This window comes from Euleptes europaea, chromosome 8 (assembly GCF_029931775.1).
Source record: "Euleptes europaea isolate rEulEur1 chromosome 8, rEulEur1.hap1, whole genome shotgun sequence".
Classification (NCBI taxonomy): domain Eukaryota; kingdom Metazoa; phylum Chordata; class Lepidosauria; order Squamata; family Sphaerodactylidae; genus Euleptes; species Euleptes europaea.
The window spans coordinates 68,834,695-68,978,873 of record NC_079319.1 but is presented as its reverse complement, the minus strand read 5'-3'; the positions used below and the strand labels follow the sequence as shown (position 1 = coordinate 68,978,873).

The 144,179-nt window shown below is 42.6% G+C and overlaps 1 protein-coding gene across 1 annotated transcript; it reads right to left on the bottom strand.

The window, feature by feature from the left end:
- Positions 1-33,394: 33,394 nt before the first annotated feature.
- Positions 33,395-110,186, bottom strand: CTDP1 (CTD phosphatase subunit 1). The gene is made up of 13 exons (XM_056854489.1): positions 110,072-110,186; positions 103,925-104,008; positions 102,932-103,029; positions 101,888-102,012; positions 99,367-99,517; positions 83,448-83,538; positions 78,776-78,942; positions 73,531-74,595; positions 72,834-72,975; positions 69,290-69,520; positions 64,016-64,178; positions 44,393-44,562; positions 33,395-33,568 (listed from the first exon to the last, which is right to left on the bottom strand). The coding sequence occupies exons 2-13, from the start codon at positions 103,996-103,998 to the stop codon at positions 33,427-33,429; spliced, it is 2,619 nt and encodes an 872-aa protein (XP_056710467.1). The 5' UTR covers positions 103,999-104,008; positions 110,072-110,186; the 3' UTR covers positions 33,395-33,426.
- Positions 110,187-144,179: the final 33,993 nt, after the last annotated feature.

Below are 144,179 nucleotides of genomic sequence, written 5' to 3'. Positions count from 1 at the left end.
GTTCCCCGCCATGAGCCTGGTCTTGGCCGGGGAGGGCGGGTTATAAATTGAACAAATAAATAAAATAAATAAAATAAATGTGCATAGTAATCAGCTTGATTAGAGCAGAGGAAAAATTATTGGGGGTAGAGAATTAGCATATGTTGTGAGGTAAGAATTTTATGTCCCTATGTAGCCCTGGGGTAGTCCATTGTTCTGAAGCTTCTCTGTTTGAGGACCGCCACTCTTAGGTCAGCAAGGAATGACCTGGAAGATTAAATTAGACATTAAAAACCACAACACTCAAAAACCAGTGGGAGAACTTTTTAATCTTCCAGGTCATTCCACTGCTGGCCTAAGAGTGGCAGTCCTTAAATGGAGAAGCTTCAAGGGGAAATTACAACGTGAGATTGCTGAACTTGAGTTCATTCACAGGTTCAGAACAATGGACCCCCCAGGGCTGAATAAGGACATAGGATTCTTATCTCACTACAGATACTAATTTTCTACCCGATCAGAATAAAGCACCACTATGTTGAAGTACAAACTTTAAACAAACAAAACCAGAGTACGCAAAATTAGAATGCCATATATGTATATATTTGCGGCCAAGCATTATACATATATGGCATTCTAATTTTGGCTACCTATGTTTTTGTTTTGATTGAAATTTCTACCCAATAGCATTTACTATGCACATTGTACTGCTGCATTCCTCGTTTCTTTTTAGCAACACCCCTTCCCCTTCTGTCAGGGATATAAGGACTCAGAGATCTCCATTCCAACTCATATCTAACCAAGGGAGCTTTGTCTCTCAAAAGCTTATATCTTGAAAATCTTGATGGGTAGCTGTTATGTATGCAGCGGAAAGCAGCATCTATACTGAGCTTGGAGTTTCTCCAGGCTCCTGAGCTGCATGTTCGTCTTGGCTGTAAGACTGTAACTGTCCAATCACAGACTCGAGTGCTTGTGTGTTCTCATTGGCTGCAACGGCTGTAGCCGCCCAATAGAGTACTGGAGGGTATGTGGCCTGCGGGGCTGAGCGAGCATATAAGCACGATGCGCGCTGAGTTAGCTAGCTGTAATCACAATAAAGCAATGTTGTACTATCTCTGCCTCCTGCATCGTGTATCGCCCACGCGACATAACAGAAGCCATGTTCGACTGTCTGTAGCAGTAGAAAAGAGCAAGAGTCCAGTAGCACCTTAAAGACTACCAAAATTTCTGGCAGGGTATGAGCTTTCGAGAGTCACAGCGGACTTCTTCAGATACCAGGCACCAGATACCAGAAGGGTGATATCAGGTATCTGAAGAAGTGAGCTGTGACTCTCGAAAGCTCATACCCTGCCAGAAATTTTGGTAGTCTTTAAGGTGCTACTGGAGAAACGGAATGGTTTCCAATTGGCAAAGGTGTCAGACAAGGATGTATTTTATCTCCCTATCTCTTCAATCTATATGCAGAACATATAGTTAGGAAAGCTGGATTAGATTTAGATGAAGGTGGAGTGAAAATTGGAGGGAGGAACATTAATAATTTGAGATATGCTGATGACACTACATCATTGGCAGAAAATAGTGAAGTTTTGAAACAACTACTGCTGAAAGTTAAAAGAGAAAGTGCCAAAGCAGGACTATAGGTGAACAGCAAGAAAACAAAAGTAATGACTACAGGAGAATTACACAACTTTAAGGTTGACAATGAGGAAATTGAAATTGTTCAAGACTTTCTATTCCTTGGCTCCACCATCAACCAAAAGGGAGACTGCAGCCAAGAAATTAGAAGGAGATTGAGACTGGGAAGGGCAGCCATGAAGGAGCTAGAAAAGATTTTGAAGTGTAAGGATGTGACTCTGGCCACCAAGACTAGATTAATTCATGCCATCATATTCCCTATTACTATGTATGGGTGTGAAAGCTGGACAGTGAAGAAAGCTGATAGGAAGAAAATAGATTCCTTTGAAATGTGGTGTTGGAGGAGAGTGTTACGGATTCTGTGGACTGCCAAAAAAACAAATCAGTGGGTTATAGATCAAATCAGGCCTGAACTGACCCTAGAAGCTAAAATGACTAAACTGAGGCTATCGTATTTTGGTCACGTCATGAGACGACAAGAGTCACTGGAAAAGACCGTCATGCTAGGAAAAATTGAGAGCAGCAGGAAAAGAGGAAGACCCAACAAGAGATGGATTGACTCAATAAAGGAAGCCACAGCCTTCAGTTTGCAAGATCTGAGCAAGGCTGTCAAAGATAGGAGATTTTGGAGGACTTTCATTCATAGGGTCGCCATGAGTCGGAAGCGACTCGACGGCACTTAACACACACACACAAGGTGCTACTGGACTCTTGCTCTTTTCTACTTGAAAATCTTGTTGGCCTCTAAGGTGCTACTGGACTTGAATCAGAGCAGTGGTTGGGGATGTGAGAATCAGGAATATGCAGAAGAATATGATCACTCCATCAGAAATGATATGTTACACAATTTTCTTTTACAAAACGAAAATCATAAAGACAAAGGCCAAAGCCTGCTTAACTTTGATGCTTCCGCTGCACACAGTCTTTCTGTAATCTTGTTCCCCTACAAGAAAGGATTTACAGAGGACTTAGCATCAGCTTACAGTGGCCTGAAGGAACCTTACAAAGCGTCATCTTCTAAAGTCACATGCAAAATGTTTAACAACCGGAAAATATATCATCACAAGAATGCATCCTGCCAGCCAGAGGCTTTTGACTTCATTGACAGAAGGTACTGCCATGTAGGAGGAAGAAGAAGACTCCACACCTGTCTGGAAACCATTTCCTAACAATTATCTCCTGTTAATAAAACATCAGCTCACCATTATGAGCCAGTAGACCAGCAAAAACGTTAGTCAGACAGCAGATGTTTCAGGAATGTCACCTGATGAAATAACCGTTTTTTTAAAAAACCACACAGTTCTGTATGTTGCCAGAAGCTTTCGGTGGGAACACCTATATTACAATCCTGTTTAAGAAGCCAAAGGAGTGGAATTTTTGCATCCTAATCTTTTGTCTCCAAGAGGCAGCTTCTTTCTGTCACTAAGGAAGAGGAAACACTGTCTGGGATGAAGGAGACATGGGACCACAGTCAGATTATGAGGCACAGAATTATTGTCACAAGGAGGCAGGACAGGACACTGCTGATTTTGACTGAAGTGTTATAGCAGATAATAGCAGGTGAGTTGCGAGGGGTTCTGAGGAAGAAGAAACTGTTGAAGAGAGGTATTAGGACAGAGGATACATGATAGGAAAAGGTTTGGGGAGCAGTGATCTTAGCCCCTCTCTGCCCTCAACAAATCCTGGGCAGTGTGAATAAAAATATGACCGAGTCTGATGCGGAAAATACTTGGTTCTCTCACTACACAAGTAAAAACGGGGTATGTAGTTTGGTTTAGCGATGTAGTGATTAAGAGCGGCAGACTGTAATCTGGAGAGCCGGGTTTGATTCCCCACTCCTCCACATGAGCGGCGGACTCTAATCTGGTGAACCAGGTTGGTTTCCCCACTCCTACACATGAAGCCTGCTGGGTGACCTTGGGCTATTCTCTTAGAGCTCTCTCAGCCCCACCGGCCTCACAAGGTGTCTGTTGTGGGGAAGGGAAAGTGATAGTAAGCCAGTTTGAGACTCCTCAAAGGTAGAGAAAATCAGGGTATAAAAGCCAACTCCTCTTCCTCCTCCTCTTTAAGACAGCATGTAACAAAATACTTTCCTGCCAGTGGAGGGGCTAAGGACTGCTTGTTCTGTTAAAACAAGTAAAACCCAGTAAGGGTTAGATAGTGGCTGTCTATATCTGCACCCAATTGATTTCAAAATCTGAATTTTACAAAAGTGAATTTTACAAAAGTGAAATGCCTACAATACAGGAAAGAAAAACAGCCTGAAGGGTGTACGTTTGCACCCTTCATCTTCAAAGTATTTAAATACTTTTGGGTGCTTCTGTGAATGCTATACTCCTTCTGTTTAGGCTGGAGCTTTTGATACCATGAAGTAGTTGCTAGCCATAAAGTACCAACAGCACAATGTATTTGCATTTGTAGTTCTGCTATAAAGGATTTATCCCATTATATCTTAGCTAGTCCTCTTTATGCAATACCTAGGGAAAAATTCCTTTGTACGATATTAACCGGGTTAAACTTGTTTCCTTATTCCAATAAATTAGTATTTTTATCATCAGATACCGACTCATTTATCACTTTTAGGATGTCACTTTTCACTCTAGCATCTGAAAAGGTAAGAGCTAAACTGGGGCCAAAGAATGTAACTAGCTTGAACTGATGGCCAGTTAGGGTATATTTTAATTATATTGTATTTTATCATAATTTATTGGGCATTTTGTATTTTATCTTTTATCTTTAGTGTATAATTTTCTTGTTTTATAGTCTTATTTACTTTGTAATGGCCATTGGCTATCTACAAATAAAATATTTACTTACTAGTTGCTTGTCATCTCCTTTTGTGGGCAGGGATTCTATGAGTCAGCATTCCCTCTCTCTTAGGGTTGCCAGGTCCCTCTTCACCATCGGCGGGAGGTCTTTGGGGTGGAGCCTGAGTAGGGCAGGGTTTGGGGAGGGGAAGCACTTCAATGCCATAGAGTCCAATCGCCAAAGTGGCCATTTTCTCCAGGTGAACTGATCTCTATTGGCTGGAGATCAGTTGCTATAGCAGGAGATCTCCAGCTAGTACTTGGAGGTTGGCAACCCTACTCCCACTTATCATTGCCCCATACATCCTAATGTGCTGTATGTACCTCTCCCCTGAGCAGCAAGCAGGTCATGCGCTACAAAATATTTGCCTCTATACCCTTCTTCTGGCTAGAAAATAGCTGAATGGATTTAAAACTGATGCTGGTTGCTGAAATGCCTACAATACAGGAAAGAAAAACAGCCTGAAAAAACTTTTTTTTCCAGAAAAGGAGTATGAGTCGAGTATTTTGATATGTGGTATTGTGGTACTTTAAGAAAAGGGAGGGGGAGTTATTAGCAAATGCAGCTATTGTTCAGAGGGTGTGGAGAGACTGGCTTTAAAAGCTTCAATTTTGCCCAGTAGTATTGCTATTTGTCAAAACAGTAAGAGATGCAATAATGTAACCCATAGAAGTGTGTGTACGGTTTGCAGCACTCAAGAATTACAGCACCCAAAATAGAAACAGCAATTGCAATCTTGTTCCTTCTTCACAACCTGGAAGAGAAATGTCTCGATTCATTTACAGTTGCCTACATGTGTGCAGGACTTACTGAAAGAAAGAAAGGAATGGATGTAGTCTAAGACTGAATTTTGTTCCGCACACGTCAAGGGAGATGATACCTTTCTCTTTCTATAGGCCCAACTACTCCATAGGCTAGGCTAGCCCAGCTCTTTCTGTATAAAGCAATTTCACAACTACTTGACGACACCATTTGGCCACTGTTATGAATGGAGTTAGGAGCCCTGTGGCGCAGAGTGGTCAGCTGCAGTACTGCAGTCAAAAGCTCTGCTCAAGACCTGTGTTCGATCCCGACGGAAGTCTGTTTCAGGTAGCCGGCTCAAGGTTGACTCAGCCTTCCATCCTTCCGAGGTTGGTCAAATGAGTACCCAGCTTGCTGGGGGTAAAGGGAAGATGTCTGGGGAAGGCACTGGCAAACCACCCCATAAACAAAGTCTGCCTAGGAAACATTGGGATGTGACGTCACCCCATGGGTCAGGAATTACCCGGTGCTTGCACAGGGGACCTTTACCTTTTACCTTTTTTATGAATGGAGGTAGCAATGCAGGTCAGCTATCAGTGCCATCTTGAACAGAAATGTGTCTTCATAATGGCACATACCTAAAAGACCTGCATTAGTTTAAGAAAATATATATAAATGCTGTGTCCTGGCATTTGATCTTTTAAAAGAATGATAACTCAATGCTGCCGTTGGTATCGGTACCTGTAATCCTGGGCAGCTGCTGGGGTCTATGGTTATGTGACCTATCAAGGACCAGGACTAGGGTTGCCAGGTCCACCCGTGCCACCAGTAGGAATTTTGATGGGGGCCCCCCTCAATTTATGTTTCTCCCTTATCTATCCTGGAATTGGGTTTGAGTTCCCATGTGTGCTGCCCTGCACCTCTTAACAAGGTGCACACTCTCAATTTTGATTCCCTTAACTAGGGATATCCAAACAGCTATCTATCTTGCTTCTTCCTGGCAGGGGAGTAAAAGGCAATCTTCATCCTGGCCATTTGTCTCCATAAAAGCAAAACCATCTCCTCTCAGACTGAAATCTGAGGAGTTTATTGCTTTGTTCTTAGGAAAGAGGGTGACTTATCTGGGGGCCAGTGTCTCTTGTGTATTGAACAAGGTGTCCTGCATTCCTTTATCCCAGCAGATGTTAGAGGTAACGCTGGGTTTCGGAAGCACATGATTCTTCAGTAAGTGGACAAATCATTCCTGGAGGTTTGCTGTCTCAGGGGAGTGAATACTGTGGCATTAATAAGTTTAGTCACCTCCCTGCAAAGATCAGTCAGGTACCAGCAGGATTATTCCCAGGAAAGATTGGAGCTTGCCCTAGGAAACTTCCCAGTGATCATTCTGAAATCCCTTCAGCAGTCATTCTTGGGGTGCGCATGCAAAGAATGCACAAACTTTTAAAAGCTGATCACAAAGTAATATAAGTAACTATAATCAGTTTCTTTAATGTATTTGCCAGAAGCCACTATACTAGGTTAGCATTGCTAAATCTGGAGGACAGCTGAGCCCTTGGGCAGATCTCTTTAATCGACAATAAAAATGCGGCAGAAACCACAGCAGAGGTGAAATTGCCCAAAACAAAGTTAAAATTGGGTAATCAATTTTCCACAGGGGAAGAAGCAGTGGCGGACCCACATTTTTTGGGGCCCCTTCGTAACCAGCAACAATAGGGCAACATCCAGCAAGGTCCAAAGGGTCTTGCTGCCCAAATGAGGCCCAAATGGTGGAGAACAGAGTGGTGGGATGGAGTCCTTGAAAATGGGCCATACAGTGTTGAAATAAAACTATAGAACTATTAAGCCATGCACCAACGAAGTATTCGAGGATCCAGCTGCCAAAATGTAGGCTATGAATAGATTCTGGTGAGCTCAGTGAGCCCTTATAGCTGGGGGTTCGAGCACTGCAAGCCCTCGAGAAAAATTTGAAATTTGACCAATTACAAGGACATTTTCAGGCCATATGAAATGGGTATTAGAGCATATTCTAAAGTCAATATTAAGTACTTCAACCCATTGACTTATGATTATATTGCTAAAAAACTCCATCGGTTTTGTTGAGAAATTCACTCATTGAGGACTTCCGGTAGAGACGCTGATTTGAGTGCCACATTCCTCGGGGGCTCCCAGGGGACCCAAGAAATGTTCGAATTGGGGTGCACCCAGCACACCCCCCCAGATTCCTAAATAGTGGACTGGGAAGCAGGAACACCCCTGCAGCCATGAAGAGTGGTTAGACCCCCATTTTTTCTGAGAGAAGGAAGTCTCTCAGGAACATTGGGTGTGGTCCCGTCGGCATAGGGGAAATACATCGCCGCAAACGTTTTCTTGAATTAGGCTCAGATCTCCTCTATCTATTACCATCTAAGTACCTACATGGAAGCAAGAATACCTACTCTTCTAAAATCTGAGTAAGTCACAAGAACTCTTTCATTTTACCTGGATTTGGAAGCTCTGAAGGATTGTTAAATACAAATTTGTTAACGCAAATGTTATAATTTGCGTTAGACAGCAATTTCCCCCCGTTGTCGGGGAAATGGCTAAGCATGAACTAGAAGTTCAGCATGAAGAAGGCATGACAACCATGCGGGTATCTATTTTACTTATTGTATTTAGACTTTTATAACCCACTACCCTCCAGCAATCCAAAGCAGCTTACTACCACCTCTTCCATATCAGCATGGTTATTTGACACATTTTCCAATACATTTTGGAGAAAGAATGGGAAAGAACCCGAAACTAAATTCTGACATGAATTTCTGTAAAACCTTAAACTTCGCTGTTATTTGCTATGCTGTTTCCAAAGCTAAGTGGGTTGATGAATGCCACCATAAATGAAGGCCGTTTTTAATATTTGTATTAAAGAATTCCAAAGAATGCCAAGCAATATTTTGGTTTCACAGCAACCCTGTGAAGAAATTTTATAGGAATCTGTCTACAGATTAATTTTTTTTTAATAATGAAAAACATTTTAAACCTCCGGTGAGGTAGATAAGCTGACGGATTAGCAAATTTACACAGGGCAGTCAATGAGTGCTACAGCTGAGTGGAAATCTGAAATTACCTGCATTTTCCACGGGCAAAACAAAACCTTGAGAATGCCTGACATCACAAATTTTACTTCTCTGTTCTGCCATGAACCAAACTCTCCACAAAAATGTAATGCTTTCTCAACATATCAGTGAATTGATACTTCTCTGGAAAGCAGAATGAAGGATATTAATGGTTTACAACAGTACAATGTCCCATGATGTGCCTTGGACCATTGAAGCCCAAGATCTGTGTCCTGGGTCGGCCCCAAGCCCACCCCAGGACTCAACCCAGAGCCCCTCCAATTGGCCTTCCCCGGCCACACTCACCTCCGGTCCGGTGGAGGGCGTGGCGTGGCGGGGTGCGGGGCCGGACCAGTGGCTCGGGCCCACGAGGGCCGTGCTGAGTGGGGGAGCGAATTCCCCTGCGGTCGGCGCCCGGGCCCTCGGCCCGGCCGGCCGCATCGGCGGCAACATTGGCGTGCGGAGATGGGGCGGGGGAGTATGCCGTAGCTGGAGGTCCCGGCGGCCTGCAGCCCCTGCCTCCTGAAGGGGACGAGCGGGGGCTCGGCGGGCAGGCAGCCCCAGGCCAGCGAGGAAGGGGCAGGTCCCAGCCGGGAGACCAGTTGCTGCCAAGGCCGCCGGGCGGAGGGCGAGTGCGGAGGAGCAACCTCCGGGCGCCCAGGCCCGCTCTTCGAGCAGAGAGCGGGAGGGGCGGGGCCGGAAGTAGGCTAGCTCCTTATAAGGTGGGAGAAGAGAGGGGCGGGGGTAGATAAGGGGTGAGAGAGCGGAGGCCGAGGAGGAGCGAGCCAGAGTTGGGAGGGCTGCAGTGGCTGGAGCAAGCTCTGCAAGCTGACATGCTGGCTGACACAGCAGGCGAGGACAGCTCAGACTCGCCTGCTGAGTGGTCTGAGGCCGAGGAAGCTCCTCTCGAGCAGATAGTGAGGGCCCTGACTAAGGGGGAACCCCGGGACACGGTCCAAAGTCCTCACAATCTGATTCTATTATGGCTTAGTTAAAGATTTACAGGAAGTGTTTGCAAAAGCCACCATTTGTCAGCCTCAGTTCCCCATATCTAGAATAAGGATAATATAGATTTAATTACCACAGAGGGTTACTGAAGGAAAGAAGGTGACTAAACACTGTGATGTAGTCATTACATAAACGATTCATAAAAATTAATGCAGAATTAAACGGCTTCCAATTTGCTCCTAACATATTTGTTGTTGTAAATTAGCAGCATTTACCGCTGCTGTATAAGCACATTTAACTAAAGAGCTTGGTACCCAAAATCATTCAGTCGATTTTTAATAAGGCAAGTCATCTGCACAGCAATCTCTGGAAAAAGACTTGCCAAAACAAATGTCAGGAAATGTTGGCTTTTGATGCAGCGGCAGCTCTGCTCCCTTTGTGTCTTAGAAAATGGAACAGGCTGACTTCTAACTAATGCCAGTCTGTTCAAAGCAATGCAGAATGTGGGTCTTGTAGACCTATTTCTTTAGTCACGTGTAGGGAGATATAAAAATTAGCTGTTTCTTTAGTCACCTTGCTGTCATCCCTCTCCATTGTGTGCAGTGCTGGCTTCCTTATCTGTCCTTCTGGCTTGGCCTGCCAGCTCATTTACATTTTTAGCAGAGCAGGAGAACTACAGTGATGAATAGCCCATGAGGGCCATCATCCCCTTTTATTATTATTATTAAGAAGAAGAAGTAGTAGTAGAAGAAGAACAGTTGGTTTTTATATGCAGACTTTCTCCACCACTTAAGGAAGTATCAAACCGGCTTACAATCACCTTCCCTTCCCCTCCCAACAGACACCCTGTGAGGTAGGTGGGGCTGAGAGTGTGACTAGCCCAAGGTCACCCATCTGGCTTCATGTGTAGGAGTGGGGGCAGGGGTGGGGAACCTTTTTTCCACCAAGGGCCGTTTGAATATTTATAACATCATTCACGGGCCATACAAAATTATCAACTTAAAAATTAGCCGACCAATACGTTTCTCCATGGCCTGGGTGGGAAAGGGTTAACACAGTTTCTTGGGCGGTCCTAGCAGCTCCATAACAACTCTTCTGCAAGGGGGGAAAAAGGTTCCTTTTCTTGGCAAAACAAACTCACATCTGCTTTGATTAGAGGCTATTCCTATCCACAGGAGGGGGCGGATCACCACTCTTAGATCCTTCTGAGCTAGAGATCTGCCAGGACCCATGAAGGGCCAGACCAAATGATTCTGTGGGCCTTAAACGGCCCCCGGGCCTGACGTTCCCCACCCCTGGAGTGGGAGAACAAATCCAGCTCACCAGATTAGCCTCCACTGCTCATGTGGAGGAGTGGGGAAACAAACCTGGTTCTCCATATCAGAGTCCACCACACCAGACCACTGCTCTTAACCACTACACCACACTGGCTAAAGCTCTCCAATACAAGAAGTGAAAGGATACACTCATTTCCATCCCAGCAATTAGTTGGCAAGAGGAAGGAACATGGACTAAAGGGAGCTGGGTGATACCTGATGGCTCTAGCCATAGGACTCTTTGTCATAACAAAGCCAAACAGAACATATAAGCATTTGTGATGGTCAAATAGAAGGAGATAGAAAATGTATTCCTTCAGAGGTAGACGTAGTTATGGGGCAGCCTGGGTAGTTGCCCAGTGCCCCACACTTGGGGGGGGGGAAGGCCAATGGGTGGGGGAGTATAATAGAATCCTATTCTGCCTATGGTTTGAAACAGGACAAAATTTACCGGAATCCTGTAAAGAGAAAATAAGAATCTCAAAGAAGATACTATTTATGGACATGTGCTTGTAATACAGAATTGTGTTCCTTACCTTTCTATCGACTGTGAAATCTAGCTAATTATTATTTGTGCATATGAGACACTAAGCATCATTTTCTTGTCAATTTGTAACATCTGATAATTTTTGTCATATATGACTTTGTTCCACATAGTTGGATTCTTTGATGTGTAATGAATTATTGAGGTTGATATGTCACTGCTGATTTTTGTAATGTTTGCAATATAGTTCTTGATATGATATTGCTTAGCCTAAGTTGCTCAGTTTTTTTCATTACAACTTCCAGGTACTAGCTGGAGAGCTCCTGCTATTACAACTGATCTCCAGCTGATAGAGATTAGTTCACCTGGAGAAAATGGCCGCTTTGGCCATTGGACTCCATGGCGTTGAAGTCCCTCCCCTCCCCAAATCCCACCCTCCTCAGGCTCTGCCCTCAAAATCTTCAGATATTTCCCAACTCAGAGCTGGCAACCCTAAGCCTAAGTCAAATGTCTTAAAAAGCTTTAAAAAATTTACTTCACCACAAAAATTTCTGCTGCAATGTTTAAAAGAGAACTGGAGTGGGGGGGCGGGGGAGCTCATATCCTGCCAGAAATTTTGTTAGTCTTTAAGGTGCTACTGGACTCTTGCTCTTTTCTACTGGAAAAAAGCCTAATTGTAAGGGAGTTACTATGGAGCTTTGCACAAATAGTAGCTTAAAAAGGTAAAGGTCCCCTGTGCAAGCACCGGGTCATTCCTGACCCATGGGGTGACGTCACCTCCCAACGTTTACTAGGCAGACTTTGTTTACGGGGTGGTTTGCCAGTGCCTTCCCCAGTCATCTTCCCTTTAACCCCAGCAATCTGGGTCCTCATTTGACCGACCTCGGAAGGATGGAAGGCTGAGTCAACCTTGAGCCGGCTACCTGAAACCAACTTCCATTGGGATTGAACTCAGGTCGTGAGCAGAGCTTGGACTGCAGTACTGCAGCTTTCCACTCTGCGCCACAGGGCTCCTTAGTAGCTTAGGGGAGCAATATTCAGAGCTAATCAATTAGCTTGGTTTTTAAAAGGGCCCTCAATTAACTGAGCAACTGATTTAATATTTTTTTAAACGGGCACTTCCCAAAACACCTTTCAAAAATGGGATTATTTCTTCCTTCTTGCACAACAGGGAATGCCTCTTCTCCCGACTTGTTCTCCGGACAGTCACCCAAGCAACTGGTTGGGAAGGCACAAGGAGAAAATTTCTGATGCATCACAGCAGCCTGGGTCATTCCACCATCTGTGGCGTGGGAGGTGACTGGTATCCACACCGCCACTGGTCAAGAGGATGATGGGGTGTATACTTTGCTTGGGGCAGCAAAACACGGCGAGCCAGCCCTTCCTCATCTATGATAATGCCGACTAGGAGTTATCTAAAAACTAAGTACCCTTGTCTCTGCAGTATAATTTCAATCATATGCAAAATGTATGCAGAAGTAATAAATACATTTTTAATTAAAGCTCCTAAGATTAATTGACTAAAAATTCTTAAACCACGAGGCTCCTCTGGTAATTACCTATTAAGATGTGAAAGCATTTGGTTAAGCTATAAACAGCTTATTTTCTCATTTTGTGCTATAAGCCCGGAATTGTTTTTAAAGTAGGGATGCTATTGGTGGCTGGCTGTAATATATATAGATGCTTTAAGTGAGCTGTACTACAGTTTTGCAGAATTATATAGAAAGAAGAACACCACCCTTTTAGTATCTCCATTAACTAATCCCCCTTCCAAATAAATACTTATTCAAAAGAGATGCAGCTGTGTTATTTTAGCAAGGCACTTCAGGTAATGAGTGAAGCAGGGTAGAAGAACTTACAGACACCTAGGGATGCCAGCCTCCCAGTGGGACTTGGGAATCCTCCGGATAGGGTTGCCAACCTTCAGGTACTAGCTAGAGATCTCCTGCTATTTCAACTGATCTCCAGCCAATAGAGATCAGTTCACCTGGTGAAAATGGCCGCTTTGGCAATTGGACTCTTTGGCATTGAAGTCCCTCCCCTCCCCAAACCCCGCCCTCTTCAGGCTCCATCCCAACAATCTCCAGGTATTCCCAACCCGGAGCTGGCAACCCTACCTCTGGAATTACAGCTCATCTCCAGACTACAAAGATTGGTTTCCCTGGGAAAAAATAAATGCTTTGGAGGGTGGACTCCATGCCATTGTACCCTACTGAGGTCCCTGTCCTCCCCAGTCTCCATCCCCAAATCTCTAGGAGTTTCCCAACCTGGATCTGGCTACCCTACATCCCCTGCTGATGGCCAGGGGAGACCTGGCAACCCGAGAGAGGCCATTAAAATTTTTACAGGAATGTTAATATGCAGAAGGTTACTTTGAGAAAGTCAGTCCTCCTAAAGCACATCACATTGCTTTGCTAAACCTTGAATTTTAGGTTAAATAGAATGGCCACTAAAAAGAAATACAAATTAATTATTTAGTCCAAAGTCAAAGACAGTTTTCAGAAATCCAAATAAGATGCCACTTTCTTTGTGCAATGCTCATAAGATGTGGGGGAAAACCCACTGGTAAAGCAGAAGCTTGGCTAATAATTCTAAGAAAGGCTAATGAAGATACCATTGTAAGAAACCCCGACCAGGCATGGCAGCCACTAGGTGTGCAGAGCCTGAATCAACTCTCTTGTACAAACAGGAAATGATGTCATAGCCAGCCAATGAAACCAGAAGGAAGATTAAGGCAACTGGAGACTATTTAGGCAGCCACATATTTGGAAATAGGCTCTTCACTGGAGGGGCCTCCAGTGAGAGGAAATACTGGGGGAACTGGAGCCACTTGCTCAAGAGCACAACAATAACATTCAGCCGTGGAGCAATGAAGACAGAGGCCAGAACTTATATAGCAGGGCCGATGATAAAGTCATCCCCCTGTGTGGGTAACCTGGGAATTTTGGGAGCCAGCCAGTAGCAGCTGAGGGCTGGGGCTATGCCCTCAGAGGCCCCGAAGTTCACAACTATGATAACAGTTTTCAAGGAGCAGCCTACTACATCAAACATGAAATGATGTTTGCCAGTGGTTCTTTACCTGTGGTCCAACATCCCACATTGGTATACTCTCAGCTGGACCTCTGGGGTAGCCAACCGCCAGATGGGAGATCTCCTGGAGATCTCTTGGCATTAGAACTGATCTCCAGACTACAGAGATCAGTTCCCTTGAAGAAAATAGCTGCTTTGGGGGGTTGGACACTATGACATCCTATTGCTATTGAGCTCCCTCCTTCCCAAACCCTCCCCTCTCCAGGCTCCACCCCCAAATCTCCAGGAATTTCCCAACCCAGAGCTGGCTACCCTATGACCATACTGAAAACAAGAAAAGAAAATGCTGGGGAAACAGTTGACTTCAGCATTTCTACCATGCTGAAGATGGAACCCACTTATCAGTTTAACTTTTGAAATTTAAACTGAGGATCAAATTGCCTTTTCTTCGATTAAACAGCTGCACCAGAACCAAGGACATCTGTAGAAATTTGTGTGGGGGAGGACTCAAAGATCACTCTAGACCTCTTTGTGACTCGTTGGAAATGTGTGTCAGGATCCATACCCCAAAATCAGTAAATTTGTAGTTTGGGGTGAGTATTCCCTTTGCCCCGCTGTGCGCACTATGACTGGAACCCCAGATATACTTTTACCTACCTGCAGTTTTGCTTGGCCACAAGAGACAAATATAGCAGTTGAGTTTTAGGTCGGACGTTTTCCAAGAGGTGGTGGTTGTAAGATTTTAAAAATGTAATGGACTGCAAAGAGTAAGCAAACTAACACAGGGGTCTTTCGTTCATAAAGTATAAGCACATCACTAAACCAATAGACTACAGATTACACAATCCTGACAATCCCCCAGTATGGAGAAAAAGGCTGACAGATAGTTAACATTCTTTAAAATGACATCTTCTTAGTAAGAGTGTAGCTCTCAAATAAATCATTCCACAATAATTTTCCATAACAGCCTGCCCACATGATTTCTCTCTGTCACATTCTGAAATTCTATTTTTATATGTCAAAATGTAGCTTTCCAATCTACTTTTTATTAACCCCCAGTGTGTAAGACATAGCCAGGTTTACTACAGAGCTCTTATTTTTGGCTGGGAACACAAGTTTCAAAAAGCAAATTATAACTCTAGGCATCTGTCTGTGCTTGTACTTTTTACTCATGATGTGCGCCCAAATTATCTTGCTTGTGCTGCGTATGTGGTCCTTGTTCCCACTCTATCTCTATTTAAGATTAGTGTCATATTTACTATTCTTTATGTGGTATTGCCCTTGTTTTTTTGAGCTATGATTATTTGGCTGTTACTTCTCCTGGCTCTTGGCCTCCTGGATCTCCACACTCAGAGGTTTCAGTGTGTGTTGTTGTTTAGTCCTGTCAAGTTGCTTCTGGCTTATGGCAACCCTATGAATTAATGACCTCCAAAAGATCCTATCATTTACAATCCTACTCAGATCCTACAAACAAGGACACTGGCTTCCTTTACTGAGTCAGTCCGTCTCATGTTGGGTTTTTCCTGATGCCTTCAACTTTTCATAATGTGGCCAAAGTATGATACCTTCAGTTAGGTCATTTTAGCTTCAAGGGACAGTTCAGGCTTGATTTGATCTAGAACCTACTTATTTGTCTTTTTGGTCATCCATGGTATCCGTAAAACTCTCCTCCAACTCCACATTTCAAATGAAATCTACTTATTTCCTATCCAAGTTTATCCTTAGACCTCCCTTTAGTAATGAATAAGATACTCATGGATTTAGAACGAAGGGACCATCTTGAACTATGTGGTGTTGCTAGAAGGAAATGTGCACCCTCCTTCTGGGGACAGAACACCCCATCTTTTCCAGTGCTCCCATATTATCTTGAATTCTTAACCATTCCAACTTTTTGAAGACTTTTCTTCTTGGCCAGACATAAAGCCTTACCCCTCAATGAATTAACTGGCAGATTTTTGAAAACCCCAATTGAACAGAGTGTCTGCCCATGTGGAAAGGCAAAGACGGAAACATCCATTTTTTATTCAGTTGTGATTTATATTCTTCTATAAGATCTTCTTTGATTACTCCATTGATTTCACACTTTCCTGTATGTTCTCATGACTACCACTTAATCTATCCGCTGTCTGGTAATGATAAGGCTGTTACTCTATCCGTAGTTTACTACTTAACAGCCACTTTGAAGATGCGCTGAAAGTTATTATCAAGTTATGCCTAAATGCTTATTTGCACACAGGCACTCTTTTTGCACTGGAACTGGAATCTACTTTCTTTCTGTCAGCTTTCTTCATTGTCCCATTTTCATACCCATACATAGTATAGGGAAATACTGCAGTATGAATTATCTTGATCTTGGTCGCCAGCGACATAACCTTAAATGTAAGGATCTTTTCTAGCTCCTTCATGGCTGCCTTTCCCAGTCTCAATCGCCTTGTGATTTCTTGGTCGCAGTCTCCGTTTTGATTGGCGATTGAGCCAAGGAATAGAAAATCTTTAACAATTTGTTCATCATCAACCTTAAAGTTGTGTAATTCCTCAGTAGTCATTACTTTCATTTCCTTGATGTTCAGCTGTAATTCTGCTTTGACACTTTCTCCTGTAACCTTCATCAGGAGTCGTTTCAAGTCTTCACTATTTTCTGCCAGTAATGTGATGTTATCAGCATATTTTAAATTGTTAATGTTCCTTCCACCAATTTTCACTCCCACCTTCATCTAAATCGAATCCATCTTTCCTTATGATGTGTTCTGCCCTTAGATTGAACAGATAAGAAGGTAAAATATATCCTTGCCTGACACCTTTGCCAATTGGAAACCATTCTGTTTCTCGATGTTCTTTCTTAACAGTAAGTAGCCTTTCTTCCAGAGCATAGGTTGCACATCAAAACAATCAGATGTTGTGGCACATCCATTTCTATTAAAACCAACCATAACTTTTCATGAGCCACACTGTCAAAAGCTTTGTTGTAATCTATGAAATACAAGCTGATTTTCTTTTGAAATTTTCATGTTGATTTAAAATAATGCCAAATATGGACACTTAACAATGGTTTATACATTCACACCAACGGAACGTTCCTCTCCTTCTAGCTGGCTCCCTGCCAACCTCCAGGTGGGGCCTGGAGACCTCCTGGAATTACAGCTGATCTTCAGATGACAGAGATCAGGTCCCCTGGAGAAAATGGCTGCTTTGGAGGACTCAATGGCATTATACCCTGCTGAGGTCCCTCCCCATATCTCCAGGAGCTTCCTAACCCAGAACTGGCGACCCTGGATAACCTTCTTGTACTCCTTCTTAGCTTGTTGATGTATTGTTGGAAGTAGAAGACTGTCCGTAGTCTCTTTGCACCAAACACACCAGAACTCCAGAAGGGGGCAGTAGAGCTAGTAAGGTGGATAGGTCAGATTTCTCTGTACCATTTGTCTTACCTGTTTTGAAGCTCTCCACTTACCCTGCTTGCTACTGCCAGGGACTTCCTTCCTGCTAGCTGCTTCTTTGTCTTCTGCTCTGACCTGATCCACGAGGGCAAGACTAGGGTTGCCAACCTCCAGGTAATAGCTGGAGGTCTGCTATTACAACTAATCTCCAGCCATTAGAAATCAGTTCACCTGGAGAAAATAGCCTCTTTGGCAACTGGACTCTATGGCATTTAAGTCCCTCCCCTCCCTTCCCCAAACCCTGCCCTCCTCAGGCTCCCCCCTAAAAATCTCCCGCCAATGGCAAAGAGGCACCTGGCAACCTTAGCCAAGACATGCACTCAGCTTCTCTGTTGATCCTCTAGTTCAGTGGTTCCCAACCTTTTTTTGACCAGGGACCACTAGGACTTTTTTGTTCGGTGCAGGGACCCCAAGGTTCAAAATAAAAATTCCGAGAATTTGAAAATAAACTTTAATCATAACTGTTAGTTAAACATTAAGCTTAGAATAATATTTGAATATATATTTTTATAATAGAGAACTTTTAATTGAAAATATTAATTTATTATGGGTTTATAACTTTGTTTTGTGGACCTTAATTTAGCTCTCGCGGACCCCTGGTTGGGAACCAGTGCTCTAGTTAGAAAGGTAGCTAGAATGCTCTTTCAGGCTTTCTCATCACAGTATGGATTTTTTTTGACAATAAAGAGCAGCCATTTATTTCCTAAAGGAACGAGCCTTGTGTGAGCCTCATTCCTAAAGCAGCCTCTCCCTTTTACTATGTAAAAGTAGCACAAGCTCAATTGTGTAGTCTAAAAGGAGCAAGAAATAGTCACTACAATGTTGCAGGGACCTCTGAGCTGATCGGGAGAGGTACATTGAGATTTTCTTGTGCTCTGCTTACTCCACTGTCTCCAAGTCCTTCTGTTGTTGCAAAGTGGGAGTTCTGCTGAGCTATGGGTTTCAGTATGTGCCCAGTCCTGCTCACCCATGCCTTGGGAAAGATGTAAGAAGGAAAGGTAAACTCACCTCCTCTGGTTGCAAGTAGTGATAGTGCCACCTATGGACTAAACTTTAGAATATTTCCGTCACAGACAGGATCACATGAAGATGATGCCAGTTGGATAACAGTGGTCGTTTATGCATGGGAGTTTTACCTGAGGTTCGTTGCTCACTGGACCCACACTTTCCTGTTGTGAATCTGCACCAGCAGGCTCCAAGCTCAAATCAAGAAGCATTTGAGTCCCCACCGCTTGAAATGCTGCTTTGTAATTGGCAGTAGTGCTTACTAAGACAGAAAAGTCCGTCCCCCACCCCACCCCGGTGCGGAAACCCAACTGCCGTGTTAAAAAGCATTTTAAAAACAATAAAAACATGGAGGTCTCTTAAAGGAATGGGTACGGGAAGAAACCCAAGCCTCATTTTAAAAATCCTTTCTTCTGCTCAGAAAGAACTCAGAGGAAGCAGAAAGCATTTGAATCCCCGTTGCTTGACATGTTGCTTTCTGTGAGAGAAACATTACTCCCCCAAGCCTCCGTATCCCACACTTTGCCTTATGCATGGGGATTTCACCCGGGCTGATCTCAGAAGAGATCGAAGAATCAGGTTAATAGAGGAACTGGAAATCCCGGGATTTGTGAGGGCTGGCAACAAGGTAATCTCGAATGGATGGAAAACTCATGCATAACTCCAAGGAACAATCAAGACAAACTGGGGGCAAGCATGAGTGAAAGTACCCATGCATACACGACCAGTGTTAGTCTGTAATAATGGGATAAAACAGGAGTTCAGTGGCTTTTGTAAATTTTTAAGGTGCCATGGGATTCCTGTTTTATTTAGGGTCACATGGAGGACCTCACTGTGAAACAAGTTTAACATGGCTACAACTCACTGCCATTTCCATGACCATGGTTGCTGCATGGGCACTGCCCCCACTAGATGGGCCAGGTTGCAGTCCTGCACATGATTCAGTTGCAGACATGCACATGATTCAGCATATAATTTGGAATTGGGATGAAAACATAATGGGGGGAAAGGGGAAAAAAAGATCCTTTAAGTTATTGTTTTTTCATATTGCATTCTTCATAGGACATGAAATACAAAGTAAACCGAAAGGCTATTCAGTCAAATTTTCACTGCAAGGCAGGGCTTTCACTCACCTGTCCTACTTTCTGATCACACACTACATCACAATGTCTCATATACATGCCACAGACAAAGAACAAATACAATTGCAGAAAGCTGCAGGTAGGACAAAGAGCTTCAGAGAAGATAAACAACCTAGCTAGGCTTCCTAATGTTACTAATTCATCCAACTTTGGAGGAAATTTGTGCCAAATCCCAACTACAAAGATCAATGAAGTGCTGAAGAAAAGCCATAGAGTCTAAAGAAGATTGTGGTACACCATGATGTGATAGCTCTCAATCCATGGGAGTTGATTCATTATTGGTTTGATTGTTTGACAGACTAATTGTGTGTTGCAGTGATAGTATGAAGAAGTAGAGTTGGTGTTTATATGCCATCTTTCTCTACCACTTCAAACTGGCTTACAATCATCTTCTCTACCACTCTACCACTCTACTTCTCTACCACTCTACCACTTCAAACTGGCTTACAATCATCTTCTCCTCTTCTCCCCACAACAGACACCCTGTGAGGTAGGTGGGTCTGAGAGAGCTCTAAGAGAGCTGTGACTAGCCCAAGGTCACCCAGCTGGCTTCATGTGTAGGAGTGGGGAAACCAACCCGGTTCAATGCATTAGCATCCGCCACTCATGAGGAGGAGAGGGGAATCAAAACTGGTTCTCCAGATCACAGTCCACCTTAGGCAGTTGTCAGAGATGGAGCCAGAGAGACCTTTCTCCCATAATGCTGCTATTGGCTGGGAGGCCTGATCATGTCTCAACTTTTGTGTGAATCGTTTAGGTGGAGAATTTGGAAACGTCATGCTCCCCATCAAGGCAGAAAAGTCATTATATATGGTCATCAGAATGGGGGATTTTTGCCATACAGTACATACGATTTTTAAGGAGAGTTTTTGGAGCCATTTTTGGGGCTGTATGTTCTTTTTTCCCCAAAGAAAAGAGTAATTCTTCCACTAAAAGAAAAAAAGAAACTGTGCCCTGATTTCTTAAGCCAGAGGAGACAAACAAGGTTGAAGTTCTATCTCAGAAAAAGAGCTCTGTTGGAGACAGCCTCTCTCACTGGCAGCAGGGAGAGAACTGAGGGACAAAAGCCCCTTCCACTTCCTTTTTATGTCAAAATAGGAAGAAATTCAGTTTGGGGGAAGGAGAAGGGGAAGGGAGCACATTCTAGTTCTCAGATCTTAGGGAAACCTCTCTGCAGTTGGCCTGTGCATGTGCAGAACCCATTACGCACTGCGTAGGTATCACAACAATTAACAGCAAGTATATGTTTTAATTGGATTTTAACGGAATTGATGGTTTTAATTAATGCGGTATAAATTGAATGTTTAATAGTTTTATTGTATGGTTTGATGTGACTCGCCCTGAGCCCGGCCATGGCCGAGATAGGGTGGGAATGGATATAAATCTAATAAACAAACAAACAAACAAACAAATAAATGTTTTTCAGGACAGCAGAGCTTAACTTACACTGCTCTTGAGGTAATATTCAGGTATCTGCAGGCCACATATATTTTCCAGGAGGATTCTGCTCCTCATTATTCAAGTGTGGTGATGTCATGATTCCAGTGGCTCCATAATATCAGAGGGAGGAATGAAATATCACCGTAGGCATTGCATTGTCCGAACAGAAACATGCTAAAGAGTGATGTTACGATGAGAACATTAATAATTCAGAAACTGGTGCCATACAAACTAAAAGAATTATCTGAAAGAACTGTCTCTCACTAGTATTTGCTTACCTACAGATCATTTCTATAGAAGAACTATCTGTAGCCTCCGTCTTAAATTGAAGAGGTAAATCTCAGAGAAAGCAAAAGGAAATGCAGACAGGACACTTTTCAGTTTGAAGGAGCATTTCTGCTACCAGTGGGCAAATAAAGATGTGCCTTTGCTGATGTAGCTGGTCTAGTTTAAACATTATTGTTGTGGCAGCTTCAGTTCTAGCTCAAGTATTACGTAGTCAAACCCACCACGGCTTCTAGGACAGCAACTCAAGTCAGAGCCAAAGAAAATATTAGTTGAGTGGCTGCATGCTGTTGAGCTAGCAGAAAGTTCCCACATAAAGAGGTATCAACGGTAGGTGTTTCTTCATCAACAGACACAGCATGCATCCAAGTGCAGGGACAGGAAGAGTGGATAACACAGACAAGCAGAAGCATTTGCTATTTGGGCACAGTTAAACTATTAAATAAATGTCTTAACCCAAGCACATTCTGAACCATTATGAGTTCCAAATGCAGCCATTTAATTAAAACTGTAGGATTGGCAAGGGCATTTATAAAGATCCTTGAGTGACACATTTACTACTTGTGTCCTGGAAAGAAGCTTTATTTCCTTTGTGGTCATTTTGAGCACTTGGCAGGCCCTTTCAGGGCTTTCACGGGGCCGGCCCAGCTCCAATGAGATCGGGGCCGGCTGGTGCGCCGGGGGGGATAAAACGCAGCCCCGCCCCTGGCCTCGGCCATTCTTCCCCACCACGCCGCTTGTCCCGCCCTCCCTCCCCTTGGTTTATGGGGGTTTGGGTGGGTTATCTGTCACAACTGAGGGTTGGCGGTTTGGGCATAGGCCGGATCCAGTTTGGGGGAAAGACGGCCTGCGTGCCCCACTTCCCACTCTGGGGATCCTAATAAGGGGTTTTGGGGGGAGGCCAGGAATGGTGAAGCCTGGCTTGGGGGTTGCGGTTTGGCCTCCTCCCAAGTGGCAGTGGACCACACAGTTGGCTTCAGCCCACGTGGGGACCCGGCATACTGCCATCTCAGGCTGCGCCCAGCAGACGGGTTGGGCGCAGGGTGCTATCAGCTGACAGATGGGTCAGCTGATCCCTGGATCCTGCCCTTCATGCTTGCCAATGCCTAACGTTGTAATCAATAAAGTTGTGGCCTTTTTCACTCCAGCTACGGTGTACTAGTCATTATTGGATAGGACCATGCGGGGTCAGTCACCAGGGTATGGGTTTTCCCCTGGGAGTAACAAGTGCCCCCACCACTCCCCCCCCCCGGTAGGGCTGGGGCCGCAAGTACCTGGTGAAATATAATCATGTACATTTCAAATCTAACCAACAAAAATACTATTCACTAGTTACAGTATAAACTAGTTAACCCCAGTACTGGATGAGGAACCCCAGATTTTGCTAAGACAATGAGCATGTGTGATGAGTGAAGAAATTCCAAATCTTTATTCAAGCTGGGGACTGTGATCTAGCTAGTGATCTACAGGTGAATTTGTTTGCTTTTTTTAGTTTTCTCTAGAACATCGCCAATGCGAGTACTAAAAAGTACTTCAAAAGGGAAGATCCTTGACTCCGGCATTTGTTTCATTCAGCAAAGCGGTGGACCTGAGCCAGGCATGTTTCCTCAGGGAAATAACAATGGCTAGTTCTCTGACTGTACAACCTACAATGTGTTTGGCTGTGTTTATCTGTTGTTTTGACAACTTAATGGACTCAGACCATGGGAACCTTGCCAATTTTCTCTTCTCTGGAACTAAATCAAAGAGCGAGGGTATAGGTTCCCATAGGAATAACTGATACCTACCCATAATGGCTTGATGATTTGCTATTTTTAAATGTGAGCATGGAGGAGGAATAGACATTTCGTCTTTATCAGCTGGGGCAGAATGAGATGTATTCTCTCATTTCTCTTGTATAGCTTCCATCACTACAGAACTGGTGGTTTCAGAGGGTATCGGTGTTGGTCTGCAGTAGAACAGCTAGATACAAGCCCAAGTGGCGCCTTAAAGGTAAAGGTGGTCCCCTGTGCAAGCATCGGGTCATTCTGACCCATAGGGTGACATCACATCCTGACGTTTACTAGGCAGATTATGTTTACGGGGTGGTTTGCCATTGCCTTCCCCAGTCGTCTTCCCTTTACCTCCAGCAAGCTGGGTGCTCATTTTACTGACCTCGGGAGGATGGAAGGCTGAGTCAACCTTGAGCCGGCTACCTGAAACAGACTTCCGTCGGGATTGAACTCAGGTTGTGAGCAGAGCTTTTGACTGCAGTACTGCAGCTCACCACTCTGCACTACGAGGCTCTTAGTAGCACCTTAGAGACCAACAAGATTTTTGGGGTGTAAGCTTTCGAGAGTCAAAGTTCCCTTCATCAGATACTCGTATCTGCCAAAGGGAGCTCACACTCTTGAAAGGTTGTACCCAAAAAATCTTGTTGGTCTCTAAGGGCTACTGGATTTGTATCTAGCTACAGTACTGGTGGCTGGGATGTGTGAATAGAAAATAACATCCTTCACCCCCCTCATTTTGTTCATGGCCTCATTTCTGTCTACTAAAGGTAGAATCAAAGTCAGTTTTAGCCACAGTCTCACGGAGATCTCTTGGACACCATGCACCACAGGGAGGGTTACTGATCTGATTGATCCTCAGTGCAAGACAGAAGAAGGAGGAGGAGGACAAGGAGCAGAAAGAGGAGGGGGAGGAGAAGAAGAAAGAAGAAGAAGAGGAGAAGGAGAAGAAGAGGAGTAGTAGTAGGAGTAGTAGTTGGTTTTTATATGCTGAGTTTCTCTACCACTTAAGAATCAAACAAGCTTACAATCACCTTCCCTCCCCCTCCCCACAACAGACACCCTGTGAGGTGGGTGGGGCTGAGAGAGTGTGACTAGCCCAAGGTCACCCAGCTGGCTTCATGTGTAGACGTGGGGAAACAAATCCAGTTCACCCCATGAGCATCCACTGCTCATGTGGAGGAGTGGGGAATCAAACTCGGTTCTCCAGATCAGAGTCCACAGCTCCAAACCACCGCTCTTAACCACTACACCATGCTGGCTCTCAGAACTGGATTTTGGTACCAGTCAACTCAATTTCCAATGACCTATGTATTCTTAATGGCTGTTCCCTATAACTTTGTTTACTTCTTTTATACCCCGCCTTTCTCCCCAAAGGCAATCCAAAATGGCTTATATCATCTTTGCTTCTCCATTTTATCCTTACAACAATCCTGTAAGAGAGGTTAGGCTGAATGGATGATTCAGCAAGCATCCACGACAGGATGGGGATTTCAACCTGCATCTCCCAGGTCCTAAGGGCTCCACATTCTAACGACTATACCACACCATTCCAGGGTAACTGGACATTTTATTTACTGCAAGAACTTTAAGTGACCAAAGTACAAAGCCTCAATTTAGTCATTTTAGCTTCTAGGGTCAGTTCAGGCTTGATTCGATCTATAACCCACTGATTTGGTTTTTTTTGGCAGACTACGGTATCCGTAACTGGAGTAACTCTGCATAGGACCGTGCTGTTACCACTTAGGTATCAATTGTGCCTTATGACAGCATCGATTGGTATCCTTCAATGGCTGCTGAGCCATTCTGATCCACATCATTTCACATATGCATATTCTTACATGGCCTCTTAAGAATTTTAGTTTCTCTCCTCCCCCATGCCTGCAAAACTTGTTTCTAAAATGTTTACCCTAGTAAAAAGGTGCACCTTGAGATTTGCCACAATCTGCTATTATCACATTCAAAAGTGAAGTGGAAACAGCCAACTTTGCCAGATGTAGACGATTGGAAAGACAAAATGATGGAATACGCTACAATGGCTAAAATGACCCGCATGATGAACACAACTGATGAGGAGACCCTCTATCAGTTTAATGAAAAATGGAAATTGTTTTATAGATAGAAACTGACGGTTGAAACTCTGTAATGATAGTAGTAGATTGAATGTTATAAACATAGGTTAATTAATAGTGAAGTTAACTCCTAGTAGAAAAGTCAAAAAGAAAATGTCAAAAGACAGTCTGCTTGATTAATTGGAAAATTAGATGCTGTAACTATGTTGTAGGAGCCCTGTGGCGCAGAGTGGTAAGCTGCAGTACTGCAGTCCAGGCTTTGCTCACGGAAGTCGGTTTCAGGTAGCCGGCTCAAGGTTGACTCAGCCTTCCATCCTTCCGAGGTTGGTAAAATGAGTACCTAGCTTGCTGGGGGGTAAAGGGAAGATGACCGGGGAAGGCACTGGCAAACCATCCCGTAAACAAAGTCTGCCTAGGAAACGTCAGGATGTGACATCACCCCATGGGTCAGTAATGGCCCGGTGCTTGCACAGGGGACCTTTACCTTTTAAACTATGTTGTAACTTCTTTTTTGATATATATATACCCTATCTGCAGACGGATCCCCTATCCACTTTTTTCCTTCTGTATCCCCTATTCAAAATAAATAAAAATATTTTTAAAAATAAAATAAAAGGAAAGGCAGCAGAATTGTCCTGCTCATGGATACATTCATGCACGAGCATTCACAAACCAGACTAGAGTTGCTATATATTTTTTTCTGGGGAAGTCCCGTAACCTCTTGCATCATGATGAATAGCCGATCTGAGCAGCTGCTTTCATGTACTGTATATTTTCACCCTAAAAAGGAAAATTGAGTCTGGCAGTAATGAACTTAATACATGAATCCTGCAATCAGTTTAGCACATAAGCCAACACCGGAGATGCTACCAACCGCCAAGGTGCAAAGAGCTTTCTCACACCACTTCTTACATGAAAAATCAAATGCTCTCTTGAGGTTTAATTTCAACTTTTAAAAAATCATTTATACCAATATTTAGCGGTGTGTGTGACAATACTCACTTTGAGTAGGTGGCTAGTCATTTGGCACTGCTGGAGGTGGTCTGGGAGGGGCGTACTGCAGACGGTAAGCAAAAACATGTATCTCCTCAAGCAAAACGTGCCACCAGAGGATGTTTGCTATGGCTTTTTACTGCAAGCCCCTATTTGTTTTTTTTAGGTGAAAATGTGGCCACTGTTACATACTCTAATCAAGAATAGGCCTTTGTCATGCGGCAGCACGAGAGTTGAACAGTTGCCTAGGGAATGGTTTTATCCAGGCCTCACTAAATCTGTGTCCAGTCCACTAGAAACCTTATTCTGGTTTTTCTCCCCTGCTTTCTTGATACATACAACATATAAAACAAGACAAGGATATCCTACCATGCCATGTTTGTTACGAAAAACATAAAAGATATTTGTTTCTTCTTATTTGAACCCAGTTTCAAACCAAAGGAAGGCAGTTATAGTTGTTTATAGCTAGCTGTCATCCGACATCAGCGGGATTTCAATAACATCCTCATCTGAGGAAGCAGAGAAGTAGATGTCCCCCATCGATGGCAAAGGAGTCCGACGCCGCTTGGTGGGATGCACTTCCGCATGACGTGGAGAGGTGCATCGGGGTCGAGGAGATGCTGAGGTACAACGCCAAGAAGCGCCCTGGCGCGGAGACCCAGAGGAATCCCGACGTCTAGGCGAGGGAGAATGGTGACGCCTCCGACACACCGGAGATCTAGATAGCTGTCGACCTCTAGGGGGCGGAGGCGATGCGGATGCCGAGCGACTTCGATTCCCTTCCGAGGGGAGGGGGCTTGGGTCCGGGCTTCGGAGCTGCAGGCAATTTTGCCGATTGAGCATCCTTCAAAGTCGAAATGTGTTTTGACTTCTTTTTAGCCTTCTTGGCTGGAGGTTCCGAAGCTGCCCTCACTTGCGAGGGAGCTGGACCTTCAACGGCTTTTGGTGCCGGAGATGGGACCGAGGCAATACAAGGGGAGCGATCCTTCTTCGACTGGTCTCCCGGAGGGTTAAGTGCCTTCAGGTAATTTTCCCACAGCGCTGCCTTTAATCGTGAGGCGCACTCCTGCCTCGCTTTAGGAGTAAATAGTAGGCAGGCCTTACATGACGTGGGGACATGGCCCTCTCCTAGGCAAAGGAGACATTCCCGGTGTTCATCATTCTGGGCCGTTTTCGTTCCACATTTCCCACATTTTTCAAATAAGGCCATAGTATTCTCCGTCATATATGAAGAACTACACAACTTTAAATGAGTTAAAAACACAAACAATTTCTTCCCTCGGGAACTTCGAAGCTAAGACAAAAAAAAAGTCCTCAGTCCGCAGCGGCAGAAAGAGAACTGAGGGAGGAGTGCGCCCCCACCCCGTCATGGGTCCAATTGGGCTGGAAGAGCCGTTGGCTCGGATCATGACAGAGGGGGGCATGGGCGACTTCGCGCTCCTATATCTGACCTTTCAGAAGCTTGTCAGAAAGATCTGCGGCTGGCCTGTGCGCACGCAGTACCCATGTGGGACTGCACGGAGTCCACGATGATGAACTGGCCCTAGATTTACTCAATGAACTTCTGTGGCAGGGTAGGGATTCAAGCCTGTCTCCTCCAGACCCCAGTCTGACACTCTAAATAGAGAGGTGCTATTTACACAGCCCAAATAATGCACTTTCAATCCACTTTCAATGCACTTTGAAGGTGGATTTTACTGTGTGAACTGGCAAAATCCCCTTGCAAACGATTGTTAAGGTGCAGTGAAAGTGGATTGAAAGTGCATTATTTGGGCTGTGTAAATAGCACCTTAATCACATGCATGAGTGGTATTATGCATTTTGTTTTGTATATATTCTAAACAGCTACATTGCCAATCTGTTACAATATCAATAATCTGTGCAATATTATATTTTGTTCACACAAAAAAAGCTGATTTAAAAATTGCATTAAAAATGAAATATGTTACTATATTATGACAAGCATTTTTAAATTTATTGCATATCTGCATTGTAGCATCAAGAAAATTAGGATGGGTTATGAGATTACTATTCAAATTCTCTTATAACAGCAGGGTGATAAAGTGATGCGTTAGTACAGTCTTGTTCTAATCTGTATCAGGGCATTCTATTGTTAGTGTGTATCCAGGAAGAGAGAATTTTTAATTTTGTTGCTTAATTTTTTTTAAGATTGAAGCATATTATACCACTTTCATATTCAGATTTCTGCAGAGCAGACAGAGTTACTCAAGATTCCTTATCCTGCCACATAAACATATATTTTTGCCAGTCATTTAGTTTGTCACAATATAAGCATATAAATATTTTAAAATGTAAATAGTACTTTTGGTAAGAATGCCAACTTTAAACTGGTAGCTTTGCAAAATTAAAAATTCTAAGATGAGACTATGCCTGTAGATCTTTTCAAATCCATTTCTACATGAAGATACCTATAAGATTTTATATATATGTATAAAAAAGGTAAAGGTCCCCTGTGCAAGCACCAGGTCATTCCTGATCCATGGGGTGACATCACATCCTGACGTTTACTAGGCAGACTTTGTTCATGGGGTGGTTTACCAGTTCCTTCCCCAGTCATCTTCCCTTTACCCCCAGCAAGCTGGGTACTCATTTGACCGACCTCGGAAGGATGGAAGGTTGAGTCAACCTTGAGCTGGCTACCTGAAACCGACTTCCATTGGGATCGAACTCAGGTCGTGAGCAGAGCTTGGACTGCAGTACTGCAGCTTACCACTCTGTACCACAGGGCTCTTATAGACCATGATATATCATAAACATTTTAAGTATCTTGTTTCACTTGTGGGTTTAAATCTATCCCCCAAAGTTCAGGTTTTTCTTTTATAAAATTGATAATCAGACACGCTACCATAATTGGCAATGGATCATAAGACACTACATAATATGTGTTTGACACCTGCTAATGGCAAAATATCATCAACATACAAACTGATTTTATATTCATATTACCTGGTTGAAATACTATAATATCTTTCTAGAGTTGTAATACGAGTCTTTTAGCTGTAGTAAGGGCATGGAGGGTCTGTTTTCATTGACCATTGGTTAGCCTCCATGAGGTAGGCAAATAGTTTAAAAGTACATAGACATCTTCAAAAATCAATGAATATCCTAATATAAAATGGATATAATAACTTCTTCCCATAAAACTGAATGACATGCCCAAAACATATGTTTAAGGGACGCATCCATTGAGTTACAACACCAACACGTTACTCATTCCTTTGCTAAAGAGTTGCTGTGGTGTCCAGGATATCTTTAACACAATTTTTTTGCTGAATAATCTTAGCTTCAGATCTGCGGAGAGAGCAGTTATAAGTTTCATTTTTATGGCCATATCCCATTGCTTTGGCAAAATAGCTGCCTCTTCTTTTTGATACGCTCTGTACAAGACCTCACTATGTGTTATCTACCAGCCCTTTTCCAGCAACAAACGCAGTTTGATCATAATATATTTAGACATCACTTTTTAAATTGTGCAAAATACATTCAGTGGAGATTTGGGTCTATGTGCTCGAAGATATATTGGGTTTTTATTAGATTGTGGAATGAGAATAGGATTCTAAGGACAGATCCAGCACTCATCCCAAAAGTCAATACCCCATCCCACAGAGCTATGTTATTCTGCTGTCATTCTGTCCTAACCCATGTAACCCAAGTCTGTAGGAACAGCACAATTTAGATGTAAAAAAGGGCTGTGAGCTTTTAAAACTCTAGAATGCGGGGATATAGGAAACTGGAGTGCTTGTGTCCTTTGAAATTCTCTTTTAGGATCTATGGTGTCTATCTTTAGGTAGTAGATCAGAAATTGCATTTCCAACATGCCTGAAAGGCTGACAATTTCTTCTGGAGGAGCATACTGCTGGGGGTTACTAGTGACTTCCTCAGCTTGCTTCTTTCTTCTATTCTGTATCTAAGCTGCGCACAGTTTTATTGTACTGATACTTTTGCCTCAGTTAAGACTACTTTTGGCAGAGGGGTCTCCAATGGGTCATGATCGGGCAAGTCATGTAAAAATGACCCATCCTCTTTTCCACATCTCATTAATCAATGATTGCCCTACCCCTGAAACTGTGGAGAAAGGAAACTTTCTCCTTACTCTGAACTCCCATTCTTAGTGATTTCAGGGAGGAGCTGCCTTCTCAGCCAATTATTAGTCGATAATGTTTGGTCTTGGGAAACTTGGACCAGTGAAGCTCAATGACGAGTTGGTTCAGTTCACAGGCTGCTCGCAAGTTGCTGTCAGAACTGATATGTCTCGCTCCAAATGTGCTGAAGTTTGGTGAAAAAAGGTATCTGTGCATGTGCAACCACATACTGTTTTGCTGCAGCTGTGTCTCCAGATTACCACCACATACAATTGTCAAAAGGCACATTTACAGTACAATAGTACAAAACCAAAACATTTCACATCTTAAAATAAGACTTATTAAGAAGGTGCCTCTACATCCCTTCCAGCAACATTATTTGGACGAAACCTTTGCCAAGCTGTCTGGATCAGGATAAATACACGTATCGGAATAAATTCACAATGCTTCACGGGAACTAGATTCTCTTTCCTCCACTTCTAGTTCTAAAACATTTTAAGCTAAATAAAAAGATATGTCTGAGTGCCCACTTTGCTGCAGTATTCCTGGCACTCAACATTCACATTGACCACTGAAAGTAAAAGGCAGCCAACCTGTTCGGATATAGATGAATTCACATATGCATAGTCTTACACTACCAAATGTGTCTTTCCCTAGGCCAGCATGCGACTGTTGTCCCAAGTCATCTCTGAGTCATTCAAAGAAGAGTCCAAAACTCCATGGGGCTAGTCCAAGTACCTTGTGTGAGAGTAAGTAGCTTTCTGGGCACCAACCATATTGTGTGTGTAAAGGGTCATCAAGTTGCAGCCAATTTATGGCAACCCAGTAGGGCTTTTCATGGCAAGAGACTAATAGAGGTGGTTTGCCATTGCCTTCCTCTGCATAGTGACCCTGATATTCCTTGCCGGTGTTAGCCAAATTGCTCGGTTATGAATATTTATATGGGGAAATTAGCATTCAATAACCGGCTATGGGCATAACCTGCAGGATCTAACCTATGTCTACGGGGGTCCAAACCATGATTCAAAGAATAAAGCGGAGTCAATGGATTTAGTTTCAAAGGTTTACTTACTGTATTACTAGTATGTGGACAAACATTCCAATATCATGTACACAACACCACACAGATCCTAGGAAATAAAGAGAGTAGTTTTAGAGAAGTTTGCCCATGTGGCAAGCACTTTGATGATGGGAAATACTGCACCTGTCCTGAAGCGGAGTTGTCCTGGGTTCCGTGGGCTGATACTAGGAAAGCGGGGGGGGGGGGAGAAGGGGGGTTCCCAAGGTTTGACCAGTGAAAGGGGAGGGGAGCGTGGTCAGGCTGCACAAAGCCCAAACCCACAGAGTGACGGCATGCATGTCAGAGGAAGACCTAAGGTAAAGTATGGATTACTGGAGACTCCAGTTATACCTTTCTCCGGGGGAGGGGTGATTGGATTACCCCTTCGTGGTTCCCATGTAAAACAAAAGGTGACAAAAAGACTAATTGTTGGCTGCCAGGGTGAGGCAAGAGGGCAATTGAGAAAACTATCCTATTTCCATTGATTTGCACAATTCCAGGAGGACCGGGAGTCGCTTGCAGATGGGATTAACGATGTCAAACAAAGACGCGCATATCTGTGCCCGGGGTGCGTCTTTTTGCATAGCCGGAGGAGCGATCCTTTGTTGGTATCTTGATGTCTTCCAATGGGCTGATGAGGCTGGGGAGGGGGGGTGTTGGCAAAGACTATGTGGTTCACTGGAGGGGTTGTTCCTTGACTGCCGGTGTCGCGGGATGACGAGAAGCCCTTTCCGTGGCGGCTCAGGCTTGCCGCTTGGTCTGGAAAGGCGGAGGCATGCATCTGCTGGGGTTGCCATGACCAGTCCTGGAGATTGGTAACCCGTTTGGTTACACTGGTTTCCCATCCAAGTACTAACCAGGGCCAACCACCAACCATATTATACAAGACTTATTACAGACTTGTCACTATAATTAATAGAAAGCCCTCCTTCCACCAAAGTGCCCCTTGAAACATTAAAACACCATCTGTCCAACAAAATTAAATAAGAATCCTGTGATCAACCTACTTTACGTGTATTCCATGACAACTCCATTAGCAAGCCTAACAGGAGATTAGATCATCATATGCCTGGAATGTACCTACTGAAAATTTTTTGGTTTCACAGCAAAATATGCTAATTATTTTCATTCAAAAAAAGTGCAGCTTATCTAATTGAAACAAAATAGAAAGATCAGCATTGCAACTCAAACCGAGAACAGAGTTTACAAAATGAATTTTTATTAAATGAAAGAATCTGTTTCATGGATCAAATATGAAATAGAATATACAAAAACTTTACATCTGTTCATTCAAAGAAATAAAACGCTATCCAGTATGAACTAACAGCCATACCTTCCAAAACAACACAAAATGGATAAATATTTTTATGGCAGTACATGGATGCACAGAGAAACCTGTGCTAGAACTGCAGCTTAATAGAGAAGCAAAGTTAAAAATCTAAATGTCTCCTAAAGGATACAACTAATCCACAAAGTAACTTAAAAACATGGAAGTCAATCATCTTATATTCTCTTACAAGCATGTGGCAGACAGATCAAGTGCAGAGTTCACAAAGCTTGCATATCACATTCTCAGTTCCTATACAAATATAAATTGTTCTTTGTTTTTGTATTTAAAAAAAATCTCTATTTGATAACATCTCACTATGAAGAAAACATACCCAATCAGGATCGCTTTACCTCTTCCATGCAGTATATTTGTTAGAAGGCCTTTCTTTCTAAAGCTTGGTATCCAAAGCTATCGTGGCAACATTCTTCAAATTTTCAATTGCAAATCTTTGTGCAGCTCTGTTTTATGAAGTTCTCCAGAGTTCTAAACATGTCTTTGGCATAGCATACCAAATTCCCTCTTTAATACTTCTTTTTGTTAAAAAAAGTATATATTCCTTTAGTAAAACACCTTTAAAACATCTATTTCAGTTCTGTAAAATAATGTATCACCTCCTCCTATGTCCCTCTGTAAAATATACACTGTATTTTTTGAGGGGGGGGGGAATGCCCTCCATGAGCACTGACGCAAGGGACCTATTGGAATTCTGAGTGGTCGCAAAAAAGAAACACGTAATTACGAATTCTCTTGCACATGTAAGTCACATAAAGTCATTCAGTTCGGCTTCCAGCGCTGCTGCCATTTCATCTGCCTCAGAACTGCTGCCCTCCTCATCTTCATTGCTGGACCCTTTGCTTGATTCACTAGCAGCATCGTCTTCATCCAGCTTTCGCTTGTGGCCCCTGCAAAAATGGACAATAACAGTTAAAATATTTAAAATGTCATTAAAATATATTTTAAAATAATCTTGAAAAGGAAACAATGCTGTAAAGCTTTTACAAGCTGTGCATGAAGGTTTAAGACAGTTGTTGAATGTCAAAGTGGAAATTAATGTCCCCCAGGACAAACGTTGTGGGGCCTTTCCATTTGCCATCTCTCTCACTCCCAGACGCTGTTTAATTGAAAGCGCAAGTATGGAAAGAGTAATGCTGGATTTGCCAGAACTACTTGTGGTGGGGGTCTTTGTTGCTCTGACACCTGCTCCCCAACATTGCAGGTAGTAAGTTTAGTTGCCAGTGATGGATATAAAGGGATTGAATAGTCATAAAATGTGCAACTCTTACACTATTGTAATACACTGGAAGGCCTCCAACATGAAAAGAAAAAACTCCCCCCCTTTTTGTAGACTATAGTTTATTCTGCCTTCAAAGGGTTCTCTTTCTTCATATTTGGCAGCAAAACATTCTATTGTCAGACGTTGCCCTGTGCTGGAAGCTGTATTCGACAATCACCTTTAGTCAGAAGCTGTATTGGACAACCAGCTTTTTAGACAACAGACCTTGGGCTGTATCCTACAGCTCCCTTTCTCCAACAGAGCAAGGCTCCTTACTTAGTGGAAGGGAATCATAGGATAAATCACTGTTCTATTAGTGCTGCTACTTTGCATAAGCATTTAATTATTCCCAAATGGTAGGAAAACTAGTGATTTATAGGTGCAACTGTGGCTAGGCCAACTGCTGCTGCAGAGAATACTTCTAAGCTATTGTTAAAGGTTATGTGGACAGGCACTAAAATGCCCTTCTGGCCAAAATAAATTTCCATGCCATTATAGTGCTCACCATTCTCTCCAACATTTCCAACTGACACCACAATAACATTACACTAATGTTCAATGGTCAAAGAGATATTGAAAATTAATTTACATAACTCACATCTGTAAAAACATCTGTCAAATGTGTAAAATCTGACACCCCAATAACACTACATCAATGTTCAATGGTCAAAGAGATAACAATGTATTATCCCTAGTGCAGTAACTAGAGATGTTATTGAAAATTAATTTACATAACTCACATCTGTAAAAAATATGTCAAATGTGTAAAATCTGAAAAAATCTGAAGCCAAATATTCTCTAATATTTGAATCTGAGATGGCTGCTACAGTAAGAATGTTGACATTACTTTCCAAGGCAAGAGTTTGATTCTAGTTATGCTGGTTACAGAAGGCTCTCTCTACCAGTTTTGCAATTTGAGTATGAATTGTTCTGGATCCAGTCACTGCTAATTAATGAGCCACACAGATGCCAAGGTACAAGCAGCACTACATAATGTTCTGAAGTGCAATTCAGGAAGACTGTAGCCTGTTGCCTTGCCAACATAAAACGAAATACAGAGAGATTGCAGATAAACTATATTATTGGTAAACTGATACAAGAGAGGGAAAATCATATAGTGATAAATAAACAGTTTCAATATTAAGTTTTTCAGATGATGCAAAACCAGCTAGCTTTTAACTTAAATATCCCAGTCTGACATAGCTGGGCTGAGTTTGCAGTGTGACTGCGTTAAATGTTGCATTTAATATGTGTTATTCTAATGTATGATGTTGTATCTATTTTAACAGACCAGCTTGATTTTACGGTTGAACTGATTTTATTGACTGTTTCATAAATGTTTGGAAACCACTGTGAACACTGAAAGAATGCTCTAGAATTTTTCAAAAATAAATACATTAAGTGATAAAGCCATGCATCAGATATACCAAAGAAAAGGGCAAGAGAGGGTTATTTTGCAATAACATACAAAATGTTAATGTAAAGTGAAATTGAAGTAAAACACCATCAATTTTTATGTTCAGTTGTCAGTAACTGAATGATTGTTCTTCCATAAGCATTTCTATTACTACTCTGCAGCCAAAAGAAATTTACCTATTCTATATGCTTCAGTTGAGCACATCTAAGGGCCAAACTAGATATTATACCTTTTGTGTGAGTTGTGCTGACTTCCTATTGAGTGGGAACAAGGACTGTTTGAAGTGCAACCATGGGCTGGTGGCAGAAGTAGACCAACCCTTGCCCACATCATCCCTTTTCTCTCAGTGAGGACTGTTTCCAGCCTTGGAGTCTTACCAGCAGGCAAACAAAGGGTATAGGGAAAGTGCAACTGACACCCCAAAATGTTGCTAATGGGTGATGTCCCCATGAAGCCCAGGCTGGCCCTAAATTTCCATAGAATTGAGCTATTAAGCCTAACAAACTTTACAATAAAAACTCCTGAAACCACTTTTAAAACACCTGCCTACCTTAGTGAATGATGTTGAGAGAACCAGAAAACGGTTCTTCAATTAGCAAAGTGAATCATGATAAGAATTTATTGTACTTCCATTAAGATTTTATATGGGATCCAGAATCCTTCCACTGCTACTTGACCCACAGAGCTTCTGTCTAGTGTTTGTAGTACATTTGATGAATTTCTGCTCCAACAGTTATGCTGGCACAAAGTCCCTGGTCTAATTTTTTTCTCTATAAAGCAAACAAACCATTTATCGGAGGCCTGGCTACTTACACCAAACTTCCAAGCCATTTAGATGTGGCAATTTAAACGCTTGGTCCGTCCACAGAAATAAAATCTTACTTTCCAGAAAAGTTATATGAAGGTAACTTTTTAAGCCATTGTACAGTATTGCTAAGACAAGCCATAGTTTAATTATTAGATCAACAGTTGTCAAAGATGACCCTGTATTTCGGCAGAAAGGAAACAGAAATTGGCAAGAAGATACTGAGATTAAGCTTTCAGATGTCTACTACCCTTATGCAGGTACATGACACTTGTAACAACTGCGTGAGTAAACTGAGTACAGACTCTTCCTATGAAACTGATGTGACTTCTCTCTCCTTTCCACAGGGTATGAATGAAGAGCAGGCTGTGTTCTTTATGTACATCTTTGATATGTGCTGCATTTCTTTATAAAGCAAACAAACCATTTATCGCCACTACCCGTATGCAGGTACATGACACTTGCGACAATTGCATGAGTAACAACTGAGTATAGACTCCTCCTATGAAACTGATGTGATTTCTCTCTCCTTACCACAGGGTATGAATGAAGAGCAGGCTGCGTTCTTTATGTACATCTTTGATATGTACCCCACACTGTATATGGTATTACTGTTTTTATAGTGCATTTCTATGCATGTTTACTTAGAAGTCCCATGGTGTCCAAGCAGTACTGACTCTTGGGTAAATATGCACAAGACTGCCCTGTTAGTATTGCAAATATAACCTTTTAAATGGCTGTTGGAAGTTTGGGGATGGCCAAAGATGTATATGCCAATCCAGAGAAGATGCATGTTAAGCAAGTCTGCATTCTAGCCAATGTGCATTAAACACACTCATATTAATCTCTCATTTAAACTGTTTACAGATCTTACTAATACACTGTACATTAGAGCCTTTTTTTTAATGCTGTCAAGTCACATCTGACTAATGGTGAATCTATAGGGTTTCCAAGGCAAGAGACGTTCAGGGGTGGTTTGCCATTGCCTTCCTCTGCAAAGTCTTCCTTGGTGGTCTCCCACCCAGATCAGGCTAGCATAGGCTATCCAGGTCAGGGCACATCCAATTAGCAACAGATAATGAGACCCATGTGTCTGGCACTGCACTCTTGGTTGCAAAGTCTTAAAATGTTACATTAGCACCCTAGGATAAACACACGGAAAAATACTCCCAGTGTTTCTGTAATATTTCAGAAATACCTGCAATAATCTCGAGAAGAGAAGACAGCCTATAAGGCTAGTATTATCTTTGGATAATTATTGTTGTGAGAAACATATTTAAAATGTTTTTGTTCTCATGCTGATGCCTCCTCCTTTGCTGTACATACTTGAGAGTCACATTAAAAGAATGCTGCTGGTACAACAGATGCTATATAGACCAGAAAATATTTTTGTTAGTCTTTAAGGTGCTACTGGACTCTTGCTCTTTTCTACTACTGCAGACAGACTAACACGGCTACCCACTGTGAATTATATAGACTATAGAAGTGCAGTGTAGTATATAGAACAACAGTATCTTTCTTCTTCAAGCAGGAGCTATAAAATAGTCTGTCCAAACAGAAGTTTTTCAGCTTGTTCAGTAAATCATAACAGTATTATTCATGAGCTTGTGTTCTATCAAGTACTCGTACATCTATGAAAACTGTCAAGTGACAGAAAAATGGACACAAAACAAACTTGGTGAAGTTAATAAATTGTTCTGCTGGAAGATATTACTCTTCTAAGAAATGGCCTTTACATGATATATGCATAAGTAGCCTTTTGGGATAAACACACTGGCTTAGAAATATGTAATATAACACATTAAGTTAATCTAGTTTGTCCCTTTCACTCATTTATTGGAACTTTCTAACAACAATTTCTGGAAATGTGGAAACTATGTAAAATAAACTGTCCCTCACATTTTTTCAGCCCCTTCACTCAAAACAGAATTTGGGGGAAAATAACATGTGTCCAATACTTACTTTCATCAGTCCAAACTTTATTTTACTGCTTTAACATACATTGTATCATTTATAGCTTAGTTAGCATCCAAAATGCTATCATTTGGAATATTTCTGAAATGTTAACATATTAATGCCTTACCTTTTTATAAGCAAAATTGTGACAAAATCATATACTAGAGTACTGCAAATTGCTGCAACTTACGGTACCTTAAGCTTAGAATCCGAACCTTAGCTTTTTGCCATCAAAGAAAGATGGAAGCTGAAGTACAAATGTTGTACCAAACAAAAGGTAGTGAATTATTGTACAGAAATATTCCCATTCAGTCACAAAAGGACTTGTGGCACATTAGGATGCTATGTTAAACTTTATACAACGTTGAACTAGTCAAGAGTGTACCACACAGCATATTTGTGGACCGAATTAGTCATATCTACACAATCAATAAAGTCATATCTAGGAAGGGTCATCAAGCTCTGCCTAGTCGTTTGTTGATTCAGCCCAAGCCGGTACTGTGGACAGGTAACCGAATCACCTCAGGTTGAGATCCCATACATTTGAACATGGTTACTGATGCCCATATTTGGAGTTCTTTGCACCTTTCACTCCCTGAAAGTTTAAACCTTCCAATTAAACCTGCCCTGATCAGGATGGCCTAGGCTAGCCCGATCTCATAAAATCTTGGAAGCTAAGCAGGGTCATCCCTGGTTAGTCCTTGGATGGGAGACCACCAAGGAAGTCCATGGTCCCTACGCAAAGGCAGGCAATGGAAACCATCTCTGAACGTCTCGTCTTGAAAACCCTACAGGGTTGCCGTTAAGTCAGATGTCTTGATGGCAGTTTACACATACACGCAGCCTGAACCCAATCCTGCCACATCAGAGACACTGCCCCCTTCTTAAATACAACTACAGGTGTGTAAAAGTCACTTCTCAGCCCCCCAACCCTTTGTAGCTGGTTTCTGGATCCTACCTTTTACCCCAGCCTCGCAGTTGGTCTACTTCCTTCGTCTTGCTGAAATCACTGACCCTTCCCCTCCTTTGAACCCTGGATCTTCTGTGACCCTATCCTCTCGTATGTGGCCTTTCCTGGACATACATGGACTAGCATGCAGAGCTAAGGGATTATGCAGAGCGCCCACACCACAGGTGACCAAGGATGGAAGTGACCTAAGACACTATCCCGGACCAAGCTGTATGGAGCCAGCAGGTGATTACACATGGCAAGCAGCAATATGGATCCTGACAAGGAAGTGAACTGGAATCCATCTTGGATGTGGTTGCACAGTGGAGGGAAAGCACTGACCTTTGGACTCGCCTGCCTACCCACTCTGAGCTCACCCTCAGAAGAGCTGCTTTCATTCCAAGGACATTGGGATGTTTGCATAACCATCAATGTGGCTGTCCTATCAAGATCGGCCTGACCCGAGCAAGAGGACAATGGTGCTCCCCTGTAACTCCTTGAATTCCTTCCCTGGGACAGCCTGGGACCAGGTTAATCCCATCACCCAAATCCTCCTCCTCCCCCCCTCACACCCTCCAGTTCCTGACAGCTGCCTGGTAGCACAATCACCCGATACTTGCCAGCTATCAATAATCCTATCACATTCTAATTAACTCAGCACCCTTCCTTTCTTCCTACACCTCATCTCCACTTGAGGAGCAATTTTACTGTGTGCCCCAAGACCACTTATCCGGTGAGTCATCCTACCTCAAGGCAGATTTTTACTATAAGTATCGCTGCCCTCCCAATGGCACCTTTACTAAGCATTTTACTGGATCCAAGCGTTTTGCCCCGTGCTGTAAGTGTGGTCTATCTTTTCCTTTCCTGACTCCTGGCTGCAGTTATTCTCCTTGGAACCTCTCTCTGGACCCCGGATGGTAGCTATGGAATCCAATTACCCTATCCCTAATAGGATTCTTTGTGTGTGATTGCATTGCTTTATTGCTTTGTGTGTGTTTGTACCCCCTTTTCATTCCCCTAAATAAAACCAACCTGTTTTTGTTTCCTGTAATTTGCTTTCTGCATCGTTTATTCCTTTGGTTTGCTCATCCCTCGTAAAACATAGGTCAAAGAACCCACTTTAAATCAAGCCTCTCATTAGCGCTCTAAAGTCCGTCTCCAATCAGCTAATTCCCCCATTAAAGATTGGAGACCCCAGCATTCCCCGTAACACTTCATCTCCAGACATGCTTTTTATCACCTGCTCCTGGACTGGACTCTCACCCATCTTTTGTCTTCAGGATATTTTGTTTCTCCCCTTTTATCCCCCAAAGCGCTACTGGCTTGCTTTACTGCTTGCCAGTACTACTTTTCCAGATTTCCCCCTCATTTATATTTCTAGCTTAGTATTTGCTTAGCGTAAGTTTTGCCCTCCCTAAGATTGTACCAAAATCCCAAATAAAGTCTGTATTTCTTTTTAAATCTTTAATCAAGTCTCTGTCATCCTTTTCTTGCTGAAACTCGCTACTCACAGCCACCTCTTTAGGTAAAAGATTCCAGCTTCCCACTCCTGCACAAACACGAAAGCTAATTCCCCATGTCAATCTGAATGCATTTTCTTGTGTTTGTGGGGGTGCAGTATCAACAAAGAACTTCCGTCATTAATAAACATGCAAAGGATGGTACAGCGCTGAATTTCTTCTGTCTTTAAAAGCTGAATATCTTCCATCTTTAAAGGCTATCTTGTACTTCATGACACTAACCCTTACTAATGCTGGCTGAAACCAATTCCAGGAACAAGCATCACACATCACATGATTTATTAATTTTCATTAGGCTGAATGATCTGCTGAGCATCTATAGATCTCAGCTAGATCCACTATTAGAAGGGGCTGGAGCTTATGAACTGCACATGATTTACTGCATTTTCCTTCCCCTAGAAGCTCTGTGACTCCAAAAAGTCAATGTGGGCTTCTAGAGTACGCTCAAGGACAAACACTACTCAGCACCCATGAACCCTTATACTTAATCAGACCCTTGGTCCATCAGTCAGTATTGTCTACTCAGGTCGGCAGCGGCTGTCCAGGGTCTCAGGCAGGGTCTTTCACATAGCCTACTTGCCTAGTCCCTTTAACTGGAGTTGCCGGGGATTAAACCTGGGACCGATGCTCTACCACTGAGCCACAGCCCCAGTGGGCTGCAGTGAGTTGGCCAAAAGGGTGAATTCACTCTCCCTCTTGTGTGAGTAGAGAGCTTACTTGGCCAAGTTTCCTTCCCTACTGGGATAGGGAGGGGTAATTTCATCCAATTCTCTCTCCTTAATGAAGCTCTCTAGGCCACATCAGGTATTACTGAGATGGAAGATAAATCCATACACTTTATACCATAGCAGTTGGTAGAACTGAAAATAACTTCATATGCATGCACAATACAGTGCCGTATCTTTTCCAACTAATAAATGTTGAAGCAAAAAACTGCTTTATTATTCTGAAAAGTGACAGAGAATACTTCTTCAAACACCAATAGGTTTTCAAAGGCATTCTCTAGACTTTATTTGGCGTGTGGGGCATTTTTTCCCTGGGAGAGTAACCAAACACCGTTCATTTTTAAAGTTAAGAATCCTTCTTGTGAATTATGTAATAGGAGAATTTTTAAATCTCTGTCACCTTCCCTTATAGACTTATTAGATTTCTGGAGATAGAAAACCAACATCAAATGACAGATCTCAAGTGCTGATTTCAGCAGAGAGCACTGAGCTGTTAATAAGAGCACCTGCACTTGTTCAAAATAATTGGTGGTCTGGGTCAGTGCTGATAGTCAGAACTGTTGCCTAATGCAAGCATATCACATTCTGAGATTTTTTTTCAGAGAGCAATTTGATGTTTTTTATTTTAGAAGCTGCATTGGGTATCAAAATAATGCCCTGACAGCCACTACTATATTTAAGGATCTGGAAAAAAAAAAAAAAACACAGGAAAGTAGTTCCGTTCAATCTGGATGCTATTTTTTCACTAGGGGTATCCTAACACAGCAATTTGCATTTTATTTGAAAGCCAAGAACACATTTAATTTTTACAGCAGCAGACCTATTCCAGGTCTTCTTGGAAAACACATCCACTCTAGAGTCTTCAGGGCTGCCACTAAAAAATTATTTCTTTTTTATTTCTTTTCTTTTCTTTTATCATGTATATTTTTTCTTTTTTTTGGATTTATTATAAAAAACTAATAAAAAATTATATATATAAAAAAATAAAAAAATAATTATTTTCCATTTCCCGGACTTTCCTTGACTGACTTTTGTCAATTTCCCTGACCACCATTCAAAAATGGTGGTGGAAAGTGCCGTCAAGTCACAGCTGACTTATGGTGACCTTGGAGGGTTTTCAAGGCAAGAGACACGTTGCCGCCTCCGGTGGTTTGCCATTGCCTGCCTCCATGTGGGCTGAGAGAGTTCTGAGAGAACTATGACTGGTCCAAGGTCATCCTGCAGGCTTCATGTGGAGGAGTGGGGAATTGAACCCGGTTCTCCAGATTAAAGTCCACTCCTCTTAAGCACAACACCATGCTGGCTCTTTACTAAAAAATAGCCCCATGTTTAAAAAATCATAGGTTACATTATATTAAATGAAGTTTTCATTAAACAGCATAAAACTATACAAGTACTAAAATGCAAAATCCTTTGTCAAGATAAGAGCTTCAATATGAACTTCTTTAAATGTTGATTGTTAACTGAAGACATCTGTTTTGAAACTAAACTAAAATTACACAAAAATGTAACTTCAATACACAGAATCTCTAAACATTAACAAATGACAGAACATCTTTGTTCTTGTTTTAAAGCTAAACTAAATTTTATTTTTAAAATGTCAATGAATATTCTTTAAAAATGGCTTAATTGAGTGGAAGTGGGGAGAACTAAGTTGCGGCAGCTGTTTTCACTGCATTTGGAGCTGGTGACATCAGAATCTTCTCTGCACCTGTGCTTGGTGACTCTTTCCCAAAACACTCAGAAGGAATTAAGGGAGAGACTCTACCCAACTGGAGCACAAAAGCTTTCTGCATGAGATGCTAAAGGGACGGGGTTCTGGGCCCTTAGGTATTTCTGTGAGTGAGTGGCCTGCGACTGTGCTGCGGGTGGAGCCCTTTGGCGGGGCCCTCAGATGCGGACCTCAGGCCTTGGCTCTGTTGGTTTTTGCTTCCTTTCTGAGCAAATTTTAGCTGAAGTTGTTTTAGTAATTTTTTTGGTGTTAGTATTATAGTAATTAGTAGTAGAATTGTATAGAGTTGCTAGCTGAGGTAAAAAGGACCAAAGAAGAAATTTAATTAACCAACTGAAGTGGAAACCTCTTCTCCTGAACCCTCCACTTTGTCTTTGAGGGATATCAATTTTTTTTAAGCAAGCTAAAAATCTTTGAGGCTGCCATTACTCAAACCTTTGAGGAAAAGCTACAATGTTAAGATAAAAGAATAGAGATTAATGGGGGAGGGGAATCCAGAGGAGATACTTAAAAACGTATGTGAAGTAAAGAATAACAAATCAAAATAATCAAATCAAAAATTGGGATGACTGATTCTCGGTGTACTGTAAATGAGGCAATATCCCATAGAAATGAGAAGATAACAGAATCAGAAGATAAGGTGGAGGCCTCAGACAATAAATTAAGGAGAACCTTACTGAAACATGAAGAAGGAGATGATATTTAGGAAACTTATTTTCAGGTATATTGGGGTCTATTTTGAAGGAGTTAAAATTGCAAGAGCTTACAGAGTAAATTAAAAGACTGCACGAAATAGGCAGGTATGCTGAGATATAATAGTAACTTTTGAATCATTCCCAACTAAGAAACTGATTGTAAACTAATCTTCCCCCAGGAAGATTTTTATGTATTAAAGGGACCTTGGGGCCCCCATAGAAAAAATTAGTTGATGTTTTAGATATTGCAGAGTTCAGGGCAGAGTATACAACAGAGAGAGAGATCTCAAGTAGAAATCCATGTAGATAGGATAACTAGATAAAATGGAATATGTGGTACAACCTGAAGACTTTCCAATTCAAATCTGCAAAATAGATACGGAAATCTAGACTGATAGAACAACTTATCACTTAGAAAATCAGGTAAGTGACAAGCTGAATTCATAAAAAGACAACTTATCACTTAGAAAATCAGGTAAGTGACAAGTTGAATTCATAAAAAAGACAATTTCAGATTTCTACCCATACAGTGCATATCAAAACAGGTTTTCAAAGTGGTTCAATGAAGCATTTACAATAGAAAGGTGGCTGCTGGAAATAACAGATATATGAAATATCATCAATATTAATTCCAACAAGCTAAAAAACACATACCTGGGCACACTACCTGTCAAACTTCTTTCACTTGATGTTGTTGATACAGGCCTCTCTTCTATTGTCATATTTAGAGTCTCTTCTGAATCACTCTGAGTTTTCTTTCCTTCTCCTGCCTTCTTTTTTTCACTGTCACTATCATCACTGCCTTCTCCTAATATGTCATCAACCTGCCAAGCAAGCAAGAATTATAAGCGACACAACGGTTCAACGTAGTAGTCATTTATAACGTTAATTTATATATTAATGTCCTTTAAAACTGAATTGTTTTTAAGCTGAAGTATTTGAGACATTATTATTGGCAACGTGTTTAATATTTTATTGCTTTTTATCCTACTTTCCTCCACGCATCTCTGGAGAGCATAAAGGAAAATTTTTATGGAGAACATTTATATTCTGAAACTCTGTAGACTTGGCCAAAATGGCTTGAAAGGCAAAATAAAAGCAACCAAAGAAATATCATAATATTTTTTAAAAGGAGAAAATCTCAGTGGAAGGAGTTTCACAAATGTCAGGCCAGAGGGAAAATATTGCTCCCCCCCGCATGATTCTATAAGCTATCAGGGGCTTCAGCAGGTTAACCCTCTGCCTTTCCTTTAATTGACTCAACTATTCTGTGTCCCGTGTGCCCCTAGAGCCACCCTGAGCCCGGCATTGCCAGACAGGGACGGGATATAAATCAAACAAACAAATAAATAGAGCCTCTTCAAACTGTTTTGGGATTTTTCATCCCTCTCTCTTTTGATTAGTTTACAAAGTCATATTTTTCTACGTACGAGAAAGTTTTCTGAGAATGTTGAAACCCCCTACTTTGTGGCCAGGTTTTTGCCATTCTCATAACAGTGGCCAGCCATTTTTACTACTGGAAAGAATGGTACAAAAAGCCAGCAGAAATGCAGGAAAAAAATCCCCAAGCATAAATCGCCACATATTAACATATGTTATCCTGACAAATTAAAATGCTAGAATATGTAACACAGTATTGTGAGCATACTCAAAATGAAAAGTAGCGCTTTTACAAATGTAGTTGAATTAAGGTATTAGAATGCTATTTTGCACACTAGGAAGCCTTAATATAAATCTATAGGGAGGGGGGAAGTATTTGAATCCCAATTAATTAGTATTTTTATACAACCTGTTAAAATAAAGCTTTTCTGATAAGATATCTGAGCTTGGATCCAGAGCACTGTGAATGAAGCAAGTCCACAACAGGGGTTTTTGATGCCTTCCCTTTCTTGATGTAGCTTTCTTCACTCACCCCCTTTTCAAGCCAGCCAGGAACAGAGTGCCATGTGGCACAGGGAACTTTGGCAAGAAAGGGCAATTGGTTTACTGGACAAGTGAAAGCCTGCACAACAATGTGTGGGAGGGAGGAACTGTATCCATTTCCCTTTCCTGCTGTACTACCTGGTCAAGCATTCCATGTCCTTCCCAATGGTGTCTCAACCCTTAAGAGTGGTTTTTGAAGGGAGACTAGGGCTGCCACAGAAAGGAAATAGATTGGTTCTTGTAGGTTATCCGGGCTGTGTAACCGTGGTCTTGGAATTTTCTTTCCTGACGTTTCGCCAGCAACTGTGGCAGGCATCTTCAGAGTAGTAACACTGAAGGACAATGTCTCTCAGTGTTACTACTCTGAAGATGCCTGCCACAGTTGCTGGCGAAACGTCAGGAAAGAAAATTCCAAGACCACGGTTACACAGCCCGGATAACCTACAAGAACCAATGAACTCTGACCGTGAAAGCCTTCGACAGGAAATAGATTGTTTGCAAGCTTGCTGTTGCTGTACTTAGGATCTAACCCATGGAAAGTAAAACAGACGTGAAACGTCAATAATTAAACTACCCTGTCCATATTATTGTGGCTTTTCAGTAAATAATTGCAGAAAACAAATATTGTCCTCGACTGGAACTCTTAATTACCGCTAAAACCTCAAGGTTATAGAAAATGTCTCAAGAAGAGGGGAGGGGAGGGGAAGGAGAGAAGCTAAGCATCTGTGGAACACAGAAGCTAGCAAACACTTATACTCTGTTTCATCTCGAGGTTGAAGGTTGAGATAAGGCTGGTAAGGCTCTTTAAAGTTTATCCTTTACCACTTCTAAAGCATCCTTTTCTTTCAAGTTGGAATGCTTGATATCAGATAGTAAGAAAGGTTTAAAGAATCTTCATTTTGTATTAGCAGAACAAATTATCACAGCTATATAATACTGAATTGGTCTAAACTACCACCCTATTTAGGCTGCAAACATATTAGATCGAGCCACTGAAGAGCCACTGAAACAATTTCTTCCTCTGCTTAATTATGTCTGAAGAAACAATTAAACATAATATACTATCTACACAAGCAAAGGCAATGTAGAACAATGTATTTGATTAAATCCAACAACTGGTTGTACTGAAGAAAAATGAAAACAGGTTTTGATTTTGTAATGATGTTTCAGAAGCTGCCAATTACTCCTAAATGAAAAACAACTACAATTACTCTTAAAAAAACTGTCACTTGTTAAAAAGATCACATTACATTAGTGTGGTACTGCAAAGTGACTAAGCAATGGTTAGAAAGAAAATCTATTTCACAGATCACTTAACACATAAAATGCACTGCAGTTAAAAGCAACAGGAGACATGCTTGCAATTATAAGAATCACTATGCTTTAGATTTTCTGACAGTTTCTTATATAGTTTGCATGGTGGAATGTAATTCTGCTGGGAGACAGGGAATGTTTAGATATTGACATACACACTCCAGTCAAACCTTTTACTGGCACATGTTGACGTTGCACAAGTCAATACATGGAGAGTTTTGCAAGAGTAACTGAACTCACTTTCCTGCTGACAAGGCTGTAAAAGGTAAAGGTCCCCTGTGCAAGCACCAGTCATTCCTGACCCATGGGGTGACGTCACATCCTGACGTTTACTAGGCAGACTTTGTTCATGGGGTGGTTTGCCAGTGCCTTCCCCAGTCATCTTCCCTTTACCCCCAGCAAGCTGGGTACTCATCTGACCGACCTCGGAAGGATGGAAGGCTGAGTCAACCTTGAGCCGGCTACCTGAAACCAACTTCCATTGGGATCGAACTCAGGTCGTGAGCAGAGCTTGGACTGCAGTACTGCAGCTTACCACTCTGCGCCACGGGGCTCTTCACTGACAAGGCTGACGCCCCCTTAAAAGCCCAGTTGACTTCTGGATCTGGAGATGTTCCGGGCTATTGACAATCACAGTTAAGTGCCACCTTCATTTCCACAAACCTTATTCCGCTATTTGGTTTACTGTGAAGTTTTGGGCCACAAAGAGGGTTGATAACTTGAGCACAAGTGGGGGGGGGGGGAACTCAAGACAAATACAACTAAACAAAAGTTGGAACTTATTTAGCTTACTTTGGGGCAGTTGTTATGGTAAAGCAGGCTCACGCCGCCAGAGGTGTGCCTGCACAAAGCTGCCCAGCTGAGCTGTTCCAATTAGAGAAGGGACTGCTTAATTCTTTCCCTGATAATACGAACTCTGAACAAATGGTAGCTCACTGTGACGTTTTTGCAGATCAAAATTGCTTGCATCCATCACAACTCTTACCTGTTGAACCAGTGGAGTCTCTCTCAAAGTGTTAGCAACCACTGTCTCTACCAAAATTGCTCACATGAATTTCAGTAACTGTGGCGAGTTGCTTGGTGGAGTCCGGCTAACAGAGTTAACCCTTGCACATTCTTGATTATTAAATCTAGCCAAAGAGATCCCCATGCCTACACAAGAAGCCAGCTGGGTGACCTTGGGCTAGTCGCTGCTCTCTCAGCCTCACCTACCTCCCAGGGTGTCTGTTGTGGGGAAGGGAAGGGAAGGTGATTGTAAGCCAGTTTGATTCTTCCTTAAGTGGTAGAGAAAGTCAGCATATAAAAACCAACACTCCTTCTTCTATTATATAACAATACCCAATGATGGATTTTGGAGTCAAGTTGTCCTACAAGATTTTCACTTGCCCCCAAAAGGAGTAGGTTCACACCTTGAGGTGTTGTTAAATCTGGGCCTGCAGGTCTTGTGTTGTTTACAGCACTTTTACCATGTTCAGGTAGTACACCAGCTGTATGCATTCCTTTGCAAGTAAAGCTGGATGGTGTTTGGTTTGTGTGTGTGTGTGTTTGTTTTGGCACGACATCCAAACGTTTCTTGAGAACAGGCAACACTGCTCTAACCTTTTCTGAATTTCCACTGTTCTAGGCTCACCACACTTTTGCTTCACAATATATCCATATATAATCCAATCAGCGAGTTATTCCACGCAACCATCTTTAACACTATTTCCCACTGGAACGTGACTAAGAAACAAGCTTGAATCCAGAGGGCATCAATTCCATGGGAACAAGGACCCCTCCAGAGAGCATGCTTTGTCACTTTTCCCCTCGTGCTGCAACCCTAAATGCCCCCACAAATGCTGCTCTTGGGCACCGTGGGACCTCAAGGATGGACATCTGGAGCCTTAACACAATGGCCTAAAACGCACGGCCACTTACCGCGGTTTCTGCCCAGGCTCCTCCCTGTTGATTCCCAATTTCACCCAGGATCAAATCCTTGCAAACGAACGGCACTTGATTTGCTGCTGGCCGAGCGATGTGTCGACCCAAAACGAACCCGGATTTGCTCTCGAGGAGCCAAAACGTTACCCCTGGCTCGTTCAACTTACCCAGAAGCGGGGCGGGACACCAGAGGCTGTGGTTGGTCAGTGAGAGTGAATCGACCAATCACCAGTGGGAGGGGGCGTTGCTGGACGACCAGGAAGTTCGTTGCTCCTGTGTTTTCTGTTTGCACGGACAGAGCAGCGCACAGTTTCGCCATGGGTCATGCTTACAGATACTCCCCCGGCCCGGGTTCATTTAATCCTGGCTGGAACGGGGAGGAGCCTGGGCAGAAACCGCAGTAAGTGGCTGTGCGTTTTAGGCCAACGAGAAAAAACAGAGTTGCACTTACCTGTAACTGTTGTTCATCGAGTGGTCTTCTGTGCAGGCACGCATGGGGACTGCGCTTGCGCAGGCCAGCCGCGGAGAACTGACTAGAAAGCTTTTAGGAGCTTCAGAACGCCTGGAGCGCTCCCCCTCCCCTCCGTCCCAGGCCGAGAGCAACGGTCCGCCCAACGGTCAGTTGACGGAGGGAGGAGGGGCGCTCCCCCCTCCTTCGCCGCCGTGGAAGACCACCATAGCCACCAAGCAGTAGCCCACAGCGGGGAAAGGAGGGAGGGATGCGTGCCTGCACAGAAGACCACTCGATGAACAACAGTTACAGGTAAGTGCAACTCTGTTTTTCATCTTCGTGGCTTCTGTGCAGTCCCGCATGGGAGAATAGCAAGCTCACCTACCATGGAGGCGGGTGTGGGCTTGTCACCTAATTAAAAGACAACTCTCACAAACAGCTGTTTCCTCCCTGGAGACCACATCTACAGGGCAATGCCAGAGGTATGTGGATCGAAGGACCAGGTTGTCACTTTAGAGAAGCCTCAGAAATCTGTCATGGCAAGGAAAACAGCGAAAGAGACATGAGCCCTGTTGCAAAAGGCCTCCATATGGAGTGGACAGCATAGTTCAGCATTGCTATAAACACCATCGGGAAACCGTTTCCAAAGAAGCTGCTGGTTCAGCCTTCCATGCACTAGACCAATAGGTTGTTTAGGTGCTGCATGGAACCTGAAGGACATGGTCTTCAGGCACTTGATTGCATGAAGAGATTGCTCAGTTAGCGACTGAGGATTTAGAAGAAAACAGGTTCGGCAACGGGACCTTACCCAAGGTCGAACTTCAATCTAGGTAATACTACCTTAACCTGATGAAAAGTGATCACAGACCAATAATTTAAACAGGTTAAATGACAGCAACCAAAAACAGCACCTTAGTGGATAAAAGAAAAACAGGTTAGATGGTGCCATTATACAAAAGGTTTAAAGCATAATGCAAAGAATAATAAGGGCATTAGCGTAGGGAAACAAATTAGACTAGCCAAGGCCCTCAAACCATTAGCAAACTGGTGTTGCAAATACTTAATAAGAATTAATCAGGAAACAGAGGGCTGAGATGACCACCAGATGTGCTTGACGGGAATAACAGCCAGGCTAGTATCATTTAATGAGTAATGACACACCCCATATAAAGGTGAAGTAAGAGGTTGCAAACCGTCTGACCCTGATCATTCAAAAAAATGAGCCCACTTGGCAGCATAAGATGACTATCTGTGTGGTATGCATAATACTGTTAACAACCTTGTGACTCTAGGTAGGTCCCGTTAGATGGTTGAGATGACCACGCCACCCACTGTAGTGAAGCGACATTGTGGCAGAGAAGGAAGGGGCTATACCCTGATCAGCTAGTCTTCTTGAGAAAGTACCCGAAATCCCCATCAAAAGTAATCTACAGATTGGGAACACAAAACATTGTGGTCAATAGGGACCTATGAGCATCACTGGTGTCCTGGGTCTGTGAAGCCAGGGAACAAAAATGCAGCATTAAAATAAATGTGACCAGTGAAACTGGAGAATCTCTCCGACGGCCTCATGGCATCCAGTGTTCTGTAGGAAGCAGGGACATATTGCATCTGCACTTGAGATAATAGGACTCTACCTGGGGAAAAACCATTCCCTTAAAAAGGGAAAGCAGGGAACATAGAGTGAGGGATTACTTGTGGGTTGATGAAACCTGTCAGCTTGGGAAGTCTGAGAGAGTAGGCTTCTCTCACCACCTGGACGTCCAGGAAGGAAACGTTGTGCTGTTAGGTCCTTTGCCACAACCGGAAAAACCTGGGACAGCAGGACAGGGAACTCTCCCTCATGCTATAGATATTTACATTGCCATGCTATATACACTCATAGCAGTGGCTGAAAAAAGGTACAAAATGGTACTGGATTGTCCTGACTTCCAGAAGAATAATGTGATTTCATGAAGGAAAACATTCAGGTAAACACCCTTGCACAAGTGCTTGTGAGAACCTTAGTACTGGAGAGAACACAGCACAGTTCTGGATATAGGAAGACTATGTCTTCAGGTGGTATTAGCATAGTTGCCCTGTCAGACAGGATCTGCACCACTAGTCTGGGAAGGAGCAGGAACCAAAGCGATATGCAATAGAACCAACCGTAGTAGGGGACGATGACTGGAAACACATATATTTATTTGTTTGTTTGTTTGTTTGCCTTTGGTAAGGTATGTTTTTTAATGTCCTCTTGAAAACCCTTGTTTTGTAAATTCAGGTACCAGAGGTCTAATGTTCTTAGACTGATGATCCACAATACACACAGAGGAGTATTCCCCAGTCTCAGAACCAAGTTGAACCCCATTAGTTGTTGGTCTTGTTTTTGTTTTTTAATTTTTATTTTATTTTATTTTGAAGCCTATAGGTAGATACCCTAGGATATAGACCAGTAACAATGGTGATCAAAATTATTCATTTTAAGAACTGATCTACATTTGCACATAAATCGTGCAGCTAAAGGGACAGAAAAACCATGGGCCCTTGAGTTGTTAAGGGCTCGAAGAAAAAAACATTCAAAGTAGCAAAAAGAATGCTATCCTTTGAGTAGGGAGCAATTGGGATTACACAAATTCAACTAGCAAATCCAACGACACATAGGGCTGACAAGGTTAGAGACAGGCAAACCTGCAGGACTGGTAAAATGAACTGTCCAATAGCCAATAATAATTTAATTACGTATCAACAGCACCACCTGCTGACAGGAGGAAAGCAAGTGCAACAAGCCTGTAACATACTGTAACATACAATTAAGATAATTGTCCTTAGATTCAGGACTACAACCAAAAAGGCTCCCAGGCAACTGAGGAAGGACATCTGAAAAGGGAAGTATCCTGAAATGTGGGCACCTGTGGATCCATATTAAGGAGTCTGAGGTCCAGTCGGGGTCCCTTATCAGCATTTTCCTTTATCCAAGATAAAAATACATAGATTAAAATTTGCGTGTTCCTAAATAAAGGGGTTTATTTGCATTGCAATATAGAGATCTCAGCTGCAATGAACTCAATATGGAGGGAACCCAGTGCCTTGGATGGTTAAGAGCACCATTCAGCATTTAGCATAAATCTACCCAGGAGTTATGCATTTATTATCCTGTAGTCATGCCTGTTTGTCCCTGTATGAAAAGTCCTTGGGAAGTCAAACACCCTGTGAGTTGGGGACGTCTCCCCTTATGCTGGATAAACGCAATATGTACAAGACTTATCAGTGTACATAATTTGCTTAGGCTAATTACAGCCCTAACACTGAAAAGTGATCTTAATGGGAGATTCAGTGCTCCTGCCCAGAGTCAAAGTGGGCAGCCCCAGCAACCCCCGGATAAAAATGGGAACCTGACCCATATTAAGATAGAAGTGTCCCAGCAACTAGCAACTGGGTGAGGGATACTGTAAGAGGAATCAAGCATCCTCTTTTAGCTTTATATAGATTTCCCACCTTCTAGGGAAAAGAAGCCAAATGTATACCATATTGGTTTCGCATAACACAACTCCTTGTCAGATCCGACTTCGAATCTGAGGGAGATTATAAAATCTTCCAAGCCTATGCCATCCAGATTAAGTATTCTAAATAGAGCTGAATGACCCCATGGGTGAGACAGGCAGGAACCCAGATGGGTTACACATGAGAGGAAGCGTATTATGAGCCCTCGCTCCTTGACGCCAAGGTGACCATGTAAATTGACTTCGAGGTCGGTGGGAAGACACTTGTCACAGAGGGGATGAGTGTCTATACACCCATGGGGATATATGTATTCCCGCAGGAGCATCCCACGGAGAGGCTCAGGGAACATAAGGGGGGGGACGGAACATGGCTGAGAAGCCTTCCCCACATGCTGGACAATGCTTCAGCCCAAGCTTGCTTACCCCACTAGCGACGGCGATGCCTGACGTCGAGGGAAGCGGGGGGCGGGGGAGCTGCAACGCTGATATTTCTCCCCTTCTCCGAACAGATGCCGCAGCAACAGACAGCTGGCATGGAGGCAAACTCGAACCCGCTCATCTCGGCATCGAGGAGGAATCGGTGTATGACATCGACAAGAGCCAGGTGGCTGTTGTGTTGGTGCGTCAGAGGTGAGCCAACGTCGAGGCTTTTACACCCTGAGGAGTAGGTGTTCCCACCTCCTTGGAATTGCTCGACCTCGAGACCTCTCTCTGCACGTCATGCACCTTACCTTACCTTACCTTACCTTAGGGGACTGATCCCCTAGTGCTGTAGACTAGCAGGCTTTCCACGGAACCTGTTGACGTCGAGACATCATCCATGCATGTCATGGGGTCCAGAGCCCCTAGCACCACAGTAAAACGGCTTTCCACGCAGCCTGTCGACTTCAAGGTCTCATCCATGCACATCGTAAGGGACGGAACACCGAGCCCCTAGTGCAACCATACAGTGGCTTTTCTCAGCCTGTCGACTTCAAGGTCTCATCCATGCACATCGTAAGGGACGGAACACCGAGCCCCTAGTGCAACCATACAGTGGCTTTTCTCAGCCTGTCGACTTCAAGGTCTCATCCATGCACATCGTAAGGGACGGAACACCGAGCCCCTAGTGCAACCATAGAGTGGCTTTTCTCAGCCTGTCGACTTCAAGGTCTCATCCATGCACATCGTAAGGGACGGAACACCGAGCCCCTAGTGCAACCATAGAGTGGCTTTTCTCAGCCTGTCGACTTCAAGGTCTCATCCATGCACATCGTAAGGGATGGAACACCGAGCCCCTAGTGCAACCATACAGTGGCTTTTCTCAGAGCCTGTCGACTTCGAGGTCTCATCTATGCACTTCATAGGGGACAGAACCCCTAGTGCTGCAGCATATCCAGTCCTTATCACAGCCTTTGGGTTGAGACCTCTTTCCACACACGTCGAGGAGATAACCTAAGCATTAGTAAAGCCGGATTTCCTCACAGACATTCGAACTGGAGAAACACAGCCTGAATGACTTGTAAAAATGAAAAAGAGACAAGATTAAAACAAGTATCTGAAACAAAACCGACCATTAATTAGTGGCATACTTATTCTGCATTTGGCAGAATTGTCAAAGAAAGTGATATTGGCAAAACAGACATCAAATGCTGAAAGAAAAGAATTTCTGAGGTAGAAGAAAAGACACAAGTCTCTCAAATAGAACAAGCATTATTAATTTGTACCATACTATTGTACATTTGGCAAATTTGTTAAATAAAGCCACATTGACAAAAGAAAAGAAATCAAATCCTGAAGAGAAGACCTTTCTAAGTGAAAGAAAAGACATGTCTCTTATACAGAACATAATCATCATTATTTTGTGCTATAATCCTTTCATATTTGGCACATTTGGTACATCAAACCATATTGGCAAAAAGGAAATCAAATCCTGAAGAGAATTTTTTTTTTTAAAGTAAAAGAAAAAGCACAAATCTCTCAAACGTAACAACAGTCATTATTTTGTGCCATACTATTTCTACATTTGGCACAGTTGTTAAATAAGATTATATTGGCAAAAAAGAAATAAAATCCTGAAGAGAAATTTTCTCTGAGGTAACAGAAAAGACGCTCTGAAACAAAGCTAGTGCTCTCTCCACGGTGGCGAAGAGAGAACTGAGGGGGGAGCGCCCCTCCTCCCTCCGTCAACTGACCGTTGGGCGGACCGTTGCTCTCGGCCTGGGACGGAGGGGAGGGGGAGCGCTCCAGGCGTTCTGAAGCTCCTAAAAGCTTTCTAGTCAGTTCTCCGCGGCTGGCCTGCGCAAGCGCAGTCCCCATGCGGGACTGCACAGAAGCCACGAAGATGAACATGAGAAAGCTGCTCTGTGGGCACAAGTCCTCATACCCACTGGATCCTAGCCACAGTGCATGAAGAATGCTTTACAGGTTTTACCAGAATTCATACTAACAGCCGTTTCTAAGTTACAGAACGCAAAGTTCCATATTTTCTGTCCTTCACTTCTAGAATATAACTTATTCAGTATTTATTATAAAATAAACTTAAATGTTAGCAGGCATAACTTAGCCAGGCCTTTATAAACTAGTTACAAGACATACTGGCGCCCAACGTATTCCCGTAGTACTTTAGCCACTTGAAATGCAAGTGCAGAAATGAATAGAGACGTCTAACCTCCCAGAAGTGAATTTATGTATAAATAAAAGATAACAGTGTCTTCTTGTTTATGCAGAAGTGCTTCGTACTGTTCGTACACATTCTCAGGGCATGAAGCGACTGAACGGTTCTGCCATCTTGAAGGTGGAATCTCTAACAAATATTCCAAGGTCCTCCCCTATCCATGCAGTTTTCTTTGAGCGGTTGTCTGTTCATTAACCCTGATGGGCTTTTTACCTATGCAGAATTTGGAAACTTCTGGAGCTAGTCTTAGGCACAAAATCCCCCTCCCTTAAACCTTACAGATTAAGAGAGCCAGCGTGGTGTAGTGGTTAAGAGCTGTGGACTCTAATCTGGAGAACCGGGTTTGATTCCCCACTTCTCCACATGAGCGGCGGACTCTAATCTGGTGAACCGGGTGGGTTTCCCCACTCCTAAACATGAAGCCTGCTGTGTGACCTTGGGCTAGTCACAATTCTCTCCAAACTCTCTCAGCCCCACCTACTTCACAAGGTGTCTGTTGAGAGGAGAGGAAGGTGATTGTAAGCCGGTTTGAGACTCCTTAAAGGTAGTAAAAGTCGGGTATAAAAACCAACTCTTCTTCTTCATTACTCTGGTACAAAGGATTGTGCAGGTATCTTGCAACATTTGAACACCAGAGTGAGTATTCATTCGTTTTCTATACTCAATTGTCAAAGATGCAGTAATAAAACTCTTCTTGAAGAATAGGTCTGTGCACATCAACTATAAAGATCCTTCTTCACAGCAATTTTGCCTCAATAGCTGTCATGCTTATATGAATTTACCCGGCACAAAATTTGATATACAAACCCAGTTTATAAACAAGCTATGCTATATAGTTCTATATATCCATAGTTGTAGAAAAAACTGGTCTATTACAGTGTACAGGTTCACAGTTGAAGCGATGGCTGAGTGCTTACAGAAACAGCCTATTTACTTAAGACCTAAACCTTGGAATTACACCAGGTTCTAAAGAGATGACAAGCTATCCAGGGATACCTCCTTCACAGTAAATTCTACCGTTCTCTCTTCATGAAGATAAGCCTAACTGTATATCCAGAGAGCGAAACTCTAGAAGAACATCTATAAACTTCGTATGAAAAACTTTCTTATGTGACAATGACAATGAAACCTTTAATGGCATAATTATTATTACAGTTGTTACAAAATAATCATAAACCTAATATCAATAAAATGAGCTCAAAAATCAAAGGTTGCAAGCTTTTGAATTTTCATAACTTTCTTATGTAAATGTAACAGATGAAGTGCAAACGCAGCGAAGACCTCCTACCTATTCAAGAAATCACTTCTATTCATACCAAGGACAGTAACTGAAAATATGGAACATTTTCATAGAAGTTTTTCTGAACTCTCAATTGTATACCGGTGTTATTAAAACATCAAATGAAACAGGAAGAAAGCTTCTGTGACCTTGTCCTACTTGGGAGTTTAGAAGCAGGGACTGCTTGTCACTGCCTTATTTATTTCTAAATGGACTGCACTGCTTTCTGTTTTTCAGAACAATGGTGATTAGCACAGTACATTCTCAAACCAGGAAAGAGATCCTTATCGTTGGATGTATAACCCTCCTATATTACTGCCCCGGCTTCCTACTGCTATTATAATTTTGGTCAAGCATGACAGAACTTGCCTGAAAAAGTAACCACTTTATTTAAACAACGAGGCAACTGTGATTGCCAGAGGGAGATAGTGAACAAACAGAATATTTGACTCTGGAGAAAGTGAGTTGTCTTCTAAAGTGACCTAACAAGCACTCAATAGAATACAAAATATTCCTTCTTTTTGTTTGCATTTTACTTCAACTATTTTTTACAGATCCCAGCTTAGAGAATGTCTACATCAGAGGTTCCCAAAACTGTGCTCTGTGGAACACTTGATGGTCCATGAAACATCTCCTAGTGCTCCTTGAAGAGATTGGAAAGAAAAATACTACGGTCATTCGGTTTAGTATATAGGTGCTAGGTGAAAATTAGTGCTCTGTGATGAATTTCTCTCCTGAAAAATGCTCCATGACTCAAAAAGTTTGGGAACCTCTGGTCTATATCATGGCAACCTTCTTCCTTCCCAATTCTGATCTTCAGGAAATGAGGCATGTTCTAAGAAAAGGCAGGAAACCATTTTCCTCAGGACAATCCTGCACTCATTGTATTGCAGCCATCTGGACTGCAGCAGGATACCAACATCAGCTGAAGCACCCAGCACACGTGGGCTGCGAACAAAGTGCTGAAGCAGAACATTTGATTACTGTTATTAAAACCAATGTATTGCTGCAAAAACCCATAAAGATTTGTACAGATAACCCTCTATGGAGAATTCTTATTTCACTGCTAATTTTAACAGTATAGTACAGAAAGCTATTCATTCTCAGATTACACTAGCAGTTTCTCAGTAGCACTGGGGGATACAGCCTCAACCTATTTATTTGACAAAGATGCCTGTGCAGACAAGTATTCTTTAGCAATTGCTTTTACAAGATTTAGAGGAGCTGCAATTCATACAAAGTAAGAAAAGCTGAATAAATGGAGTTCAATAAAGTATTAGCCTCCACAACAATTTTGATACATAAATTCAAAACAAGGTGAGTGCTAACTAAACAAACCACAATAAATAAATAAAATTCAACCTTGTGTGTCATCCAAATACTGAGAAGTTGCACGCCTTATTTTCCAACAGCAGCTCTTCCCTTATCTTATGACTTGCTATTCCTAATTCAGGAGAAATCCCAGTCTTGTCAGAGGGTTAGAGATGTAAAATTTCTGGAAACTCTGAAGCCATGGGAACAGGTCCCCATCCCCCAGAAAAGTAGAAATTTGGGGGGAAATTGAAATATATGCAATACTTAGTTACACATCAAATCCAAACATATTTTTGCTGCTTTAACAACATAAAATGTGCTATTTATAATTTAGTTAGCATTTAACATTGTATTACTTGGCATAGTTATGGAATTACAAATACCCAAAGTACAGCCATGGGGGGAAATGCCCAGTCAGAGACCAGGAGATGTTCTCAGTTCAATGGCACAGCGCCAGCTATATCTGGCATTACAATCTGAAGATTTCCTGCCTGCCCAAGAGAAAAACCGCTGACCAGCCTGCTGAACAACAGCATGGCCAAGTGAGCCAGCCCTTTCCCATTGGAGCCCAGCCTGCTCTTACATAAGAACATAAGAAAGGACATGCTGGATGAGACCAAGGTCCATCAAGTCCAGCAGTCTGTTCACACAATGGCCAACCAGGTGCCTCTAGGAAGCCCACAAACAAGACAACTTCAGCAGCATTATCCCGCCTGTGTTCCAAAGCACCTAATATAATAGGCATGCTCCTCTGATCCTGGAGAGAATAGGTATGCATCATGACTAGTACCCATTTTATTAGTAGCTATGGATAGCCCTATCCTCTATGAACATGTCCACTCCCTCTTAAAGCCTTCCAAGTTGGCAGCCATCACCACATCCTGGGGCACTGAGTTCTACAATTTAACTATGTGTTGTGTGAAGAAATACTTCCTTTTATCTGTTTTGAATCTCTCATCCTCCAGCTTCAGCAGATGACCCCGCGTTCTAGTATTATGAGAGAGGGAGAAAAGCTTCTCCCTGTCTACTCTCTCCATACCATGCATCATTTATAGGCCTCTATCATGTCTCCCCTTAACAGCCCTCTTTCTAAGCTAAACAGCCCTAAGCATTTAAACCGCTCCTCATAGGGCAGTTGATCTAGTCCCCTGATCATTTTGTTTGTTCTTTTCTGCACCGTCTCAAGCTCTGCAATATCCTTTTTTAGGTGTAGTGACCAGCACTATACACAGTATTCCAAGTGTGGTCTCACCATAGATTTGTATAAGGACAGTATGATAGCAGCAGTTTTATGCTCTATTTGTGTGGGTGTTAAGTGCTGTCAAGTCGCTTCTGACTCATGGCGACCCTATGAATGAAAGTCCTCCAAAATGTCCTATCTTTGACGCCTTGCTCAGATCTTGCAAACTGAAGGCTCTGGCTTCCTTTATTGAGACAATCCATCTCTTGTTGGGCCTTCCTCTTTTCCTGCTGCCCTCAATTTTTCCCAGCATGACTGTCTTTTCCAGTGACTCTTGTCGTCTCATGACGTGACCAAAATACGATAGCCTCAGTTTAGTCATTTTAGCTTCTAGGGTCAGTTCAGGCCTGATTTGATCTATAACCCACTGATTTGTTTTTTTGGCAATCCACGGAATCCGTAACACTCTCCTCCAACACCACATTTCAAAGGAATCTATTTTCTTCCTATCAGCTTTCTTCACTGTCCAACATTCACACCCATACATAGTAATAGGGAATATGATGGCATGAATTAATCTAGTCTTGGTGGCCAGTGACACATCCTTACACTTCAAAATCTTTTCTAGCTCCTTCATGGCTGCCCTTCCCAGTCTCAATCTCCTTCTGATTTCTTGGCTGCAGTCTCCCTTTTGGTTGATGGTGGAGCCAAGGAATAGAAAGTCTTGAACAATTTCAATTTCCTCATTGTCAGTCTTAAAGTTGTGTAATTCTCCTGTAGTCATTACTTTTGTTTTCTTGATGTTCAGCTGTAGTCCTGCTTTGGCACTTTCTCTTTTAACTTTCAGCAGTAGTCGTTTCAAATCTTCACTATTTTCTGCCAATAATGCAGTGTCATCGGCATATCTCAAATTATTAATGTTCCTCCCTCCAATTTTCACTCTACCTTTATCTAAATCTAATCCAGTTTTCCTAATTATATGTTCTGCATATAGATTGAAGAGATAGGGAGATAAAATACATCCTTGTCTGACACCTTTGCCAACTGGAAACCATTCCGTTTCTCCATATTCTGTTCTAACTGTGGCCTCTTGTAGAGAGTACAGGTTGTGCATCAAAACAATCAGATGTAGTGGCACACCCATTTCCTTTAAAACCAGCCATAGCTTTTCATGATTTCTCGTATGTCCCAGTAACCAGCGTATATTTGCAATATGATCTCTAGTGCCTCTTCCTTTTCTGAAATCAGCTTGAGCATCAGGCATTTCTCGTTCCATATATGGTAACAGCCTTTGCTGTAAGATTTTGAGCATCACTTTACTTGCGTGAGAAATTAACGCGATGGTCCGATAGTTGCTGCAATCTTTGATGTCTCCTTTCTTGGGAACTGGAATGTAAATGGATCGTTTCAAGTCTGTGGGCCATTGTTTTGTTTTCCATATCTGTTGGCATATTCTTGTCCCCCTTCTGGATGCACACTTAACATGGTGAGGGGTTTGTGTGTGTCAGGGAAGCTGAGAGCAATACTGTAAGGGGTCTAGACTCTATCAAGAGACTAAACTCCTAGCAGAGTCACTCAAGACGGAATGGTCACAGCTGAGACACCAGACGAAGATGCATCCACTCCCTTAAGGGATCAATGGCCACATCCGCAGAAGAGAACAGTCAGTTCCAATGGGGATGGGGGCAGAGGAATCCCTGAAGGTTAGCTACTGGGCAGCAGCAGTAGTGGAAGGTTCACTGGCGGAGGATCTTTCGTAGACAACGGCAGTGCCACTACAGCTAACCCTGGTTAGAACTGCGCAGAAGAAGGCACTGGTAAACCACTTCTGACCAACCTTTACCTTGAAAACCCTATGATGAGACAATCCAATATGAAAAAAGATAGTGCTGGAAGAGGGGACCCCCAGGTCGGATGGCACTCAATCTGCTACTGGGGTAGAGCAGAGGACAAGTACGAGTAGTGCTGTTCTTAACGATGCGATTGGATTAAAGCCGAAAGGACGTTCAGTGGTTGACATGAATAGATGCAAAAGGAAAGTCCGAAGCTGTTCGACGCATATAATAGGAACATAGAATGTGAGAAGCATGAATCAGGGTAAGCTTGAAATTGTTAAACAAGAAATGGAACATTTAAACATTTCAGTCCTGGGAGTAAGTGAATTAAAGTGGACTGGATTAGGACATTTTCAATCAGAAAATTACAAAGTGTTTTATTCAGGGAATGACAAAAAGAGAAGAAACGGAGTTGCTTTAATAGTGAGGCAATATGTAGCAAAGGCAGTCAGGAGCTACAATGCAAAGTCCGAATAATATCAATCAGACTTCAGGGAAAGCCTATCAACATCAGCATTATTCAAGTTTATGCCCCAACTACAGATGCGGATGAGGAAGAAACTGAAAGTGTTCAGGAAGAAATTGATCACACACCTAAACAAGATATGCTGATAATCATAGGTGATTGGAATGCAAAAGTAGGAAACAATGCAGAATCAAATGTTGTTGGCAGATTTGGGCTAGGAGCATGGAATGAAGCAGGAGAACGCCTCGTAGAATTCTGTGAAGACAACAATCTGTTCATTGCAAACACATGTTTCAGGCAATCAAATAGACGATTGTATACATGGACATCACCAGACGGCCAGTATAGAAATCAAATAGATTATATAATTGGAAGCAGAAGATGGAGAAGCTCTATTCTCTTGGCCAAAACAAGACCAGGAGCTGACTGCGGTACAGATCAAGAATTGTTAATATCGAATATCAAGATAAAGCTTAAGAAAAACACCAAAACATTCATAGCACCAAAACACAATCTAAGCAATATTCCGGAAGAGTTTAAAGACCATGTAAGGAACAGATTTGCATTACTGAGTTCAAGTGAATGTAAACCTGAAGAACTATGGGTGGAAACTAGAGATATTATCAAGAAAGAATGTGCAAAGACTATTCCTGAGCCAAAAGAAAAGAAAAACCTCGATGGATGTCTGAGAAAACTCTTAAAATAGCCAGAGATAGACGAGAAGCAAATGTAGATGGTGACAGAAATAGAATCAAAAGTCTAAGTGCAACGTTCCGGCGACTCGCACGTAGAGACCAAGAGACCTATTATAATAACCTGTGTAAAGAAATAGAAGAGATCAAAAAAAAGGAAGAACAAGAGATCTGTTCCACAAGATACAAGAAATCAAAGGGAAATTTAAAGCACGGTTAGAAATGCTGAAAGATCAGCATGGAAATACATTAACTGAACAGGACAAAATAAAGAAAAGGTGGGAACAATACACTAAAGAACTATACAGAAGAGGTGAAAGGATAAAATATTCTTTCCAAGAAGAATCTTTTGAAGAAGAACCTACAGTTTTAGAAAGTGAAGTGAAAGCTGCATTGAGAGCAATCAGGAGAAACAAATCACCAGGAGCAGATGGGATATCAATAGAGCTATTACAAGCCACAGAAACGGAGTCCATCAAAATTCTCTCTTTATTCTCTTCATTCATGGTGGAAAAAGAGCAAGCTCTGGGAAAGGAAGAAGGCGGTAGCCAATATTAATCTTACCACTGGCATTGGCCCACAAAGGTCATTCAAATTAAATTAATCACTACAATAATTCCAGATGGGTAGCTGTGTTAGTCTGTAGCAGCAAAATAAAACTGGGGTGCATCGGCGCCTTTCATACTAAAAAAACCTACTCCAGAAGAAGCTTCAACGAGTCAAAGCTCACTTTCATTGTGAAAGCTTATGCAGGAATAAATTTTGTTAAATCTTTAAAGGTGCCACCAGACTCCCATTTTATTTACTACAGCATTCATTTACTCTTCCTTGATCTCTCTACCAGTTAAAAACAACAAATTAAAAAAAAACTTTAAAAATGCATAATAAAAAAGGATGGCACAGTATTACAAGCAAGTATATTATGCACTTGATGGTACAAATCAAAACAGCATTAAAGTATTAATCCCAGCTACAGGACAAAATGAATGATAATACATGGGCTGTTCAAGTCAGAAACAATGTTATATAAAAAGATTATGTGATTATTACATTAAAAGGCTTGGATAAAACAGTATGAGACACTAAAACCATTAGAACTGATACCACAAAGTGTGAAGTATACAACTATTTCAACAGACTGGAGAATCCTAGCAAATAAAATATGAAACTATTAAAAGTTTTCCCTTCTGAAATTCCTAGTTAAGCTTAAAATCCAACTGTAAAGGTTAGAAAGTGTTGAAAAGAAATCCAATAGTGTTCCTGGAAGATAAGACAGAGCCATTAATCACCCAAATACCAGAACTATCCAACTATAAAAGCTTAGTTTGCTGTTCACTGACTCTACAACATGCCTGTAAACACATAAAATGTCCCAGGCCCTACAGGTAGTTATGATACTACATATGGGTTGTGAATATTTTACAAAGATGTATAGAATTTATTTCTGACTTTATCATATACACAAAATTAAGTATTATTCACTCTTTAAATACAATTAGTAATAATTCATAACGATTTGCGGGCGGAGCTTTTTTTTTTTTAATCTACAACATCAGACAATCTATCATCACTAGAAGCTAAAAAGCCATGACGCATCCCGAGAACAAGGGAGTTGTCCAGTATGCAGCCTGGCACTTAACCATCAGGTGATGTCTTCCCATAAACAAGAGGTACGTGGCTAGTGCTTTCTCACAGAAAAAATGTAGCATATGAACATATTATTCTATAACAGTTTGAACCCTAGCATATTAGTCATTTAGCTCACCTCTTTATCCATACTTTCTAAATCCTCTTTACATAGAGTGTACAGTGGCATTGTCTCAGACATACTTGGCTGGCGTTTCCGTTTAGATGGACCAGCTTCTTCATTCTCTCTCGCTGGCATCTCCTCTTCATCAAAAAGCTGTTGCTGATGTGGCTGAACAATTCTGAAACATTTCAAAAACCGTGTATTACAAAACTTTGATTCAATCAAATAGAAATTATCAGATTCAACATGGAATACAGAACCATTTCAATACTTAAGTGATGGAGAAAAGGGATAATTTCTATTGACTATGCCGCTCAACTGGGATTTTCTTCTCTCACACAGAAACTCTTCAAAAAGAACTCTCAATGGAATGTCACTGCATTGTCAATTAGATATGCAAACTGAATAACTCACCCATGACTCTTCCTCTAATGTGATCTGTTCCACCAAGGACAGAACAAGCAAAGTCTGTAAATCTGCTCACTTTTGAAGTGGACAAACGTTTAAAAACTGGGAGGCTCAAAACACAACATTTCATAGAATATTCTGAAGTGTTTGTTTTATGTGTATTCTTCCCTTATATCTGCGATTAATTGGGTTCCCACATTCCCGGTACTGGCAGGCAAATCAAAAATTGGCTGGCAGGAGGGAAAAAATGGTGACGTCATAATTTCTCCTCCATAGTCTCTATGGTAAGACCACAGAGACTATGGAGACCAATACAGTGTGTCAACTGTCTTAAAAACATTGAGTGTGTGTGCGCGCACAAACATGTGGGTGGCTTCAGAATTATGGAGTATTTCCAAACAAATTTATTTATATACTTTATTTATATCCCGCCTTTCTCCCCAAAGCAGCTTGTTCTCTTCTCTTCCGTTTTATCCTCACAACAACCTTGTCAGGTGGGTTAGGCTATGAATGTTTTGACTGCTGAATTATTAGGTGTCTGAAGATAAGATTTCAGTAAGACTTGTGGAAGCTATTTTCAAATACACAGAGAAGAAAATCGTGACTCGGTCACACCCTTTTCAGTAGTAAGAAGATACTCTTGGCAGCATGAAATTTTAAGGGTTGGTAATGCTACTTCATAAACCACACCTTCTTAGCAAACATCAGAATGCAGAGAATGAAAAATTAATTATTTGCTCCTACTCATCCATTCATGCATTCATCAGGGATCCTCCTACACTAAGAAGATGCAAGCAGCAAGTCCCTGCATGTAATTATAGAATTACCTTACAAAGCAAAACAAAACCTATATCTTTCGCAGTACTGAATAGATGCTTCAATTATAAGCTGTACCACATTTAGTAAAGCAAGTTCTTAACTAAAAATATTCTAAAAGCAAGTTCTACTACAGAGAACAAAACATTTGCTGATTTGAGTTGTCTCCAATGAACTGCAAATGGAACTCTGCTTATGGAGCAGACATTTTTCACCTGCCTCCTATTGTATCCCACTGTGCCTTCCAAAATCACTGCCCTCAGTATCCAGGGGAATCATAGAATCATAGAGTTGGAAGGGACCACCAGGGTCATCTAGTCCAACCCCCTGCACAATGCAGGAAATTAACAACTACCTCCCCCCCACATCCCCAGTGACCCCAACCCTCACTCCGCAATGCAGGATCCCACAAAATCCCACAGGGACTTCCTGAATAGTGTTGATATGGAGCTCTGCAGTAGGAGGTGGGAATCAGTTTAAATCCCATCCATCTGCCAGAGAATTCAAGCATTCAATACAATCTAGTACCTTTGTTTTCTGCACAACTATTATTTCAAGAACTCCACTTCTGCAATTTTATCTGATGAGGCAAATATGCTGATAGGACTACACCAAAATTATTTGTTGGACAGGTGCAGTCAGGAGAAGCCTTTTTGTCCAGGTGAAAACTGCCAGCATGCCTCCCATCCCACCTTTCAGATACTTTATTCTGAAAGAGTCATCTATTACAACTGGATTTCAGGGATCTTGTGGAATGGGCTTGTGCAGGTAATTGATGGGGAGGCTTAATGTCTCATAACACAAGCTAACTGGCACTCTAATAACTTTTGGGTATTTCTCATAAGGCACAGAGCTTTTAGTTATAGGAAACAGGCAATGTGTGTGGGGTATCATAACAAACAGCCAATGTTCTGTGTACCAGGAACAGATTCCACTAACACACCAAAGATAGTGTTGAGTAGAGGTCAATTATTCCCTCTAGGAACTTTGATAACAGATGAGCAAACAAGGACAAATCCCTATTTTTAGGTTTTATGAATCGCCTTGCCATCAAGAATATCTCAAGATTGTTGCAGTCTCTGAGGTTGAACAGAGACAGACTAACCTTGGGGAGTGCTTTCACAGTGAGGCACTAAAGAACTGTAATAAATAAAAAGTAACATATTACAAACTCTTAGCAGGCTTTTCTTTTCTTTTTAAAGAATAAGGTTCAGTCTCAAGTTGGGCAGGCAACCTCAGGATGGGCCTTGCACATGCCTGGAAGTAACTGCTATCCAGACCGGCCTCTTTAAATAAGATATTCAGAGCTTCAATAATGCTAACAGAATTGGTGACATAGGGGTAGGGTCTCTGAAAGACAGTACTTGGCTCCATAAAAGGAGCCTCGCAGACTATAGTGAGGTAACCACCTAGAGAGCCAGAGTGGTGTAGTGGTTAAGAGTGGTGGAAGCTGATCTGGAGAACTGGGTTGGTTTCCACATGAAGCCAGCTTCTCCACATGAAGCCAGATGGGTAACCTTGGGCTAGTCACAGCTCTCTTATAGCCCTCTCAGCTCCACTTACCTCACCAGGGGGTCTGCTGTGGGGAGGGGAAGGGAAGGTGATTGTAAGCCGGTTTGATTCTTCCTTAAGTGGTACACACAGTCGGCATATAAAAACCAACTCTTCTTCTACAGTAACTTTTTGCTGGGAGCATGAGAATTAGCTAGGCTGGATGTTTGGGATGGATATGGCTGGTGCCTCAGAATAGAGCAAGAGGATGCAGTTCCTCTTCACCCAATTTCCCCATTCTGCTCTGCCATTTACCCATTCCTAGCTGCCTTGGAATGGGTCTGGCTCTTTCTCCCCGGCTTCTCCTGGGCACGCTCTTTAAATGCTCAGCCAATCCTGGGCTCAGCCAATCCTCCCTCCCCAGTCCTGCCCCATGAGAATTAGCTAGGCTGGATGTTTGGGATGGATATGGATGGTGCCTCAGAATAGAGCAAGAGGATGCAGTTCCTCTTCACCCAATTTCCCCATTCTGCTCTGCCATTTACCCATTCCTAGCTGCCTTGGAATGGGTCTGGCTCTTTCTCCCCGGCTTCTCCTGGGCACGCTCTTTAAATGCTCAGCCAATCCTGGGCTCAGCCAATCCTCCCTCCCCAGTCCTGCCCCGGGGAGTGACAAGCCCCTGGGCAAATGGATACTGGCCTTGAAGTGGTGAGCTCAATGGCCCTTCCCCTTGGACTTCTTTACATAGCTGGCTGCCCTGTCTGACCTCTTCTAAGAAGGCCAGTGCTGGTGAGCATGCTGCTGAGAGCTGGCCAGGCTCCTTCAAGCTGGCTGACTCCTGAGTAGACTCTGCCAAGGCCACACACCTGACAGGCAACTTCCCCAGCTGCGGGGCTTGCTGGCACAGGGCAACTTTGGTGGGGTTTGCAGGCACTTGGGATAAGTGCGGGGGCATTGCCCCCATACACCCTTTTTACACCCTAGCATTCCAGTGCAATGAGAAACTCATGTAAGTCTTACAGAAACAAAGTGAATCATTGTAGAACACCATGATTAACCCAGTCACAATACCATTACAATATGCTTAAAAAGACACCAAGTATTTCAAAAGCAAAATATAATACCAAGCATGCAGGTTATTAGGTATGGACCTGAATCCTAGTGTAAGCTTCCATTTCTGAAAATCCTGACCTTGCAGATCTGTCTTAAGGAGCAGCTGCAACAGCACAGAAAAGGAATAGAGCCAAGGAAAGCTCTAATATTCCACAGTCATTATCTAAAGGGTTCCTTGGGGCCTGTCAACAAAAAGTCTATACATCTGAACCAGGCAAGGGCCAGGAGCATAGCAAGGATTAAGTCCCAAGTCTTGGTAAAAGGTGAATGGCTGCCCTCTTGTGCTAGAATCTACAAACCACTCACACACCTTAGGCTTCAAGTGTTCTCCCCAATATATAAGCCATTCAATAACCCTAATGATCATTCATGTAAGAAAAAAAGGCCTTTATAATGACCATTTGGATTTACCATGTATATAAAGCGAGCTTTGGAGTTCAGAAAATTCAGTGAAAGTTAGGATGTTAAAAACACAAAGAAAACTGGATGGAATTTAATGTTGAAAGGAGATGTTAAAAGAACGCACTCCTAAAACCGTCTGCAGTTTTAATATGAAAGAAGCCCACAGCAGACTAATTAGGTTCTGAGCCTTGTGCAAACACACATGGATTAACCACAGACATGCTGGGACAGACTCTCCTTTTGAAAATATATAGAGCAGCAATTATCAAAATCAGTCTCTAGTATTGTCGAATTCAAATTGCAAGAAAATACAGACAGCATTCAGACATCTAACAAGCAAGATTTGTTCATGATGGGCACAAAGCTTGTGCTCACAGCACAATATTAAACCATGGACTAGATTGTTTTATTATTTTAATGAATTTATATGTTTTTATATGTTGTTAGCTGCCCTGAACTCTGATTTGGCTGCGAATTGAGTACGGGATATAAACTGAATGAACAAACAAACAAACAAACAAACACACACATACATACATACATACAGGCTTATGGGGAAGAAACAAATTCCAATTTGCCCAGGGACCTGCATTTGGACATCATGGCAAATTGGCATTTAACTGCAGACTTGAGCCTATCATAAACAAATATCTGAATGCAGCCATAGCGGCGTAGTTGGTATTGGAGATTAAAGTAACAAATCACATTCTAGTACTGAGTGAACAGAAGCCAAAGAAACCAATGGTTGAGGAAAATGAAATAACAATTTCAAGTAGGAACTTCAAATTCAATTAGATCATCATTTCAGAATCCTATCTTGAAATAAAGAACAAACTGAGTACAATTACAATTAACAAAAAGAAGGAATACGGCTCTGAATGCTTTAATAAATTTTAGCAACAAAACTGTGAAATTCCATGGCATTTCAGTTTTCCTGAAAAGGTAATTCATACAAGATCTACATCTGCACAGATTTTGTCTTTCAAGCTTAAAAAAAACCCTTGCCACCACACAAAATGTGAAAACCACTTATGCAAGCCAAGCTACATTTTCATATACCTGAAAGAGGAATGTTCCCCATGGACAGGTAGAGTGAGGGGGGGAGCTGGTGGCTGAATATAAAGAGACTGACTGGAACTCTGATTTCCTTTTCTAATTAGTTTTCCAGTGTTGGGATCGTAAAGTCGGACTTCAGGACCAAGCTGACACTTCGGATGGATGGGAGTTGGATGAAAAAGAGCCGTCTGGAAAGCACTGTGAATGTCTGGAAACATGGCAGGACTGTCGTCTCTGGTAAATTAAATATTTAGACATTTTCAGTTAGCAATTAACTGCACCCATTCGTCATCCTCAATTAAAAAAAAACATATACACACACAGGATGCAAATTGTTCTAAATTATGGCTTATCTTGATCCCAACTAAATTGTTTTTAATAACGATTTCTAGTGGTGTTCTATGCAGTTGTTTACACTAATTTATTGATCATAGGTTTACTGATTTTAACCTATTATACTTTTTGTTTTGTTGTAAGCTGTTTGGGCATTTTTTGGAGAAGCAGCTAACAAATATTTTAAGAGAAATGTTTTTATAAAATAAGCCAATATGGTACACACTATAAAAACATGTAGAAAACCTAATTCATAAGCAGTGTATAATTATTTCCCAAATAAGTTATTCTTGAGCTTTGTGCCACAATTAAAATGAATTTTATTACTAGATCTATAATTAATTAATACAGTCAGTTTCCTCACCCAAAATTTGCAGATGCAGGCAGAATGGGGCCCCCAACATTAAAGAATGGATAATTTCGGGAAAAATAAATACCAGCTTAGATCCAGCCCAATGTATCTGCCTATAGAAGGATTTCTGTCTGCGGAATGTGATTCTCTCACCTCTTCTCTCCTGTTGCACCCCAAATGCCCCTGATCATTTTATGTACTAACATCAACTGTTATGCATTGGTAGTATTTGTAACTATGTTAGTGCTTTTTAGGAAGCCTGTATTTTAGGCCCTGTGTTTTTAAATTCAATTGTGCACTATATATATAATAAAAATAAATTTATTGATTGTTATATTAGATAGTGCTTTGCTCAACCCCTTCGGTTTCCCCTGACTTTTAGTTTGAGTTTCTTTGTTCCCCCTTTTCTGGAATGTCTCATGTGGAGTCTCTTGATGACTGGCATGACCTAACCCTCCTTAATTTCTGAGATGAAGAAACAAGGGAAAGGGAAAATCACCCCTAGTTGCTTAGCGTTAGACAGGACCTCCATATCCCTTGTCATTTTAGTAGTCTTTTGGGTCAGGGAGTTGCTGTGCTTTACAGACAGAGAGTTTGAGCATTTTGAGGGGTTTACAAAGAGAAGGGAGTTCTTCCAGTTAGAATATTGCACCTGTGTGTGTGTGTGGGGGGGGTCGCTCTCATCTGACAATTCCTCCTTCTCCCTATTTGAGTCCTATCTGAGGTGGAGGAATTCTCCCCTCATTGCTGGGAAGAACAGGATGACTCCATGTGGGGGTGGCCTATGAGTGCTTTCTAGCAGAGGGGACAGATAAGCTAGAGACAAACTGTTTTGCATCTCTTTGCAGAGCCTTTCTTTTGGGAAGAACCCTAGGGGAACCAGGTGGGATGGGAAGGGAGAGCAGGTTGTCCGCTGAAGTCTTTTTCTTGAGGATCGAAGAGCCTGCTGCTCTGATCTCCCACTGCTGATTAACAAACTGCTCTATTAAAGCCTATAATCCTGGGGTCACAGAGAAGGCATCCTCTCCCAAATTTGGGGAATTGCAGGGATTCCCTGCCTGCCTACTGCTCCATGCTGCTGAAAACATCTGCTCCTCATTGTCTAGAGCCCCTGGCAGCCTCCCCCTTGCTGTTTGTGGGCTTCTGTAGAACATGTCTGGCTTTATGCAACAAAAACCCGGCAGCATCTTCCGAGCCAGAACAAGTCGCTCTTCCTTAAGAGGCAGGTGCAGAGGAGCAGTGTGATGCTCATGTCAGAGTTGCCCTCTGGCCCTTCATCAGGGAATGGCTTACTCTATCTCTGGACAAGGACACTGCTGCATCTGAGGCTTCTGCCAATGAAGGAGCGGAGGCCACTGACACAGCTGAAGGGGTGGCTGGAAGGTAAAGCAAAGAAAAAGTGGAGAGGAGAGAAGCTTTGTGGGGAGGAGACAGAGAGAGATACACAGAAAATAAAGCAACTCGAGAGCTCGAGGAGAAAGAAAAATTGAGAAGCTCTCCAGGAACCCTGCACTTGCAAGGAGACAGAACAAATAACTGAAGGTGGTGGGCACACCCTTGCCACTAGAGACAGAAAAGAATGACCTACTTCCTGCCTCCAGGGATGATGGGAAGGAAAGGACCCAAATGTCTCGATGTCCTCCTCTCTTCAAGTTAAAAGGATTAGATCATGCTTACTGATGCACTTTTACTAGCATTGTCTTATTAACTGCTCAAGCAGATGCAGTTACTCTATACTTTCTTACCATTGAGATTTGCTAGCATATAATTAAATATTGGGCAGACTGAACTACATATTCCGCATCCACATAAACATATAAATCTGCAAGCTAAATGTTCTCATTACCTCCAGATAATTCTATATTTGGAGAAGAATGCTAAAATGGCAATTATTCCAGATGAAATCAGTCTTGTTCATTAGATTTTAGATTGTAAACAAAATATGTTGCTTACATTAAGTGAAGCCAAAACACCATTTACATCCACAGAAAATGTGCAGATCTTATTGAAATTATGGATTTTATTTGAAGCATCCATACCTTGATCTATTACTACACAATGCATTATAACATACAGATTGACATTTTGCTAAGAGAAGCTCCATCATTTCATAATATAGAACTTTGCCACTCAACGGACTGGATCCAAGCAACTTTTCCACTGGTGAAAAGGGAGGAGAGGGTCCTTTTTAACCACTGTAAAAGCTATGCTAGGGTTCACAGGACCTGCATGGACAAAGCCATGTGCTAAGGATACTGAAATAAGGAGGGGAAATAGGTGAGAAGGAATGAAAAAACTGGCAGAATCCAACTGAATGTCAGGCTGAATCTAACATGGTATGGCATCTTTAACACACAGGGCCCGATTCTATCGCTATTTATTTAAATGCAAGAGTGCTGAAGGCTCTTACAGCCTTCCTCCTGGCCCCATTACCCTTAGGGCCTTAATACCAACATCCATTTGCCACCTGAATCTCCGTAATCAAATCTGGGTTTAGTAGCACCATTCCCACCTTCACGAGATTGTTCCAAGTAAGCATTTTTATGATTTTCTGGAGATTCTAACTGGTCTCCTATGCCCTCATAAATAGTGAGAATTTCATGGGAAGGTACTACATTCTACTGAATAAAAGTTATTTTGATGTTCAAATTCATGGGGATTCTGAGAAGAAGCCTACCTTCCTACAGTTCATTTCTCTTTCTTTATTGTGCTTTATATATTTTTCTCTATTCCTTCTTTTCCAAGAAAACTCCAAATCCACATTAACTGCATATGAATCTGATTCATTTTTACCATGCCTAATCAATAAATTAACCTTATGCAAAGGTAGAATTTGTATGGTTTTAATTAGCTACTTTTTACCTTTGTGTTTTCAGGTAATCATCCTTCAAAGGAAAGAGCTGTTCTTCTACTTTGTCCCAACGCTCCAAGCAGCTCCATAACCAGTCTGGATTTACAATATAGAGATTTTGACATTTCTGAGCTTGCCTGACCTTTTCTGTGCCTATTTAAACAACCAAACATTATTATTCTCAGTAGAAAAAGTTAGCAATATAGTAGTCCATGGATGCAGTTTATAAAAGATGAGGCAAACCTAAGCCCCACTGAAATCAACAGGATTTAAGATCAAGTCAAATTGATTTCAGCTAACCATACTTCTAAAATATATCTTTATCATGTGAATGACTATTGCTTTAAGGCCTTAGCTGCATTAGTTCTTTCACAATAAAAATCCAACAGTCTTACGTTTTAAACATAGTTCTTTACTGTCACAAAGCATTTTGCAGAACCAACTGGCTGGATAAATTATCTACACATCTCTGGAAATCAAGCAAGATGCAAAAAGAAAATAACTAAAGGACAGGACTTCAAGCATCCTATAAAATCTATCAGTTCACTCAACACAGAAATTCTCTTAAATACCCATGCACTGAAATCTTCCAGTCATACATTTGTAGGCTTATTGCATTACCATAACTAGAGATGACCATATGTCAATAAAATCCATTACTTGTAAATGATTATCTCATGGTTTATAACCACTCAACATTACACTTACCAGCTCTAGCCGCAATAAGGTGAGTCGGCTTATTGGGATCATCATCATTCAAGACTAGGCTTTTAGTAATGTTTGCTCCAAGGGAAGTAGCATGATAATGCTCAAGTGTTTCTTCTATGGGAAAGTTTGTAGGATACAACCCACTAAACAACACAGTAACACCTGATAATACTTTTTGTTTCAGTTCTGGCACTATTTTTCTTATATCTGGTAGTTCGTCAATTTCCTTTGCTACATATTTGTCATACTTTGAATAATAATCTGTATGCACTCGAACAAGAATCTCTTCAAGATATATTAGATGATCATCGTCGTCTGTATCATCTTCTTCCTCTTCCTCCATGCTCTGATCTAAAGATTCTCCCACAGTTATCCCTGATTGTTCACTATTCTGTGACTCTGTCTCTGGCTCCTTCTTGTCAACACATCCATTTCCTAGACTACAAAGGCTATCCTGTTCACTCTCTTCATGTACCTCGAGATCAAATGCCTTGGGATGGGGATTGTTGTTAGCAGAGGATGTTGAGTCTCCAGAATGGTTCGACTGTCCATCCTTTTCTACGTTTGTATCCGTTCCCAGCAGAAGTGTACTTTCTTCCTGTACAGATTTCTTTGATTTTCTCCAGCTTCTTTTCCCTTCATTTTCACTATCTGAGGCAGAAGAGGATGATGACTTCCTAGCATCCAACCCACTGTCACTTTCACTGTCACTAGACAATTCAAAGTCCAAGCAATGTTTTGAGTTGTCTTGAATCTGTTGATGGCCTACAACTGTCCTATCATTTTCTGAAGACGCACGAGATTCCTTGGCACTTATAAGTTCCTTTGAGTCAGTAACAGTGTGACCAGGATCCCCTAAGGAGTCTCTTTCTTTAACTTTATCATTAATGTTTAAATCCCAGGATGATGGCTCATCATTGACAGAGTTGTTGCCATTTACTTCCTTTGTTGATTTTCTAATACCATTACTTTGTTCTTCTGTGTTTTCAGCATTCCTTACTTCGTCAGAATCTCTGGTTACTACTGTTGCATCAGATGCTTCACTTATCTTTGAGGAATGATTTGCTAAATTAAAGAGAGATAAATACAAAAAACTGTCTTTAAAAATCTATCGAAAATGCTTAGGAACAAAAAGACTAGCAGCATATCCTTCATCCCCTAAAATTGAACACACTTAATTCAATTATGCTCATTTAAACCAAAAAAGGTGAAATTCTTTTACAACATACTAGATGTTAGAAGCAAACAGAAAGCTCCTACAAAAATATCTTCTACCAAAAACACTGCCTGAGACCGGCCCTTCCCCCACTTACCTGGACTGTAGCAGGTGGTCATGACCTCAGCCCTGACCTTAGCCAACCACTCGTATGGCTGCCCCAATGGCAAGAGGGCCAGCATCGCTGGGCCACGCAATGCATAACTCCTATACATCAGCTCCCTTTAAGGAGCTGCCAGCAGCAACTACAGCTAGACTGGCAAGGCTATCAGGCAAACAGGGAACAGGTACCAGAGGTCAAAGAAGACTGTTGTCCACATGCACAATTAAGCCAAGCCCATATAAAGAGCTAAATGGCAGGCCAGAGAGGAGGTTCCAAGGTCATCCCCAAGGCTGGCAGAGAAACTTGGGAAGAGAGGAGGAGGAACAAGGTGCGGTTAACCCCTCCCCTCTCTGTATCTGAGGCCTCTGCCAGTGCTGGGGTCTCAGCTGGAGCCATGGAGGCCAACAGAGAGGACAGAGCAGTTGTTCACCCCCTGGATCCCCACTATCATTTCTTCCTGTTAATTCTCATAACCATTTGGGAAAAAATTAAAACTGTAAGACACATGTTAAGGCAATATGTGTTTCTCAAAACTTTACAGATGCGGTATGGAGATTTATTATTTGATTTTTACCCCACCCTTTCCCAACCAAAGCCAGGCGCAGGGTGGCTAACAACCAATAAAACAGCATACAGTTAAAATAAATACCCCATACAACATATAGGTTTGAAATTTAAAATCCTTACCAATATTAATTGGCTCAAAGGATAAAAAAGAAAAAAATGTAGGTATATGAGACTATTGATTAATTCTTAACCAATTAAAGCCATTAACACTTCATTTGTAGACTTCAGACATTTAAAGGGCAATCTGCCCTCCTGATACAATGGCTGAAAAGGAGACTAATCCCCTTACACTGGTGCAGTATCCTCACAATGGCATGGCAATAATATTCTGTAAGCATAATTAAGTCAATGAAATTACCAAGCTTTCATGATTATGACAGCATAGAAGAGGAAAAATGGGTGGAGATAACAGGGCATGAAAAGAGATAAAGTGACCAAATTATTTCTCAAAGCAAGGTCCCCACTCATCATCCACCTTCACAAAGCCAATATAGTAAAGTACCTGTCGTAACTGCACACACTTCCACAGGAGTCCACAAAGAACCCTCAGATACCCTTCCCCCTCAGCAGAGATGGGACTAAACCAAAGTAGGGGATATACTATTGCCTACGTAAACAGATCTCAGAGATCTTGATATAGAAAAAAGAAATAAGAGATATGGCCAAAGCAGAAAACATTTTAACAATGGGCAACTTCAACCACCTTTACAATAACTAAACAAATGCATGTTCCGGTTGTAGCAAAGGAAAAAAATCTAGATATCATATATGATCATGCCTAGGTTATGGAACTTAGAGGGAAGGCAACCCTTGATGTGAATCTGAGTGGTGTTCAGGACCTGGTACAAAGTGTAAATGCTGATGATGAACCATCTAGGAACAGTGACCACAGTACCTGAGCTGACAGAGCTGGTCTCCGGGGTTGTGTTGAGGATTATCCTGGGGAACTGCAACATTCATGTTGAGGCTGTTTTGTCAGGAGCAGTGGCTCAGGATTTCATGGCCTCCATGACAACCCCCCAAAAAAGGGGTCGCCGTAAGTAGGCTGCGACTTGACGGCACTTTACACACACACACGACAACCATGGGCTTGGCTCAGGTAATAACTGGTCCTACACATTGTGCAGGTTACGCTCTTGATCTGGTATTTTGTTCTGGACAGGAAGAATGTGATTTGAGAATGGAGGAATTGACCATCGTTCCTTTGTCATGGACAGATAACTACCTGCTTGAGTTTAGACTTACAGGGATACCGAGACTCTGCAGATCCTTGGAAGTTTAAGGCCTATCACCAGCTTGGATGAACCTAGCCCTTCTTGGTTACATAAATCTTCTGTGTGTGTGTGTGTGTCTGGCTGACTGGGTCTGAGATGGAGTGGTTGCCCCAACCTTTAAACAGGCTGTGGTGCGTCCATTTCTAAAGAAATCTACTCTTGACCCAGGAGATCTTAATAATTATCAACCAGGAGAGGGCCTTCTCAGTCATAGCACCAAAGCTCTGGAGCTTTCTCCCCAGGGAAACTTGTCTGTCCCCTTTATGTTGCCATCTTCCACCACCATGTAAACATTTCTGTTTTGTTTGGCATTCCCTCAATGATCCCTCCTTCCTAACCAATGTTCTATGTTTTGTATGTACTTTCTCTGTTTTCTAACTCTTAAAAGAGTTAGAAAAGTTGTTTTAATGAGGTATGTTTGGGATCGGGGTTGATCTGAATGGTTGTATAGTGTATCTTATCATGTACGCCTTAGCTGCCTTGGCAGCCCTTGTATGGGTAGAAAGACGGGACATAAATTTTGTAAATTATAATAAAATAATAATAAATAGGAAGTTGTGCCAAAAGACCAGGTGTGGCCATCCAAAGTAGTTCAAATGCAAAACTGTTGATCTCCTAATTGTAACATGCAACAATCACTAAAAACAGTCTCCTTGCTATAGGACCGGAAAGAAGCACACAACACTGATTTTTAAAAATGGATACAGGGGGATGTGGGAAGCCAATTAGTCTGACATCTGCTCTGGGTGAAGTGGTGGAAACCATTAGATAGAATTATGAAGAACAGAGAGGAACAAGCTGTACTGAGTGGAACTGGCATCATTTGTGCAAGGGAAGTCCTGCCTCACTAACGTTTGGGAGTATGAGAATGTTAATTAGTATGTGTATAAGGGTAGACATTACGTACTTGGCTCTCCAAAGAGCATTTAATGAAGTATCTCCTCAAAGGCTAGTTGAATAAACGTAGCAAACGTAAGTGGATGGGTCCAATTGTGGATTAAACTGGCTAAACGACTGGAAGTCGAGAGTGGCATTTCTCTCAAGGGAGGGAAGCAAATAAGAGGGTCTGGTGCTATTCAGTTGTTTATCAAAGATTTGGAATTGGCAGTGAGTAGCAAATTGGCCAAGATTGCAGAGGACACCAAATCACTCAAGATGGTGAAAACCAAAGTGAACTATAAAGAGCTCCAAAAGGATCTCACCAAATTAGGCAAGTGGACAATGAGATTCAACTTGAGTGTAAACTGATGCACAATGAGGCAAACAATCTGAACTTTTCTCATATACTGATGAGGGTCTGAACTGACAGTAAGGACTAGGACAGATCTTGAAGTCATGTGCTCAATGAAAATGTTGATTCAATGTGTAGCATCAGTGAAAAAGGCAAATTCTATGCTAGGGTTTTAAGGAAAAAGATTGAAATAAAATGGCCAGTACTGTTATGCCTTGTGTAAAGGTATATGGTGGAACTGCAATTTGAATACCATGCACAGTTCAAGCTGCCCCATCTCAACAAAGGATATCACAGACCTAGAAGAGGTACAGAACAGGGGGTTGGAGCACCTTCCCTATGAGGAAAGGTTACAGTCTGCGGCTTTTCATCTTAAGAAAAAGGAGGATGTGACAGAGGGTTACCATGGTTCAAATTTCCCCTCTGCAGCTTATTCATCTTAAGAAAAAGGAGGATGTGATAGAGGGTTACCATGGTTCAAATTTCCCCTCTTCTATCTCGTTTTAAGCATCTGAACTTTTTTGTGGGGCGTATGGAGTTGGCCTTGGTTAAACTATTGCTTGAGGATAAGGAGGCTGCTGTATCCCATGCAATGGCAAAATTCTGCTTTCTAGCTATTAGACAAACACACAAGGAGGTGGATTAATGGCCTTATATACACAGTACTAACAACTACTGATTGTAATTTGTATGTATGCTGGTCTTTCACTGTAATAATAGAGATTGATAGATTGACCATGGCTCAAACAATGATAAATCATGTTCGTTGTTAAATTTGAAGTATACTTAAACAAACTATGGTCTAGCAACACAACTTTGCAAATGTAGACCTCACAAGGCTCATAAAAAGATACCTTTCTTTCTCATTTGAACTTCCCTTGATCCAGGTGGTGCATTAATATCTCCTGTGCCCTGAAAGTATACATATTTCTTCACAGTTATCAAATTAGGTGCAAATTTCCAGACATCCTCTCGGTCATCAATAATGCACACCATGGAATCCCCACAAGGGAATAAGTTTCTAGAAACAGAATAATCAACACAAGACTAATTAGATATTTAATATCATTTTTATTAAGAAGCATTAACTAAGCATGGATGATAAAAAAACAGTAATTTGAAATTTACCTATGAACCCCCTTAGTATTATTAGTTTGGCCTCCTGAAGCAACTTATCAACTTAGTCATAATAATATGAAGCAGTTTTCCTTAAAACCTTTTCAATGTTAAGAGAAGACAAGACACCCCAACTGTAATATAAATTATGTAATAAAGAGAAAAAAATTATTAAGCCCTTCAATTTTAAATCCATAAGTAATAAAATCAGAGTTGTGAACCACACCTATCCAATACAATTCTACCCTGTTCAGATGTTATTTACACCTCCATACGGTGCTTTTCAACCTGTTCATCAATGACCTGGAGTTGGGGTTAAACAGTGAAGTAGCCAAGTTTGCCGATGATACCAAATTATTTAGGGTGGTTAAAACAAAATCAGACTGTGAAGAGCTCCAGAAGGATCTCTGCGTACTGGAAGAATGGGCATTAAAATGGCAAATGAGATTCAATGTGAGCAAGTGTAAAGTGATGCATACTGGGGCAAAAAATCCCAACTTCACATATACACTGATGGGATCTGTGCTGGCAGCGACAGACCAAGAAAGGGATCTTGGGGTGGTAGTGGATAGCTCAATGAATATGTCAACCCAGTGTGCGGCTGCTGTAAAAAAAGGCAAATTCCACGTTGGCCATAATTAGACGAGGAATAGAGAATAAAACTGCTGATATCATACTGCCCTTGTACAAATCTATGGTGAGTCCACAATTGGAATACTGTGTACAGTTCTGGTCACCACACCTAAAAAAGGATATTACAGAGTTTGAGAAGGTGCAGAAAAGAGCAACCAAAATGATTAAGGGACTAGAGCAACTGTCCTATGGGGAGCGGTTAGGACGCTTAGGGCTGTTTAGCTTGGAAAGAAGGCGGCTAAGGGGAGACATGATAGAGGTCTATATAATTATGCATGGTTTGCAGAGAGTGGACAGGGAGAAGTTTTTCTCCCTCTCCCATAATACTAGAACACTGGGTCATCTGCTAAAGCTGGAGAGCGAGAGATTCAAAACAGATAAAAGGAAATATTTTTTCACACAATGCATAGTTAAATTGTGGAACTCCCTGCCCCAGGATGTGGTGATGGCTGCCAGCTTGGCTTTAAGAGGGAAGTGGACATATTCATGGAGGAGAGGGGTATTCATGGCTATTAGTTAGAATGGATACTGGTCATACTGCATACCTATTCTCTCTAGTATCAGAGGAGCACGTCTATTATTTTGGGTGCGGTGGAACACAGGCAGGATGGTGCTGCTGCAGTCGTCTTGTTTGTGGCTTCCTAAAGGCACCTGGTTGGCCACTGTGTGAACAGACTGCTGGACTTTATGGGCCTTGGTCTGATCCAGCAGGGCCTTTCTTATGTTCTTATGACACCAAAGCAGCCTTTGAGCTCATGAGCTTCCTCTCGGGTCTTCCCATTACAAAAAAGGTAATATACCCCCCTCCCTACCCCCAACCCTCTCTTGGTCTATGTTTATCATCAATTCACATTGGGGGGCCCTGACTGTTTCTTCAGGCCACTATGGCTGAATGCATCTGAGATGATCGCCACATATTTCAATATTTAACAGATTAGATATTGGGAACTGTTTTAAAAACTTTGAAGTATTATTCATGGTTTTATTATTTGTATATTCTTTTGATGTTAGCTGCCCTGAGCCCAGCCTTGGCCGGGGATTGAGGGCGGGGTATAAATTGAAATATAAATACATAATGTTTAATGAGAAGATCCAGAATTTATCGACATGCAGGACCCCTCCTGAATATTGAACCTATGGAAAACAGTGGGTTATAACCAGGATAAGGAAGCTTCCCCCATGTGCTGGTACATACATGCACCTGTGGCACCTGAACACCCCCAATCTGCAGTGTTCTCAGGCGAAACTAGCTGTAACGGGAGAGTACTAAAACAGCTTGTGTCAAATTCCTAGGAAGTGGAAAGGGGAGAATTTAAAACAGTGTGGGGTAGATGAACAGAACTAAACTATTCCCTGCTTGTGCTTTGCTCCTGGAATCCCTTTTTGTTTTTCAGAAAGAGTTAATCTTCTCCTACTGGAACTCTATGACGAGAAGTAATCTCTGCTGGAAGGGGGGAAAAAGTAAACAGGTGAGTGAGTGGGTCCTGTGTTGTTCAACATCTTTATAAATGATTTGGATGAAGGAATAGAGGGGATGCATATTAAATTTGCAGATGATACTAAATTGGGAGGGGTAGCAAATATGGTAGAAAACAGAGCCAGGATACAGGATGATCTTGACAGGCTGGAGAATTGGGCTAAAACTAATAGAATGCATTTCAACAGAGATAAATGTAAAGTTCTGCATTTGGGTAGGAAAAATCAAACACATAATTATAGGATAGGGGAGACTTGCCTTAGCAGTAGTGTGAGCGAGAAGGATCTTAGGGTCTTAGGAGACCAAACACTGAACATTAGTCAGCAGTATGATGTGGCAGCTAAAAAGGCAAATGTGATCTTGGGCTGTATCAACAGAAGTATAGTGTCCAGGTCATGTGAAGTGCTGGTATTGCTTTACTCTGCTTTGGTTAGACCTCACCTAGAGTACTGTGTTCAGTTTTGGGTACCGCAATTTAAGAAGGATGTAGACAAGCTGGAACGTGTCCAGAGGAGGGCAACAAAGATGGTGAGGGGTCTGGAGACCAAGTCCTATGAGGAAAGGTTGAAGGAGCTGGGTATGTTTAGCCTGAAGAGGAGAAGACTGAGAGGGGATATGATAACCATCTTCGAGTACTTGAAGGGATGTCATATAGAAGAGGGTGCCGAGTTGTTTTCTGTTGCCCCAGAACCAGCGGGTTGAAATTAAATCAAAAGAGTTTCCGTCTAGACATTAGGAAGAATTTTCTAACATTTAGCGCAGTTCCTCAGTGGAACAGGCTTCCTCGGGAGATGGTGGGCTCTCCTTCCCTGGAGGTTTTTAAGCAGAGGCTAGATGGCCATCTGTCAGCAATGCTGATTCTATAACCTTAGGCTGATCATGAGAGGGAGGGCGTTTTGGTCATCTTCTGGGCATGGAGTAGGGGTCACTGGGGGTGGGTGGGGGGAGGTAGTTGTGAATTTCCTGCATTGTGCAGGGGGTTGGACTAGATGACCCTGGTGGTCCCTTCCAATTCTATGATTTTATGACAGGAAAAGAAGTGCTACCTTCACTTCTATACTGAGCTTTAAAGATCTCCTTTACCACCTTGGCACTGACCTGATTCTGACATAAGGATCACAATGTTTAATTTGATCTGTAACAGCTAATAAAGCTAAACTGGTGGTGTGCATACCTGACCCAAAATACATACTTTACAGAAATAGCTTTTAAAAACTGTATTAATAGAAAACAAAACAGTAAAGCGATACGTATTGTATGGGTGACCATTTTACCAACCTATTATGTATCTGCACTCGATACTTGGTAACATCCTCTTTACTATTTGGTAGCATGATTCAGACAAATAAACCATTCCACACAACACTCCATAGGGTAGTTTGACCATTCACTGACTTAAGTTAAAGGACATAATACGGTGTACAAACTGCTCAGAAATTCAGCTGCTTTTCACAAACCTCCTTGTTTATGGGCAGCTGCACATGTCTGTCTCGTGTGAGATATGTATACATATGCCTGTGTCTCTGAACTCTGTACTCAATGAAGCTGTAAGAGGTTATCCCAAACAAAGCACTTTAAGAGAATGACTGAACAAAGAAGAGATGGTTAGCAGTCTTAACATTTGCAAGCAGAAAGTTCAGACTGGCTTAACTTTCACAACTATTGCCTCCATGCAGGGAGTTTGGGTTAGGCTATGCCAAAAATCAGCAGCAGAGCCTCCACTGTATGTCCTTATACCAGTAGGTAAAACCAACTGGTCAGCCATGGTTATTCTAATAGAAAATGTTAATACTAATAAATACTAACATGGTCAATAAAAAATCAGAGGTGCAAAAGTGAAAATGCACAGTGGAATATACCTATTAGAATGCTCAATCGGCAACATATATATGTTATCAATCATTGGCATCTACTGTAAAAATGATTACTTACTACTCTGTACATGACATTTATAACAGCAAAATGTTATTGCTGAAGTTTATGCAATGTCATTCTTTGCTATCCAAAATATCAAATTTTCAGGCTATTTATGGAAGACTGACAAAACAGAAGCTATTGCTGAAATTCAGCTTTAAACTGTATTTTTGAAGAGCTAGGGCAATTGCAATCAATTTCTATCAAAGTAATCTGAATATTACTGTGTCACATTAAAAACAAGAATTTGTGTATACAGGCATGGCTGGAAGTGGGAGATTTGGAGGAGAGAAAAATTAAAAATACCCCAAGAATGTTTATTTGTTGTTTCTAGAAGTAAGCCATTCACGTTACCTACAAGCAATCCTCTCCCTCCCAATACATACCTAAGGTTCCCAGTTTTAGAGTATGGATCAATACATTCGTCCCTTGACAATATTCGATGAGAAAAAAGCTTCTTTTCGGGATCCAAGAACCCTTTTAAAGGGAAAACAGTCTGAAATTAGTGTCTTTCAAATATTTTATATATTATTCTCAAATGTTTTATATATTATCCTCTAAGACTCTTCACTCTATGTGCTGTTCTCTCTGGAATCCCACATGATCATGCCAAAGATATACGTTACACTGAAATATGAATGGGACCTACCAAACACTAAATACTATTTGTATTAAGACAGTCATGCTATTTCCAAATTATATCTATTGATCAACATAATTTGAAACATGATGGCTGAATGCATTTGGTAGTATAAGTGACTGTCAGACACAAACCACAGGTTTAAAAATTATAGCTATATAACCAGATCTTTAACATTTGACAGATTGTTTAATATAATGTTTTGAAAGATTTCACTGGCACATCTACTAGTAATACGCCATCTCAAACACTCACGTGTTTCCATAGCAGGGCTGCTTTCTTTTTCTATTCAACATTATGCCTTGGGATTGCAGATAGTCAAAGCAGTGGAAAATATGCTACAATGCTTAAGCAAAATGGGCAAATCAAGGGGGAAACTAAACTAGAATTCTTGCATTTGCAGGTTTTAAGTTATACTTGTAAGATCTGTGCGTAAATACCACTATGTACTCTTGAAATAAGTGTTTTTAAAAAAATGAAAGCTGGTTTTATGCCGATTGTTGCTCAGCCTTGAGAAAGTGGCTTTTAAAATGTTACAATCAGTTTGTATAGCAGGTATTCACATGCAGGAATTAGGCATGTAATTTCTTTGGTAGCTTTGGTCCTTATGTAAACAAAGAGCACTTTCATGAAAAAAAAAGAGGTTTTCTATTGTGTAATACAAATCTGCACAACTGGTGCCCCAAACGGAATGCAACCTGCCCAGCATAAATGGCAGCTGAATAAATCACTTGGTTTTTCTTTGGCTGGGGTTACAAACATAGGATTGTCAGAAACCTGGCAGTCCAAAATAAAGTAGTATTCTGTAATTCATAAATAATTCGTAAGTAATTCGTAAGTAATTCGTAAGCAATTTGTAAGTAATTCGTAAGTAATTTGTTACTCAGGGCTGCATAGTTTCTCAATATCCTAATCCCAGGCAAAGAGCAAAGCCAGGTACTTTACTGAGCTGCCATAAATTTCTGGTAAGCTGCACTTGGCTTTATCGGCACAAGATGTGTGAACCTGTATTAGTACATATCCTGGAGATGACCAGAGTCAACTTGCTTTTTAAACAAATAACACTGCCAAATATCTCAGAAAGCTATTTCATAACACTGCCCCTGCTGTATTGTGAGATTTTATTTTGAAACATAGTGATTCCAAGAGACTGATTCAACATAGGGTCTTGGCTATTCAGGGGTGACTTCATAACACATTCTAGAAGTCCCTATAAGAGGCTTCAAGGATACAACCCCTTTGATCATTGGTCACTTATTAAAAATTGATGCATGTAGGACAAAACTGTCAAGTGTGTTACAGGAATAACTTAAAACCCATGGAAGCAAGAAAATCTGAGAGTTAAGGATAGAAGTTCAACCTTAACTCACCCGACTATGCTTAAGAATTTCAGCAAATTCATGTACGATCATCCCTGTTGTGAGACCCTTGCAGTACCTAGGCATAATGAATTGAAAGAATTAGCTAGAGAGAACCATCACCATTTAAACTTAGAAAGTTGAACAGGCTTATCAAAATGGAATTATTACCGTCTTTGGAAAAGAAGAGTACAGTCTGAATATTTTAAGTAAACTTACAGTGATTAAAGATTTACATATGTGGTCTGTTGTTCTTCCAGACTTATCTACATGAGCCACCACCAAGTTACATTTCCCAGCTAGACTGGTCAGTGGACTAAGTCTAGCGCAAGGTTTGGAGACACCCTTCTCCCTTCCATTGGTACAAGCTTCAGAACAGCCAGGAAGGCACCTCACTCATCCCCCCTGCAAGTTTCAGTCTAATCACAACCAGAAATCTTCACCAATAGTAGCAAAGGTCAGTGCTTTCATATCAGCTAGCAAACCAGAGGGTAGATTTGACAAGAGACTACCAGTTGCCAGATGTCTGGTTGTCAGTAACAGATCCGTAGGTATTTAAATAAATCAGACATTTAGAATAGGAAACAGTTAACAAATGTGATCATTGTTTTCAGCGGATCTGAGAGCCCTATGCTCGGAACGCCAATCAGTACGAAAAACAAACTGTTCAGATCAAGTACTGATTTAGAACTGACTTTGGAAAATATGTCATTTGTTTATTGTTAAATTATATCATTTACATAATTAATAACACTAGGAAATAAAATTTCCTTACGAACTCCTCTCGCTTGTCAGTATACATTTCTATACATAAAGTTTTAAAACAAATAGCTAGATCAGCAACAGCCTTGAAGTGCTAGTTACTTAATAGGCAACGGAACATCTTCCTTTTAGTTCACTTAAAGAGATCAGCTATATGTTTTGGATGCATTCAGACTCTGGGGGTTACTGCACTTGTATTCCCAGCGATGTATTAAGAGTTTGAAAATGTTATAAAAAATACTGTTCGCACTTCCTATGTATTCCCACCGATGTATTAAGAGTTTGAAAATGTTATAAAAAATACTGTTCGCACTTTGGCCCCTTTAGCTGTGAAGACGTCTTCCAACCATTTATAAACCGTAGTATCCAAAAACCCTTTTAAAGCGATGTTTTTTATAACATTTTCAAACTCTTAATGCATCGCTGGGAATACAAAGTACGGTAACCCCCTCTGTCATGAAATCCTTTTTTTTTTTTTTTTTAGTAGCAATCCTCTTGGCTTTCTGCACAGGCATGGAAGCACAGACCAAGAAAAACCTTAGCCACTACAGTGACGTTAAGCTCCTGATGGTGCTTTCTAACGGCACCACCTCACTCTGCCTTCTCTCCATGCTGCCCATCCATGATGACTTTTTTAAAAAAAAGAAACTTCAGCCTCTCTGGGTAGGACATGTTAAGGGCAATGAAGCAGCAAAAGATTTTGACTTTACTGGTTATAGTGAGGTTGATCCATTAATAAAACCACCCTATCACCACTGGCTTGAACCCTATATACATTTTCCATTGATGGAAAGCATTTTCACCAGTGGGGTGGGGGATTTTTGCCAATTCTTCTCACCCACTGCAGACCCCTTCCTCTTTGCCCCCTAACCAAGAGCAGAATTTAAGGGGGCTCAGCAGATCGCCACAGGAGGGGAGGGGGAATCCTGTTCTGCAAGGTTCACTTCCAAAGTACTTTTGTATGTTCTGTTTTGTTATAACAATAATAATAAAACTTTATTTTAAAAATTATTTTTATCTGCCTTTTCCATTGATCCCAAACATATTGTAGAATTTTGTCTGTTTTCTTTGGCTTGGAATCTAAGAGTCCTTTCCGTCTGCAGTGTAGCCTCCCACTCTGACCCCAGCTGGGGTCATTCATAAACTGACCACTACTGGAGGCCTACAGGGGCATAACATAAGGGCTGGAAGGGAAGGAATCACTGTTTATGCAGAACTTCTGTTGTATAGAATCTAAGCCCTTGCAGGTAATTTTTTGGTATGTTACAAAAATCCACTGGAAATATACTGGGGGTCAGCTATACTCCAAGTGGAAACCTTTGGTCCTCAACTTACACATTTGATTTACCGGTAGCATTATATTACTCACACGGCAATCAATCTTTTCCTAGTGCAAGGCTTTGATGCTTTAAAAAAAACCCTACAGAACTGCACTGAAAAAACCCACAAATCTTATTTGGCTGAAGAGATCACTTCAATCCTCATCATGAGTTACTATGACAACTACATACTTAATATGTGAAATTGTCTGCACACTGAGTTAAGCTTCATTTCTTGCAAGCTGAACTGACCTTACAGAATTGTTACTAACAACCCACAACTTGCTCAAGGATAAACATTCCCAATCCACCACAATGACATCCGTAGATAAAGATAATTCAAAGCTACCTGGTAATTTGTAAACTCCCTGCTGCTTGCAAGTTTCTTGTGGGGTCACTTTAAAATGTTTAGAATGGGTTTATTTCTGACCCAAACAGGTTTCCTGTTGGATACGTATATTTCTGTACAAACAATAACGTTTAATTTTTATGTAAATATAAAGTCATTTAAAGAAAACAACAACCTGTGACTTAACTGAGCTTTACCATACCACAACAGCCAATTACTACCATAGGTTTTTAAGGTGGGTTAACAACAAAAATTACACCCCTAGGTGGTAGGCAGGCAAATATCCTGAAGTCACTCTTTCTAAAGGTACCTTTAGCCTAAAGGGACCTTTCATCCAAAGGCCACAACAGCATAAGTGAAGCACCTACCACATAATACCTGCCAATGAATTCCTGACCCGCTGGGAGGCCTTGAACTCCAGCCCATAGACCTAGAAGTCCTAACAAAACCACTCTTTCTAGCTCCTGAAGGTAGAGACCTTGAGGAAGATGATTTGGCCATCTACTACTTGAAGCCTTGTAGACTTCAAAATGCTGAACCCCTCCCCAAAATACACTCAAAAGCCAGCAAGGATGGTATAACACTACTATGTTCTGATCAGAACAATAGGTCACGGTTAATATCCTAGCTGCCATATTCTGAACAAGCTGAAGGCAATCCCATGTAGAGGATTCTGCGGTTACCAGGACATGGGTTAACTGCAGCAGGCTCTCTATCCAGGAGGTGCTGCACCTGGATAGCACAGACCTACACTCATGCTAGGCATTTTCTACCATAGACAACACTTGGGTCTCCAATGTAAGAGCCAGATCTAACAGCATGCCCAAAATGCAAGCCCAACCCTTCAAGAATTGCAATCCCATCCAAAAACAAACTTAAACCAACTCCTCCATCAGCTGAACCACCCTATCAACAGTATCACTGTCTTGCCCGGATTGAGCTTGAGTTTCTTAGCCCTCATCTATCCCATTATTACTTCAGACTTATTAAGCAAATTCATTGGCTCCTAGATAATATGAAAAGCAGAAAGAGAGTTATGGATAATGCGAGGATTGTTGACATTTAGATGTTGCTATGTTTTATGTTGTTTTTATTGTTGTTAGCCGCCCTGGGACCAGCTTTGGTCAAAAGAAGGGGAGGATATAAGAGTAAAAATAATAAAAATATTCATTTCCAATCTGCAGAAACTTCTCCCAGCGATTTTGTACAGCTGCTAGACAGTATATGGGATTAAATGAAGTCTGCAGAACTCTGTACCATAGATTTACCAGCCCTCCCCCACCATCATCTTCTGGAACTTGACTGACTTGGTAGGAGCTGCAGCTTTGGAACACATAACCTCCTGTTCCCAATTGAAAAAAGTAGTACAGCAGGATACCACAGTAAATCAGAATGAAAGTCATATACAGGAGCTTAGATGTTGCAAAAGTACAAATAGGCATATATGCTTATGATACAAGTGACTCCAGAACCTAAAGGTCCTTGGAGACAAAGCAAAGCTAAACTATAGAGCACGATCCTGTAACTGTCTATCACTACAACTGAAAGTAAAAGGTGACTTGGGGTCTGAAAGTAGGCCTCCTTTTGATGCTAATCGTGAGAGAAACCCCCCAACCTTACTAGGGTAAGAGCGCCACCTAGAGCATCTGGGATCTTGGAGCCCTGGGGTTTTACGTTGGAACGACCCATTCAGTGCCATTCTACATTGGACCATCGTGACAAAGTTAATCTCTTTTGGACAAAGGACAATCTGGTTGGGACCAGACTTGTCATGGAAGTTCGGAGCCATTACCAGATGCTTGATGGAGGTGGGACTATAGGTTATACGGCTCTGATTGATAACAGTAGCCTCTGACATCAGAGACAGAGATGTGCAAGGGATTGGAAAAATCAACTCGTCACTCTAAGAGAGGAGGGTGGCTTAGGTCCAATTCCAGTGGCCATAAATACCTGGACATTTGAGATTTCTCCTTGTCTTCAGCTTTCAGCAGAAACTGAGTCCACAGGAGGTTGGATAGTGGTTAATGACCTTTCCAACTTCTTGTTACTCCATGGAACTCTGTACATGCTCTGAGGAACCTGCTATATACCCCAGGTAACATATGCTTCAGCTAGTTCAACTGTATTGCTTTTCATTTGAACATCTCAGTTCCGTTGCATGCTTTCCCTGTATTTTGTTTTTGCCCTTTCCCCACAATCTTTTTGAACCCAATCATCTTTTCCCCATTATTTCCCCCACCCTGAATTGTTATAGGTCAGTGATGGCCCCTTGTGTCTTTTGGTTTCTTGATGATGATTGGTGGGGGGGGGAGCAAGTAATCTTGAGAAGCAATCTTGCTACAGAACTAACCAAACAGTCTTGGAGAGCCCCTGGCATTCCTCTGACTTGCATGGCAACAGAGCAATTCTCAAGGCAACAATGAACCTGGCTTTACTCCCTGCCTTATTATGCCTAGAATCCATAACACTAGCATCTCCCATCAAATGTTGGTGAATCTATGTAGTAGTTTCTCTCCATCCTCATGGGGAGAGCTGGAATGGAGTAAAGTGCTGTTTTGAAGTAAAACTGATGTCGGCTTTTTACAAGAAGAGTTCTTGTATTTGGGTTTGTTGTGAAATCTTAGATTGGAATCTTGTTAGGTTTAGCAGCTGAAGGAAGAGAGTACGAGACAAAGAGCAAAAGAATCTAATGATCCTCGTTCTTCTCGTTTCTTTTTGGAAGGGGAAAAGGAAAAACTTGTTTTTGTACTTTCTAACAAAATCATTATGTGTAGGGCCTCAATTCTACCATCTGAAGCAGACACTGGTAGACCTAGTCTTTAACCCGACAGCCACATCTTAGTATCACCATCAAATGTTACATCAGGCTACAATGGAAGTGAAAGATCTGGCTTCATTATCATGTAGGGCAAGAGTGATGGAAGACAGCTCTGAAGTCCTGTATTTTCTAACAATTTATGTTGGCGCCTTCCTGCACAGCTTCAAACTTAGTAGTCCATGGGAATGCACCTCTGGCAAAGACAAGAAGATTGGAGGAGGCTCAGAGGAATAGAGGGAGTAATTTGAACCCTCAGCATACAGCTGTCTTTGTTTTATGATGAAGAAGACGAGTTGGTTTTTATACCCCAATTTTCTCTACCTTTAAGGAGTCTCAAACCAGCTTACAATTGCCTTCCCTTCCTCTCCCCACAACAGACACTCTGTGAGGTAGGTGGGGCTGAGTTTGGAGAACTGTGACTAGCCCAAGGTCACCCAGTGGCTTCATGTGTAGGAGTAGGGAATCAAGCCCGGTTCACCAGATTAGTGTCCACCGCTCTTAACCACTACACTACGCTGGTTTGGATGGTGCATCTTTTGAATTGACTGGAATAATGGCTTTAAAGGTTAGGACTACTGCTGAGGCCCCATTAGATTAAATCTTTATTACAGTCAATGACCAGCATGGGTAGACATATAAAAGCACCAATTTACACAAGTATGAGGCCTCTATTTTTAAAATGGGTTGGTCTGACACAAAATCTTCTGGAAAACAAATTTCTTGAACTGCTGGCAGATTCTGAACCCCAAACATTTTTCCAACTCCTTTGATATGCTCAGATGATGGAACAGACCAGATATTATGGTTAGGATTGCCAACTCCAGGTGGTGGCTGGAGATCTCCCGCTATTACAACTGATCTCCCGATGACAGACAGCATGGTGTAGTGGTTAAGAGCAGTAGTTTGGAGCGGGGGACTCTGATCTGGAGAACTGGGTTTGATTCCAAGTGGTGGAGGCTAATCTGGTCAATTGGATTTGTTTCTCCTACACACAAAGCCAGCTGGGTGACCTTGGGCAAGTCCCTCTCTCTCAGCCCCACCTACCTCACAGGGTGTCTATTGTGGGGAGGGGAAGGTGATTGTAAGCCGGTTTGAGTCTCCCATAGGTGGTAGAGAAAATCGGCATATAAAGATCAATTCTTCTTCCACTGGAGAAAATGGCTGCTTTGGAAGGTGGTCTCTATGGCTTTATACCCCACTGAAGTCCCTCCCCCACCAAAGCCCGCCCTCCTTAGGCTCCGTTCTCAAAATCTCCAGGTATTTCCCAACCTGGAGCTGGAAACCCTAATTACAGTCCATAACCAGCAGCTTTATACGGGGTGTGTGTGAAACATACTCTTGTAGTTGCCCCAATAGCTGGAGTCTTGAAGGCCTTAGCCAGCAGTTTTGGGAAGAAATTGCTAGGGCAAAGCTTATTCTGAGGGGTGTTTAAAGGAACACTCTCCTCTTTACCTGGGTTCAAACTGAGGAGGTTGAATGGGATTTGGAACAGAAGGTTATGAATATATGGCAGGAGCCAGCTGTCAAGATCTCCCTTTCCCCCTTTCGGGTTCCTACTATCCCCCTCACATTGATGAACTTCAGGATAAAAGGTACTAAAAGCAGCCTTTGGGGAGAACACAGTTACCTTGGAAGGGAGCACATACTTGGGGGAGAGGCTCAGATGCAGCTCTTCTGGAAGAGCTGGAGTGTCGGGGCCACCCACAGATGCAAACTGATCTCTCACTTAAAAAAAAAAAAGGTTTTCTGTCATCCTCAGGGAATCACCCCTTCCAAGAATTCAGAGCCATCCTGTTTGCAAGGAGATGAAATGAAAACAATTTATTTTCCTGATACATTTAATGGAGATCTGGAGTATAGTTTTTTAAACAGGTTGGGAAGCGTTTTCTTTTTATAAATATAGATTTAATGCACTTTCTGTGTAACTTTACTCTTTGTTTTACTTTAATACATTAAACTTTCTGATTCTGAACTGTTAACACTAAAGAGATAAGTAAGCAGCAAATGATTTTAAAATCTAACAAAACTCTCTACTACTATCAAATTAAGGAGCCACACCGAATCATTTCTATGTGTAATACTGCCATCCAGTGTTCCAAGGGTGGGCATGCTTTGGCAGCCGTAATCAACTGTGTGGGTTCAATCAACTACCTTATAGCAATGATTCTGGACGAGGAGCCACAAGCACCTCCAGGAGGGAACCTACAAGTGTAGGGGGCTTGCAGGATTATAGACTGCCCCTTTCCCCACACTTGCAATGATTTCTGAAAATAAGAGAAGATCCCTGAAAATCCCAGATTTCTTCCATAGACTCTTCCAAAATACAGTCAGGGGACCCACGAGGACTCACAGGGTTGGGGCTCCCTTTCACCTCCCCCAGGTGCCCCACAGCATCTCCACTTTCCCTCTTTCGTTTCTCCTGGAAGCATCCTGCAGCCTCTTTCATTTCCCTGCTTACTTCTCTCCTTCCCACCTTCGCCTGCCCTATTAATTTAGTCTCCCCTTTTTTACCTCTCCCTAGCAGCACCTCCTGTTTCCTCCTCTCCCTACTTTTCCTGCGCTTCACTTCCCACTCCTCTTTCTCTCCCCTTTCACTGCTTTCTTCATTACCTCCCATTTTTTACTTTGATCAGTCTCAGAGTTCCACCTGAAGTTGTCTAAAACTGTTTCAGACATAAAAAGTTTGGCAATATTCCTTGGAATTGCCTTTTTTTGTTGCCATCAAATCACAGCTGACTTATGGCGATGCCTTATGGGGCTTTCTAGGCAAGAGACTGTTCAGAGGTAGTTTGCCATTGCCTGCCTCTGCGTCACGCCCCTGGTATTCCTTGGAGGTCTCCCATCCAAATACTTGCCAGGGTCGAGGCTGAAGAGTGTGTGACTGGCTCAAGGTCACCCAGCAAGTTGTCACGGCAGAGTGGGTATTCGAACCTGGGTTTTCCAGATCTTATTCTGACACCTTAACCACTACACCGCACTGGATCTATGCAGTTGCCTAGCAACCCCCCATAATGGCCACCAAGGTATTAGTCAGCATACTTTTGTTAAAAATGCAGGAATAGCCCCCAATTTTTAAAAAATGTTTCAGAGCTGTGGCTTCCCCCAAGTTTGTACCTTGCCTATTTGTGCTGATTTTTAAATCTGCATTCTGACACCAAGTTCAGAATTAGATAAATAAAATTTAGAGTGCTATTTTAGGCCCTAATTTCTAACTTGTTTATCTGTTATGAACCTGTCCACCACCTCCTATAGTAAGTTCCCCTCGCACACACAAGCCACCAAAACAAGCCCATTTGAAGTTTGTACAGCCCTAAAATGAAGCCTGTTTACAAGCAGACTTGGGAGTGCCTCTTTTAAAGGTTCGACTCAGCTGTCCTGCTCTCTGTTCTGCCCACTTGCCTCCACTACCCACGATGCACAGAGCAGGCCTTGACAAATTTTCTTTGGCTCTAGGAGCCAGCCCAAAATCTTAGCTACTGGGTGACTCATTTTTCAGCCTTCAGGGTTTTGTATTTTAATGACAAAATTTTCTCACTACTGCCACCACAAAACCTACTACTAAGCTCATTGCAATTTCTTGCAATCTTATTCAAGCTGTGATATGACAATAGTGTTGTAGTATATAAATATGGGAGTAACCCCGGCTATCATCCTAATAAAAACCTCATAATAAAGTCACTGCTGAAAATACTAGATGCCATAATCAAATTTCTAGGCAACCTGGCACCTGGGATTTGTCAGACCCTGGCACAGAGTAATCTCTTAGAAGTATTGTTTATTCCTGCGTGTCAAAACTCCTGCCATTAAGTTAAGATAGGTAGTTTGAAAATCCTCTACTTCAACGATATCTGTTGCTTTTAAACCAACACATTTCCACAATTTGCCTCCTCTCACTATTATATGTACTAATTAACATAAGACTGATTCATTCATCTCCCAACCTGCATCTTCACAAAACAAAACATTAAGTTTAACTCTTTTCTACAAAAACTGAAAAACAGTGATTGGGGAGTCAATGATTTCTAGACTAACAAACAATAGCCACAACTGGCTTCTTTTTATAAAAAACGTTATTGACAAATTAAGCTAAAGGATTTTACTATCAAAAACAATACTAAGATTTTTCAAACCTTGATTTTTTGCTGGAGATTACCTGGAGGCTTGGGAACTCAAGCAAGGTTGCATGTACAGTAGAACCTCGCCATCCACAGGGGATCCACTCCCTGAATCACTGTGAATATTGGAATCTGGGATGCAGGGTTCTTGCTGCCTCCCAATAGCAACACAACCAAACTTCACACACAATTTAAAGATGCAATGATGGTGGTGATGGCGTGGTGGAGTTAAAACAAGCAGGAGGCTAAGTGACATGATCAGTCCACAAATTAAGTGAACTCATGAGTCCTGAGTGGTTATGTCTGCTGTACTGTTAACATCCTCCCCAAAATTAAGAAAAAGAATGGCCTCTACCATTCTCTTCTGTTGCTTCTACATACTGTGGTATACTTGGCGGCTAATAATTAAATACAACCACCACTCTTTGCCCTAGTGTCTCCTGCCCATTTGTGAACTATGAGTTTTAAAACAACGCAGGAACCAGGAGGCTAATAAATTCTCTCTAAATGGCATCGACAGAGGGCAAGAATTCTGAATTAGAATACAGGAATGACACACACTAAACCTGAAAGAGACAGGTGCTTTAGCAGCAGCAGGACCATCCTGAATACGGGGCAACAACTTTTGCTTCCGCTCAGCCCTCCAGCAGCATCACAGACAGAAAAGCAGATTGCACTTGCAGCCTCAATTTCCTGGTCTTTATTTCATGTCTTACTATAATATCTTGTTTTTAAAGCTCTGGTTGCCAATACTGGTAGAAAGGCAGAATATAAAAGCTCTAAATAAACAAACCAAGCCTGACATGTCTCATTCTGCTTATTCCCTGATAAAGGCATCGTGGCTCTTCTCCTATGTAGTGCAATGTAACCCTGAGGTGGATTGTTAAAGAAATTCCTGGACTGATAAATACAGCAACCTGCATAAGGAAGTAGTGACTGGGCTCGTTATCTCAATACCCCATGGACTCCAGGTATGATGTCCCCCTGCTTCCAGAGGGCACCACGCACTGGTAGTTTTTCTCCTCCTGCCAGCCTCCTCCCATTTCCCCTTCTTCCCTTTTTATAGCCCCAGCTTCACACCCGGCTCTTGAGTTAAGTTCTGCCCTCTTCTCTGTTCCCTGCCCTGCCTCAAAGCACCTGAGCCCAGACAGCCATTGTTCTTCCACCCAGGCTTGATCACTGCCTCCACACCCTTTGAGCTTCCCTAGGCAAAATGGCTGCCCCGTTGCTGAGGCTATCCTGACTGCACCTTTCTTTCCTTGCTTCTGACCTGCTTCAACCAGGTGAGTTCGGTGCTGGGCCCAAGAACCTGTCCTGCCCAGCAGATTGTTTCTGGGTAGCCTGCCACACAGTGATATTCACTCAGTGGCTTGGGAAACACATGTGGATCTCTGCCACACTACTTGTGGCTTTTCTAACACTGATCCCCTATATGGCACATATTCCATGTTCCTTGAAAGTGAATAAGGCCATTGCCCAATAAGGTCTGTGCTTGGCAGGTAGTTCCCACCTTGAAACAGCTGCAGGGATTGAAGGATGGGTAAGCTGCAAGGCTTCCTGAACTGCAGGCCTTGTGCCAGGGATGGAAGTAAAGCATCTATCCTCTCCAACATCCCTCCCCCTTCTTCCCAGCTTCTGAACACTCATCCTAGCACCCAGGTTGCTGCTGGGAGGAAAGTTGGCCACAAAGGGGAGAACAAAAATCATTACCATGATCACATCCCAGGAAAAGAGCAAACTGGCCACTCTAGAGATGCAAGGGCACAGGGGAGAAATAACCCTTTAAATGTCCCCCCCTCCGAAGCCTTTTCTTCAGTTTTTTCAAACCAAAATCTGTGGGAACACTAAAAAACTTCCTATGAAATGTTTTCTCTTTACGTTTTTCACACTTAAAATGTAAAGCATGAAAAAGTATAAGTGGACAGCACTGAAAAAAACAATTTATACTGTAGAAAAACAATAGTGTCAAGGTTTTTTGTTTAAATGTAAATACTTTGGCAACAATTAATATGCTATAATATATTCATTATAATAGGAGCCCTGTTGCGGAGAGTGGTAAGCTGCAGTACTGCAGTCAAAAGCTCTGCTCATGACCTGAGTTCGATCCTGAAGGCAGTTAGTTTCAGGAAGCCGGCTTGAGGTTGACTCAGCCTTCCATCCTTCTGAGGTTGGTAAAATGAGTATCCAAGTTTGCTAGGGGTAAAGAGTAGACGACTGGGGAAGGCAATGGCAAAGCACCTCATAAACAAAGTCTGCCTAGTAAATGTCATGATGTGAGGTCACTCCATGGGTCAGTAATGATCCGGTGCTTGCACAGGGGACTACCTTTACCTTTATTTATTATAATACATTATTAAAGAGTTATGTTTTCAATGTATAAAGTTTAGCTTAATATCCAAACACGGTGGCATTCCTAGTTATTGTAGACTGAATCAAAGAGTTTCTGTCCAAATAATACTGTTTTGTTTACTACAGAATTTGTTTATTGCCTGCAACTTGTTTTTTCCTACCCCTCAGAGAGCAAAACTTAAAGATACATACACTAAGGTGGCACAGGGCAGAGGTTCCCAAAGTGGTGCTCGTGGGTGCCACAGCACCTGCTAACACCTTTCCTGATGCCCGCCAAGTGCTTTTAGAAAGTGGGTGGGGCCAGGTAGGGCTTTTCCCAGCAAGGCTTCTGATTGGCTTTGCAGATATTTAAAAACAAAACTTTGGCAGCAGCTGCCACCACACCACAACTATCTTCACTGTGTGACTGAAGGTAAACTGTGGAAACTGTTTTGTGGCTGCACCCACCACATTGTGCCAGGATTCCAACAATGACTGCAGGCTCAAAAAGGCCGGGGACCATCGAGATCAGGTGTAGCAGTTGGGAACTCTTTCTCAAGTATCAGGTATAATTGCAGTTTTTCATACAGAAAATGAAGATATTTATATTTCTACATTCCATAAATATGCCAACTAGTACAATTTTATACATAAGTTATAAATGATGCTTTTTGTGTTATTTCTTAAATCACTAAAATAAGTTTAGTTTGATAGGGGAGATATATGTGATGCTCTGCTATTTCCATTTTTCTCCAGAAAAACAACAACCATTTCCCCCATGTCTTCAAAATTTCAAAAAAATTTACATAGCTAGGCCCCACTGGTTTTATTTCCTTTTCTCCATGATGAACTTGTTCTCTTCCTGGTGCCTTGGGAATCTCACTCTTGCCTGAGCTGCTGTGCCTCATATGTGGAGGAAACGGGGGAAGCCCTTCTTCTCACTCCAGATACACAAGGGCTAACTAAGGGTTAACAATGGTGGGGAGAGACATGCTCAGAAGTAATCTGGTAATTAAAAATGTTATGGTTAAGTATTTAATATTAATAGTTACGACTCATATTACTGCATATGTGTGTTTGATGTGGTGACACATAGGGTGACACAGTAGTCATATGGCTCTTTGCTTGATGGTAAAGTGCAAACGTGGCTACCTGAGAGCAGTGGAGTGAAGACCACTGCTATTTACCACAGAATTACAGCATAGCACAATCACACAGGTATTGTAAAGAAAGGTCCAGATACATCAGAGGCTATTGAAAAGTTATCAGTGCATGTATTTTTGGGCACGTTTGCTGAGCAGTCTGTACATGTCCCACCCTTTCCTCCAAAATGATTTTATTATTCCATCGTCACAAATGTCAGCTTTCAGCAGCAGTTTTCAAAAATCCAGGGAGAGCAGGGAGAGGCATAGCAAATGCCTGAAAAGGAAGGTGGTCATGAAATTCTAAAGAAGGACAGGACCCTGGGGCAGACAGAGCATTCTAGCAAAACAGCTAAGGAGAAAGCAGCAACTGTGGCAGTGTTGCTGCCTCCTTTTCCTGCTGGACCTTCTGCTTCACAACCCCCATGTTGCTTTCCTCTGCAGTGGCACCACTCACCCCCTCCAACCACCACTTGCCCACCCTCTTTGTTCCTGACAACCTCTGTTCCACAGCCACCAGCAGCTTCACCCCCATCCACCAGCGCTGATGTTTACTGGAATCGCTATGTAAACCCAAATATGGCAGTCAAGATCTCACAATGCTTCTTTTCCTTATTGCTGCTTGTACAAGTGCAGACAATGCTGCTGGGGGGGGGGGCTTAAAACACAATCCATTTATAAAAAGCATCTGGAGTTTTTCTGCAAACCAGGGAGCAGCAAGTTGAGAGACGTCCCTCCTGTCTGTTTTTGGCCCCACTGTGCAGGTTTTTTGATCCACAGTCCATGGGCCAGGTTTAGAATTAGATATAATATCCTCAAAAACACATGTGGCCAAAAAAAAAAATCACTTTAATCAGATCAGCTAGGATCCCCGCCCCCCCCGCTCAGCTAGGACTATTTGTTGTCGGGGTCAGTAGCGGTTTTATAATAAGTGCAATTCTCACAACAGTAGAATGAAAGGAAAGGAAGACAGCTGACTAACTGAAATGTAGCGTACACTTTCTTAACTTTACCATATGTCCGGATGTTCTCCCAATTTTTTTAAGTTACAAAAAGTCAAAATAAAGTATTATCAACTATTCAAAGAGATTTTAAAAAAACTGGCAGGCATTAGAGTAAGAATGCTTTTGAAATGAAAACACTGAATGTCAACTGTGTATGACAGACAGAAACATACCTAGTTGTGGACACACAGCATCAACTAGGTTACTGTTTTTGCTCCTTCAGAAATTATATTTATGCCACTCATACCTGTTCTTAGGGAAATGCAGATCCCAGTCAACAGATTATCGCTTTCACAAAGGGATAAATACCTAGTTGTGTGTTACCAATTCCACTGCTGTTGAACATTAGCATATACCAATTTTGACCATTATTCTGATTGTAATTATTTCTTGATCCTTGTGTAACAGATCTGAAAAGTAATTTAAAATACTCTGAGTAAAGTATGAGCAGTCTATATTGCGTAACTTACCTGCAATAGTATGTGCATAAAGTCTGCTACCAAAGGTGAACACATGTAATTCATACAGCTTGGCAATCTTTTCTAGGAACTCCTTGCAATGAGGACGCAACCGAGTATGCAGCATAGGTTCTCCTCGTCCTAACTGGAAGTGAAATATTCCCTAAGACAGAGGAAAAGGTTTTTGTAAGACTTACAAAATTTACACCCAATAAGAAATACTCACTCCTTCTTACAACAGTTTACACAGAATGTATTCCAACACAACACATTTTAAATTTCTACCATATATTGATATTGTTAAGTGTACTATTAAGTCGTAACAATTTGCACAGATTTACAAATGCATACCATATACTTCACAGGAGGATTTGTGTGGCCCTGGTATTTGGTATTTATTTTAAACACCGTTATTATTATAACACTGCTCAAAATAGTAACTATTCCTTTAAAATATTTATGTACCTGGCTTTCTCCCAGGCATCCCAGGACCTGAGGATATTCAAGCAATATAAACATGCTGTAACAGGAAAGATCACAAATAAAACAGACTGTGGCTGTAATGCAGAGGTCTGCATGTTAAGGACAGCCAGTTATCCCTTCCCACCATATCCAATGCTGTTATGGAGATGTTCTACCACAGAGCCAGAGCCTTTGTTATCTTGAAAGATTGACAGATTATTGCACAAAATCTGATCAGGCTGAGGGGCAAACTGTAAGTCCATGAATGAATCGCCCTACTGCTTTTTAATGGTTAACGTAAATAGCATTTGAAGAACTGAATTAGAGATGTGGTGCAATAAGGGGCAGGTTAAGCTTGCCTCCATCATTTCCCTGAAGTACACACAGACAAAACTGGTACTCTAACCCTGTCCCCTGCCCCACAGAAAGCATACATATTACCTCTTTGTATTCCACAGTGGAACAAATTGTAGCTGGGGGAAGCAACTGAGGTTGGGGGGAAAGTACAGGGGGAAGTTTTAATGACCACCCCCAATACAAAATGATCTTAAACTGAACCTTCCACATATGCAATTTAAGAATAAAAACCATACAGGAGACATATTCATGGATCTCCCATCACCTTGTCCTGAAAAATCACATGTGCTCCTAACATCTCCAGGGGTAGGAGAGGACTAAAGGCTGATGGATGCAGATGTTTCCCAAACAACCCTTGGTGAGCTTCCTAATCACATGGCTATCATTCTTACTGAAGCCCTGGCTGACATCTGGTATATGGAAATGACATGATCACTCCCATACCCTCCCTATTAAGTAAGGGCAAAAGGTGGCTATGGCAACAGCACAAATGTGACGAGTGCATTGTGGAGCCTACACTGTAGCAGTGATGATGACAAAGCATAATTACTTCTCTACCACTGCAGTAATGGGGGGGGGGGGTCTCAGCAGAGTGAAGAGATTTTTTTTCTCCATCTGGTCCTGCATAACAGTGGTCCAGAAACCTTTGGCACAATCTCCAACTGGTCCACAATGCAACAGCATGGCTGATAAATTGAACAGAAGATTACAAACAAACCAATACTTAAAACATCCTCCAAAAAGGTCAGGGTGGCATATGTGAGTCTCCCTTCTACATTTTATCCTCACCACAATCCTGTGAGGTACGTTAGACTAACTGGTCCAAAGTCATCCAAAAGATCCATGCTAGAGGCTTGGATCCTGCAGTAAGTATCCACTGATGGAAGAAATTTTCATCAGGCGAGGGCTTCTTCCTCCACCCCTCCCAATACACACACCTGCTGCAACATAAAATGCCCATGGAAATGCTGCTCTGGGAGGCCAGGGAACTGCTAGGAATGGGATAAGGGGGGAACTGGAGGTCTGCAGCAGAAAGAGGGATTAACTAAAACCATGTTCCCTTCCATTAGCACAAATTCTCCACGGGACATAATCCAGTGTGGGGATTTGAACCAAAGTCTTCCTGATCCAAATCCAACACTCTTAACAAGTACACCATTCTGATTGTCATTGGTCATAACTTTGTTTCTGGGCACAATTCAAACCCTAAGTAGCCTGGGACTAGTGTACCTGAATGACCAGCTTTTCCTATCCAAACTTGATCAAATATTAAGATCATCAAAGATCTAGTTTTGGGTGCTACCCCTCCTAATTCTGTGGTTAGGCAAGTGGTTATCAGGGATAGCGGGACTATCACCTTGACTTGGATGGCCCTGCTAGCCCATCTCATCAGATCTCGTAAGCTAACCATGGTTGGCTGTGGTTAGTATTTGGATGGGAGACCACCAAAGAATACCAGGGCCGCTACACAGAGGCAGGCAATGGCAAACCACCTCTGAATGTCTCTTGCTTTGAAAATTCTATGGGGTCACCATAAATCAGCTGCAACTTGACGGAAAACACACACACACACACAGAATTTGCCCCAATTTTTAAACACATGCAATAGTGAAGTGTTTATTCTACCATATATATTTGCTATTTTAAACAGTACCATGCTCACTAAAATCTGATACAAGAATAATTTGTTTAAAACCCAATAATGTTGCTTTACTTTGTTAGACATCTGTTGGAAGTGCTGCTCTGTGGTATGAATTAATGTCTGGTCCAAGTCTACCATTAGCACTAGTTTTCGATTTCGTCGCAGACGGTCCTGGTCTTCTCTTCCTAACTGTTCTGCTTGCTGCAATAAAAACACTGACATGTTACATGTGCTTGGAGAAAACCTTAAAAAAACTGTATGAAAAACGAACCGATCAGAAACATGCACAATTAACTTCAGGTGAAAAAAATGCAACCACCGCCATCCAATATACCAGAATTAAGTTTTAGATATCTCCTTCCAGAAATATTTGAGGAACTCCAGAGAAAACGGGAGCTATATTTTAGGACTCCTATACTCAGAACTCTTAAGGTGAAACAATTTTATGCATTCCATAGTCACAATATTAGCATATCTGATCTGTGTAAATGTCAGAAGCTGCTTTATTTCTGTCTCTTCTATATGGAAGATACAACATGCAAACAGACAGTAAAGGGTCCTTCTACATGACCATTTTGCATCTTCGGAAGAAAAAGGGTAGAACAGAGTGCTATATGCCATTGCTCCTGTTTTTCCATCTATACCAACAACATACACGCTGGTCATCCTAGCTTACAAGGAACGACATTACAATTCCAGTTTTTCCTCAAATGGCAGGCTGTTTGCAGCAGAAATAAAACAATACACCTCTCTTCTATTACCACCGACACAGTATATAAAGTGGCTTAAAATGCTGGATCCCAGTTCTACTTGCTTCGCTATAATTTATCCACTGTCCTATTTAGCCTATCAACAGTAACATAAAAAGAAGCCATCTGAACCAGATAAAATTGTTACAGGATTTTCTTTCAGCTGACATCAATTTGGAAGAAATGGGGAACAGTTGTAGTTAACAATTCTCATAAGCATACATGGGTTGGGAAAATATGCATTTAAAGTCCCTCTCTATTTGAAACTTACTTAAAGCAGGTAGGCTGTAATATATGTGCACACTGACTGGATTTTTCTTATTAAATGTGATGAATGCTCAAAATGGGAAAAAGAGTGGGAGAGTACTTGCCTCAGAACTAACCATCAACTCTGGGACACTATGAACCATTGATACAGTTGCTGTGGATACTGGCATATTCTGTTTTCCATTCCTGCTTTGTAATCTAATAGAGGAAATATGAGAGAAGACATTAGGCACATTCCAGTAGTCAAGTTCCCAATAAGTTAACAGGGAAAATAAATGTATCGTGGCAGGAAATTTCCCAAGGAATAACCTTATTTATCACACATATACAAAGACAACCAAGCTTGAGATGCACAAATAGTAAATACACATGTTTTGTTCTCAGGTACAGGCATAAAGATTTTCAAAACTGAGAAAAGAACAAATTGCACAGCTTTGTTCTCAAAACTAATTTACTTCTATTTGCCAAAAAAAGCCAAAATTAAATCTGAAAATTCATGCACAGCACCATCAGTTGTGAATGCCATCTGCATGTTTGAATGTCCCGGACCTCCACAATCAATGTGGGAAGCAGCAAACAAGGTTTCAGTTTTTGTATTTACTGTCATAAAATCCAGTCATTTAAATTAGTGTGTATCATTGCTCTGTACAGTACTATGCTTGTACTTTGCCAAACATGGATATTTTCATACCTCACCTTAAAAAGGAAGTACAATATCAACCAGATGGGTTAAATGGATTATCTTAATGAAATGAAACATGGTGTTAGGGGACCTAACACTAATAAGACTGTTCTCCATATGTCAAGCTCAAAACTAAGTTCTTACTCATGTGGTTTGCAGCTTTATTCATAACACTGACTGTCCACCAATCAGAGCACATTTTATATTTTTCTCTCTTCTTTGGTTCTTATCCCATTAACTTGCTATATCCAACATATCTGCACATCTGTTTACCAGATGTGGTACTCTTTAACAGAGAAGAACATCATTCCAATGAATCTGAGTGGCTACAATTCAAATTCCACTATGCTACCAATTCTGTTTTACCCAAGTGCAATCAACAGTAACTTAACCCCTCACAGTGATACTTACTTTGTTAAATCCTGTCCACATGCTGCACATAATCCTTTCATAACAACAGGATGGCTGCATCCTTCCAACCTCATCAGAATGCCTCTGAAAATAAAATTAATGCCTGCTTTATGACAAAATTAAATACAATACATAAAAATGCACACCACCGACATAACATGAACAAGCTACATCTACCCCACTTTTGCAACTACCACATAGTTTGAATCCTGCCAGATTTTCCACTCTCACTTAATTCCCCTCCTTACTATAGCCTTAACTGGAACCTAACACCCACAAAGACTGTTCTCCGTATCAAGCTCAGAACTCAGCCTAATATGAATGTTGTCCATGCAGGTCCCATGATCCCCTTTTTGGGGGTCAAACTGGACCCTCTCCTGCCTTCTTCACTAGGGAAAACCTGGCTGGATCCAAGTGTATGCTCTTTTTTTCTATTTAAATTGTATTTTTGTAATCTGTGTAAGTCCCTTGTGTAGAGGGACACAGTATAGCGGCATCAGTATGAGGAAGATGACACTTGGCTGTTTCTCCTTTTCATCCGAGTCAAATGGGGCCAGAGATGACCTGGATCAGTGATTGGAAGCTGTAGTGGTCTCCATGAAAACACCACATGAAACCGCAATCCAGATAAAACCAGGATATTTGTTGGCGGATACTAAAACTGGTGAAGGAATACAGAGACAGTCTTTTTTGGACGGGGTTGGCCTCCCTTTATAGGAGCAGGCTCACAGCTTGGAAGCACATTTAAATGCTTGGCTCCACATGAAGGCGCATATCTCTGTGACATTAAATGCTTTTGCCCATCTTAAGTTGGCATGGCAGCTGTGGACTTTCCTTAGCACATATGAATTAGCCATAATTCACTATGCTCTGTTCACATCAAGACTGGATTATTATAATGCACTCTACATGGCCCCTGATCTGGTTGGCCCAGACTAGCCCAATCTCAGAAGCTAAGCAGGATTGGCCTTGGTTGGTATTTGGATGGGAGACCACCAAGTCCAGCGTTGCTATGCAGAGACAGGCAATGGCAAACCACTTCTATTTACTTCTTGCCTTGAAAATCCTACCAGGTTGCCATAAATCGGCTGCATCTGGATGGCACTTTCCACCACCGCCACTCTACATGGGGTTGCCCTTGCAAATGATTCAGAAGTTTCAACTGGGCTGGCACAAAGTACTGTAGTCAGATCACTTCCTGGGTGGGGCTGGCTGTCATAACAATCCCAAAAGAGTCTCTGCAGAATTTTTACATAGGGAAGTGTGTAGCCTTATTGTATTACATTTTAATTTAGATACAATTACTAGGCACTTCAGTAACCTGGAAGAACTTAGTGAGCAGGTTATTATTTTTTTAAACAACAACAATATAGCTTCAAGTTTACATGGTACATTTGTTTTCAGTATTACGTAAAGCTGCACAAAAAGGAACATTGTGTGTTTATTTTAGTGTTTCCTTAGTCACGAGACCTATAATTATGCTATTTTATTATACTTATGGTATTTAATCCAGTATTGAAAACCAGAATTAGCAGTGTGCACAATTTTGATTTAATAAAGCCATGAATCTGTGCGAACATGCTTAAGGGCAATGTGAATTCACATGTCTAAATTGGGGAAGGGGCTAATCCTGAATTTGTTCCCCATCTCTTAACTCTAGTTAACATCTGGCATGACATCAGCAGCAACCCTGAATGTGGCAGCACATGGGAGTTAAGTTTAACCTATTGAACAAGCACACACAATTTACATCCTACCTTTCTCCCCAACAGGGACCCAAGGTGGCTTATACAATTCTCCTCTTCTCCATTTTATCCTCAATACAACCCTGTGAGGTAGGAAAGGCTGAGAGTTGTGTGGCTGGCCCAAGGTCACCCAACAAGCTTCTATGGCAGAGTGGGGAATCGAACCTGGGTTTCCCAGATCCTAGTCCAACACTTTAATCACTACACCAGTATCTTATCGTTATACAATACTGAATAGTTATGTGTCACTGAATATAATAGCTCATGATGAAGAACTGAAATTAAGCAAACCAACTCAAACTTTGCTGCATAACAGAAACATGCCCCCTTGTTAGGCCAATTTCCACTCTGGATTTTTAAAAATTCAGACTGACAGTTACCAGCCTCCTTGATTACATGCAAAGCTCCAAATATACATGACTATCAAAGTTCATGTGCTGTTTAATAACCAGCACTACTTTTGAGGCAAGTAATTCCCTGTAAACACATCTAAAAATGAATCTTCCTCTAAAGAATACAGACATCACAGGAAACCAGATGCAAGGTTTTCTATCACTTCTAAGAGACCCCCCAATACTGATGCACAGTCATTTTCTCACAAACGCTTCACTGAAATACAGCCAATAATTTCATATTCTACCTCAAAAGCTGAAAACTCTTAAAGCAAAAGTCTTTCTGGGAACAAATATTCATGATTGCTATTTTGAATGAAAACATTAAACTTCAAACCATTACAGCAAAGAGTTCCCATAACTTTCTGTAATGTTTACAAACTGACAGTTCATAACATCAGAATTTCAATGTGACTCACAATTATAAACAACCAGAAAAGGCTTTATACACAGGCAAACAAATCCAACTTCACGGCACAAGATTTTACTAGGTTATAACAGAGTGGAAACAGACAGGGACACAAGAACAGAGACTTTCAGTACAGATACTTAAAGATGAAAAAGAAATTACAAGACAATGCACCATAAAGCACATTAAAATATCATTTCTGTTTTCTGAACTTACAAATACCAAGAAAGAACAGTAAAACTTAGATGCATTAGCTAATGTTGCTCAGATTATTAACACATTGAGCATCTTCTTTATGCTAACTGAAGAATATGCAAGCTGCCTGGTTTTATTCTGTTTTCCTGTCTGATTATCCTTTTTGGATATATGTATGCTCACTTATGCTTCTATTAATAATTGTCATTGTGGATTATTATTTAATTTCTTTAAGGACATTGCTAGTTCAAATCAGTTACACTGATCCCAAGAAGCATTCACTTGAAACAAATGTCCAGTATAGGTAAAACCTTTTGGGAAGTTTTCTTGCACAAGCTCTCCTAAAATGATTAGGAGTCATGTAAGTACACTACACTTTGCTAACATGGTTTCCCACAGTTTCTACTCATTTCAATAAGATCTGAGCAGAATTTTCCAGCAGATTGTGGTCAATGCTGACACAGATTTTCAATCAAGGAACAGCTAGCTTCTCAAAGTAGAGAAAGAACAGCAATAAGAGATAATTACTTGCTGCCATAAGATCAAGGAAATGACATCCTGTCTGAAGGGGGAAAAGCCTCTTTGAAGTGCTAGCTAAGAAGTCATTTCAGTTTCCCCTAACAGAAATACAATTCCTGTTCTAAATTGGGAAATAAAAATGTAGACGGAACACTAGTTAACATGCCCATTAAACACACACAATGACTGCCCTACTTACTGAACTAGACTGGTTTATGGAAAGTACACACAAGACTGAACCCCAGAATTCTGAGAAAATGCACAGATCAATAACAGATCACAGGCTTTGTTGCTCAAAGTTGGAGACTCCAGAAAGGCAACAGGATATCCAAGCACAGACTACTACCTGCTCTTTCTGTCAAAAAGACAAAACACTATCCATTCCTGAATCTGGTTATATATTAGGCTACCTCCCACAGTTTTGTTTGCACAGACGGAATCAAATTACACAACTTTTGTTCAAGCCATCTCTACAGTTTCCTTCAAAGAAAGTGTAATGTAAAGGCCCATGGATCTTCAAAGTCAGCACGTATTTTCCCGCCAGCATCTAACTAGACCTTCTGGGATATCAAAGCAGTCAAGTCAATTGCAACCAGAGGAGACCTGACAGATTTGCTTTCCAGAGCCTACTGTGACACCACAAAATATGAGCCAGTGACATCAAGGAAGCTACAGCAGAGAGGTCACTATCTGAATGATCAGTGGAGCACAAGTGACTGTAAACAACCTGTAATACTGACAAGGCCTTCAACTAGTAGAATATCATTTATAACATTTATTTTCCACTTTTGTAGCGTAATAATCACAGTGCATTCATGTGGGTTCTGCAGCACTGGTCTAAGACCTGATCCACACAAGTAGCAGCATGAGGTGGTAGAAGTCTGAGGCTGCATCGTTTCAGACAGAAGCAGTTAGAGTCACAGTTTAACACTCCCTCATGTAAAAACTCCTTGCAAATTAAACCATGTATGAGAAGGAAAGCTTTCTCTGCATGTTGTGCTAGCTTTCACACTTACAAGATTTTTTCTTTACCATCAAGTGACAGCTGACTTATGAAGAGCCCATAGGGTATTCGAGGCAAAAGAGGTTCAGAGGTGGTTTGCCACTGCATTCCTGTGTCCTAACCCTGGTATTTCCTTGGAGGTCTCCCATCCAATACTAGCCAGGGTCAGGGCTGAGTGTGTGTGACTGGCTCAGGGACAGCAAGTTTCCATGGCACGAGCAGGGATTCAAAACTGGGTTTTCCAGGTCCTTAACCTGCCTTTCTACAGGGAACTTGTGAGAGGGAACTTTGAAAAATGAAATTGCTCACCCGCAGTCTAAAAAGGAGCAGTACATCCTAAAGCCTCGACTCTCTGCCATTTCATCCGCACCTTATCTGCTCCATGTTTAGACCAGGCTTGTCTGCACCACTCATTCAATAATGTTTTGTCCTTAACACGGGGAAGAAGTTAAAAGGCTGGGTAGGAACTTATTTATTAAAATTATACCCCTCCCTGACCAAAGTCGCGCTCGGGAGGGGGCTTACATTGATATAATCAATATAATAATAAAAAGGAGCAGCAAGGAAAAAAATGCCTCAGGTCTGAGGAGTATATAATCATTTACACTACCCTGTTGTTGTTTTTAGCAGCTAACTCCACCCACTACCTGCTTGCTGGAAGAGTTTCAAAAGTTTTCAACTGGTCAAGAAGCTGAATTAAGCACCTGTATAGTCGGTCAAGAAGCCAGTAAGCAAACAAGGCTCACGGCCCTTCTCATCGTCCAGTTTTTCCTACGCTATCCGGGTATCCCTTTCTTTGGCGCTAAGTGCCAGTCCACTGCACAGTTTCGTCATTTATGCCTGGGAGTTTCTGCCTTGGATTTGCTGCTCGGTAGATGCACATTTTCCCCCATCCGAATCCCCAGAACTAAAAAATAAGACCTAGTGCAAAGTTTTGAGAATTCGCATGGGGGGAAATGTGCCTCTAGAGAACTGCAAATCCAGGGCAAAACCTCCCGTGCGTAAATGACCTTTGTTGACATGCACGGGAGGTTTTGCCTTGGATTTGCTACTCGGTAGATGAACATTTCCCCCCATCCGAACCCCCAGAACTAAAAAACAAGACCCCGTGCAAAGTTTTGAGAATTCGGATGGGGGGAAAAGTGCCTCTAGAGAACTGCAAAATGACCTTTGTTGACACGCACGGGAGGTTTTGCCTTGGATTTGCTGCTCGGAAGATGAACATTTCCCCCCCATCCGAATCCCCAGAACTGAAAAATAAGACCCCGTGCAAAGTTTCGAGAATTCGGATGGGGGGAAACGTGCCTCTAGAGAACTGCAAATCCAGGGCCAAAACCTCCCGTGCGTAAATGGCCTTTTGTTGACACGCACGGGAGGTTTTTGCCTTGGATTTGCCATCCGAATTCTCCAAACTCCGCACGGGGGGAGGAGGGGCCCATTTTTGAGTTCTGAGAACTCGGATGGGGGGGGAGGGGGGAAACGTGCATGTGCAGAGCGGCAAATCCAAGGCCAAACCTCCCGCGCGTAAGGCTGCTTTCTCTTCAGCCTTACGCGCGGGAGGTTTGGCCCAGGACCGTCCCGAGGCCGGGCGCGCTCAGCCGCCTACAATTGGGGAAGGGAAAAGGAGGAGGAGCGGGGCTTCCGCTGTCACAGGCGGCGCCGCCGCCGCGCAAGAGGGCGGGCGGAAGGGCCGGGCCGCCGCTCCTCCTCCTCCTCCCCGCTTGCCTCTTGGTCCGCGGCGCTCTTGCGAGGGGGAAAGCGGGCGCGAGAGGCCCGCGCGACGGCAGGAGGCCGTTCCACGTCCCGGGCGCGACCCCCAACGGAGGCGGCTTCGGGGCCCGGCGCGACCCGCCCCCCCCCACTCCCGTCCCTGCCTCCCCTTACCCGGGCGGGATAACCTGTCCACGCTGAGCGCAGAGCTCTCGCACCACTCCGGGCCGTTCCGCCTTCACCTTCCGCTCGGCCGGCCGCGAAGGCCCCGTCTCGGTGGCCGAGGCGCCGGGCCGCGGCGGGCCCGGCAGCGGCGCGCAAACCGCCAGCACCGCCCCGATTCTCACCGCCGACCCGGCCGACACTTTCCACTCCAGGAGCCGCAGCGGCTGCAGGCCGGCCACCCGCACCTCCGTCGCCTCGGAAGCGGGGGCGTCCCCCCCGGAGCCGGCGGCGCGGGCTCTAGCCCCCTCCATGGCCGCGGCGGCGGGGTCTCGGCCCCAGGCCGGGCCGGCGCGGGTCGCTATGGCAACGCGCGCCGCCGCCGGCCCAGTCTCTCGGGGACTGAGCGCGGGACGTTCTGCTGGCCCCTCCCCCACCACCCCCCACCCAACTATCACTACCACCTTCAAAAAACAACAACAAGAAGTAGTCACGAGCCGCGCCGCCTCAACGCGAGGTCAAGGACCCGGTGCGCAGGCGCGAGGCAACCCCACCCCCTCCCTTTTTCGTGCCGGAGCAGACATCCGCCACTCAGCCCGCCCAGCTGCAGGGAAGGCGTTGACGCACTCCTCCCCAGCGACCTCTGAGGAGGAATTGGTAGCCACGCCCCCCTCGAGCGCTCTCTTTTGGGGGGGCGGGGCAACGCGCGCAACGCCCTCGCCGTTAACGCTCAGCCGCTCCTCTGCGTGGGCAGGGTTGCCGGCCGTCCTGCAAAGCGGGGGATTGTGGGATTTAGATGCGGGCCCGTGTGCCTCGCGAGGACTACAAGTCCCACGGTGCAGCTCTGATGGGCTCGTGCGCGCTGCACAAGAACGCTTCAGATTGGTTTGGGTAACGGATTTCTGGGTCGCCTTTGGCATCTTTACCTGATGTAGCCAAAGGGGACCGACCGGCCTGCCTTCCTTCCTCATCAGCAGAAATGCTGGTTGGATCCAACCCTATGAGTTGTAACATGCTTTGACCACAACCTTCTGAGCTGGATTGGAACTCAGCTATTGCAGTGAATGCAGGAACACTAAAGCCTCGCTGCATCCTAGGGTTGCCTGGTCCCTCTTCACCACCCGTGGGAGTTTTGGGGGGCGGAGCCTGGGGTGGGCGGGGTTTGGTCAGGGGAGGGACTTCAATGCCATTGTTACGGCAGAACTCAGGAGCTGGATTTTAGAGCTCGAGACCCAAAGACCTCCAACCACTTTTCTTAGGAAAAACAAGGTTTATTTAGCAATTGCTAGTCCCAGCTTTCGCTCTTGTGAGTGATAAAAAAAAGAAAGCTCGGCCTCGAACAGAGGCGTGCAAGACCTTTTATAATCTTTGGTTAGCTCATTATGCATTCTCTAAAATACGTCACCTATACATTATTCTAGTGATTGGTTTACAACTTTTACAGACATTTCATTGGTTTATAATAAAATCAGAATAATTTTATTGGGTTACAACATAAGGAAAAATCATAGGTTTACAGAAATACAGCAATATTTTCATTGGTCTAGATAATACTTGTTTAGAGTTATTGTTAGTGCACCTGGTATTTCTATCTAGTTACAATTAATCTTTTACTCCTTTTAACACACCTGCCGCCCCCTTGTTCATTCTAACCCTAGTCAACCTTGAGCCCAACAAACAACACTGGCTTCGACTGTAATCTCTTTTTGGGTTCTTTTACTGTCTGTTTCTTCATTCTAAATATATCTTTCCAGGGGGCCTTCTGGATTTGGAGTTTTAATAATAAAATTTCAATTTTTAACTCTTACAGGTCTGCTGCCTCACCATAGAGTCCAATTGCCAAAGCCGCCGTTTTCTCCAGGCGAACTGATCTCTATCGGCTGGAGGTCTCTAGCCAGTACCTGGTGGCTGCCAACCCGACTGCATACTCACATCAGAGTTTGTTCCGTTGAACTCAGTGGGACATGCTTGTCAAGAAGTTGAGGTCCCTCAATTTCTTGGATTGTATTATTTCTTTTGAGTTCAGGCCTAGAAGCCTAAGAATTCTGTGTTGTTGGGATTTTAGACCATCAAAATAAGTTTCCTTTTGAAAACTGCTTCTGTAGAGGGAGTAAGGTAAGCCTCAGCTGGTGCTTGTTAAAGCCTTCTCTCCCCTTTCTGGAATGCAAGGCCATGCATTGCCATAGTAACCAATCGGTCAGCCATCATGACAATGTCCAGGTAGTTCTGTAAGCTTCCTGACCTGAACACCTCTTAGTGAGTCAGCATTCCTGACCAAGCGATTAATTACCAGCTAATTGCTTTCGTTTTCTCAATTGGCTTCTATGAGCTCATCCTTTTGAGAAAACGGATAGAAGGACAAACCAGCCCTAAGCAAACTGCACGCTTTGGGGCACAGCAGGAGCGCTGTGCTGGCGGCATCACAACCCATTTGATTTTGGCCCTTGAGGGAAAATCTCTGGTCAAGCTGACCTGCTTGGACGAAACTTTGGACAACCTTTTGAATGCTGGAGGCATCTTTGGAACTTGGTAACTATAAATCTGATGCAAGAAACCTTTGCCAATCCTTTTGAACCAAAAAGGCTTTTGAATGTACTAGTTAGCTATGCTAAATAGTTTATTATTTTCTTGCTTGAAACTTCATGAACCTTTTCTTTCCTGTAAACCAGCCTGAATCTTATAATAAATTGTTAGCCTTTAAATGGATTGTGTCTTTTGATTTTGGGATTCCAAGCCTAAATTCTAAGTGCCTTGTTTGAGTGTAAAAACCACCTACCAAAAGAACCTAAGATATTTTGGGAGTGTAATCTTTCCCTGGCAGGCTTCTACCTTGCAGGGCAAGCGTTGCACTTAACTTTTGAAGCTTAGCAGGGGTTACTCTGGACCCCGTGCCTGGAGGCTTAACTTTTGGTCCAGAGTTGGTGTCAGCTACTGATTAAACTGGGGGTGGAGACCCGGAGTTTAATGTTTTGTCTTTTTGGGAAACTTTTGACTAAACCGAAGCAGCTCCATCTGGTGGAGGCTGGTTGGAGCTCTTTGACAATGCTATTGAGTAAACATGCAGAGTATGAAGCTGCTAGGCTGGTTTCTATCATGCAGAGCTGCCAACACTTGACTTGTAAAATTCCTGCCTATTTGGGGGCTGGGGCTGACAACAGCGTGTCTATACTCGTGATATAGCAGAAGCTCACACATTATAAGGTGCAAACCAGTGAGTATTTATTTATAGTACAAAAACTGACAGAGTAACTAGCCTTGTGAACACCAACTCTCCAGAGTTAAATCTTACATATGCACACTTCTTAAATACATGTATACAGCCAATCACAATACAGACTCAATTAGTGCTTACATTAGCCCAGTACAGTTGATCTTAATTGGATAATTGGCAACTTCCCTTACTCAGCACTTTACAGCATTTGACAGCTGTCAGACTAGATCAGGGGTCGGCAAACTCATTAGTCAAAAGAGCCAAATATCAACAGTACAACGATTGAGATTTCTTTTGAGAGCCAAACTTCTTAAACTTAAACTATATAGGTAGGTACACTGTTTATTAACATAATAAACTGTAATTAAAGTTTTAAGTCTTAATTAAACTATAGGTACACTGAATAAAACTTGATATCATACTTAATAGTGATCTTATTTATTGATAAAAATTAAATTGTAAGTCCCTGCCATTTCCCCCTCCCCGTCTGGAGTCCTCGTCTGGAGGCCTGGTCTACCGCCATAAAAGCCTATTGGTAGACCTGGCCTCCGGCTGAGTCCCATTGGGAGCCCAGGTCTACCCATTGGCTTTCTTGGCAGTAGACCTGGCCTCCGGAGGCCCATAGAAGCCAATTGGTAGACCTGGCCTCTGAAGGGGGACTTTTTCCCCTCCTTGGAGTCCAGGTCTACCGCCAAGAAAGCCAGTGGGTAGACATGGCCTCCCAATGGGACTCAGCCGGAGGCCAGGTCTACCAAAGGAAGCCAGCCCCGCCCAACAGCTGATAGGCTGGCTGGGGGGCAGGAACCCCCGAGCCGCCCACCCAGCAATCGCGCGGCTAGAGGGGAGGGGAGGCTTTAGCCTCCCAACCATTGAGGGCAAGGGAAAGGGGGACCTGGCCATTCTCCACTGCTCTCTCAGGCGCGCCGGCTCCGCAGCCCGGCTGCCGGTGCGAGCGAGCGCAAGAGCAGGGGCTCCGAACCAAGTTCGGAGAGCCGCACTCAACGGGCTAAAGAGCCGCATGCGGCTTGGGAGCCGCAGTTTGCAGACCCCTGGACTAGATCACTGAGATCTGAACATATGATCCTGAGCACAAACATTTCCTACATGATAGGATCGAGCAGAGTTTGGGGAGGGAAGTGACCTTAGTAGGGATGTGATTCCATAGTGTCTACTACCGAAACTACCATATCCTCCAGGGGATTGATCTCTAATCTGTAGATCAGTTATAATCCTGGAGAACTCCAGGCCCCACCTAGAGAATGACAGCCGTATTTTGATGTGCCCCATAGTGCAAAAGACAAAAACTAGCTATAATATCATTTTTCTTGTAATTATAAAATACTATGCTTTCCCATCTTGGTAGTAACTGTAGTGAATGTCCAAGCAAAAATTCGATCCTGTAACAGCTTTCCCAATCACTTGCTGTATTGTTGCATCCACAACATTTGATGCTACAGCATCCAAGCGTGTTTGTATTGGTCAGCCTTTATTTTAGTTCCCTCTAAAACCTGGACCTTTTATCTTTCTGACATTTGGCAAACATAATTAGTTAGATGAGGCACTCAATCCCTGAACATTTCATCCAAATTGGATTTAAAAAACCACAGCTGGAAATATATTTCTGTTGAAGTCAATGGAAAATGCTACTGCAAAATCATACTAATGCTCAACAGGAAGGGGAGAGGAATAAGCTTTAATGACTACACATATGCGCATAACCACAAACAACAAATAATCACACAGCGAACATTAAAATCTCTTAACTTTATTAATACACAAGTAATTCACCAAACATTAAGGATGAATCATAGGAATATTTCTGAATCTAAACCAGGAAAAGATGCGGGCACCGCAATCTGGGGGGGTAGCTGTGCCACAGCTGGGGATGGCCAAGCTGAGCCACCTCCTAAGTGGCTTGCTGCACCACGGCCAGAACTCAACGGATGTTCCCCCAACCCCTGTGGAACCGCTGTATGCAGCTCAGTGGGCTACACCTATGTTTTCTCTGGAGTAAGCTTGCTCTACAAATGTGGGTGTTCCCATACCAAAAAAGCTACGGAAAATGGTTAACACCAGCCCCGCCCCCAAGCATGCTCCTTTGGCACCAGCGCAAGCCCCTGCGCTGGAGATGCGTTGGTGTGCACAGCTATGCCAGTGCCCATGCATGGCACTGCCGCACCATTCCCTGCCATGGGCTTAAGTGACCCGCTGCCATCGTAAATATCCCTTAAGCTGGCGCAAGTGGCATTTATGCTGGCGCCAGGATCATGCAGCCTCCTCAGCGTTTTCTGGGACCCCCCCCCCCTTGTGGATTGTGCTGTAAAGGTATTTGTGCAAAAAATGGTTCACAAACTTGTAAACTTTCAAGCAGAAGGTGCATTATTTAAATGTCTGTAGCGTGTCTATTTTTTCTTAGTCCCCCCCCCCCCTTAGATTTTGGCCAGGCTACACAGTGCAACAGGTAGGTTCTCTGTGCCAGATTAATGGCAGAATGCTGTTAATGCCAACTAATGGAGTGCCTCTTGAAGCTTCATAATGGTATAACATGAACATTTCTCACTCCCTGTCCCAAATACTTTCTATCTCAATTAGACAAGGAAAGTAAACAAAAGGAAGGACAAAAATAATACAAAAACAGACCAGTTCCATTTGCATTCCATTAAATACTTACCCGAGATAATTATTATAATTTTTGATTAAAATAATTTGAGGAGGGGCTGTGGCTCAGTGGTAGAGCATCTGCTTGGCACACAGACGGTTCCGCATGCAATCCTTGGCATCTGCAGTGAAAACAAACAGATAATAGGGAGTGAGAAAGACCTCTGCCTGAGTTCTTGGAGAGTCTCTGCCAGTCTGAGTAGGCAATGGTCACCTTGATAAACCAATGGTCTGATTCAGTATAAGGCAGCTTCATGTGAGTATGTGTTCCTATTTATTGTTCACTTTTCCTAATGGCAATATTTGCCCAAAGCAACTAACAAATTAAAACATCAATAAAACAATCATTTAACAGAAGCAACTATTCCAATACACTGAAAATTCCACAGATCTCACCTTAAGCCTGTTTACAGCATGAAAAACAATAACTGCATAGTTTCTCCTCTATAGCCTCCACTAAAGTTACTAAGGTGTAATTTTTATCCCCCACCTTGTTCAATTTTTATTAGTTGATTTCTAATCTGCTCTTATCAGATCAGGTTATACAAACGTTTATTTCTCCTGTATAAAATCCTTGTCTCATCTATCCACCGAGGCCTTCAAACTATACCCAAAACACACATATGTTTTATTTCAGTTGTATGAACTGACTGTTCCTGGAAGGAAGTGCGTTATCTCTTGGTCTCTATGACATGGATGTTGCTAAATAAATGGCATGATTGTTTGCCATAGGCGATTAATTCCATCTTCACATTATTCAGGCTGACCATACATAGCTCCCTAGATGGTGATCTGTGCTTTTATTGCACGCAGCTCTAGCTGTATTATCCCTGTATAGTTGCATTTCGGAATGCATACACATACAGCCATAGGATCAGGGCTATGTGATTTAGGGGAGGAGAATTGACAAAGTCCTTACATAAATAGGGATGGAGCCAGTACAGTGGATGCTTAGACAAAAGGTATAAATAAAAGGAATAAAACGAGAGAAAAACCACAAAGAAAGAATGCAATTTAACAATGCAAGCTCTCTTCTCAAGTCTTGAAGAACCAACCAGCCCTTGCTAAATTACTAGCTCAGCAGCAAATAAGCTAGTAAAAGCCAAAGCTGTTTGCAATTAGATCCTTTGTTGCACTGATGCCTCTTTGTAATTAGTGCCATAAAGGATGCCCAAGTGAAATATTTAACAATGCTGAGGTTGCGGGATAAAAAAGTAGCATTAATTTCCCCCACTCCTGGAGGCTCTTTTCCTTGGCCAGAGAAACAGCCATTCGATGAATGTCTTGATTTAAGGAAAATGTATTGTAATTTCCAATATGAAACCTTACTGGATGTATTTTGCCCTTTTGTCATATTAACCATGTGAAATGGGTGAGGTTTTGTTCTTTCTCATGTAATAGGAAGTACCAAGCTGTGCTAGGGTTGCCAGGCCCCTCTTCGCCACCGGCGGGAGGTTTGGGGGGGCAGAGCCTGAGGAGGGCAGGGTTTGGGGAGGGGAGGGACTTAAACGCCATAGAGTCCAATTGCCAAAGCGGCCATTTTCTCCAGGTGAACTGATCTCCAGCCGATAGAGATCACCTGGAGAAAATGGCTGCTTTGGCCATTGAACTCTATGGCATTTAAGTCCCTCCCCTCCCAAACCCCACTCTCCTCAAGGCTCCACCTGTAGGTTGGCAATCCTAAGCTGTGGTCAAAGACGACAAGTCAGACCCAGAGGAGTTGACATGTGGGGTACCCCAAGATTCTGTTCTCTTCCCTATGCTATTTGTTAATTTTATACATGGCTGCTCAGGAAGATAGTTCTGAGCTTTGGAACTGGGTATCATGAATATGTTGATGACACACATGGCTATATTTCTTTGACTAAGCCAATAGATGCAGCTGTCTCTGTCGTGAGCCAGTGCTTTGACCAGGTAGCTATGAAGGAACAGGCTGAAACTAAATCCAGTCAAGATCAAGTTGATTCTGGTCAGTAAGGCTGATATTTCAGAGGGGATTGCATTGATATCCTTAGATGGAATTTCTTTGTCATGACCTGGGATCAGTACGTATGGAGTGCCTCTCCCAATATTTACCTGTGTGCAACGTACATTCCTCTCACAATTTGTCCTAGCAGTTGCAACATTTAGAGAGGTAAATGCATCGTCAACCTGTTCCAATATATTTTCTGTTCCAACATTCTAGAACGGGCGTCCATAGGAGGGACAGGCTGCCCTGCTGCAGTCTGTTGTTTGGCTCTGTTTAAGGTGACTGTTGATGGCCGCTGATTGTTTAGACATTGGTTGGGTTGTCATTAGGGTTGCCAGCTCTGGGTTGGGAAATACCTGGAGATTTTGGGGGTGGAGCCTGAAGAGGGCGGGGTTTGGAGTGGGGAGGGACTTCAATGCCATAGAGTCGAATTGCCAAAGTGGCAATTTTCTCCAGGGGAACTTATCTCTGTTATCTGGAGATCAGTTGTAATAGTGGGAGATCTCCAGCCACCACCTGGAGGTTAGGAAATCAAAAGTCTGCACTTGTATAAAGCTCAATGAAGCACATACAAAGCACTTTGCAAGCAGTTATATTGTGAGGTGGAGCCTCACCAAAACAATATCCCAAGGATATAAATACAGAGCAAGAACTTGTTATAATGCGATAAATTTACATCAGGTAAGTGTATATACACAACAAAATCAGGTGCACAAAAATTGAGGAGACCACCTGGAGGTTGGCAGTCCTAGTTGACATTGTTGTTTCTTGTTTGTAATATGATGGGTTTTATATATTTTAATGTACTTATGCTATGTTTCACTTTGTATACCACCTCGAGTCTCTTCTGTGAAAAGTGATTTATAAATATTTTAATAAATTAATACTGTTCGTGCTCAAGCTAAAGTTACTTAGCCCGGCGCAGTTTGGCAAGCGCAATTGTAAATGGAATAGAGCATTTGACAGTGTTTAGTAACAGCAGATGGCTTACATCAAGAAAGAGATTTCTCCTCAAGCCTTCTCTCATCACACCCACATGTTTAACTGTATGATATGAATGAAGGCATATGTTCTAATCATCAATTTTGGGAAATTTTCCCATTCAGTATTTCCAAGGAGGTGAGACCAGTGACTATTCAAGCTCTTTTTTCACGAATACAGTGTAGTAAAGGTATAAACAATATCTTCAAACAGACAAGCATGGTCAGTCTGTTCCAGTCTATTGTACTGACCATTGCTTGAAGTGGTATCATAAGAACATAAGAAAAGCCAGATCAGACCAAGGTAGGGTTGCCAGGTCCCACTGGTAGGAGGTTTTTTGGGGTGGGGGTTTGGTAGGGTTGCCAGGTCCCTCTTTGCTATCGGCCGGAGATTTTTGGGGTGGAGCCTTGAGGAGAGTGGGGTTTGGGAGGGGAGGGGCTTAAATGCCATAGAGTTCAATGGCCAAAGCAGCCATTTTCTCCAGGTGATCTCTATCGGCTGGAGATCAGTTGTAATAGCAGGAGATCTTCTGCTATTACCTGGAAGTTGGCAACCCTAGGGTTTGGGTAGGGGAGGGACTTCAATGCCATAGAGTCCAATTGCCAGTGCAGCCATTTTCTCCAGTTGAAATGATCTTTATAGGCTGGAGATCAGTTGTAATAGCAGGATATCTCCATCTAGTACTTGGAGGTTGGCAGCCCTAGACCAAGGCCCATCAAGTCCAGCAGTCTGTTCACACAGTGGCCAGCCAGGTTCCAACCATAGTATTTTTAGAGATCAGATCTTGAAGCCTGAACAGGTTACAATACCCGTGGTAAATAGTATATGGGGGACACAGCTATTCACTATGAAAAATATGAAGTCAAAAAGATACAGCTGAGCTGGAAAAAGTGTAGAAATCAAGAGCCAAAAGGATCAAGGAATTGGCCCTCTTTCAGAATGCAGAAAGGTGTAAATCCCAAAATAGACATGCAGCGCTGGCATGGGGGGGCATTCCCGGGGGCGGAGCTGACGTTAGTCAGCTTCCACAGCCCCTCCAGGCTGGGAACGCTCCCTCCAGCAACAGCGTTGATGCACCAGGATTTTCCAGCCGATAGAGATCAGTTCACCTGGAGAAAATGGCTGCTTTGGCAATTGGACTCTATGGCAATTGTCCCTCCCCTCCCCAAACCCCTCCCTCCTCAGGCTCTGCCCCAAAAATCTCCAGATATTTCCCATCCCAGAGCTGGCAACTCTACTAGGGTTGCCAACCTCCAGGTACTAGCTGGAGATCTCCTGTTATAACAACTGATCTCCAGCCGACAGAGGTCACTTCACCTGGAGAAAATGGCCACCTTGGCAATTGGACTCTATGGCATTGAAGTCTCTCCCCTCCCCAAACCCTCCCCTCCTCGGGCTCCACCCAAAAAACCTCCTGCCGGTGGGGAAGAGTGGGCAACCCTAAACCCAACCCCCAACCCCGATTTTCTACAAACCCAGGGGTTCTCCCAGGTCTGTAGAAATTTTTTAATGTGTGTACCAAGCCCAATTCTCTGGATCTATCGGGTCTCATGGGAGCCAGGTTCACAATTAGATCTACACTTTTCTTATCACTCCAAAGCATTTGTAACTAAATATATGCATCCAGAGCTACTGGGGGCTGAGACGTTTGCTCCAAGCAGTTATGCTTCTCATCCAGTTAATTGCAGAGTTTGACGCTATACCTATCCCATCACAGCTGACTAGTGCTGATGTCCTTTGCTTCGTTCTCTTTATCAGCAGTGCAGTCCTAAACTGAGTTACAGGCTTCTACGCCCGTTGATTGCAATGGACGCAACTCTGTTTAGGATTTCACTGTAAAAGGTTAAAATTAGTGGAATAAGAGGAGAAGGAATATAAAACATTCCTAAAACATACATTCCCTTCAACTGTATGATAACACTGTTCCAACAGTGTGTGTGTTTTCTTGTCCCACAAGATGGCAGCATTGCTGGATTTGTTTCAAGTTGGTGTACAGAACAGGCGTTGTGTACACCGGCTGCCAAGGAAAGAGAGTCATATGATGCCCCATGGAACAAGACAATGGATGGAAACGAAAAAGACCGATCCTTTTGGATAATATTTACATCTAAGCAAATGAATGAGCAAATAATAAAAATGCTGGAACAGAACATTGGTGTATGCTGTATTAATAAATCTGAATCTGAACATTGAGAAAGCATATAGAATACAGCTGAGTTCCCCCCCCTCCAAATACTGTGCAAAGCATAAAAGAAGTTGAGGCAATCCAGTGTCCTCACAAACAGTGTTATTTGCACATCAAATATGTTTGGCTACATGGTGTGGAGGACAGAGAAATGAGGCACACAGTGGAATTCAAAATCAGCCTGTTCGGCTAACTGAACTTGACGTAATAAGGCGGGCTCTACTGTCATGCAAAATAACTGAACAAGTTTTGCCAAAAGGTGGATGAGATTAAAAGCAGTACAAAAAAAAAGAAGAAGCTGGAGCTTTGCTCAAGATGCCAGGAGCAGGAGTGGAGTGGGGGGTTGCACAGGGAAAGGTTTGGAGAGACAATGTTTGGAGAATAAAACAACAAAGAAATGAAGGGGATGAAAAGAAAAGGGTCTGTGGTCTGGAGCGAGGAACAGGCCTTTAATCAGAGAGAAGTTACAGTTCTCTGAAAGATGTGAAGAAAGCCAGAACAACCCTGATCAAGGCCGTTGGACCGAACGAGAGAACGGCGGACTATGTAGACAGCGCATCTGTTCTTGGCCCAAGAGGAAACGAGGCTGATGACAGGATGTCCGTTAGCAACCGAGGAAAGGATAAACAAGAGTTTCATTTTTCAAGACGAAATGATATAGATGCACATTCTGTTCAGTGAGATGAATGCAGACAAATGCCAGCACCAGACATGATTGGACATGATGTTAAAAATTATAGCTCATCAAGAGGGAGGAAATGCAGTGCTCTCCTTCTGCATTGATGTGACAGATGCACTAATATTAGGGGATTGGATGTGTGGCAGGAGGGTGTTTTCTGATTAAATGATCACCCACCAAAGCTCATTAACACAGCAGCTAGGTGCTGTTCTCAAAGCCAGAACAATATCTGTAAAATATGGCCCAAATCTTTCTCTTCTTGCTGTAATTCAGAAGAACGCTGTGGAGCACACATTCCCCTAAGCAACCTTCTCATTTTCTGGACAATTTCACCTTGCATCCCACCCATTGGGAGGGGGGAATATCTGAAAAAACTATCAGCAAATACCACCACCCACACCATAATCAGAGTGGTGAACCTAGGGTTGCCAACCTCCAGTTACTAGCTGGAGATCTCCTGCTTTTACAACTGATCTCCAGCCAATAGAGATCAGTTCACCTAAAGAAAATGGCCACTTTGGCAATTGGACTTTATGACATTGAAGTTCCTCCTCTCCCCAAACCCTGCCCTCCTCAGGCTCTGCCCCCAAAATCTCCCGCCGGTGGCGAAGAGGGACCTGGCAACCCTAGCTGAACTGTCGTTTTCCAACAGGTTTACTAATCTGGATCAGGAGGTCTCTGCATGCATTTCAGTTTCTAGAGTGGTTTGCCTTTGTTCCCACATCAAGACCTTCCACATGCATGTGGTGTAGTGGTTAGAGTGTCCGACTAGGATCTGGGCAATCCGGGTTCAAATCCCTACTCTACCATGGAAACTTGCTGGGTGAACTTGGGCCAGTCATTCATACTTAGTCCAACCTACCCCACAGGGTTGTTGTGAAGATAAAATGGAGAAGGGGAGAATGTTGTAAGGCCCTTTGTGTTCCCCATGAGGGGGGAAGAAGAATAAGAGTTGGTTTTTATATGCCTACTTTCTCTACTACTTAAGGGAGACTCAAACCGGCTTACAATCACCTTCCTTCTGTGAGGTAGGTGAGGCTGAGAGAGTGTGACTAGCCCAAGCTGGCTTCATGTGTAGGAGCAGGGAAACAAATCCAATTCACTAGATTAGCCTCTGTGCTCCTGTGGAGGAGTGGGGAATCAAACCTGGTTCTCTAGCTCACAGGCCATTGCTATTAACCACTACACTATGCTGGCTCCCTTATATATAGGGACCCATATATAGGTTAAATGAATAAATAAAGACTGTGGTCCAAGTTGGGATTGTTAACACAGTGTATTGCTCTGTTGTGAGACTTTTTTTTTTTTTGGCCCCCAAATATAATACCAATTAACTTGACTGGTTGCCTCTGAACTTTAATATTCTGGGAGAAAGAGGACACAAGCTGGAAGAGAGCTGTTTGAGTATAAAACAGAAAAGCAGCATATAAATGTGCTAATTAATTCTCTCTATTAACATTCCCCATAGTATAAATCATTTTATAAACCTCCATGAAGCCTCCTTAATTATATTTTAATGAACACACAAAAATCACAAAAACATTTTAGCCTTTTTTCATAGGGAAGATATGCTTTATGTCCCTTTTCCCGCTCTGTTATATCCTTTTGAGATGGCCCAACCAAAACAGTAGACCGAATGCACAATAGATTTATATATAGGTGTTACGAACTTGGATATATCACGTTCAACTCCCTTTCTAGCAGCCCCTTACATGGAATTTGCCTTTTTAAAACTGCTGCTTCACGCCTTTTTAAAACTGCTGCTTCATGCAACTGCTGCTTCACGCAACATTTTCAATGGGCAACCTCAGTGACTGAAGGAAAGGAAAGGGGGAAGGATCTCTGCCCCTGAAGTTGCAGTTTTCCTGAAGATCATCAAATAAGAGAACTTGGAATAGAGGAGGGGTTTCCCAGTCAGACAATGCAGGCACATATAGAAAGAGGCCCAAACCTTAGCCTCTGTTCTCTAAGAAATGACTCATTCATATATTGCAAATCCTCCCTTCTAATAGGAAAAACATAGCTATAAACTTTGCTCTGTTAAAAAAAAACCCCGCTTTGATGGCGCAGCATAAATTAAGTTTAACAGAAGTATGTGTACAAATGTGTGCACAGAAAGCACACAGCAGCAGAACAGAAGCTATGAGAAGGTATCAAGTTAACTCGGAGTGAATACAATGGGCAGGTCACCAAATATGGTTGCCAGGTCCCTCTTCGCCACTGGCAGGAGGTTTTTGGGGCAGAGACTGAGGGGTTTGGGGAGGGGAGGGACTTCAATGCCATAGAGTCCAGTTGCCAAAGCAGCCATTTTTCTCCAGGTGAACTGATCTCTATCAGCTGGAGATCAGTTGTAATAGCAGGATATCTCCAGCTAGTACCCTATCACCAACCCTATCTCCAAGGATGACTGACCACAGCATGCCATAGACTGGTCATCTGGAACTTTGTGCCAAGTAGCAAGGAGAATGCTCTCCCGCATCGGCACCTCATTCAGATATCTGGGGTAGCAGAGGAATTGAAAGCCTTCCCCACAGCTTGGCAGGATGTTACAGATGACCACATTACTGCATACAGAAGTAACTTAACAGTCCAATAAAAGGCTGTCTGTAACTACCTGTCGTACTCCATGTACAGTTTGCCATGGTTAGTAGCTCCTGGCAGTATACCCTGCTCCTTAAATCCAACCCAAAGTGGATGTCCTGGGGTTGGATCTAAAGGTCCAGACCTCCACTGGCCAAAGTGTCCTTGAGTTAGCAGAAGGCTGTTAGCGGAACAGAACCTTTGGATCCAGCCCATTGTATTTTATAATTATATGTTGTGTTAATGCTTCACACCCTGCTATCATCATGTTCTTTGCATTTCCATTTTATTTACGTATTGTTAATTTGACATATATTCCCACTATATCTCAAGCTACATTGCCACTAGCCCAGTCCATTCCATGCATCTGAAGTAGACTACAACAGTTAGTTACTCTATAATTATTTACTTACTTCATTTATACCCTGCCTTTTTCCCTAATGGGGACTAAAAGGGGCTCATATGATTCTCTATCCTCACAACAACCTTGTGAGATAGGGTAAGCTGACAGTGTGGGAATGGCCCAAGGACACCCAACGAGCTTCCATGGCCGAACCCAGATCTCCAAGATCCTAATCTGACACTCTAACCACTACACCACGCTACACCACACACTACAGAGGCTCTAGGTAGCCTTGTTGGGTCAAAGAAATATTCAGAACCAAAATCTATGTAATGTCTCTTACGATGACCAACCAAAACGACTAGGCTTGCGCGTATCGATAAACCTGAACTGAAAATAAACCCGAAATTAGCTGTTTTGGCAATATTCGGTTTTTGGTTTTGCTGAATACCAAAACCTGGGAATAAAGCTGAAGCCGGATAGCCGATTGCCAAATCAGCCGAATAGGTATTTGGCTTTTGTTGGCTTCGGCTTTCCCCACAACCCTAAAAATGACACAAAACAGCTTGTGAGCATCTGAGAACTTCATCAGGCTAATATTAAAAAGGGCGGGGAGGGGGAGTAAGAAGAAAAAAGTTTTTTTCTGGCCTTGATCTTGAGGTTTCTTGTCTTCTATTTAAAGGCCTTTTATGCACGGGTTGTTTCCATTGCGATCACCCCCCCACCCCAATACTTCAGGATGTTTTCTGGATGCTGTTTCTGGTGGCATTCAGAAAATGTGGGGGAAACACAGGGAGAGAACGAAGTGACTTCTAAAGGTCGGAAAAGACATGCATAATGAAAATGAAGCCTCAAAGTAGTCGGGCAGGGGGATCACCACAGAAACAACCCGTGCATAAAAGCCCAAAATGTCCTGCAGACTCAGGAGGCACGGAGGTGCCAGGCAGAGTTAGTATCATGTTGTATCCCTTGCTGTCTAAAGATTTTCAAGATGCTTCACCACAATGGGCTATTCGTTTAGAAATTGTATTTTTCGTCTTTCACCACACGATGGCAATGCAAGATTTGAGTTTTGTGCCTAGCATTTGTGTACCTGTGTTTGTGTGTTAATGTAGTTGGGCTGAAAATTAAAAACAGTGGGGGAAAGTGTTGATTCAGTGGTTGCTTCGAATAGGGCCAGGCTATAATATTCCCCAGCATAAAAATGCAGAAACAAACCTCAGACATCATTCCCAAATATGGAAATCGGAACTCAGCAGTTTACACAGAATGTATGTAATTTGCCTCTATGAAACAATCCTTAAAAGAGTTAGGAACTGTCTTTCTCTACAACAGAATTTTGAAGCCCAATTCTCACATGACTTTTTGCATGCAAGACTGATATAGTCCTATACAGTATAGGAGGGCAGTTGGGGGTGGGGGCTGAATTGGTATCTGGCTTGTGTTTCTCTTTTTTGTTCTCCAGGATTATAGTTCTTGTTGGATGTATGAATTATTCAGTTGGAGGTTTTGATTTTTTTTATATTGGTTCTTATTTTTATGACTATTGGTTTGATTTGGTGTTTTGTGGAATACGGCTACTTTCTGGGAGAGTCAGAGGCAGGTTTAGAAATGTTCTAAATACATAAATCCATCCCTACACATATGAACCTAACTCAGTGCTTCATATGAACTGCTTTTAAAACCTTGCTTGTGAGAGTTACCCCTGTGATTCTGAGTTCTGTTGTTGCTATTTTGATTCTTAGAATCATAGAGTTGGAAGGGACCACCAGGGCCATCTAGTCCAACCCCTTACACAATGCAGGAAATTCCCAACTACCTCTCCTCCCCGCACACACCCAGTGACCCCTATTCCACGCCCAGAAGATGGGGGGGGGGAAAACCCCTCTGGGATCCCTGGCCAATCTGACCTGGAGGAAAATTGCTTCCTGACCCACATGGGTGAGGCAGTTTGGCAAACTGTGTGCTGGGGAATGTTAGGGATCAGTGAAGACAGCATCCTTTCACAAGAGCATGCCAACGTGGCCTTAACCATGTTACGGTTGCCATCCTCCAGGTGGGGCCTGGCATTACAACTGATTCTCCAGACAATAACTGAGCCTCAGTTCTCCTGGGGAAAATAGCAGTGTCTCTGTGTAGGGCTGCCAACCTCCAGGTTGCAAGCAACAAAAACAAATCAGCACCAAATTACCGCTAAACCACTCAACTTGTATTATATAACTTCAATTACAATGTGCAGTAACATACAACGTGCAAACTATAAACATACTATACACATAAGTAGACCCACTCTTACAATAATACAAAACCAAAGAAATAAGTCCATATAAATCCTCTGTTTCCATGAACTTGAAAGACTTGCATTTCATCAAAGTCACACTGGTAACAAATCTTTCCTTTTGCTGACAGAGTAGCAATCCGACTCCCAACCAGGGGGAGGGGAGGAAGAAACATGCCTTCTGGAATGTGTCAGCCTTTTCACCACGTAAAACAGTGGCTTCTTCAGCTTCACCACGTAACTTCATCTTCACCACGTAAAACAGTGGCTTCTTCAGCTTGGTTCTTCTACCGGCAACTTTAAAAATGTCTTCCCCGTTAGGAAGCTTCTCACAGCTAAAGCGTTCAGGCATGCTCTTTGGACATAAGGAAGGCTGACACAATGAAGCAGATACAAAAAGATTTATTTTGTTTAGATATTAGTACACTGCTTTTCTCCTAAATGTGGGCCAAAATCAGCCTATGACATCATTATCCTCTCTTCTGTTTTATCTTCACAGCAACCGTGTGACGTGGTGATGCTGAGAGCGTAGGACAGGTCTAAGGTCAGCTGAAGAGCTTCCACGGCAGAGTGGGGTATCAGTTCTGGTTCCTAGCCCAACACTCAAACCAATATACCCCGCAGTTCATGATGCTATTTACTATGTCTGAGGGAACTTATGATATCAGCTAAACCTGCTCACCTGTCGCCGCCACCCGACACTGTCCATTTCTGGCATCAGAACTGGCAAGTGCTACTCTGACGTATCTCTGAGTTACACAGGTATATCTCCTCTCACACCATTTAGGGCTTAGTTGCCACCCTCAGAAATTTAGCCAGCATGGTGTAGTGGTTAAGAGCAGTGATTTGGAGTGGTGGACTCTGAGCTGGAGAACCGGCACCTCCACATGAGTGGCTGACACTAATCTGGTGGACCGGTTTGGTTTCCGCACTCCGATACATGAAGCCAGCTGGGTGACCTAGGGCTAGTCATACTCAGCCCCACCGACCTCACAGGGTGTCTGTGAGGGAAGGGGAAGGGAAGGTGATTGTAAGCAGTTTTGATTCTTCCTTAAGTGGTAGAGACAGTTGGTAGATAAAAAAACCAACTCTTCTCCTTTTCCTTCTCCTCCTTCTCCTTCTCCTTCTCCTCCTCCTTTGAGAGTGACCTTGGAATTGCACTGACATTACCAAATATGATTCTTCTCTTCCCCTCCAAGTTTCTGATCTCCTTCCAGTTTTACACTGTTCTTGCATTTCAAATTCCTGTGATCAGTTATATTTAATGTGGCTGAAGAGTCACTAGATTAGCTGGTGTGAGAAAATAGACAGAGGATAGACCATCGGAAAAGAGATAGGTACTGCTGAAGGGGCACACTGGAAGATTTCTGTTATAGCTAGATTATTAAAACTAAAGTTGTGGGAGCTGCAGAGTGAACTAACAATATAACAGGAATAGGACAAATAATTAGAAATTTCAATATATGCTAGAATCAGTTCTATTTTCTAGAAGATTTTTTCTGTAGACAGGGAAGAAATACGAGCGATCCAAGTGGTGACCTGCAGGTTTCTTGCAGCAAGGGTCATTCAGGCAGCCTAAGAATGTCTATTGCAGAACTGAGATATGTGTAGTTAGCGCATGAATCCCAAGGAAGATTGGGCCGATCCATCCCCACAGAGAAAGAAAAACAAGTTAATAAGTGATTAGCATTGGAGAAAGCATCAGGGCAAAATGACTTCTTAGGCCGGCAGAGCAAGAAATCACAGGAACAGCTTTCCATTTGCTTTGCTACCTTCTTCACCACCAGCTGCAAAGTCATTTAAAAATATATCGGGTAGCACATCATGTAGCTTCCAGACAGAGCACTCCAGTGACAGGGCACATCTCTCCCAGTGGTTTCCATCTAGAGTTACCTACAAATGAATACCATCAATTCTTAACACTGTGAAATCTCCACCGCTATGATAGTCATATAAAAATGTTAGGGGCGTATTTCCATCACAGGGAAAGCTGGAAGACTTAAATACCCTTTAACAGCTTTTTAATTGCATTTAATATTCCTAAAATCTTCCAGGCGATGAGGGACAAGCATCTCATAAAAAGAAAAAATAATGAGATTAGAAAAAAACCAAATGTATGCGGGTCGGTGGTTAGGTCAGAAGTGATGTGCGTGACACTATGTGCAATTGGGAATTGCCTGTCACAAAAATACTGGCTCCAAACCAGGGCTTAATCACAAGTGCTTTCTGTTCAGTGGAATTTAAGCATGTGTAGCAGCATGCTTGATTGCCACAATGATCATGCTTAAGGCCCATTAAAACTGATGAGACTGTCAGATTGATCCTCTGCATGTTTACTCAGAAATAAGCCCCACTGAACTCAGAGGGATTTGCACCCAAGTTAAGGGTGCATACAATTTGCTTCTGAAAGCTGCAATCCGATGAACGTAATTTGGGACTATTCCACTTAGTCCAGTGGGATTTACTTCTCAGAAAACATGCATAGGATTACAGCCCATTCCTAAAGGGGTGGGGTAGATCTGTGGCGGCCAGGAGCAATGGAACCGCACCGCCTCCTCTGAGGCTTCCTGGCCACCATGGAAGAAAAAAAAGGGAATTTAAAAATTAAAAAAGGAAAAATGGGGGGAAAGGTGGCACAGGTTAGGTGTACAGGGTTAGGAAGCTGCCCAAAGGCACTGCTCCCCCACGCCGGTGCGGCTGTTCTCTTCCAGGATTTAGTTCCCAGAATGGCTGCACTGGCAGCGGGGGGCAGCGGAGCTCTGTCGCTCCCAGACGCTGGCTTGTTTGCCCCCATGCCGGCGGTGTCTGCGATTTTATCCCGTGATAAAGTAGCACCTTCGCTGGCACGGGGTCATGCTGGCTTTTATGGAGATCTCTGCCCCACCCCCCCAGGATTGCAGCCTTAGACTGTTAAATGTAGTCAGATTTTAGCCAGAGGCTTCTGTCCTTGATATTTATCCTCAATAGGATAAATGTGCACAGAATATTTGCAGACTTGGGACCCTTTGCTGGTGCAGCCAACAAGGTCTATCATTGCGGCACACCAGGCTCCTTGCACTGATGGATGCCCCAAATCAATTAAGTGACTCCAGCACAGCAAATGTTTGGAATCTCAGTATGAGGATTTCTGACAATTGTTCCGAAGAGGCTAACTTTCATAGATGTTGAGTATCCCTTATCTGGACATCCGATATCCAGACTGATCCAAAAACCGGACGTTTTGAGCTGGAGTGCAGGCATTACTCACAGGCCCATGGCAGTGCCAATGACGGTTCAATGTATGCAAAATAGTTACAAATATTGTTTAAAATTACATTCAGGCTATGTGTATGAAGTATATAGAAAACATAAATGAATTTTCTGTTACTTGGGTCCCATCCCCAAGATATCTTGTTATGTATATGCAAAAATTCCAAAATATTCCAAAATACAGAAAAGTCCAAAATACAGACCATTTCTGGTCCCAAGCAGTCTGTATAAGGGATACTCAACCAGTAGAAGAAACCTGTAAATATATCTGCAAGTTGACTCAGGGAGTGGTGGAATCACACAATTTAAAGTATGTTCTTGATGTCAGGCTAATTTTAAGAAAGGCTGAGGAACCTTGATCCATTGGGAGTTCTGGTTTTGCATGGTGGAAAACAATCAATCTCTGGTTCATTATTCTTTGCTTATGTGAACTGCTTTGGAAAAGCTTTCTGTACCGACTGAGTATAATTAGGTTTCATTTGTGAAAATTAACAACAGATTGCAACCAGCTACTCCTAGCACACCACTCACAAATGCAAGGTTGATCCTCTGTCTTGACAAGAAACACTTGGAATGAAAGCACTGTAGACCTTCAGCTTAAATCCATTGTGGATCAGGCTGCCAGAAAAGTTATTCAAACAGTAAAATGGCTACTTAAATCCTACTACTTTTGCCTTCCTTCAGGTTTGGCAAACTTTTAATATGCCTAAATTTTAAATTGTGATATCTGTACAATCTAGGGTTGCCAAGCTCCAGGTACTATCTGGAGATCTCCTGCTAGTACAACTGATCTCCAGCTGATAGAGATCAGTTCACCTGGAGAAAATGGCCGCTTTGGCAATTGGACTCTATGGCATTGAAATCCCTCCTCTCCCCAAACTCCACCCTCCTCAGGCTCCACCCCAAAAACCTCCCGCCGGTGGCCAACAGGGACCTGGCAACCCTAACACATCTGTATGTCACAGCATTCCCTGTAAACGTAAGTGCATTTCTTGAATGTGCAGGATTCGTGCACAATGCTGATCATGTACATTTGTTTCACTTCACTTGCTGTTTAACATTCACACATTATTAACTGAAATCAAGCAGAATGAGAAAAAGAAATGTGATCCTAAGAAACCTTCATCAGCATTTTAGGGAAACACAAAGGGGTGGGATTCAAAGTACTGCAAGTGGAGTGAAGTTGATGGAATAGGACTAGGGTTGCCAGGTGCCGGCTGATGGCGAGCAAACCCAGAGCCATTTCCCCCTCTGCCCGCTGAGCACCTGAGGGTAGGTGGGCAGACGTGCACGTGCGCGTGCATACCACACGCATTGCTTCCGGTTTAGAACCGGAAGTTCCGCCTCGCGAGGGGCCTTTTACCTCTTCGTTTGAGTGGTAAAGGGCCGCTTTACCACTCAAATATGAGGTAAAGGCCCTTTGTGATGCAGCACTTCCAGTTCTGAACTGGAAGTGACGCTCGCGCGGACACGCACTTAACCAGAAGAGCCTCCCGCCGGAGGAGGTAAGGTACCTGGCAACCCTAAATAGGACTTCCTTGCCTCCCCCGTCCCACTGCAGCCCTCTGAGCTCTTTGAGTGTCTGTTCTAAGGGGGTTCAAGGACCATCACAAATAGTGTTGCCAGGTCCCTCTTCACCACTGGCGGGAGGTTTTTAGGGTGGAGTCTGAGGAGGGCGGGGTTTGGGAAGGGAAGGGACTTAAATGCCATAGAGTCCTAATCACAAAAAGCACAGGCCCTAAAGTGGGGGACTATAGAAGACGGGTGGAATGGGCAAAAATCGCCTCTGCTCTTCTGAAAATGGAAGCGCTGGTCTGCCAGGGTCAAGTACCATTGAGCCATAAAACTTCACCTTAAGGTCCAACCAAACCAATAAATTGTTTCATGACTTGGTGATAGAGATGCTCCAGCGCTTACTGGTTTAGTTCAAGTCCCACTCGACTATCATGAGCATGGAGGTGATTGTTTGGTGGGCAGTTCAGCTTATAAACAGCTTGGGCCTATTTACAGGGTTACTTGCTGCTTTGACAGTGGTACACAATGCCCATTAACCACCCCTCGTCATTGTCGCCAGTTGTTTAAATAAAAAATGAAGAAGAAAAAAGTAATATTCAGACCAACACTGCATTTTTTAAAGTCTTACTATTTGGTGTTCATCTGAGTCTCTCTGACGCACATCAACAAAGTTAAACGTAATTTTAAGCATCATTTAATTACCTGACCCAAATGTGACCTTGGGGGACAATTGATTTCACTTAATGTGTAGATGCAAGAGCAGAAGGAAATGAAACCACCACCACAGCTAATGCACATCCCCAAAGTTGCTTAGCGTAGTGCTTCTGTTGGGCAAAGACAAGTGAAAGAAAGATGAACTGATCCAAGGTTTGGCCCACAAGAGATCATGGTTGTCAAAAATGGCACGCTCGCCTGCCAGACATGTCTGTCATCGAGTTATCAGCATGCCTACTTGGAAATGCATTGAATTGACTCCTGATTATATATATTTAGAATTGGCAAAGTCATCTGATGCTTTCTTATGCAACCCGCGACGTAGCAAGAGTTTTCTCATCTGATATATTGTGAACTTTTCTATCCAGTGGTTTCCCCAGAAATCTGTAGAAGGAAATGCTTCAATTTCTTCTCAATGTTAACTATTACCTATTAGTCCCCTGTTCCCATGACCTATTGCCCTGTATTTCTTTTCCCTTGACAATTCACTAATAGCTTCATTCCCTTTCCCTATCATTGGCTCATCTTTCTTCTTATGTACAGGCATAAGTCAGCGCCAATGTGCAGGTCTTCCTTGTCTTCTTCTTAGATCTGATTTTTAAAGATCTCCATTAACTTCCAAACATACCTGCAGAGCAAAGTAAATGATTGTTTAGTTGTCATTTGTACTAGGTTTAGAATCTAAGTGGAAATCCATTACATCCCTGTATAGATTTTTATAGTTTAGTTTCATTTATGTTATAAATGAACGCCTAACTGTACTTGGCACTGCATATATTGGCTAGTGAATAGATTTCCCACAATAAATGCCTGGAAATTTAAACCCATATTTACTGGCCTGGATTAAATCCTAAATCCATTGTGTATGTCAAGATACTTCCTTTAGAAATAGTTAAGCCAGTTTCCAATGCCATGGCAGAAGTTTCTACCCTTTTTATATGTTCAATATAATAGTATGTTCCACATACTACTCCTCACATGTGGTTAGAAGGATCCTCTAGTTTCTTATCGTAGTTTACTGTGGCCACATAAAATGATATCATGTTACACTGTTGACATTCAACTCCGGCTTATCCTGAACTTTTTAAACAAAGCACAAAATAAAATGTCTGCACCTTTTCCATTCTCATTAACCATCCTAAACAAAGAGGCATTAGTCTATCAGATTCTATTGCTAAAACAGAGGAAAGAGAGAAATGATGCTGTCTCTTTGGTCACAGTGGCCTTTCATGCAGGGTCTGTTTCCACTGAATCTGCTGCTCTCTAACTGCACAGCATTTGAAGTCGAATTCTCAAAACACTATGCACAGGGGCTTTTCCTCCCGAAAAAAAATTCCAGGAGGACCTTGTGATCAATTATGCACCCCCAGCGAAAATGTGGAGCTTCTGAACCATGCACGAGTTCCTCCCCTCTGAAATTGCTGCTTTGTAATTTGCTGTGGTGTATTTTTTTTTAATTACGTCGCCAGTCCCCGCCAGCCCCGCAGTGGGATTCTTTCATTTCATCTGACCGAGTGGCCATTTTATAGCCAATGGTACAAATACGCAACCAATGCTGCAAGACTTACAGTAAAGAAAAAATGCATTTCTAAAGCTGTTAGTTTATGCTGTGAATACCAGGGAAGATGTTTCATGTATATACATCTCCTTTTAATAGGTACAGTCTGAACTGAGGAAGCTAGACGAAACGACTGAATACCGGGGTGTCGTCTTTATGGAGTATTCTGTGTGGCTTTGAATGGCTTCTGTATTGTTATCCTTGGTAGTATGTTTGTAGAGTTGTGTATGTACATTTTGGGATTGCATTATAAAATCATAAAATTGTTGTTTAGGATCTTTCTATATATAGAGTGGCCTCGTTGTGCCATTTTATCGTCAAAGCAGAGAAGAGTCCGGACAACCCCCCCCCCCCACACACACACACCAATTTGTTTCTGGCTATGTCGATGCAGGGTTTATAAGAACATAAAAGCACTCGCATGGTCATCAGTACTCTTGCACTTGCTCTCGCCTCCCCTCACCCATGCAATCTTAGCACATTAACAGTGCATTCCTGAGAATATGCGTAGGGGAACGGCGGGAAGAAGGCGCAGTCGCGCCGCCTCCTAAAACCATTCCACCTATGCCGAAAAACAAACAAACAAACAAAAAAAGCCTTTTTGTGGCTTTTTTTTTGTTAAACAGGGCCTTTTCGCCCCATAGAGAATAGTGAGGCTGCGCCTGCTAAAAAGCAGGCGCAGCAACGCTGTTCTCGACGTTGGCATTACAGGGCGAAAGGGGACAGGAAGCCGCCTAACAGCAGCTCCTCCCCCTGGCTTGCCCCAGGTACGCCCCCCACGCCAGCGCCGCAAGCCTCTGCCATGATCTGCGCCACAGGGAGACTGTGCAGGTGGAGGAGTGGCGCGCAGCTCCGTGGCGCTCAGGCGCCAACGGAACTGCCCTCGCCGCCTCCTAAGCCCAATCGGCCACAATTCTCAGGAATGCTCTCTTATTAGTAATCTGCAGATTTGCAGCCACAATGCTTTCCTGTTTAATAAACAGATGTACAAGCCAATTTTTAAAATTGCCTTTCAATTACTTCTACTTTAGAAAAAGATGCCGAAGCATATATTTGATCCCATCATTATTACAATCACAGATGAGGAGTCTTTCTCCCCCCCTCCCCACCATTACTCATTTCTGGGCTGTAAATATTCAGAACTAAATTAAGTACAAAACCTAGTCATTCACCTTGTATTCTGGAAATATTGCCCTGTCAGCGCTGTGTCCTGGTCAGAAACAAGAAGTCTGTCTCAGTGACTAATGGGAGAGGTTGATCATTGCCAATGTGCCTTTTTTTTTTTTTTGCATGAATCTTCCTTTTGAAGACAATAAGGGCATATGAATTCCACAGTCATTCATGTTTTCCTTAAAAATATGGGAGGGGATTTCTAAGTTAAAAAGAGGGAAGTAGGGTCCATTCAGCCATGCTTCTTTTAATCTACTTTTAAGCATATTATTTTCCTCTTAAAGAAACCGTAGGAGATGCACAGCACACTCAGCCTAGGAAAGTCCCTGCTTGTGGTTTGGAAACGACACTAACCATTGGTGTAATGAAGGTTTCAATAGATGAAATAAAAAAGGTGCCAGATAGCCAAGCAATACATTTCTACTTCTGAAAAGGAACATCCCAGTTGTTGGATGAAATCCTGATAAAATGTGGCGCACAGAGAGAAATAAGTTATTTATGTAGGTGCAGGTGAATACCCCGCTCAACATCCTGGGTCCTCAAAGTGGTTTTACCATTCAAAGTGCATATACACACACTGCTATTTGGGGGAAGAGCAAATATTCCTGAAAATAGCCTATTAGTAGATTGAAGAGCAAAGTTGGGACAGCTACTCTAGCAAGCTAAGAAGTTTCCTGGGAGAGGGCAGCAATATTTGGGGGGGGGGTTGCCACTGAAACAGCATGACCTTGGTTTCTGTGACATTGCATGGGATTCTTGGGAACAGCTCTGTAGCCACATGACGCAGCTGCTCAGAGAAGCAAAATGGGCCAATTCTGCTGAAGATGTCGGGACAAAAAGCAAAAGAGCTCTTCTGCAAAGCCATGCATTAGCATCTCTTAAAAATACACTTTGGGGTTCATCGTATTTCCCACACTTTAAGTTACTAAATATTTTTTTCCTTTATGATTTTCCTTTATGATTCCTATATGTTACACAACAAACCTACAATACATTCCTTTAAAATGTGGTGTTGGAGGAGCGTGTTACGGATACCGTGGACTGCCAAAAAAACAAATCAGCTCTCTAATAGCTCTCTAATAGCTAAGTTATGTAATACAGGAGCCTAAAAAAAGAAGACAATTTTAAAGTGAAGTCACAGTAGTATCTTCTTAGGACAACAAGCTCATGCCGTGCTGTCCTCAGGTTTGTAAATAATTTTTTTTCCTTTATGATTTTCCTTTATGATTCCTATATGTTACACAACAAACCTACAATACATTCCTTTGAAATGTGCTGTTGGAGGAGCGTGTTACGGATACTGTGGACTGCCAAAAAAACAAATCAGTGGGTTATGATCAAATCAAGCCTGAACTGACCCTAGAAGATAAAATGATTAAACTGAGGCTATTGTATTTTGGTCACATTATGAGAAGGCAAGAGTCACTAGAAAAGACGGTCATGCTAGGAAAAGTTAAGGGCAGCAGGAAAAGAGGAAGACCCAAGAAGAGATGGACTGACTCAATAAAGGAAGCCACAGCCCTCAATTTGCAAGACCTGAGCAAGGCTGTCAAAGATAGGACATTTTGGAGGACTTTCATTTATAGGGTCGCCATGAATCGGAAGCGACTTGATGGCACTTAACACACAACACACACACATTCAATATCACATACACAACATGACATGACACAACCACTTACAATACATTATAATATACCCTTACATACTTTGCCAGGGTGCACTTGAAACCTTTAATTCCATTATGAATTCATATAACATGAAAAATCTAATATACTGTTCATTACTATCAGCCTTATTATAATAATCTTGCAGTCATAGTAATTATGCTTTACCTTTATCTCATATCTCCTCCCCCCCCATTCCTTGATAATTATTGCCATCTTATATTTTTCCCCCGGGGGTGGTTAAAAGCCTTACTCATATATTGTTATATCTATACCTAGTCATCCTCTCTAATAGCTAAGTTATGTAATACAGGATCCTAAAAAAAAGAAGACAGTTTTAAAGTGAATTCATAGTAGTATCTTCTTAGGACAACAAGCCCATGCCGTGCCGTCCTCAGGTTTGTAAATATTTTTTTTTCCTTTATGATTTTGGCAGTTTAATTTTATTTTGTTCCATGAATGATACACTGAGCAAGGGTTCCCTTCAGAATATATGTTCTGAGAAACAAGCATTAAATATTTATCTGGAACTTAGCACTTCTTCAATTGATAGGCCAAGTAAAGGAAGGCAATGAGAGCCAGCATGGTGTAGTGGTTAAGAGCGGTGGTTTGGAGCGGTGGAGTCTGATCTGGAGAACCGGCTTTGATTCCCCACTCCTCCACATGAGCGGTGGAGGCTAATCTGGTGAACTGGATTTGTTTCCCACACGAAGCCAGCTGGGTGACCTTGGGCAAGTCATGCTCTCTCAGCCTCACCCACCTCACAGGGTGTCTGTTGTGGAGAGGGGAAGGGAAGGCGATTGTAAGCCAGTTTGATTCTGCCTTAAGTGGTAGAGAAAGTTGGCATATAAAAACTAACTCTTCTAAACTATTTAGTTTCCTTCTGAGAAGAAGGAATGGCCAGAGTGGCAAGCAACAACATTGTCTCACTAATGCAAGAACAGTCAGTAATTTCTCCCCCAAAATACAGGAATGGTGTTAATCTGGGGGTGCTCAACATATAACCTGTGGGCTGTATATAACTCATAGGACCCAGCGACTACCTGGAGATTGGCAACCCTAGGTGGTATTCTGACCCCTCTGCAAACACTTTTGAGTATGTAAACTTCAGTCAAGTTGCAGCCAACATCTGGCGACCCCAGCAAGGAGCTTTCAAGGCAAGTGAGAAGCAGAGGTGGTTTGCCGTTGCCTTCCTCTGCAGAGTCTTCCTTGGGGGGTCTCCCATCAAAGTACCAACCCTGCTTAGCTTCTGAGATCCGACTAGATTGAGCTATACCATGCCATGATCGAGCTATACCATACCATGACTAGATCGAGCTATACCATGCCATTTTCCCTCCCTGCAAACAGTTCCATGGGCCATAATTTCATGGAGCCAGATGCTGTCACAAGGTAGAGTCAAGTGCCATCACAGCATGCCCACTTAGCGCCAGTCAAATTCCCTTATTACCTAACTGCTTGAGCTGTGTCCCCTGGGTATAATTGAAGCAAAAGGGTAAAAATATATTGGTGTAGGATGCAAGCATTATATCCTGGACTGCTAAACACTAGCAGCAGGTGATTCCTATGCCTTTGTTGCCCCCTTTGTAAAATACTTCAAAACCTTTGCATCAGTGGAAAATACCTTCCAGCATACCATAGTAGACAAGGTTGCTGTTCTTTGTTAGTATGCTTGTCACAAAAACAATTCACAGTACATATGCTGGCTCCCTACATTTTTAATTGTTGCAGTGGCATGCCAAAAGCTCAATCCTGTGCTCATAGCTGGTGCAAAACCAGCTGAGCACAGGAAAGGACATAGGCATTGCCGCAAGACTGGTGGTTATGGGACCAATCCTTAGGAGGTCCACTTGGACATAAATTCTAGGGAAGTTACTCCCAGGAAAGTTTTGTTTTTGTTTTTTAGGATTGCAGCATGAGTGAATAGCAACTTAGGTATAGCAGCTGAGAGAGCCAGTGTGCTGTAGTGGTTAAGAGCGGTGGACTTTAATCTGGAGAACCAGTTTTGATTCCCCACTCCGCCATATAATCGGCGGAGGCTAATCTGGTGAACAGAGTTGGTTTCCCCACTCCTCCACAAGAAGCCTGCTGGGTGATCTTGGGCCAGTCACAGATCTCTTAGAGCTCTCTCAGCCTCACCTACCTCACAAGGTGCCTGTTGCGGGGAGGAGAAGGGAAGGGGATTGTAAGCCGGTTTGAGTCTCCTTGAAAAGGTAGGGAAAATTGGGGTATAAAAACCAACTCTTCTTCTTATTATTCTTCTTCTCTATTTTAAACTGTTTATGTTGTCGAACAGTTATGCTATTCTACTGCATCTTTAAACTAAATGCATTTATTAATTTGTGCATTTTTATCCTATCCTTCTCCCAAGGAGCTCAGTTCTCCCTTCTCCACTGATCCTCATAGTCTTCTCGGTTTTTTACATAGCACATAATAAATGAGTACAGGGCAACGACAACAGAGACTATTCTTCAACAGTATGTCATAGTGGAAGACATGGGGCCTGCAAAAGGATCCTGGGTATGGAAATGCAGCTGTTACAAGCATGTCCACTTCTTATTTTCATCTGTGAAACACTGGAGCCTCTGTGTGCCCAGCCAGGGGACAATAATAAAATGTCAAAAAAATTGCTTTTTGCGGTGACAGAAATTCACAAATCACCTAGTCTTAATCCATCCAGTGCAGATCATCTGCTTTCACAATATGGACTCGAGCCACTCCAGTTTGGCCCGAGAGCTGTGAGTGAGGACAGGCTTTCTCAGAATTGTAATCTCCCATCCGTGCTGCACAAAAAGAATTTCCTTTGGTAGGAGTCAATGAAACTTTCAACACCGCAACTCTTTGAAATTGGGGGAAGAGACCACAAGCACAATGACTCATAAATATTATCATTAATACAATGAAAATTTGGGGCCTGAGAAAAGTATATGCACACTAGTGCAAATATAGTTCATTTGTCATTTTTATGTTTCTTTTAATAAAACCTGCTATTGAAATTCATGTTTTCTCCCCCCACCCCTTACTTCTGTCTTTAAAAAAACCATACAACCAATTTCAGAGCTGAAACCGCAACTTTGAGTGCACCCGCAGACAACACATCCTGCTAACAGCTAGGTCATCATAAATATTATCAGCAGAGCTGTCAGAAGTTGTCTTCAGCATCTCCTTTGTACTTTAAGTATCGATCAGCTTAATATTTTCCACATTACACACAATCAGCTTTCTAAGGGCTGTCTCGTGATGACTCTTCGTTCGATGTGTGCAGGTCACCGAACAACAACCTTGTGGGCAAAAAAACCAAGAACACCCCAGTAAAAATAAATAAATTAGCATTGCTATGTGGTTGTTGTTGTTTTTTCTTTCAAAAAGTTGCTTGGGGCTCAATCAAGAAGCTGAGTTCAAAAGCACAAATGGATTTGCAAAGTTTGCTCCGTGACGGAGCTGGCTATACTCGTTCTGCCACTGGGCTCCGATGGACAGCCCTAGGGTTGCCAGGTCCCTCTTCGCAACCAGCGGGAGGTTTTTTTTTGGGTGGAGCTTGAGGAAGGCGGGGTTTGGGGAAGGGAGGGACTTCAATGCCATAGCGCCCAATTGCCAAAGCGGCCGTTTTCTCCAGGTGAACTGATCTCTATCGGCTAAAGATCAGTTGTAACAACAGGAGATCTCCGGCTAGTACCTGGTGGCTGGCAACCCTAGACAGCTCACATGGTTGCCAACAACCTGGAGGGGAAAAATGTCCTGTCCTTTGAATAGAGGCTTAATGTGTGAAAATGGGCAGCTGGAGCTTTTCATGGCACAGAGGTAAATAATGTCCCGTTAAGCCTCTATCAAAGGGACAGGACACTTTTTCTCCAAGCAGTCGGCAACCCTAAGGAGCATGACCCCCTTCCCTGCTCATGCAGCTCGTCTCCTACCAGCTGCAGAAGGTCTCTACAGCCTGTTGGAGCCAGGAGGGGTGGAAGGTGGTAAACAGGCACAAGCCACACCTCTTGCTGCCTCCTCCAAACCAACCCTGCTCCCTGCTTGCAGACACAGAGCAGTTTATGCATGGGAGTTTTACCTGAGGTTCGTTGCTGGCTGGACCCACACTTTCCTGTTGGGAATCTACGCACCAGCAGGCTCCAAGCTCAAATCAAGTCCCCGCCCCTTTAAATGCTGCTTTGTAATTGGCTTATTTTGTAGAGCTTACTGTGAGAGAAAATCCCCCCAAAACCCAATTGCTCCATAAAAAGGCATTTAAAGAACAAAACAAAAGCAAAAAACGGAGCAATCTGAAAGGGGGGGGGGAATCCAAGCCTCAGTTCGAAAAAGCCTTTCTTCTGCTCAGAAAGAGCTCTAAGGAAGCAGGGAGCATTTGAATCCCCGCCTCTTTACATGCTGCTTTGTAATTGGCTGTGAGAGAAACCAAGATTGCATGTCCCGTGCTTCGCCTTATGCACGGAGATTTCACCTGGGCTGAGCTCAGGGGAGTTAACAGAGGAATGGGGTTTCCTGGGATTTGTAAGGGCTGGCAGCGAGGTCATCTCTAATGGACGGAAAACTCTTGCATAACTCCAAGGAACAACCGAGACAGACCGGGGGTGAACGTGAGTGAAAGTACCCATGCATAAACGACCACAGTCTGCACCGTTCTTCAGGAAGAGGGCTATGTGTCGAGATGCAGATGAGCTCGTTGATATGAGTGGCTGCTGATTGGTCAGTAGCCTGTCTGTTTGTATCTTTTAAGTTGTGCGCTTTTTTTGGTCCAAGGCCTGGTGGCGAAGTGGGGCAGTTGTGGATAACTTTAACTCCCCTTCCCTCCCAAACAATTTGTCTACAGCCCTGTAAAGCCAGGGTGGGTGTAGACACCATAGCTCTGGAGTAGCATACCAGCTGTGTATGTCGAAAGTCCTAGATTCAGTTGTAGACATTTCAATGGAAAAATGTCTTCAGAAGCAAAAAGGACAGCTCGGAAAGCTACTTCCAGCCAGAATATCTGACTCAGCTATCTGGACCAATGGTCTGACTCAATACAAAGTGATTTTATACAGCCGAGAGGTGAAATGACTAAGTGACTTGACAGAATGGGGATTTCCCCCCCCCACCTTTGGTGGGGGTTTGCCAGGGAAGGAAAGGAATGCTTGGGGGAAAATTAATTGAAAGGGAAATTAATTTGAGGGATCTATATGATAAATGAGTTGGACTGATCAGTTTGGAAAACTAATTTGAGAGAGATGTGGGAGAGAAACAAATGGTTACAGAAAAATATTTGCAGTACATGAGTGGTAGAGGGATGGCAGTTCGCGGTTTGGTTGTTGCTTTAGAACACAAGACGATCCCTGCTGGGCTAAACCAAGGTAATATTTGAGGACAATTCTAAGCAGGTCTGCTCAAAATCACATTCAGGTCTATTCAGTGGATCTTACCCCCATGAAAGGGACATTAGGATAGTGCTGTTATTCCATTATATTGGTGCAGAAACAGGGAAGCTTCACAAGCAGTTAGTGGTCTTTTAAGAATGGCTGTTTCCCTCGTGGGCACCCCTCTGATGGCTTCGGGTCTTTGTTTTGATTATGCATGCCATTTCCGACCTTCAGAGGTCACCTCACTCTCCCCCTGCATTTCCCCACATTTTGTCCGGGTTTTCAAATTCAAGATAAAACCGGCCCCAGGGAAACCCGGGCAAAATGCGGGGAAACTCAGGGGGAGATTGAGGTGACCACTGACAGTCAGAAACAGCATGCATAATCCAGACAAATACCAGAAGTCGTCGTCGGAGTGACCGTGAGGGAAACAGCCATGGATAAAAGACCAATGATATAACACCGGGGGTGAGGCTACTATTCAGAGTCAAAAAACAAAATGTAAGTTTTGCTTACATTTCCTTTGAAATGTGGTGTTGGAGGAAAGTGTTATGGATACCATGGACTACCCCCCCCCCAAAAAAAAAACATCCGTGGGTTATAGATCAAATCAAGCCTGAAATGACCCTAGAAGCTAAAATGATTAAACTGAGGCTATTGTACTTTGGTCACATTATGAGAAGACAATCATGCTAGGAAAAGTTGAAGGCAGCAGGAAAAGAGGAAGACCTAACAAAAGATGGATTGACTCTATAAAGGAAGCCACAGGCCTCAATTTGCAAGATCTGAACAAGGATGTTAAAGATAGGACATTTTGGAGAACATTGATTCATAGGGTTGCTATGAGTCGGAAGCGACTTGACAGCACTTTACACACTCACACAAGTTTTGCTGGATGCGCACAATTTCTTCTCACACCTAGCTTCTGAGCATCTCCTATGACATACCTGACAGTGCTATGTACCTTTAAGTCTGCACGACAGGCAGAAATTCAACATGCACAGTTTTCTGCATCCCTTCATCTCCATGTTGGGATAGAATTCCAGCTTGCCAAGCTTTGCCCCACAGTTGTGAAGTCACACACAGAAAAGTCAGCCAGCGGAGTTGCAGCCGAAGAGTCTCACATACTGCAACTACTAAACTTACATTTGTATGTAACATAGTGAATGCCAGATCAGTGAGAGGATGTAGTTTTTGGAATCGGTTTTATGATAACATGTAAAGAGAGTAAACCAGCTGATAATACTATGTGGATTTCAGCAGATCCAATCACAGGCAGTTCAAACCAAAACACTGATTTCAGTGGAATGTACTTCCAAATCAACTGAACATCAAGAAGGCAAAAATAATGACTACAGGATAATTACAAAACTTTAAGGCTGACAATGAGGAAATGGAAATTGTTGAAGACTTTCTATTCCTTGGCTCCATCATCAACCAAAAGGGATACTGCAGCCAAGAAATCAGAAGGAGATTGAGACTGGGAAGGGCAACCATGAAGGAGCTAGAAAAGATTTTTAAGTGTAAGAATGTGTCACTGGCCACCAAGATTAAGTTAATTCATGGCATCGTATTCCCTATTACTATGTATGGGTGTGAAAGCTGGACATTGAAGAAAGCTGATAGGAAGAAAGTAGATTCCTTTGAAATGTGGTGGCGGACTGCCAAAAAATAACAATCAGTGGGTTATAGATCAAATCAAGCCTGAACTGACCCTAGAAGCTAAAATGGCTAAACTGAGGCTATCGTATTTTGGTCACATTATGAGAAGGCAAGAGTCACTAGAAAAGACAGTCATGCTAGGAAAAGTTGAGGGCAGCAGGAAAGAGGAAGACCCAACAAGAGATGGATTGACTCAATAAAGGAAGCCACAGCCCTCAATTTGCAAGCTCTGAGCAAGGCTGTCGAAGATAGGACATTTTGGAGGACATTGATTCATAGGGTCGCCATGAGTCGGAAGTGACTTGACAGCACTTAACACACACACACTTCCAAATAGGTGAGTTTAAGAATACACCCTT

Coding starts and splice junctions, on each gene's coding strand:
- CTDP1 (XM_056854489.1), bottom strand. CDS start 103,998: ATGAGGTTGGAAGGATGCAGCCATCCTGTTGTTATGAAAGGATTATGT. Junction 103,030..103,924: donor TGTGGACAGGATTTAACAAA/GTAAGTATCACT, acceptor TTCCTCTATTAG/ATTACAAAGCAGGAATGGAA. Junction 33,569..44,392: donor TTGACAGGTAGTGTGCCCAG/GTATGTGTTTTT, acceptor CCATTTTTGCAG/GGGCCACAAGCGAAAGCTGG.